The sequence below is a fragment of the Pleurodeles waltl genome, chromosome 2_2 (assembly GCF_031143425.1).
Source record: "Pleurodeles waltl isolate 20211129_DDA chromosome 2_2, aPleWal1.hap1.20221129, whole genome shotgun sequence".
Lineage (NCBI taxonomy): Eukaryota > Metazoa > Chordata > Amphibia > Caudata > Salamandridae > Pleurodeles > Pleurodeles waltl.
In genome coordinates, this window is record NC_090439.1 from 1,050,397,614 (window position 1) to 1,050,541,792 (window position 144,179).

A 144,179-nucleotide genomic window follows, 5' to 3' on the forward strand; every position below is an offset into this window, starting at 1 on the left:
TGAACACGAGATCGCCAATAAAAGCAGAATAATATCTATCGAGCAATGATTGATAAACTGCAGGGTCCCAAAGGATCATACACATAGTGATTTATGTCACAAGTTTAAGTGTGTTTTCCTTTTTATGCGTGCTCTGACCTTGGGAGCTCTTCCTTTGCCCTCTACCACAAGCACTGAGGAGATGACATCATCCTCTCCTGTTACAGGAATACAATGCAATTTCTGAGAACTGACCTACTCCACTGTGCTTTAGAGGTTCTGAATATAGTCCCTTAACAGATAAGGTATTTATATTTTTCAGTGGTCTGGTATATATTTTGAAAGTGCTTGCATTTTTTAACTTCTTGATTATTGACAAATACACACACAAATGGAAACGGATTGTTCTAATTATAAACAGCGGAAAGTGAAAGCAACAACTTGGGGCCTATCAGAAGCATACCCTGTCTCAGAAAAAAAACGGAGTTACTATTGAGACTCAAACGCAAAAAACAAGGCTCGGCACTGCCCTGAACAAGCGCAGCCCTTCATGATACGGACCCCAGCCATGGCCAAATCATGAACATGTGCTCTTGCTGTATCCACAGCCGGTTTTATTGCATTGAAATTTAAAGTACACAGGGCCTCACTTAAAAGGAACTGGCGCAGATGCGCCAGTTTCCTTGTGTCACCCTGTGCCATCTAACAACACCGTGGTAGCTCTGTATTTATATGATACAGTGAACCCTTTTTGACACAGCTGTAGCGCTTACACAGTTGCAGCAATTTGCTGGTCTAGCATAAAAAATGTTCATGCTAGTCTAGCAAAGTTTGGGATGCCCATTGAAAAGGGTATAGCGTCAGTTTAATGCCTGCTCTGGGCAGGAGTTAAAACCTTGTAGAGTTCACTGCCATTCTTTTGGGCCTCCCTGTGGGGGAACGTCTCCCTTGCATACATTATACCTGGCACAGGTATAATGTGGCGCAAGGGTTTACAAACTGGTGCAATGGTGACATTGTACCAGTTTGTAAATATGGCACGGGGTGGAGAGCTGTTTTGCGCTGCCATAGCGTTAAGAAAAATTATGCTTTGGCAGCCCCAGGGGCTTGTAAAGAGCAGCGTAGATCAAACTGAGAGTTTTTCTCAGAGGAATCACTAAAAGCACAGCTGGGAAATAGAGAACAGTACTTGTCTCTTTCTGTTTCTGAACTATCATATATGCATCTACTGTACTAAGGGGTTTATTTATTAAACTCTCACGCAATGCAGCGAAGTAGCAAAAAATGCTGTGCAGCTTTGCCTGAGATAGTGAGCAAGATATTGCTATAGCTACAGAGATATGGAACTCTTCTTCTCTCTCTCTAGCTCTAGAGCATAATTAGGCCTGCGCTGTGCCTAAAAAGGTGTCTGTATGGGTCTAGTATAGGTTTTGTCCTAGAAAAGTATTCTTCCAGTACAAAATACTATGCTTAGACTAACTTTACACCTTACCCAACTTCAGATGTGTGCTGTACAGTGCAAAAAATAAATTCTCCTTGATAGCAGCTGTTTCAAAATGAAGCAATTGTGTGATGCAAAATCGTGCCTATGTTTTTAAGAAGCTAGAGTTTTGCAGCAGAAATCATGGGTTAATGCATGGGAACATGCATGCACCACCCAGGGAATGCCCCTTTGTCAGTAAGTAATGCATAGCTGCTTAGCACTACTTTCAAGTGAATTTCCAGAGCAAACCACATTTTGCACTGGAAGGTAATTTGGAAAGAAATTGTGTCAATTTGCTCCAGTTTTGTGGCTCAGTGTGGTACAACATCTTAGTAAATAATACCCCAGGTATGACAAAACCCAAATTAAATGTATGCACATTATACACCCCAACCAAGGAACAGGCACAAGCTGTGCCCTGATTGATTGCATATGCTCATGATGTTGTATCAATGCTTCATTGATAATTATTGTTGTATTCACAGTTTATTATTGAACTTGTTCCGGTAGGACAAGGGCACAGAATGAAAGACAATGGACAGGACACATGGCCTGAGAAGCAAGAAAAGACTCACACCTTTGTTGTTTATCTATTTTTGCCAAGAGTCCACAAGCCTGACAGAAGATGAGTGGTATTGGACCTGGACCTTTCTGCAGGGTCATCCATGAACATTTTGCCTTCCTGCTTCAATTGTTTTTGCTGAACTCATTTTTGCTGGCCTTAGGACTCTGTGCACTTTACCACTGCTAACTAGTGCTAAAGTACTTGTGGTCTCTCATTAAACATGGTAGAATTGGCTTATACCCAATTGGCATATTTAATTTACTTGTAAGTTCCTATTAAGGTGTCACTACATGTGTCCAGAGCCTGTCAAATAAATGCAACTCGTGGGCCAGCAGCACTGATAGTGCCACCCACTTAAGTAGCCCTTTGAACATGTCTCAGACATGTTATTGCAGAACATGTCTGTGCAGTTTTAAACTGCCATTTCAAACTAGCAAAGTAAACCTATTGCCTGACTCAAACCTTCTTTGTTAATACATATAAGTCACCCTTAGGGTAGGCCGTGGACACCCCAGAGGGAAAGATGCAATGTATATAAAAAGTAGGACATGTAATTTTGAAGTTTTACATGTGGTGTTAGTGAAAAACAGTGAAAATTCTATTTTCACTACTGCCAGGCCTATCTCTCCAATAGCATAGTATTGGAGTTGCCTTATTACATTTTATGGGTCCGATTCACAAAGGTAGACTTTTGTTCTAAACTTAAAACAAAAGTCTAAGGGGGGTCATTCTGACTCCCGCCGGGCGCGGTCACCGCGCGCCCGGCGGGAGCCGCCAAAATACCGTACCGCGGTCGGAAGACCGCAGTGGGTATTTTGAGGTTTTCCCCTGGGCTGGCGGGCGGCCTCCAAAAGGCCGCCCGCCAGCCCAGGGGAAACCGTCCTTCCCACGATGAAGCCGGCTCGTAATCGAGCCGGCGGAGTAGGAAGGTGCGACGGGTGCTACTGCACCCGTCGCATATTTCACTGTCTGCTAAGCAGACAGTGAAATACAAGCGGGGCCCTCTTACAGGGGCCCCTGCAGTGCCCATGCCATTGGCATGGGCACTGCAGGGGCCCCCAGGGGCCCCGCGACACCCCCTACCGCCATCCTGTACCTGGCGGCCGAACCGCCAGGAACAGGATGGCGGTAGGGGGTGTCAGAATCCCCTCGGCGGCGCAGCAAGCTGCGCCGCCTTGGAGGATTCCAACGGGCAGTGGTAAACCGGCGGGAGACCGCCGGTTTACCCTTTCTGACCGCGGCTGAACCGCCGCGGTCAGAATGCCCTCGGGAGCACCACCAGCTTGTTGGCGGTGCTCCCGTGGTCGGTGGCCCTGGCGGCCACCGGCCGCCAGGGTCAGAATGACCCCCTAAGTGTATGACTTTGGGGGTTCGCACTTGGGGCAGAGATTCTATATGAGGCTGCCCATGTCTTTGGCACTGTTTGGCATATCTTCACAACATTTTCCAAAAAAGTGACAAGCTGGGTCCTGCTATGCATGGAAAATTTTGGGATGTTCTGTCAAGCTGGGGCTGAGAAAAAGGGGAGGTGGGCAAGAAAGTGTATTTTCCATGTTAATACCCATAGAGTCTTTTTATACACCTGAAGCCTGAACCAATGAACTGAATTACAGTACATTTGGCAAAAAGGTAGCTTTTGAAATGCAGATCACATCTTTTTTTATTTTAAATCTGGTCAATAGTTTTTGAGATAAGGAAAGGAAATTTGTATACCTCGGGCTGCGAATCCAGAGAGATCACCTTCTCCAATCTGTTTGGCTGCCGACACTTCAAACAAGAAGTGCTGGCAGCCATTTGGGACTTGCTTTCAGCCCCGGCTGAAGTATAGTAATATCCACATTTTATAAGTCACGTGTGTGATGTAGTATCTAATTTAATATTCATTTGTCTCTTTGGTCTCAGGGTAGAAAGTGAAAGGCATTTGGTGAGGAGCAGGGCCATTTCAATTAAAGATAGATAATTCTTAACTATAGCTGCCCCAACTGCAGACAGTAGCAAAGTAATGCCCTACTCATAAATGAGAGGTTTTGTTTTCTACTCAAAGCGTCTGTTTAGTTGCTAGAAAAAATCAAGTCATTGTTTTTTCATCTGGTGTTATTCTGCCTCAATTCTTTTCTACCAGATAGTGAGTGATTTTATGTGAGGCATGCGTGGGTAAACAAACCTGGCCTGTGACTACCCTAATCTTAATCACATGTGCCACCCACTACTTAATTTAAAAAAAAGTGTTTGTACAGAGTATTGTTTACAATTTGCATTTTTCTTTTTGTTTTTCTCAATCTAGCTCCGCCTACTGTTCCACCTGCACCACCCACTAGGCAGGAGATAGCAACCCATCTCTGGCAGCAGAGGCTTGAGACTATCCAGGCAGAATGCTAGAGGCTTGTGGTCCTGGAGGATGAAGAGGTGGAAATAGCTGCCTCTGACCCGAGTCCAGTTCAGTAGCACACCAGCCCCAGCCTCCTGGCCATTACATCGCTGGCACCGCCACAGCTGTCAGGGGCCCTGACTAGAACTACTGCCGCCCCCTTCCATGCTGACAGGGCATTGCTGGAGCACATCCTGCAACAGATGGACACTATAGAGAGGTGGTTCAGTAGGATAAAGCAGAGCCTGGACCAGCTCCAGACCCAAATAGGCAATGCCATCTTCTGAGCCCTTTTTAAAAAATTTTGTTTTGGTCAGGGACTTGTGGGTGGAGAGGGTGAGGAGGGAGTTGGGGCCGGGTTTCACTTTGGACTTTCATTGGACATTTTTGGGGTGGGCCATTTGTTTGTAGAGAGTGGTGGGCCTGTTGTGGGTGGAGGTGTGGGTTTGCTATTTGTAAAAAATAATGATTTATTTTACTTCATTTATGCATCCAATGTTTATTTTGGTGTTTTAGTTTGCTCTCTTTTAGTGTAGCCTTGTTTTTAAATCTGCTATAAACATTTATGTAATTTACGTACAGCCTTGTTCTACTGCCCTTTGTAACTATATTGACCATTAGGGGATGATTGCATTGCCTATTTTGCATACATAAACCTAGATACGCACAAACAGCATCTTCTTCAATAGATGTTAATTACTAACTAAACACGTTCACTTCAATCCATAGTTGTTCTATGATAGATAACGTGAGGGCTGATTCCTCAGTCTTCTTACTGCAAGGTTTTCCCAAAGTGGCATCTTATCTTAAGGGGTGGTAGTAGTAGTAATGGTAGCAGACAAGCACGCTAATAGGGAAGACACAAGGTGCCACTCCCACCTATGTGAACTGCAGCTACAGGATTAATTAAATTATTATCCATCATTGTTAACTAGATTGAAAGAAAACAGAGAGTTAGTGGGTCATATATTATATCATAACTTTATAAAGACTGGGGACAGACAACCACAGAAAAAAAGACCTGATATGATAATAAATAATAGCAATATCAGCTTCTTCTGAGCTATTATGAAAACTAAACTTAAGAAATGAAATTCTCAAGTCAGGAGTAGTGTGCTCAGAGTTAGGAGTGGTTGGACAAGATTCAGCATTTAAGCAAGAAAAGGGCTTAATGATGATGTTGATGGGGTCGGTGTGGACTATTGCTCAGGGAATTGAACGTCGTGCAGTGAGATAGTGTTGCTTTCACCACATCCACCCCAGCAGGGATGTGATCCACTTAAGCTGTAAAATTAGGTCACATCTCAATAAATCACCCAGCCCTGGGGAAGAGGGTTAGGGGCTCAATGAATGAATGGGAAAGGGGTTTGGATAAAGCTGTGACAAAGACAAACACTACAGAAAAGAAATCAGGACAGTATTCAGTGGGGTGCTGAGCAGTACACCATCATCAAGCTGTTGTTGAAGGAAACAATGAGGGTACATGAGTGACACAGTTCAGATAAATGCATTGCAAGCAGTACTTCTGCCCCAGAGAGAACCAAGATAGTATATCTCTAAATGGTATGTCTTCTAGCTAGAAAAATACAAATTGTGGAGTTTTGAAATTAACCCACGCAGTTCTAAAAAATTATGATTGTTAAAATGAAACTGATATGGTATTGTCAAATTGGTCAGTGCATTTCCATTCTTCTTGGAATGTCTCTTACTCTTGAGTGCCTGGCTGAACCTGACTGGTAGGTAAGATGACGTGTGTTGAGCTTTCACCAAGTTTTGTTCGTGCAAGAGACGAGTGGACTAGGAAAAGGCCTGTGTATCAAAAAACAGTAACTGTATTATAAAGTAAAGGAGAAGGACAAAAGGAAGTAAAGTAAGCTTCATGAGGAGTCAGGAGTGTACCAGGAAGACTCAGAGGCAGATCAAGAACATAAAGAGGAGTTTCACGTGTGAACCAGCAATGCAGCAAACACACACTCAGCACCATTTCCAAAATCAACACACCTCTCTCCTTTCCTCAGAGCTGCATGAGTAGTAGGCCTCAGAGACTTTGCCATCATCATGGTTTTTCTTCACAGTTGATGACTTTCTCTTTCTAGCTGTTGAGATAGCCGTGCCTTGAGTCCTTCCTCCATCCTCCTCCTCCTGATTCTGAGTAACTCTGTTCCTGTCCCAAACCGAGTAAGGTAGGCCTCTGTAGTGCACTTCTGTTGAAGAACAAATAGAGAACCAGAATTGGAGTATTTTTTGTAGATTTGTGTTTGGGAACTAAAGTGATTGGTCTGGTCTCTGAGGAACCAAATAAAAGGAGGGGACCCTGCAGATTATTTTCACTAGGTTTGAAAGGCCAATCACTTTCAGGAAATAATGATCAGCCCCCCCTAAATATTACAAATCATAGGAATCAAGTTTACACAGTTGTTGAACTCCCTCCGTCGCTATGAGCTAGCCACCACATAAATCATCAATCATCACTCACAATCACTCAATATATTACCACTCATTGGTGCACTAGTTAGTAGTACCTCTTTCAATCCAATCACAGTGGTTGATGACACAACAAATTATCGCCTGTTTGATGGTAGCACCACATTGGAATTTGGCATTGACACTGGCAGTCTTATAATCAATGATCTTCTGGGGCAGCTCTGCTAGGTGATGTAAAAAAGAATAGGCAATGACATGTTAGGGAGGCAGGCATTGTCTCCAATGTCCTAATGGTGATGTAGGGGCTTTTTCACTGCACATAGGTCCAAATCCAATCCAGCCATGTGAGTGTGACTAAAAGATGGTGGGGCAACATACATCTGGCACAAACATGTTCCACTAGTTATTACTTTTTGTTTTTGCACAGAAAGAAAGAAGTTCAATGATAAATAATTTAAAAGTTCTGTAGTGGCAGTGGCATATTCAGTCCAGGAAGTAAAGTTTGTCCTTAAACTCAGGGGGTTCACCGAGAAGTTGTTCAGCTAACACAATTGATTCTGACTAATCATCTTCTTCCTCCTCTTCTCCTGTTTCAGGAATGGTGTAATCAGGTGATATAAAATGCTGGTTCATTTTGATCATGGTTATTCTCTACAAGTTTTAAGGTGAGACACTGGTCCTTCTAACTCTAACAGCTGCACCAGTTGCATTGAATACACATTCAGCAGACACACTGGCCACATGACAAGCTAGATATTTTATTGCCAGTTGTTAGAAATGGGGTTTCTGGTTGGCTAGGGTATGCACCTCAGCCAGGCAGAACTTACCCACTCGAGTCAGGGCAAGGGAGTTACACGTCCAAGATAACCCCTGCTCACCCCCTTGGTAGCTTGGCACAAGCAGTCAGGCTTAACCTGGAGGCAATGTGTAAAGCGTTTGCACAACACACACAACACATGTGATGCAATATCCCCACCACAAAGGAAACACAACACCAGATTATATGAAAGTATACTGTATTGTACACAACGTAATTATCAGACCAAACATCACATATTAGTACTATCCTGCTACCTTAGCAGTTGTCAGAAAGTTACACATTAGTTACTCTGCAAACTAGCAGTAGTCACACATAACACACAGGTTACTTAGTATTCTGCAACATAAGCAGTAGTCAGGAAACACGTTATCACATTAGAACACTTGTCATAAGAATATCATAAAACGCCCATAGTAGGAACATTAGAAAACATATGGCAAGTTAGGGAAACATATTAGCAAGTCATGCCCATAAAAGGAACATTTGCATATGTATATGAAACACCATCAAAAACAGGTAGGCAACATATAAATCACGAGAAGTCTCTAGTAAGAACTTATGTTCTATATATTGTTCCTTTAACAGTACCTGGCTTGATGAATGCACCTCCAGTGCCTAGAGGATGAACAATGGGGCCCCCGGCGCTCCCATGCGCAAAATGGGGGCCTCTGACATCCTTTTGCGGAGAAGAGGGCGGCACGCGCCTCCTCTATACCATTGACAGGCCCCTCCGGGGACCGGGATTACTGGGGGCCTCCCTAGGCCTCCACCGGCCCTCATGAGGGGGGCCCGAGTCAGGGAAAATCTTGGAGTAAGGAGGGGGGCGCCACGCACCCCCTCTGATTTGTGAACGGGCCCCTCTGGGGACCCACAAACTCCTGGGGTTTCCCTGGGCCTCCGTTGCCCCTTCCACGGAGGGAGACCCCTACAATAATGCCATTGGCCCATGAGGGGGCCAACCAGGGAGCCGGCGGTCCGGGCGAGCCTCCGGTGAGGCTGCCACCTGGCTGGCCGTCAACAGAAAGTCCTCCAGGACTTCTACGGATGAGGGAGAGGCGTCATCCTCTCCCTCCAACGACGTCCTGGCCCAAGGCAGCGCCTACGGTCCCCCGGGGGTGCTCCACAGAGCGGTCCTCGGCCCAGGGGCACCAACAGGAGCACGCTTGCTCCTGAGAGCAGAAAGGAGGTTTTCTTCGTGCTCTGGGGGCACTGAGATGAGCGCGAACCTCGCGCTCTGGGATAATTCAAAAGCCAGGCTGCGGCGGTGAATCTTCGCAGCAGGGGAGTGCAACAGGAAGCGCGAGGGCTTGTTTTTCACCCCGGGTTGCGGCGGTGATTTGGCCAGAAATAAACGCTTTTCCCCAAGCGCTCAGGCAAATCTGCAGCCCAGGCTGCGGTGGTGATCTCTTGCAGCCCTTTTCAGAGAGAGTGCTTTTTCCAAGCACTGCAGGCAAGTTGTAGAGATCTTGGCCGGGGTCAGGGGCCACAGCACCCTGCCCCTGGGAACAACAAAACAAGAAGAAGCACAGGGATGGTGGGCCCAGTTACAGGCCAGCACAAGGGGTGCGGATGGTGGCAGTTCCTCCTAGTGACCAGGCAGGTCACAGGTCAGCACAGCAGCAGCAGTCAATGGTGGTTTCCTGGTGAGTTCATTCATCAGCGTTCTGTGTCCAGTTTCAAGTCCCAAGAATGTTCAAATTGTGGGGAAAATTCCCCTGTACTTATAGTCAGTTCTCACAGTGTTTTACAATGGTAGGGAGAGGAGGTTCCAGCCAGTTACAACTGGTTCTGGGAGTGCCCCCTCTCTCCTTTCGGCACAGGCTCCAAACATCAGTGGGGGGTTAAAGACCCTATTGTGTGAGACCAGGGCACAGCCTTTACAAATGTAGGTGTGCCCCGCCTCTCCCTTCTCTCAGCCCAGGAAGACTATTCAGTATGCAGATGCACCTCTGTGACACCTCCACCCTCCCTGTGTACAGGCTGTCTGAAAAGTATGCACAAAGCCCGAACTGTCACTCTGCCCAGACGTGGATTGGAGTCAAGCTGCAAAACACCAGAGTCATAAGCACAGATAAATGCGCACTTTATAGAAGGGGCATTTCTGTGATAGTAATAAAAAATACACCCAACCAGTAAGCAGTATTTATTATCACCATCACAACCATACCAAACACGCCTACGCCACCCCTCATAAATCAGACAATACCCTTTACACATAAGGCAGGGCATTTCTAATGCAATCCTATGAGACGGCAGCACTCACAGCAGTGAGACACCAAGGGGCATATTTATACTCCGTTTGCACCGAATTTGCGTCGTTTTTTTCGACGCAAATTAGACGCAAAACTAACTCCATATTTATACTTTGGCGTTAGACGCGTCTAGCGCCAAAGTTCATGGAGTTAGCGTCATTTTTTTGCGTGAACACCTTCCTTGCGTTAATGATATGCAAGGTAGGCGTTCCCGTCTTAAAAAATGACTCCGATGCATATGCGTCGTATTTATACTCCCGGGCAAAAATGACGCCCGGGAGTGGGCGGGTCTAAAAAACCTGCATTAGCGCCGGATTTTAGCGCCTGGGTCAGGGCAGGCGTTAAGGGACCTGTGGGCTCAGAATGAGCCCAGAGGTGCCCTCCCCTGCCCCCAGGGACACCCCCTGCCACCCTTGACCACCCCAGGAGGACACCCAAGGATGGAGGGACCCACCCCAGGGACATTAAGGTAAGTTCAGGTAAGTATTTTTTTTTAAAAAATTGTGGCATAGGGGGGCCTGATTTGTGCCCCCCCTACATGCCACTATGCCCAATGACCATGCCCAGGGGACAGAAGTCCCCTGGGCATGGCCATTGGGCAAGGGGGCATGACTCCTGAGTCATTTCAATGGGGGTTGGGAGTCGTAAAAAAATGGCGCAAATCGGGTTGAGGCGATTTTTTTGCCTCAGCCTGACTTGCACCATTTGTGGACGCCCACACTCCATTTTCCCCCTACGCCGGCGCTGCCTGGTGTACGTCGTTTTTTTTAACGCACACCAGACAGCGCCGGCGGCTAACGCCGGCTAACGTCATTCAATAAATACGGCGCCCGCATGGCGCTTCAGAATGGCGTTAGCCGGCGCTAATTTTTTTGGCGCAAAACTGCGTTGGCGCAGTTTTGCGTCAAAAAGTATAAATATGGCCCCAAGTTAGGCTGTTTGTCACTACCAGGACAGGCCATGCAATATGGCACATGTCCTGCCTTTCTACATACATGGCACCCTGCCCATAGGGCTAGATAGGGCGTACCTTAGGGGTGACTTACATGTAGTAAAAGGGTAGTTCTGGGCCTGGCAAGTAAGTTTAGATGTCAGGTCCCTGTGGCAGAAAACGGTGCACACAGGCCCTGCGAAAGCAGGCCTGAGACAGGTTTTGAAAGTCTACTTCAGTGGGTGGCGCAAGCAGCGCTGCAGGCCCACTAGTAGTATTTAATTTACAGGCCCTGGGTATAGAGATACCACTGTACAAGGGACTTATAGGTAAATTAAATATGCCAATTAGGTATAAGCCAATCATACCAACTTTAGATGGGAGAGCACCTGCACTTTAGCACTGGTCAGCAATGGTAAAGTGTTCAGAGTCCTAGAGCCAACAGCGAGAGGTCAGAAAAACCAGGAGGAAGGAGGCAAAAAGACTGGGGATGACCCTGCGTAAGGCAAAAAGTCCAACACCAGTCTATAGAGCTCTGGTCTTTAGTGCATCTTGCCATGCCAATACACCAATGGGTTTTGATCCACATACACCTCTTTTGGATGATCCAAATACTCCTAGAATATCCTCAGAATGGTCATTGGTGCTGCCACTTGCTCAACCACTTCTGCTTTCACCTCTGCACTGTAATTAAGACCTGCCACTTGAACCCAAGCCAATCCAGACGTTGGGTCTGATTCTTCTGTTACTGTTGTTGCCGGTTTTCTTTTTGCTGGGGTTGGGTGTTATGAGGCTACATTGTCCTCTCTGGAATTTGAAGGTGGCACCCCTGAACTGTAGAGTGGGAATCTAAGTTCCCTCCGTACTTGTTCCAGTTCTCCTGCTTGCTCATTGATCTATCTTTACTGCTCAAACAGATATTAGAACATATAATAGGTTGAGTTTCAATTTGTTGGCACCTTCTGTATTTGGGTTTTAACTGCTACTTGAATAGAATGAGCAACATAATCCACACCTGCTTTCAGGCTTTAAAGGAATTTGCAAAATGTGTGCAGATTCGTCCCCAGGTGGTCACAATGTTGCTGACTATGTCTTCTTGATGAGAAATTATTGAACAACCTGGTTGATACAGTGCGCCTAACACAGGACCCTGAAATAGCCTCCATCTGACATGGCCTTGACTATGTTACTACCACTGTCCATGGCAACAAATCCAAATCGGAGACCAGTGGGTTGCAGCCATTTAGACTCCTTGCAATTAAACTTTTCCAAGATGTTTGAGCTGTATGTGATTTTTCAATGGCGAACATGGTTACTGTTGCATGCCACTGAACACTCTTAAAAATGTATTCAGGGCCAAGACCTGTAGATAGCTTTTGCTTTACCCCTACAAAAGAGATCCAGTGTGCAGTGATGCACATATAATTAGTAGCTTGACAGTTGGTCTACTTCTGTCATCAGGTGGAAACTTTGGACAACACTTTGCTGTGGAACTTGTCCAACTAATTGCAACACATCATGATGCAGTGGTCGAACAGCAACTGGCAAAATAGGTCCAACTTGGAATCTTGCATTTTGTGTAAATGGTTGCCACAAATTCTAGGAATTCCACTTCTTCCACAAAAGAAAAAGGGAGGAGGTCCAATGCTAAACATTTTGCCAGCTTTCTATTGTTCAAATGTGCCATTGGGTGGTTGCAGTTGTAGGGCTCCTCCTGCCTAAACATGCCCATAATAGTAGCCTGGATTTTCATCTTTTCTGTGGCAACTGATGCAGGGAACTTTCTAGAAGTGGTTGGTTGTAGATTCAATGTCCATTGTGGTCCAGGCACCGTATGCTGTGCTGTCTCTATCTGACTGTGAGTCTTCATGTGCCACTGTGAGGTTCCTGAGGCAAGTTGTAGCTGATGTTCCCCAGATCTCCTGACCTTCACCACCACAACCATGTTCAGCAATTTTCATATGGGTAGTTTGGCCTCCAGTGCCATAATGTGAGCCAGCCTTACCTCAACAAACAATAGTGTGGCAAATGGAGCATATTACAAGGTTCTCTTCCACATTCCTTGCAGCAGGTTGGATAGTAATGTCATACTCCTATGTGCTAGCTTCGACAATGACTGGTTCGTCATCGGTATCCTCCTCATCATCATCCCCTTCAATGATTCTAAGACTTTCTAGAACTTTTCTGTTAACTTGCCTCTCCCGGCATCTCGCTGGCTGGTAGGTGGTCCACTCCATGTCCCCATCATCATCATAAGAAGTGGTGCTTGGAGAAGATGGTGGTGTAGTTCCCTTCCTTTTTCTTTCAGGAGATCTGGGAGCCATTGATTCTAAAAAAGGAGGTTCTGGTTCAGCAGGAAGTTTGACCTCCTGTTCTGCTCTTATTTCAGGAAGATATACTTTTGCTGGGTGAGGCTGCTGTCCACTTTGCTCTGTTTTCTGAAACAACTGGTTACAACTTTGTGCAAGGGACACATCCAATTCAACGTCACTGCTCATCTGCGTCACCATCATTGCAGTGGCTGCCACACTGACAGACATGGTCTTGGGCTTAGGTTTGGGTTGTGCTGTTGATGTGGGAGTAGTGCTCCAGGTTTCTCTCAGGGGGCCGGTGTGGCAGGGACAGGTCTCCCAAAAAAGGTTGCAGTCAGCACGCCACTAGAGGAAAGCTGCTTTTTCTCATTGGTTACTTTCTAGGGAGCAACTTTCTTTGAGGGCATCTTAAAGTTCTCAATTGGCAGTGGCACTGAGCTGCACAAGCGGAAGACATTGGAGGCTGAAATAACTGATTAGGCATTCTCTTTGTCAGTAATGGAGGTGATGTGACATTTCTTCTCTTGTGCACCTAAAAGCAACCAAGGAAGAAAAACATGAAGTTAGTTAAACGTGGAATTGTTACAGATATTAATGCAGTTGTTTACTGATGTAATAGATACTAATTTAATCAAACATTGTAAAGTCAAGTCAAACCACAACATCATAAAATTTAATTTCAAATCAGGCAACACAAAATGCAGATACTGCTCTATGCTTTATCGCTATCTGTTTTAAAGGAGGCACCTGTGGAAGTCAGAGAGAGGTCCTTGAGTAAATGGGATAATCCTTAAAAAACCTGTGGTGGCAAGGTGGGCTAGGGGAAATGGAACAGTCATAAAAAATAGATGTGTTTGCAGTGCACCGCAGTCAGGGTGTCCCATGGGAAAATATAATTACTGTACACCTAAAAGAAATTAATGCTGTAGCGCGGCAGCGTGCCTGTAGAGGATGGATGGATGGATGATCAAGGCAAAATGCATAATTAAATAAATTGAACAAATACAAAAAAAATTAATTTCAAAAACTAAAATTAAAAACATTCAAATAAAGAACAAGAAAAAACAAGAAATATAAATTTCATACAATTTAACATTTAAAAAACTCAAATACCAAATTACCAAATTAAAATGAAAAAAATACAAAATAAACGAAAAAGAAATAAAAAAGAAAAAGGAAAATAAAACAATAAAAAATAAAAAATAAAAATATAAACTCAAACTAAAAAAATGATCAAGAATTGCAAATGTTTGTATCGGAGGACAATAAGAAAAAACTATTGTGAGGAAAGGACTAATGAAATGCAAAATAAAAAAAAAGCAAAAAAAGAAAGGAAATATTATAAGCAATGTTCATCAGAATCATATTCTTTTACTATGCATATGGCCGCGGGGATCCGGGGACGCTGGCGGTCAGTGGTTTGACCACCAGCATGAACAAGGCGGTTTTGACCGCTGTGTTCATAATGAGGGCCTAAGTCTTTGAGTGTGTGTTCCCATTTATTGCCTGTGTGTGTACAGCAAATGCTTAACACTACCCTCTGATAAGCCTACTGCTCAACCACACTACCACGAATAGAGCATTAGTATTATCTATTATTGCCACTATCAACCTCTAAGGGGAACCCTTGGACTCTGTACACACTATCTCTCACTTTGAGATAGTATATACAGAGCCAACTTCCTACATTGGTGGATCAGCTTACCTAAAACATATGTGGAATAAGTGTGGGGTGACTTACAAATTCACACCATACCATCCAAAAACCAATGGTCTTGTAGAAAGATTTAACATGACATTGAAGGGCATGACCGTAGGGCTCCCTGAAAAACTCAAGATGAGATGGGATGTCCTCCTGTCATGCTTACTTTTCGCCTACAGAGAGGTGCCACAGAAGGGAGTAGAGTTTTCCCCCTTTGAGCTTCTGTTTGGCCATCCTGCAAGGGTACCACTGACACTTGTAAAAGAAGCCTGGGAAAGACCTCTCCATGAGCCTAAACAAGATGTAGTGGACTATGTACTAGGCCTTCGGTCAAAGATGGCAGAGAACATGGAAAAGGCAAGCAAAAACCTTGAGGCCAGCCAACAACTCTAGAAGTTGTGGTATGACCAAAAGGCTGCAATGGTTGCATTTCAGCCAGGTAAGAAACTCCGGGTTCTGGAGCCTGTGGCTCCCAGGGCACTCCAGGACAGGTGGAGTGGCCCTTACCCAGTGCTAGAAAAGAAGAGTCAGGTCACTTACTTAATGGACCTGGGCACTAGCAGGGCACATAAGAGGGCAATCCATGTTAACCGCCTTAAACTCTACAATGACAGGGCAAGCATAACCATGTTGATGGTTACTGATGAGGATCAGGAAGCAGAGAGTGAACCACTACCTGACCTCCTGACCCTAAAGATGGCTCAGTAGATAAAGTTGTCAAAGCAGACACCCTCTCTGGCCAACAGCAAGCTGACTGCAGGCAAGTCTTAGAGCAGTTTGCAGAGCTCTTCTCTGTGACCCGTGGTCAGACACACTTGTGTACCCATGATGTGGACACAGGAGACAGTTTACCTGTCAAGAATAAAATATGCAAACAGTCTGACCAGGTCAAGGAAAGCATCAAAGTGGAAGTCCACAAGATGCTGGAATTGAGAGTGATAGAGCACTCTGGCAGTCCCTGGGCTAGCACAGTGGTCTTGGTCCCCAAACCTCACACCAAGGATGGAAAGAGAGAGATGAGGTTTTGTGTGGACTACTGAGGGCTCAAGTCTTTTACCACACAGATGCTCACCCCATACCAAGGGCAGATGAATTAATTGACAAATTAGGTGCAGCCAAATTCTTAAGTACCTTCGACTTCACAGCAGGGTACTGGCAAATCAAAATGGCACCTGGAGTAAAAGAAAAGACAGCATTCTCCACACCTGATGGGCATCATCAGTTTACTGGTATGCCTTTTGGCTTAAAGAATGCCTCTGCCACCTTCCAAAGGTTGGTGAATCAAGTCCTTGCTGGCTTGGGGTCCTTTTGGGCACCATATCTTGATGATATTGCTGTCTTTATCTCCAACTGGCAGAATCCCCTGGTTCACCTGAAGAAGGTTTTGTAGGCCCTGCAAGCAGCAGGCCTCTCTACTAAGGCATCCAAATGTCAGTTAGTGCAGAGTACAGTGATTTACTTGGGACACTTTGTAGGTGGAGGCCAAGTGCAGCCATTACAAACCAAGATCCAGACTATTCTGGACGGGGAAGCTCCAAAAACCCAGACTCAAGTCAGAGCATTCCTTGGCTTGACTGGCTACTATAGGAGGTTTGTGAAGGGATATGGATCCATAGTGACTCTTCTCACAGAACTTACCTCCAAGAAAATGCCCAGAAAGTTTAACTGGACCTTGGACTGTCAAAAAGCCTTTGACACCCTGAAAGAAGCTATGTGCTCAGCACCAGTTCTGAAAGCTACAGATTATTCTAAGCAATTCATTGGGCAGACTGATGCCTCTGAACATGGGATAGGAGCAGTCCTATCCCAAACCAATGATGATGGCCTTGACCAGCCTGTTGCTTTTATTACCAGGAGGTTACTCCCCAGGGAGCAGTGCAATTGAGAGGGAGGCCTTTGCTGTGGTATGGTCTCACTTAAGAAGTTGAGACCATACCTGTTTGGTACTCATTTCATAGTTCGAACTGACCACAGACCTCTCAGATGGCTTATGCAGATGAAAGGAGAGAACTCTAAACTGTTGAGGTCGTCCATAGCCCTACAGGGAATGGACTTTGTAGTGGAACACAGACCTGAGACGGCCCATGCCAATGCAGATAGCCTTTCCAGGTTCTTCCACTAAGAAAATGAAGACTCTCTTCAGAAAGGTTAGTCTCATCCTCTTTCGTTTGGGGGGGTTGTGTAGGAAAACACCACTGTTGGCATGGTTACTCTCTAACTTTTTGCCTTTTATTGATGCTAATTTTGATTGAAAGTGTGCTGGGACCCTGTTAACCAGGCCCCAGCACCAATGTTCTTTCCTAAAATTGTACCTTTGGCTCCACAATTGGCACAGCCCTGGCACACAGCTAAGTCCATTTTAAATGTTACCCCTGGTACCAATGGCCCTGTGGCCAGGGAAGGTCTCTAAGGGTTGCAGCATGTATTATGCCACCCTGGGGACCCCTCACTCAGCACGTGCACACTGCCTCACAGCTTGTGTGTGCTGGTGGGGAGAAAAAGACTAAGGGGGTCATTCCGTCCCCGGCGGGCGGCAGGCACCGCCCGCCGGGCGGAAACCGCCCAAACACTGCCCCGCGGTCAAATGACCGCGGGGACCATTTTAACTTTCCCGCTGGGCCGGCGGGCGATCTTCAAAAGATCGCCCGCCGGCCCAGCGGGAAAGCCCCAGCAAAGATGAAGCCAGCTCCGAATGGAGCCGGCGGATTTGCTGGGGTGCGACGGGTGCAGTTGCACCCGTCGCGATTTTCAGTGTCTGCTATGCAGACACTGAAAATCTTTGTGGGGCCCTGTTAGGGGGCCCCTGCAGTGCCCATGCCATTGGCATGGGCACTGCAGGGGCCACCAGCGGCCCCAAGACACCCGTTCTACACTGAATACTGGAAAGTTTGGTATCAAACTTCTCAGCACAATACATCCACACTGATGACAGTGTGGGATTTATTGAGAAATGCACAGAGAGGACATCTTAGAGAAGTCTCCTGCATGCCAGCCCAACTGCTAGTGCTAGGTTGACCAGTTTCTGCCAGCCTGCCACATCCAGATGGGCCACATGGGGTGAGTGCCTTTGTGTACTCTGTGACCAGGAACAAAGCCTGTCCTGGGTGGAGGTACCTCACACCTCCCCTGCATGAACTGTAACACCTGGCGGTGAGCCTCAAAGGCTCAAGCCCAGTGTTACAACGCCCCAGGGCACTCCAGCTAGTGGAGAAGCCCACCCCCCTGACACAGCCTCCACTTTTGGCGGCAAGTCTGGAGGAGATAATGAGAAAAGGTGTCCTGAGCTGAAGGGACCCCTTCCTTAGAAAATACTCCATCTTACTTTGGAGAACTTCCCCCAATATGATTAGGGATGTGCTCCCCTCCCCACCCTCAGGGACAGTAGCCATTGGCTACTCCCCTCCAGCCCTAAACACCCCCCTACATTTAGTATTGAGGGGTGACCCTGAACCCAGGAAAACAGATTTCCTGATGAGCCAAAGAAGAAGAAGGACTACTGGCCTGAAAGCCACAGAGATAACGGAGATGACAACTGACTTGGCCCAATCCCTACCCGTCTGTCTCCAGACTCAAAGAACCTGCAGCAACAACGCATCCAGCGGGACCAGTGACCTCTGCTGACTCAGAGGAAAGCCCTGCAACTCAAAGGACCAAGGAACGTCTGTGGACAGTGGCTCTGTCCAAACAACAAAGAAGAAACCATCTTTAAAGGGGCTCCAGTCTCACTCCTGAAGTGTGAGTCCCAAACACTCTGTACCCGGTGCCCCCCGCTCGTGCCCAGATAAACCAACGCTGCAGCAAGGACCCCCAGGCAACTTGCACGACGTGGACACCCTGAGACGACCTCCCTGCACCCCCAGGGGGACGCCTGCAGAGATAATCCTGAGGCTCTCCCTGACAGCGACTGCCTGGTAACAAAGAACCTGACAACTAGAAGAAACGCTGCACCCGCAGCCCACAGGCCTGAGAGTAACCAACTACCGGTGTAGGAGTGACCAGCAGGCAGCCATCATCGTTGCACAGTCGGTAGCTGGTGCGAGAAGCCCCCCTGTGCCCTGTCTGCATCTCCAGAGTGACTCCTGTGTCCCTCCATTGATCTCTATTCAAAACCCGACACATACTTTGCACACTGCACCCGGCCGCCCCTGTGCTGCTGAGGGTGCACTTTGAGTGCCTGTTTGGAACCCCCCCAGTGCTCTACAAAATAAACCTGGTCTGCTCCCCGAGGATGCTGGACACTAGCAGACTGGAACCAGAGCACACCTAGTGTCCATAGGCGCCTATGTTATTTGGGCCCCTATTTGACCTCTGCACCTGACCTACCCTGTGTTGGTGGTGCTGGGTGTTTGGGATTGACTTGAACCCCCAACGGTGGGCTGCCTATGCCCCAGAGATTGAACTTGTAAGTGTTTTACTTACCTGCTGAACTAACTTGTACTTACCTCACCCAGGAACTGTTGAATTTTGCACTGTGTCCACTTTTAAAATAGCTTATGGCCATTTTTGACAAAACTGTGTACATTACTGTTTTCATTCAAAGTCCTTAATTACCTAGGCCAAGTACCTTACAATGTATGTATTTACATTAATTCTCAATCTTGTGGTTCTAAAATAAATTAAGAGAATAATATTTTTCTAAATAAAAACCTATTGGCCTTGAGTTAAGTCTATGAGTGTGTGTTCCCATTTATTGCCTTTGTGTGTACAACAAATGCTTCATACTACCCTCTGATAAGCCTACTGGTTGACCACAAATAGAGCATTAGTGTTATCTATTATTGCCACTATCAACTTCTATGGGGAACCTTTGGACTCTGTGCACGCTATTGCTCACTTTGAGATAGTATATATAGAGCCAACTTCCTACATGTATACTACAATGATACCCAAGCATATCAATATACACTGATATTGCATCACTCCAGGCAAGCCGATGGCAAAGGCACACTGGCTGAATGCACAGAATTGCCGCCAGCCACATGGTTAAACAGCAAAAACAAGGAGCAAGGAGGCATGGGGAACAAAGAACACATGCATGCCTATGGCAAAAAGACACTGGCTGGATGCACGAAATGGCCGCTAGCCACATGGTCAAACATCAACAACAAAGAGAATGGAGAACAAAAAAACTAATTTAAATGCAAAAAAAAAAAAAAAGAAATAAAAATGAAAAATATTATAAAATAAAACAATTAAATAATTGCAAATGCTTGTATGGGAGGACAACAAGAAAAAACTATTGTGAGGAAAACATCACTCCAGGCAAGCCGATGGCAAAGGCACACTGGCTGAATGCACAAAATGGCTGCCAGCCACATGGTTAAACAGCAAGGAGAACAAAAATTATATGAAAGCCTATGGCAAGGGACACTGACTGGATTGGCAAAATGCCCACCAGCTACATGATCAAACAGCAAAAACAAGAAGCAACGAGGCATGGGGAACAATGAACACATGCAAGCCTATGGCTTAAAAAACACTCGTTGGATGCACAAAATGGCCGTTAGCCACATGGTCAAACATCAACAACAAGTAGCAAAGAGGCATGGGAAACAGAGAACATATGGAAGCCCTTGACAAAGGAACACTGGCTGCATGCACAAAGTGGCAGACCGCCACATAGTCAAACAACAAGGAGAAAGGGGAGCTAAGAACACATGCAAACCTATGGCAAAGGCACGCTGGATGGATGCACAAAATGGCCACCTATCACTGGGTCATACCACAACCTTGAACAAGGAGGCATGGAAAACAAAGAACAAATCCAAGCTTATGGACAACGACTACACAAGATGGCCCCTGGCCACACTGCATGGAGAACAAAGGGAAATGGTGGATGATGACAAATAAACACACACACACACACACACACACACATACACACACACACACGCACACACACACACTGGCCATAAGAGGCATGGTGTTAACACTGAAGAAAACACTAACATTAATTCAGCAATAAAAAACACAAAAAGTAACTGAGCTGTAAACATTTCACAACAACACACATTCTCCTATGCCATCATATATTACAAAAAATGAAAAGAAAACAATAGTTAACATTTCAAATGTAATTCAATGCCATCCCTGTCCTAAATGAAGTTTTAAAAACATATACCACTGAAATATTTATTTCATGCACTGATGACTACTAGTGCAGGGCCTACTGGCTAGAAGGCCCTTTAGAGATCTAGGCCACATAGTAAAATAATATTGCAAATTTTACAAACGTAGAAAAAGTACTGAGCTGTGCATCAATTTTCCTTTACAAAAGATGAAAAATCAATGAAATTCGAAATAAATACTAATTAGGCCCATACTTAAACTTTAGACCATCCACCACTATAACATTTTAAAATCAGATTAAAGTACAAAGAAATACTGGTGCATGCCCAAGCAAACAAACAACACCCTTACACAAAGTTTTTGAACTTACTTTTGTGATTTCACAAAAAAAGCAAAGTCCTTAACTCCAAAGGTATATCCAGGAGACAAGGACAGTGAAAACTGCTGAGAAGATGAACAAAGCAGTGGGAGATGCCTGCTAGACAGGAGCAGTAAGTTGAAGTATCTTGGGCACTTCCTGTTTGAACAAAATGATTTTCACACCGAAAAGCAACTTGAAGGGTTTTTAGGAGAAGAAAACATTTTCTGAATTCTCAAATAGTGACTGTGAGAAAGTCATCATTTTGACCCCAATCACCCCCATCCTTTTTGAGTGGTACTGGTGGTTATTGACTCTGACTGTGCCCTGGGCTCTGCTAACCAGGCCCAGGGTTAGTGCTCTATTTAAAAAGTATATGCAAATTAGGCATAATTATTATTTGCTCCGGCAACATACCTGGAAGTTCTGAATATATGGTAGGGCATGTAGGTTTAGGGGCCCCAATGGAGTTAGGTCACCCATGGGTGAACTGATGTGGTGCCTGGTGTCATTTTAAAGGCAGGACTGTCTTGCTGGGCACTTTTTAAAATAAAAGTAACCCCAAATTAGACTTTGGAATTAAAAGTACCTCCAAAGACTTAAACAACCTTATTTTTACATATGTCACCCCTAATGTCTGCCCTAGGTGCCCCAAGGGTTGGGTGTTGTGTAAATATACACAGGGACATTATAAGTGATGTTTTTATTAGCCCTGGTGAGGGGAAAAACTACCAATTTTGTTTTTCTCCATGGTAGTACATTAGCTCCATATGCAACAATTGGAAGGATTTACTTGAAAGTAATAAAGCCTTATTTTTTAATAGGAAAGAGCTAAGTATGTCATGTACGACATCAAATTAATAATTAGAATACATCCAACAGCTTGCCAATGTTAGAGTTATTATAACTATTACAGGGAAAGAGTTGTATAACTCTTTCTAAAAGTTACCTAAATTAGCCCTATAGTGACCTTTCCTGATTGGCAAGCCTCTGGAAGGCTGAGCCAAGCTACCTTAATGAGGTGTGAAGTGGCCTTTGCTGAAACAAAGGAAGCATGTGGTAGCTGGAGAACTGCTGTGGCAGATAACAGAGCGTGAAGGGAGTATGTGGTCAAACTGGTCTTCAAAACCTGATCTCCCCCATTTTGTGCACCCCCTGACAGATGGGAGCCCCAGTAATTAGGTTAGGAGAGGGGCTGAAAGGGGTGTGTTAGTGAAATTGTGCCACGCCAGTGGGTCAGCTCAGCCAGATCTACCCTCCCAGGAGAGATTGTCTCCATTTTGGATTTTTGTAAACTAGTGCTTTCTAGGATCGATTTGTGCTACACTACATAGGAAGTGGTCATCTCAAAGTGTGCCACCCTGCACCCTATTGGTCAGGGGTGCCCCCCTGCTTGCCAACCCAGGAGCATAGATAAATATGGAAGAGATACCCAGCAACTCAGATCCCTGCTGGAAGAAAATCAGAAGAAGGACTGCTGTGCTGAACCCTTGGTATGCACCTAAAGGACTGCACCCACAAGGACTACAGAAACTGCACACTCTGGTCTTCACCACAAGAAGGACTTTGCCTTGCTTCTCAAGATCCAGGAATGGACTCCCAATATGCTCAGACACAAAGGAGTTACTAAGAGCCCCCTGCATCAAGTTCTGCAAGGAAGGCCCAGCCTACCAGCATACAGTAGCCATTTGGGGATTCTGACCAGGTGCATTACGGGAATTGTAGTCCTAACTCCCAAGGAACAACTCAGAGCTTCTGGAACCTTTGCCCAAGGTTGAGGACACTGCAAGACACCAAAAAGGACTTCTGAAAGAAGAACCAGAAGATTAAACAGCTTTGTAAAAAAAATCCATAAGGTGACTGACCTGTTGACAAGAGTCAAGCCAGCGATGTTGAATCATGGCCCAGCCTGAATTTTAGGTTTGTCAACTGAAGCTTCACAGGTTTTCCCCGACAATGAGACTTCCTGGAGTTGACCGGGACCTCGCTCTGATCCAAGCTGCCATTGTCGCGTTCCAAGCTGGCCTGAAGAGGAACCCCGCTTGACGATGAGAGAAAAAGCTCCAGTCAAAAGCATACAGGCCTAATATAGAAACTGGCAAATGGAATACTCCAATACAAACAACGTATACCTCATTCACCGTATTATGTTCCCCATAGGACATAATGGGATCATAGCACGGCAGAAGGGATATCCTTCTAACAAGGTTCAGAAACCACAGGCAAGCGGGTGAGACACCATTACAAAGCTCACCCTCAGAGGTCGACTAGATCTTTGGACTTGGTGATGGATATAATAGTTAGAATCATTCAATCATAAATCAATGACATTATACCACAGTCAATTTTGAACACCATGAACAATTCAACACTAAATTAAAATTCCAAAGTGAATAAAATGTCAAAGTTTTTCAACAATCCAAAAATCTATGTCCTGTAAATGGTGCGCAAAACTACGTTATAAACGTACATGAAGACCATAGATTGACCAAAACGCCTGAAAAGATTCAACCTACTAAACAGCAATACTGTTAAACACTCCAAAGAATTATATAGATCAGCAACAGAGTAATATGAACTTATTACCAACTTTAAAAACATATGATGGTGACATCATTAAATCATCAAATTCCAGTTTTAACAATCAATTTCAGAGCTGGGCCTTCAATATCACTAACCAAAATAGGGACAAGCATGTATGGGAATGGGCCAACACATGTGGGCAAAAGCAAAAATAAAAGAAAGACAAAAACAATTTGGAAAAAACATCTAACTGCGGCAACTAACTCAAAAAATGTGCTGGTGTAAGTAACTAAGCTAGAAAGGAAACAAGAAACCACATTTACTTCTCCTCTCATGGAACATCATATAGCATGATTCCACACGAACGGTCACCTTCTTCCAGCGGCAGTTGATAACAGATTCAGAATGGTGGAGAACACGTGCTGCACATAGGATAAATCAGAAGTTCAAAATAAGTTGGCCATGTTGGTAATGGAACCGCATTGGGCAATAATAACTATGATGAGAAAACTCATCAGGGAATTTAGAGAAGAAAATGGAACAACAACTTAGGCAGCTTAAGGCAAGTATAAACTAAATGTGGCAAGGTTCTAAAAAGAGCTGGTGATGGACTACAGACGAACTGACTCTAAGGAGATCTCATGACAGACTCTCCTCAGTTTTAAAGTTCTTCACTAATTAAACTACGCAAAATTCATTTATTGAATCTTCAGATGGGCACGTTCTGGGCATCAGTTTCAGCATCCAATAGAAAGCAGTGGTACCACCAAGTCTGCAAATTTCAGAATATTCTCAGTCAAAGTCCATTGTGCATATTATGAACTCATGTAATTCCGTGGAAATATTACATTTTCTAATAATCTGTTACTTGCAGTTCCCTTCTTATGACACACAATAAACTAGAATAATATTCTTTCACATGAGCACTGTGAATTGTCCAGTTCAACAGCTAGAACAAATATTGATACATTAACTAAACTTGAAACATTCCCTTCTCCTACAATACAACAGAACATTCAACATTACATGAGCAGCCTGAGAAAGAATTCAGGTCAGAGGGGACAGAATATTCAAGTGATTTCCCATTGCTGCTTGCAAAATAAATTTTCCAGGCCTAGTCAAGTTGAGAAACCTAGTGACACAATAATACAATTAATACATTAATACACCTACTGCACACCTTACAATCAAATCAAATATGCAAAGCAAATTATTTAACTGAAAACATTATTCATGTTATCTTAAAGCTATTTTATATGTGAATTTAATTTTTTGCACTTATGGAAATGAAATCCATTTAATTCAATATAAATGTATTTAATTCATGTTCATTTAGTCCTCATAGTAGATTTTATTTCTATTGTTTCTACTTGAAAATAATAATTTCCTGTTATTATTCATTCATAATTCACACATTTACGAATTCACAAAGGTTCCACTTTACACGTGATGTCAAAATATGAATAATGGGCACAAATGTCCACCACAATTTAAATGTGCACATTTTCATTTCTACATTATTTTCTGTTAGGCCTTTTGAAAGCACAGATTTATGAATTGTCATATGCTACTTCTAAGCCATTAGTTTATTAATAAATGTTGGTCTCTCTCAGGTGCTAAGTCCGAAGGTAAAATTTTGACTGAGGCCTCCCACTCAAACTTGGACTTTGCACCAGTCAAGCACGACCAGATGTCCGTGGTTACAGCTTTTTGCTTTTAGGCACTTGAAATCACATCTTTCCATTTAATATTTAAACATTCATTTATCCAGTTCCCTACATTGGATTTTTGTCTTCCTGTTGTCATTTTAAAATTAGAGTTGTATTTTTAATGTGTGTTGTGTTTTACTTATTAACTGTTTTGTTGATATTAAATGCTTTGATCATTTGTGTCCTAATTTAAGTCTGGGCCAAGATACTAAGGGTTGAGCAAGGATTAATTTATTGAGAGCTTGACTGGACCTTATGTGAGATTGTGGCCTATTACTTTGTGAAGGTACCTACATGCCCTTACTGATAATCCACTTTCCAACAGCGAGAAAGTATTTTTTTATTATTTGCTATTTTTATGTTTTTTAATCTAGTTGATCACTTGATTTTATGTTACAGGGGAGAGGGTGTGGTGTTCTGGCCAGAGCTGCAGACTTTGCAACTGTGGAACCAGATTTGAGGTTCAAAATCAACTTGATATCCTGTGATTCTTGGCAAATCACTTATTGTCCCCATGCCTAAAACCAAAATGAATGTGTGCTTGTGTAATGTAATAGATGCTCATGTAAAGGACCCCAATACCTTAGGGTCAAGTTTGAGCTATATAAAATTGCACAAACAAAAACTAAATTAAGGGGCATATTTAAGAAACGTGCCATTGTACACAGTGCAGTGCCACATTTCTTGTGCCAATTAGCAACCCCCTAATGTCACCAAACTATCCAAAGATCCAAATTATAGAAATTACTTTAGTTTTGTAGCCAATCAGTGCTCGTGGCACTGCTTGGTTTTAGGCATTGATATAGCCTTAGAACATATAGAGAAGTTGGAGAAGAAATTGCGAATTTAACACATGAGCTATTGGATGACACAGCATAGACTAATGCTAAGGAGGATCTAGAAGCCTTTGAGAAAACATCTAGTGAATTCACGTTTATAACACAACAGAAGAAGTTAGATAAATTGGCTAAGGATTTGCTCATGTATGACAAAAACATAACATACCCCTACCTATCTGAAGATTACTATAAATAGGATCAGACTGTAAAATATGTGAATGGGGGAGAAGTAGTCACAGAAAGTATACCACTTTCTCTGACACCTCAGTTTCTGATACTTCGGATAGTGAAATATCAGGTCCTGGTCAAGCAGCAAACTAAGGTGGACAAAGCCATATTGAGCCACAACCTTCTTCCTCTTTTCTATTGAGCGGCAGAGGGGAGGGTGGTTCGCTAAGAGGACCGAGAGGCAGAAACTGATGTCGGGGTTTTAGCTGGGATTCTCAGGGGGAACAGCAGACCAGATGTCAGCAATATTTGTGGTGAATACAACTGATACTGAACCTGCTATTACTACATTTGACACCCAGATTCAGACCTCTATGGGTTTAGTGGACAATTTAATTACTATAGAATCACAACCCGGTATTTCTGATACCCATTTACTGAGAAAATCTTACCCTTTACCTACCTCGCTTTTTGTTCCGTATCAGGCACCCACAGTTAAATCTTCTTTAACATTAACAATAGCAGAGTTTTGTGGCAATTTCAGCTACTGCAGTAATTGTAGAAGAACTCAAGGGTGGGTCTGATCCGTGTAATCAAATTGTGTTGAAAGATACTAATACCTTCCTTAGGATTAGCACCAAGAACATGACTCCCATTTTCTATTTGTTTAAATATATTCTAACAGCAGATGAGGCATTGATTCTTAAGAAGGTCCTTTTTTTGTACTGGCGGCATGTACTAATTTTTTCGAGGTAAAGCTCGAGCTACAAAGATTTTTTTAGAAAGATATGTCTCAATCATTTTTTGGGGGGACCTCCTAGTGTTAGTCCTCAGGACACAAAGGGTTTGAGGCCATCATTGTCTTTTACACCCCCTCACACATGATACCCAGTGAAATATTAACCTTTGAAAAAGTTGTTCTAAAAGAAGTGGATATCCTGAGTGAGAAGAGAAAGTATGTGAAGTATAATCTGACACGAGACAAAGTCAGGCATTAAAAAAGTTAAAAGACAATTCAGACATTGTGATCAAAGCTGCTGATAAGAGGGGTGTCATTGTTTTACAAAATATTACAGATTACAGTCAGGAAATTTTGAACCAATTGAGTGAAACCAGTTGTTACATTAAGACTAAGAGCGATCCAACTAAGAGTTTACAACTCAAAATTGCTGAAGTGACTAAATTGGGAATTGAGCAACTATTCTTAGGCAAAAATGAATTTCAGTTTCTAAATAGAGAACATGCCAGGATTCCCGTAATCTACACCTTGCCAAAGATACACAAAAGGTTGAACAATCCTCCAGGCAGGCCGATAATGTCAGGATGTGGTTCCATTTTGGAACCCCTTTGTCAATATGTGGATTTCTTCCTCAAATCAGTTGTACCATTGACAGAATCATATGTGAGAGACAGCATGCATCATATTAAGATGTGTGAGCATATGTCCTTTAGTAAGACTACAGATTTGTTGGTCACAATGGACATACAGTCCTTATATAATACCATTGCCCAACAAGAAGCGTTACGGGGACAAGTATATTGGAGACACGCACACAGCAAGTACAGGTACCCACTTGGTTTACAATAAAACTCGCCGAATTTGCTTTGACACAAAACTATTTTCAGTTTGACAATTCTTTTTATTTCCAGGTCAAATGTGCAGTGATGAGGGCCAGCTTTGCTCCTGACCTAGCAAATGTGTGCATGGCTGATTTTGAGGCAAGACATATTTTTAATGGTAGCAATCCTTTCCAAAATCAGATCATCAAATGGTCAAGATACATCGACAATGTATTCCTCATTTGGAAGGGATCTACAACAGAATTATATGCCTTCCACACTTGGCTCAATGAGAGGCCAACTGACGTACAATTGACTATGAATTTCAGTAGAGACAGATTTCCATTTATAGATTTGGACATAGGGATGGATGAAGGTAGATTATTCATGTCCCTTTAGAGAAAACCCACAGAGAGAAATACGTTGCTACACTATAGCAGCATCCAACCAAGAAATGTGAGGGATAATTTACCTTTTGGTCAGTTCTTGTGTTTATACAGGAACTGTACCAGAAAAGTTGATTATTTTAAGGAATCAGACACATTGATCAGTAGATTAATTGAGAGAGGATACTCCAAAAGACTGGTTAAGAGGGCAAGAAAAAGGGCCTGGTATAATCAGAGGGAATGGCTCTTAGAACCCAGTCAAAAAGAAACTAGCTTAAATAAACTAACTTGTGTCACCACATTTAGTCCAGCGTGCAATGGTATTAGGAAGATAATCAAAAAACATTGGGCATTGGTCTAAGATTTTTTGACAGAAAAAGATCTTCCCCTCTTTTCTTTCAAACAAGAAAAGAATTTGAAAGATGCATTGGTAAGGGCAGCATTACCACATTTGCCACAACCTTCCATTAATACTTCCAGCTGTACTTGGTCATCAGAAATGTAGACATTGTCTAGCACGTAAACTGAGTTTGAACACAAAGGCATTCCATTTTGAGAATAATGTGGTTAATTTGAATTATTTCACTAACTGCAACACACACGATGTTGTTTACCCAATCTGGTGTCCCTGTCATTTGTTGTATATAGGGAAGACAACTCAAAAGGTGAAGTGTAGAATTCTGCAACATAAAAGTAGGATCAGAAGTAAAATTGCAGGAGCACAACTGGTGGAACATTACCTGGATCAACAACACAACAGTGAAGAAATAAGATGGCAAGTCATGGAACAAATGAAACTAGGACCCTGTGGAGGTGAGAAGGATAAGCTACTTTCCAAGCATGAACTATATTGGATGGAAAGATGTAGGACAATAACAAAAGGTCAAAACACTTTGAAGGACTGGCGTCAGTCGGCATCCTTTTAAACAACACGAACTACATGAACTAAAGTTGATAATCTAATTATGAACATCAAGAATACTAATAGATACATTGTGAGCCCAACTCAGGTATTCCCATAACTGTTGGTTATGACAATAATGCATGTACACATATTTGAGATTTAACTATATATGACGATAGTTCACACTCTGGTCTCTCTCACTTTGCAGTTTCAAGAATACAGTGATTGGTTATGGATGCCTCAAAATGTATAAATAGGTTTTAATTTCTTTATATGTTCTCCTTCGATTCATCTTGACCGTTTTGATCTTCAGTTGCCATAATACTAGGGCTCTCACTACAATGCAATTCATTTTCCACCCTTAGTTTGTGTCACATGAGCATCTTTGTGTCGGAAAGAAACTTTGATAATTTAGGGGTGAATGATTCCCAAATTATATGGATGAGAGAGATTTCTGATGCTAGTGTAGGATCTTGGCCTTTCGCAATCCGCGGGTATTTGAGGCATTTCTAATCCTATCACTGGATCCTGGCCTTGAGTTTATATTGTACCGGGTAGCATAGTACCATGCATAAATATTTCCCCCACGATTTCATGAGACATGGTCCCTTTCATGTTGAAAAGAGACTTGCATAACCACATCATGATTTCCATATTCTCTGCATGCAGAGCGTTTTGGATCGTAATACTGAATTTCAGACCCCAGAGGGTGTGTCTATCTCACCACGAGGATGACACGTGCATCAAAACCTACTTAATCGAGTTGGTTTTGCGAGGCGGGGAAACTGACGCGTTGGCGTTTATACATTGAATAGAAGTAATTCTCCACTGCCGCTCCGCTTGCATTTGTTTGATACTACCGTAAAGATTTTATCATTGTGGTCCAAATATTAACGCAAAGCATAGACTGCATGACAAATTTGGGGCCATATTTATACTCCGGTTGCGCCGAATGTGCGTCATAAATTTTGACGCACATTCAGCGCAAACGATGCCCCATATTTATACCCTGACGCCCGATGCGGCGCACAAGGGGAATGGCGCTATGTGCGTGAGTTTTTGGAAGCGGCACCCCGCCCTGCGTTAATGACATGCAGGGTAGGCGTTCCCGTCCAAAAACCCACGCATACAGCGGTGCGTCGTATTTATGCTTCCGGGCAAAAATGTCTCCCGGGCCGTAGGCGGCGCAAAAAAATTACGCAAAGCACGAATAGCGTTAAATTTTAACGCCTGGGTCAGGGCAGGCGTTAAAATGGGGCAAACACACCTGTACTTAAGCAGAACACACAGAACAAACAACAGAGCAGCAGAGCAGCAACAGGGAGCTATGGAGGTGCTTTTTCTTCAACGTGCACGTAGACGCAGAGCCCTGCAGCAACAACAGCAGCTACAACAACAACAGCAGGGACCCCAAAGACAGCGCAGAAGGCAGGACAGGATATTCCGCCCAAGAACAACCCTGCATGGCCTCAGGGAACGGGACATCATCCAGAGGTACCGGTTGAACTGGCAGGCCATTCAGCAGCTGCTGGCAAATATCGAACAACAGTTGGCCCCCACTTTAGTGACACCCCGCACTATCCCAACTGAAACAAAGCTGCTTGCCGTACTACACCTGCTGGCAAGTGGCTCCTTTCAGACAACTGGTGCCCTGGTTGGTGGAATATCCCAACCATCATTCTCTGCATTCCTGCCTAAAGTCCTGGATGCCATCATTCGCCTGACACCCCGCCACATCTGCTTCCCTAACACACTGCAGAAGCAGCAGGAAATTAAACAGGGGTTCTACGCCATCAGTGGCTTCCCGCACGTCCTTGGTGCAATCGACTGCACACACGTACGCCTTGTGCCACCTGCTGATTCAGAACACCTCTACCGCAACAGGAAGCACACACATTCAATCAACGTGCAGGCCATAGTCGATCACCAAGGACTGATCACCAACATCGTGGCCAAATATCCTGGGAGTGTACATGACGCATTCATCTTCCGTCACTCCACCATCAACCAACACTTCCAGGATGGACGCTATGGCAATGGACTACTTGTTGGTAAGGACAAAAAACAAACCCATACACACACCGCACACAAACCCTCTAGGACAAACAACACATACACCACAATAGCAACACCTAGCCAGGAACACACTGAGGTACTCACATCACTAGCCATGTGTCAGAAGTCAACATTTAACCTGTCACACATTGGAATTTAATCCACAGCCTAATGTGAAGACATCAATGAGTGTGGTTGGCCAAATGTCACTTTACAGATTGGAAGTCTCAAAATAACCTGTACACTAATACAATGCATAAGTCAAAAGGTATGGGATGGCCTGGGCTCATACACATGAAGGTGTCAAATACACTTTCACGTTTTAACTCGGCATGGAACTAACATCACACCCCCAGTGAGGACACACAGACAACTGTATCACTAGTCACAATGCTAGGGAGGGAACACTCTACTGCAACAACAAAAACAGTCCTTCTGACAAACGGTTAGCCAACAAACACTTGCTCAGCCAAGGGAAAATATATCAAAGCAAAGTTTTCAATAACAACCATAGGTTGGAACATTAGTACACAAAAGAGTCACAGACAACACAAGACAACTACAGCCATCAAAGATCCGTACAACACTGCCTCCTACATCTAATTCAATCCATTCTCTTTCTCTTTCAGCTGATCAGGGGTATGGCATCCAGCCTTGGGTGATGACACCATTCGGGAACCCAATCACTGCTGCAGAGCGGGCATACAATGACGCCCACAAGAGGACCCGCAGCATTGTGGAGAGGACCTTTGGGATCCTAAAGTCTAGGTTCCGCTGCCTTGACATCACTGGCGGGAGCCTACTCTATTCCCCAGAGATGGTGTGCAAAATCATCCTCACTTGTGCCATATTGCACAATATATGTGTCCAGAGGAACATTCCCCTCCTTGAACTGGACCCAGGCATGCCTGAGGATGACGAAGAGGAGGATGCTGGGCCGCAACAGGAGGGGGGACAACCCAACACGGCAGCAGGACAGCGTAGGCGCCAGCAGCTTGTAAATAATTTTTTTGCTTAATGTATAATAATCACCTGTATTACACTATTGTAAATAAACACAGATATCAAACACCACATCATGCTTTGGTCCATGCATTACTGAGCACCTTTACTTATAAAATGCTGACGAAGAATGTGGTCTCCTTGACCAACAATGCCATAACAATCATCACAACAAAAAAGAACATTTCAATTGTATGCACAGAGGGTAGGATGTGACATGATACATTGCCATACACAGAGGCCCACATGAGTACAAATGTGGCAAATCCACATGCTACATCAAAACACCTGAGACAGTCTTGCACCCAGACAAAAAAAGTAGATCATGTGAAAGTCACATCACATGTGGTCAGAGACAGGGTGGGACCATCCATGTGTACGTCACCATGTCATCAATGGCTTCTCCCCAGTGGGTGATATGAGCAAAACACAATTGGGACAACATTAGCTGCCACTAACTCAGGAGGAGACCTGGATGTCACAGTGACAACATACACCCAGACAGGTGATAGTGGATCCACATACCAACACACATGTACACATATGTCATACAATCAACCAAATTATTGAAAGTAGACCATCACAGTCGGGTCCCAGTTTGAACCTAGCAGGAAGAATGTGACATGCCACTTAACCAGTTAATGCAGAAAGGGACACAGACACCCACTAAAGAATATTCCCCAGAACATCAGGAACGCTCAGAGTCTTCCAAACATAGTCATTGGGAAATGGTAGGCATGTCAGCTCAAAATCATCATTACTGCAAACTTCTAATGGGCTAATGAGATGAATGAATGCTCAACAGTCATACATACCATATGGCCTTACATTAGCCTGCTGCTGCAGGTTTCCCATAAAATATTAAGCCAAGCCATGGATACTGTAACTAATCAGGATGGTCAAATCCTAGGGTGCTGGGGGCCTAAGTCCACTTCTACGGTCCCACAAACATACACAAATCCTGTACTTGTGAGCCAAACACATGCATAAGGTACATGTGTGGCCTACATGTCAAGAGTAGAACACAAAGCACAAACACAAAATGAGGCTAGGACATGGTTAGCCCCATAATAACTGTAAGTGACCATTGCACTCCCTGTTATGACTCCAGATAAAAGCATCACCATCATAAGTGTGGACCAAATTTGGAGAAGGAATACATCATGGTATCCCATCCATCATTTCCAAACAGCCATCAGCAATTGCCACAAATATGTTGACAAATATGGAAAAGACATTATGTAACGTATCCACACCATTACTGTGTGAATGCCTGCCATACATACAACAATGGACATGTGGCATATCCAAACACAAATGTGTATCACATTGCCCCGTTTGACCCTGACAAATCACCTTCCCCAAGTTAAAAACATGAAGACGTAACAAAAAGATTTGATCATAATTCTACGCATACAGCATGGGTGTCATATTTTGGTCACGTACATGAGTGCACAGAATGCAGAGTCAAATCTGAATGTATACAAAAATTTCACAGATTTAGACAGCAAAATATAAGTTACATCATATTTCAGATTTGACTCAGCAGCATGTGCATTCCTGTACGTTTCAAAAATATGACGCCCATCATGTATGCGTCGGAAAAAATGACGCAACATGCACATATTTTCGTACATCTCGTACAGTAAATGAAGATTAATATTAATATCATATTTTTTCACTCAGCAGCATTAGCACTCCTGTAGGTGGATAAAATATGACGCCCATCATGTATGCGTCGGAAAAAATGACGCAACATGCACATATTTTCGGACATCTCGTACAGTAAATGAATATTAATATTCATATCATATTTTTTCACTCAGCAGCATTAGCACTCCTGTAGGTGGATAAAATATGACGCCCATCATGTATGCGTCGGAAAAAATGACGCAACATGCACATATTTTTGGACATCTCGTACAGTAAATAAATATTAATCTTCATATCATATTTTTACACTCAGCAGCATGTGCAATATTATGCGTCATAAAAAATGACGCGAAATTATGTATGCGTGAAAATACGACGCAAACCGCGATTAAAAAACGGCGGCCATTTTATGCAGGAAGTGATGTAATAGGATATCCTGTTTGCCAAATCTGTATTGGAAGTTGACTTTCACTTTCACTTTTCAGTCTCAGATTTTTCTAGACTGTGTGGTTCAGTGAAGAGTGTTGTCCTGTGAATTACTGCTTTGTTGTCCTGTGTAGCTTGTCTTTTGTACTTTGTTCAGTCTAATATTGTTGTGTATCATTGTCTCAGTCTGTTAAGTCTAGTTTTGTCCATTCCTGTATTTGTTTGTATTGTCTGTGGGAGTCTGTTGTGGCTAGGGTAGTTATTGGGGTTAGTTGGGCTATTTTCTCCTTTTCTTAACTTCACACCTCTACCTTTCCCCATTTCCTACTTTATTTTTTCTGTTAGTCATCAGTCAGAATGTCAGGGAGGCCTCGCCTGTCCAGGATGGGCGAAGATGAATTGGGGGGATTTATCTGGCTAGTGTGCCATTTCCTCCCGCTGATGCTGGAGGCTGGGGGCCGTGTGATACAGGGGTATCACACGGAGGCCCGGAAAATTCGCTGGGAGAAGGTGTGCCATCACATGGTCCGGGTCCATGGGACCATGCGGAATGTCCATCAGTTGAAACACCGCTGGGCCGATCTGATCACGAGGGAACAGGACCTGCTGGACCACCTGGGAGTCAGGATTGGTGGCCCTGTTGGTGAGTAGCAATCAATTACATGGACATGATAGTAATCTGTGTGTGAACATGTGATGAATGTTACCCAATCTGCTAGATAAGGAGCTGCCTATGTGTAATGCTAGGGAAACCTAGGCCCTTGTCAATATATATTGATATCCCCAAATTGGCTACACTTTTTCTCCCTCAAACAGCAGAAACTTAATACATATATCTGTATTTGGCAGGTGTGGCCCATCTCTGCGTGATGCAATGATGCAAATGCTGCCTTACTAATGTTTACATATGTGCCCTAATGTGTACGTGTTGCAGAATGTGTATGAAGACCTATGCTAGCAGTCAGATGGCTCAGTTGTTCTACACATACCAGATGGCTGTAGCTGTATGTAATGTAGTGTAGCATTTGTGTCAGACAAGCAACACGTTAATGGCTCTATTTGTACTCTACATGTCATAATGGGCAATGAGTAAGTCATGTCGAAACAACATACCTACATATGTAGACCCCATCGCTCGAAATCTGATTTGAAGCCCATGATGATGATATACATGTGTGTTTTATACACGTCACATGAAGTCAGATATGTTTTCCACAGATATGTCACATGTGTGTGTGGTTGCTGTGTGTTGAACATGTCCACATAGGCTGTTTGACTGTGAGTGGTCATGCAGTCCTCATGGAACAAGTGTCTGGATGTCTCTCTGGAATGCACATGCTGAGATGTTTGGATAACAATATTGTCGGGGCATAATTATTGTGAGTAAACTTGGACGACACCTGACTGTCCTGGCCACTGCATGTGTGTAGTAGGGTGTGTAACTGTAGCAGGAGAATCATCCAATGTTAATGTTGAATACAAACTCATCCATGCAGTATGAGCATGTGTGAAAGTGTATCATTACCATGTCATATTCTCACAGTGTCATTGTAACAGAATTATTTTGTCAGTCCACCCAGTCTGAGTACATTCTTCCTGTCATGCTTTACAGGTGGACCAGAGCCTTACACCGTGGGAGAGGTGGCACACTTCGACGACCCCGATACCTACAGTGAGTGTTGCCTGAGTGCTATTTGATATATTTATTTGCCAATGACGCAAAATGGACTACTGTGTGTTCAAGAGAAATCATGATGTGATGCGCTGGCCGTTCATTGCCATTGTCGTGTTAGTGTGATATCAAATTGGACTTATCTTTCTGTTAAGCAACACCTAGCCATCTCTGAGATTGAGGGGCTGTAGGACATTACAGTTGGGCCGCAATGGGGAATGGGATGAGTTACTTAGAATACACTGGTCAAAGTAAGACTTGGTCGGGGACTTGACATGAACTGAGTCTGCATATCAGACTGACATTCTCCCATATAGCTTAGGCACATGGCTGTGATGAAAAGTGCATCTTCCTAGTTGAGGATGGACTGTGCACACTGTAGGTTGGATCTTACACAAGCTGAACTAGGAGTGTGTGTGACTTGAGTGCAATGGCCTATGTGTTCTGTTGAATCATGAGAATGGGTGTTCCACCTCCTCTGTGTGTGTAGTAAAACATGCCTCACTGATAGTATGTCATGTTTGCAAAAGTCATATCATTGTGACATGTGTGGTCCATGGATGTCACAATGTTTGCCTAAGTCCAACGTGTTGCTAGCCATTCATAGGTCTTGTGTGTTAAGGCACATACTTGGTGAACGTTCAATACACTCCTGGGTGTGCATTTCACATGGGATTGGTGGTTGTTCTTCCCACACCACCCTCAACGACTGGGATGTTAATGTGAAACAGGCTACCTTGGACTGTAGCAACCAGTATCTCACACTTACTTGACACCTTTTGTGTCGTGAGTCAGAACCTAGGGCCAGATGTGCAAAACTGTGTACAAGTTGATAAACTCATAATTATTGTGTGTGAGTTGCAAACATCAGTTTCCTAATCCGAAATGTATTAGGTGATCATGAAAATATATGGGAGATTTTATTCCTAATCCTAAATATGAAGGCTTTTTCCAGTCCTATTTGCAACTGACAGTGGTATGCAAGTCCATTTGCAATGGAGTTTGTGGTTGCTAAGTGAGTCGCAGTTATCATCCACTTTAAGTGGATGGTAACCCACTTGCTAGCTGTAAGGGGTCCCCATTGTAACCCATCACCTTTCCGAGTGTACCAAAATAATCCTGTACAAAACAGGCAGTGGTCCTTGGGACCACTGCGGCCCGTATTTATAATTTTTTTGCACCACATTTGCGCAGCTTTTTGACGCCAAAACGGCGCAAACTTACAAATTACAATTGGAATTTGCAAGTTTGCGCGGCTTTTGCGTCAACAAGTGACGCAAATGCGGCGCAACAACAAATATAAATACGGGCCTAAGTGCCTTAAATTATTCAATATTGAAATTGTCGTAATTTATTTCTAAGTGCTGCTCATTTCCCGTTGAGGTAAACGGCCTACACTTGGGGAACATGTTCTGCGTTATTTCCAAGCGGTCACGGACATGGAGGTCTGCTGTTCCCAGCAGGCCTCCATCCCCGTGAGTGCCCATAGTTGCAAAGGTGGAGCAACTTGCAACCCACATCATTGATGTAAATGAGGTGGCTCTTAGCAACCCCATAGCAACTCACAGACGGTGTCAGATACCCCATTCTGCATTGCAGATTGTTCGTCCCATTTCCCATCTTCCTACATCTGGTCCCTAGTGTAGACATTGGGTTATAGCCCATTGGTTCAATCTTAGCACACAACCAATTCCAGATGGCTTAGAGTGAGGAGTGTGATAGTTATCACATATAGTGACATATGTAGTGAAGTAAGTATGCGGAAGAGGTGCAGCCATGATGTACAAAACCGTAGGGATGATTAGGATGAGTAGTGTAGGGTGATGTCATCCATCATGTAGAGACCTGGATATTCTAGGTGTGATATGCCCTTATGTATGCATGCTTCACATGTACTTCCTCTGAGCCCTTCTGTGAACTATGTTGTGACAATTGCTGCAACCTATACATTTCTAGTAATGTACAAATAACCCATTGTGCTATCCCACCCAATGCAAAGCCAAAGGTAAATATCTGCCTTTTCTCTTCACAGCTGCTAACATGAGGGCAGCCGATCGCATCCATTTTGAGCGGCGTGCCATCCGTTACAGGCACATCCTGCAGGTGCAGTCTGGGTATCGGCGGATGGGCCGCAGGTATCACTCCGAAAGGGCCTCCGGGGCGTGGTGGGCCACACCACAGCCTCCAACAAGTGTGCCACCTACAGCCACCAACGACACAGCCACCAGGTCTGGCCCAGTGGTCCCATCTACTTCGGCTGCCATGGACCCGCCGCATGCAGCACGACCTGGACCCAGCCGTGTGCTGGCAGCAGGACAGTCACATGTCCCACCAACAGCTGCCACTAGCTCGACCTCTGCTGGCACACAAACCCTCCCCACAGACCCTCCCGTGGACCCTGCAGCCTTCCAGGCATTGTCCCAGAAAGTGGACAAACTTTTGAGGAAGGTGGACAACCTGACTGATGACATGAACTATGTAAAGACCCGGGTCCGCGACATCAGGCGCACACTAAGGAGTGCAAACGTCTAGTTCGTTTGCCCTCTTAAACTTTTATCCCTCCCCTCTCACCTCTTTCCTTTTTTTCTCCTGTTAGTTGGGCTTTGGGGATTAGTATTAGGATTAGGATAGGTATGTAGCTTAGTTAGTGTTAGGGAAGAGGGTGGGGGGTCCTTGTTATTTTTCTCAAATATTTGTGTGTGGGTGGGTGGGTGGGGGGCAATGTTGGGATTCATGTTTAATAAAACAAAAACAAAAAAAAAAAAAATTAAAAAAAAAAAAAATATATATATATCTGCTTGTTTAGGATAGTGTAGTATGTGTGTAGGTTAGTATGTTTTGTCCTGCATGTGTCCTGTCTCATAATGGTGGGTGGGGGGTTGATGTTTAGATCGTTTCGTTACATGTGTAGAGTAAGTTTAGCTTAGGTTAGATAGAGACAGTTGTGGGTTATTAGTAGTCAGGTTAGATTAGTGTAGGTGTACCTTTCCCTTAGTTGCCTCTTGTAGTACTAGATATAAATAAATATTTTGTTAACCCTTTACTTGATGCGTTAGGTGCTACTTTATCATGGCCTTGACATCCATGTTGCAGAATGATTTAGTGTGACATTTGTGTCCTATGCTCAGCATCCCCTGGGAATGGATGTTTAACATCCCATCTACCCGTGTGCTCACTTGTTAAGTATCCTCAAATTGGGAGACTCCCCATTGGTAGTGTGCATTGTACACCAAGCTTTTGTTATGATATGTGTCCAACTTCACAAAGAGTGCTTCATTACATGTCAATGTGGGTTAATTGTTAGGTCGGACAGCAGTGTGAAGCTCAGGGAGATCTTTGTAGATGAGGAGTTGTTCACACTCATGTATTGCTGCTTTCATTGCTGAGCTACATCATGTGTGTACTGAAGCAGCATGAATTTCCTTCATGGAAGCCTACTCTGTAAGGGAAGTTAATGCAGTGTGATTTGTACACGATTCATTACATTAAGCGGCATCCATTCTTATTTAAGTCTTTCATGGAGCCTACATTTCCCAGCCACCATTTGCTCTCTGGAATAGCGATAGATGGTGCATCATTCTGACCAACACAGCATGATTGTGTGTGCTTAGTTCCTTCCTCAGTTATTTCCCTCAGTATGGTAGGGCTATGATGCAATCCTGGCCAATGCACAGATGGATCTGAATATATGACATCAGGACAGTAGTATAGAGATTCAACAGGGTTGCCACACAGCCACTTTGGAGTTAGGTACTGCACAGTTGAAGTGTGAAATGACACAGAGACACAATAGGTGAGCAAGTGCGATTTATTTACAGGTGTTGTAGTGCAAATTGTCCATTCAACATTTTGGCTGAGTCCGTTCTGGGGCATCATTTCTTGGTGAGCCTATAGAAGGTGTCAGTGCAGAGGGACAGGATTACCAAATTGTAGGAGAGAGACATTCACTGGCAATGTGGACAAGTCAAACAGTGGATTGCCAAACAGTCATTGAGTGTAGGTGTTCAGAAACTGGGCTTTGACTAAACGCAGGACCTTGGTCAGAGTAGGCCATGGTGCAGGGACTAGGGCTTCCGGGTACTCCTCCGTGTGAAGGTTATCTGTTCCACGTCTTCTTCTTCTGATGTGTGTGTTGCCTCCTCTGTCCTTGTTGTTGTTGGTTGTGAAGGGGCAACACACACCTCAGTGTTAGAAGACATGGAGGCAGACATCCCGGGGGCTAGTCCCTGTGGACTTAGGAAGGGCAATACTGCAGCAAGGAGGGCCTGCTGGTTTCTCAGAATGGCAGCCACATCCCGATGGTAGGCAGCCAGGTCAGCCCTGAGGGGTTCGATGTTGCATTCGTGCACCCGTTGACTGGCTTGCATTCTTAGTTGTTCCGTCAACTGGATGACAGCTGTGGCGATTTGCTTTTGTGTTTCTACAAGTTCCTGCATGTGCGATGTTAGTGCTTGCATCACAGCTGTCTGATCAGCAGGAGGGATCATGCACGAACGCACCCCCTCAAGGCTGGCTGCCATAGTTTGCATCCCCACCCGCACCTCCTTGGCCAGCTCCCGCTGGACCCCAACGACGGTTCTTTCAAAGCTGGTTCCAGTGTCGTCGGAGTCCTCAGCTGTGTTGGAGCTGGCAGGTATTACATTTGGGGTGGCAGGTGGGTCTACTGGGGTGGCTGCTTCTTCTGGGCTCCTCCTTGGAACTGAAGGTGGGGTTTGGAGGCTTCCTAAGACCATGTTGAGGGTTTGTGGGGAGAGGTTGATGGGGTCGTCATCGATGTCATCAGGGAAATCAGGGTCAGGCATATCGGCAGGAGATCCATGTTCCTCTGCAATGAAACAGGGTACAATTAGTGTGTCTGTGTTGTAACAAGTTTGCAAACAGTTACAGGCGTTTGGATGCCTTATCTTTGGTGTCTGTTTTTTTCTGGGTATCTGCTGTCCTTCATATGGGCATTGTTGTAGGCCTATGGCCCACCTGTGTGTCACATGTGTGATGTGGAGCTACCAGACTTGTCTGCCTAATTGCCGCTAGGTGTTGCTTTGTAACATTTTGTGAATAGGCATCTTTGTGTCCTACTAGTCCCTCCGTGATTAACTATTCTTATGTAGAGACATTTTCGAGGGTGTGTTCTCATTATCCGACCTGAGCTGACTTGCTTACGAGGCAGCAGGATAGCTAATGGTGTGATGGACTGAGTCTGACCCACTTTTAATTGACTCTGTCACCCTGATTCTTTCATTTTGCTCTAGCTAACTAGCATTGGCTCATGTCTCCCACAGCAAAGGAATTATTATACATCCGAGCGCATGACATCTTTGGAACTTTTCAGGGAAGTTGTGGTCACTCAGATCCCAACATCTTCACTCTTTTCCAGTATGAACTCATACACAAAAGTCAAAGACAGTATTTGTTTCATATGATGATCTCTTTGAACAACTGACTTGTCTATATTTAGGTGTGAGCCACAATAACCCAAATACTTCAACATGGTAGACTTGAAATAGTCAGCAGGAGAGTAAGACATTGGTCGAAAGCTATCATGGTGCCTAACAGTTTGTACTCTCCCTCTGCTTGTTCTATTTATAGCACAGCATGTTAAGCTTCTAGCCTGCCTGTCTGAATCACTGGGGAGACTTCATCCGTCATATCTGAGCAATGGCCTGTGATCTGGTTTTGCATCTGCAGCAAGGCAGGCAGCGTCTGGTGTTTCTCTGTTTGGAGACTCCCTCTTGTGTGTCTTGGGACAAGGAAGTGATTTTATAAGTCATAAGTCATGGTGATGAGATAGTTTCCCTACGCAGGAATGGGAAATCAGAACCCCTACCCCATCTATCCGCAAAGTACCAGACTGTATCCTTGACTGGGGCACAGAGTGTATCTGTTCTGGCACACTCCAGTGCAGATGTAGGCAAAACAGTGTGATTGGACTTATTAACAACACCCTAGGACTGGCTATTTGGTATATTTCCTGATAGGAAGGCCAATGAGAAGCATGTAGTGCAAAGTGCTCAGAGGCTCTTAGATGTGAGCATATGCGTAAGAGTACATTCAGGGTAAGGTGCAGAAAGGCCTACAGCCTGAGGCTAATGCGCAAAGTATACATTACACTTGCCAGAATACACATTGACTGACTGTGGGTGTTGTGAGTGCCCTGCCAACACACTTGCCTCTCAGGACCTGCCCCATTCACTTTTGATTCACATTGCATGCAGTGTACATGTTCCGTGCCATTTCCTATGCATGTTCATGTTTGGATGTGGTGTGGATGTAAACATTGTTGATGTTTGAAGATGAAGGTGGGTCATGTGTGTTTGATTGTATAAGCCTGTTTATCGTATGAAGGTCCGATTTGTTTGTCAGACTTTGCAGGTGTGTTTGAGTGACCAGTTGCCTATGTCTCCTCCTCAGGTGTTGTCTGAGCAGTATGACATTAGTGATGTAGCCTTGTTATCCAGGCATGTGAGGGACCCTGACGTATGCAGCATGTGTGTGTGGTTGGTGCTGTGTGGGTCCTATTGCTGTTTACTTTGGCTTATGTATGTGTCAGGTATGGACATTGGGCATTTGAGTGTACTGGTGCGTTTGTATTTTTACACTGACTTGTTGCGGATGTCAATGTCACCCCCTAATTTGTGTATGTATATTCCATGGGGAGGTTGCTGCCATTTGGTACTGTAGCTGCACAGAGATGAGAGGCGTTATTGTAAGGTGTTGTGGCAGTTACATTGCAGTTGTTGCTTTGCCTACTGGGTTACTGATAGGGACCTAGTTGCTGTAGGATAGATTTTACAAAACAAGTGCCTGGATGTGAGTTTGCTGTAGTGGCCTTCCTACCTGTCGCTGCTTTCCCTTGGCTCTATTGTTGTACTTACAGGATGTCCCCATGGGGCTGTACTTGTTGCTGTGTTTGGTGGTGCCCCAGCTTCAGTGTGTGCTAGGCATGCCCCCCTACTGTGCTCCTTTACCCATGCCACTCTATGTATATGCTGACTTACATGCATTGTGTAGTAGGTATTCCCCCCCTGGTTGCAGTTAACATTAGTGCATTATAATTCCCCATGCGACTTACCCTGCATGTGCATTGTGTCTTGGTAGTCTGCACTGTCCTGCCCTTGAATCCCTGTGACGATCTCCTCGGGGATGGCGGCTGCAACCATCTCCTCCATGTGGTCCAGGGCCTCCTGTTGTGCTGGACTCCCACCTCCAGTCTGCATTGCTGCCTTCCTGTTCCTGGCCATTTTCTCTTTGGTCCTGCGTTTACAGTCATGCCAGCGTTTCTTACACTCAGTGACTGTGCGGCGTTCTTCAGCCACACTGTTGATCTTGTCCACTATTTGCTTCCATATGGCCTCTCTCCTACTGAGTGGCAATTTGGATGTAATGAAAAGTTGGTGCTGGTGTTCCGTCACCTCTCTCACCAGGATTTCCTGCTCCTCTTCACTGAAGCGACACTTTCTTTTCTTTTTTTGGTTATCCTGGTTTGTTTGTGGGACCTCTTGGCTGGTTCCTGGTCTGCTGTCATCATCCTGGGCTCTGTTGTGTCCACTGGGATCCATGTTGGCTCTCTGGTAACACTGCAGTTTTCGCGCTAGAATTTGACGCAATTGCGTGAGAAAAACCAGCGCTTTCACGATTGCGCTGTCGTAAATCGGGCCACGGTGATGTGCGTCGCCTTTACGTGGTTTTTCCTTACGACTTGACGCCGCTGTGTGCGTCACAATATCCTGACGCCCACCTGTTGGTTGCGCCGCCGTACGTCAAAGTATAAATTTGACGCCCGCACGGCGCATCCAAATGGCGTTAGACGGCGCAAAATTTTTTGACGCAAAACTGCGTTAGCGCAGTTTTGCGTCAAAAAGTATAAATATGGGCCTTGGTTCTTGTTAATTGATTCTTCAACAGTGGACTACAGATGGTAATGATTAATAAATTGTTCACCAGGTTGTCTAATGCCTTGAACAGAGACTTTATGAGATAATTAGCCATTTCGATAAAATTACACATAAAATTCTAATTTTTTTAGCCAGATGGATAAAGTGTGGCTTTATCACAACACAGTAACAGGTTGCCTTATGAAGTCTGTGAGTGAATTTGCTAAGTTACAAATGTAGATTGGGTTGGCTATTTTGTATTTTACGCTTAGATACAGCCTACCTTACAAGGTCATTAATGACTATTTCAGTGGACAAAAAGATCAATAAAATTGAGCATAAAATTCCAGTTTCTTCAAATGACATTTGTTTGTTTTTTAGCAGGATGGATGCAATTTGGGACAATCCACATAGATAGGTATATGTGTGTGTGTTGTACTCTTACATAATGATGTTGGTGCCTCAGGATCTCATGGTGGGTCAAGTGGCTATATGAGTTAGTGCATTATTTTAGGCAGAACAGGTTGGAAACCGAAAGAGGCAAACCTTGCTCACTGGTTTTACGTTATTTTGTTGTGAATGCCAAGCTCTACTTTGGAGAAATATTGGATTTAGTGAATTTACTTTACTTATTGCAGACTCCTAATACAGATATAAAAACAGGCACTATCACAACCAGCACCCCTGCTTATTCTGCAGGCAAGCACACATCTCTAGTGGATCTTGGCACATCCACAACTTGAACACCATCAGATTGCAGACTAAAAAGTGTACAATCAGCAGACCTTTTCTACCTATGCATCCAGGATCTGGCACAACATCCCTGTATCCATCAGGACCTTCCCGAAACACCTCTTTAAAGAACACTATATCAAAATGCAATAGCCATCATCAACCCAGCTCCATATTCTATTAGTTATAGACGTTATACTTGTCATTGACCATGTACAGTGCTTCTTTGCCTTTTGACTAAATTTGTGCTATCGAAACAGTATACACATATATACAATAGGCTCTATCTTAAGGCCATGCTGTCCATCATAATATGGCTCATTGGTTTCATTTTACATTGTCTTTCCTAAGTGATTCCTTTCAAAGTTGTTTGAGTCATCTATTGTTCACCTTCAATTTCCTATTCTTTGAAAGACACCCAATAGCGTCAGGTTTTCAGCATTCATAGCTTTGCCCTTCAAAGGTGTACCCTTCTATTCTGGACCTTTGTGAATCATGCAAAGGTATATAGTGCACACATTCTACAGGGAGGCATTGCATAAGTCTTAGCATAACCCCCTCTGCCTTTTATGTAAAGGGATCATGCTTATTTTCCAAACTTCGGCCCAGATTTGCAAATATTTGCACTGCCTTAGCATCTATGGAAAACGTCATTTTTAATTGCTTTCCAATGCAACTTTGTTTTTGCTGGAAAGTTGCCTCAAAGGAAGGCAAAACTGCTTTGCATTAATCATTGCCAAGGGGATGTTTCGTGGGTGGTCCATGGGAGTTCCCTCTAAAGTATGGAGAAGTTGCAACTTAGTCTAAGCATATGTGAACTAAAAGGGTGCCCTCCCAGTGAAACAAAAAATATTCTAGACAGGAGACAGACGCAAAGGTGTGTGCGGGGTTCTAGCCAACCTGTTTGTGCACACAGCTAGGGACAGAATAGGTTAAGGCCATACCTTAGTAGATAGGGCGCTTTCCTGCTGCCTCCCTACCACGTGACACAGCTGCAGAAACTTTGCTTGCTGGTTGTATGGCACCTTTGTTATTGGCCCCTCATCTAAAACAACTTTAAAAAAGTAAATCACGAACTCCGAGATCGAAAGATTCATGCAGAGCTCCACTTGAAATCTAAACATAGCGATGTGCTCTGGCAAACAATGAGAGATGATAATCTATTTAAGAATGTATTAGGGAATGCCACGACGAACAATGAAGCATTATTGTGTATAATTAAGCATGTCTGAACATGAACCTTGTTAGCACCTTCATTTCGCGCTCAACCTGCACTGTGCCATCTTCTCAAAGCACATTGGTTTAATGCGAGGCTATAAATAACATCCCTCCCCCGCAATGCAATTTATTATGTCTATGGCCGTCATCCGCATTTGTATAATTGACACCATTATCTGCCAGGCTGCGTGGTATGTGCTGGCACTCATTATGAGATCATTACTGAAAGGGCTGTAACAAGTTCAAAAGGCCAATTGGCAGCATTTTAATCACTTCTGAAGTGATTGTAGAAAGGTGCCTTGGGGAGAATGCACTGCAGCAGTAAAAGGACTTATAATGACCAAATCAAGGTAAGAAAATCGGCCCCGGTTTCTTGGCAATAGTGGCTAATTTCACCTGGTGTGAGGGCGAGTTTGAAAGCATAGCTTTTGTCTCTTTCTCTTTTGTCTTCTTTGTGTAACCCGCAATTCAGAAAATATCCTTAATTTCAGAAAATAGCCTTTTATTCACAGAAGAACATTCCAAGCCGAAGAGAAGAAAACTAGAGGACATTTAAATAATGTTAATGCAAGTTTAATTGATTTCGTTGGTGCATTAATATTGTTAACAGCTCCTTTTCTCGACAGGGTGGTTGGTCTAAAGCACATCTGCGCCATGGAATCAATTAAGCACTTTCAGGATAAAGTTTTTGAAGCGCTTAGCTCATGTACTGACGGTGTGTTACACAGAGTTCAGGGATGATGTCAATAAGTGAGTAGTAGGTAAGGTAGAGGTCACTGAGAATTGTGAATATCAACATTAAAAATGAAAGGCATGAAAATCAAACCATATACCCACAGAAGTGTAAGGCCGGCTGAATTTACCAAAGTTACACCCAAAAGCACTCATGTTCTACTACAGGTCAGCTATGCTTGGACTCAAAGTAATACACAACAAGCCTTTAACCCCTTCGCTGCCAGGCCTTTTCCCCCTCCTGTGCCGGGCCTTTTTTTGCCTATTTGGGGCAGTTCGCGCTTAGGCCCTCATAACTTTTTGTCCACATAAGCTAACCAAGCCAAATTTGCGTCCTTTTTTTCCAACATCCTAGGGATTCTAGAGGTACCCAGACTTTGTGGGTTCCCCTGAAGGAGGCCAAGAAATTGGCTAAAATACAGTGAAAATTTCGTTTTTTTCAAAAAAATTGGAAAAAGTGGCTGCAGAAGAAGGCTTGTGGTTTTTCCCCTGAAAATGGCATCAACAAAGGGTTTGCGGTGCTAAACTCAGCAGCTTCCCAGCTTTCAGGAACAGGCAGACTTGAATCAGAAAACCCAATTTTTCAACACAATTTTGGCATTTTACTGGGGCATACCCCATTTGTGCAATTTTTTGTGCTTTCAGCCTCCTTCCAGTCAGTGACCGGAATGGTCATGAAACCAATGCTGGATCCCAGAAACCTAAACATTTCTGAAAAGTAGACAAAATTCTGAATTCAGCAAGGGGTCATTTGTGTAGATCCTACAAGGGTTTCCTACAGAAAATAACAGCTGAAAAAGAAAAATATTGAAATTGAGGTGAAAAAAACATCAATTTTTCTCTACTTTTTACTCTGTAACTTTTCCCTGCAATGTCAGATTATCGAAAGCGATATACCGTTACGTCTGCTGGACTCCTCTGGTTGCGGGGATATATAGGGTTTGTAGGTTCATCAAGAACCCGAGGAACCTAGAGCCAATAAATGAGCTGCACCCTGCAGTGCGTTTTCATTCTATACCGGGTATACAGTAATTCATTTGCTGAAATATAAGGAGTAAAAAATAGCTATCAAGAAAACCTTTGCATTTCCAAAAAGGGCACAAGATAAGGTGTTGAGGAGCAGTGGTTATTTGCACATCTCTGAATTCCGGGGTGACCATAGTAGCATGTGAATTACATGGAATTTCTCAAATAGATGTCTTTTTTACACACACCCCTATATTTGGAAGGAATAAATGTAGAGAAAGACAAGGGGCAATAACACTTGTTTTGCTATTCTATGTTCCCCCAAGTCTCCCGATAAAAATGATACCTCACTTGTGTGGGTAGGCCTAGCGCCCGCGACAGGATATGCCCCAAAACACAACGTGGACATATCACAGAAAACAGAGCTGTTTTTAGCAAAGTGACTACCTGTAGATTTTGGCCTCCAGCTCAGCCGCCACCTAGGGAAACCTACCAAACCTGTGCATTTCTGAAAACTAGAGACCTAGGGGGATCCAAGGAGGGGTGACTTGCGGGGCTCGGACCAGGTTCTGTTACCCAGAATCCTTTGCAAACCTCAAAATTTGGCTAAAAAAACACATGTTCCTCACATTTCTCTGGCAGAAAGTTCTGGAATCTGAGAGGAGCCACAAATTTCCTTCCACCCAGCGTTCCCCCACGTCTCCCGATAAAAATGATACCTCACTTGTGTGGGTAGGCCTAGCGCCCGCGACAGGATATGCCCCAAAACACAACGTGGACATATCACAGAAAACAGAGCTGTTTTTAGCAAAGTGACTACCTGTAGATTTTGGCCTCTAGCTCAGCCGCCACCTAGTGAAACCTACCAAACCTATGCATTTCTGAAAACTAGAGACCTAGGGGAATCCAAGGAGGGGTGACTTGTGTGGCTCGGACCAGGTTCTGTTACCCAGAATCCTTTGCAAACCTCAAAATTTGGCTAAAAAAACACATGTTCCTCACATTTCTGTGGCAGAAAGTTCTGGAATCTGAGAGGAGCCACAAATTTCCTTCCACCCAGCGTTCCCCCACGTCTCCCGATAAAAATGATACCTCACTTGTGTGGGTAGGCCTAGCGCCCGCGACAGGATATGCCCCAAAACACAACGTGGACATATCACAGAAAACAGAGCTGTTTTTAGCAAAGTGACTACCTGTAGATTTTGGCCTCTAGCTCAGCCGCCACCTAGGGAAACCTACCAAACCTGTGCATTTCTGAAAACTAGAGACCTAGGGGGATCCAAGGAGGGGTGACATGCGGGGCTCGGACCAGGTTCTGTTACCCAGAATCCTTTGCAAACCTCAAAATTTGGCTAAAAAAACACATGTTCCTCACATTTCTGTGGCAGAAAGTTCTGGAATCTGAGAGGAGCCACAAATTTCCTTCCACCCAGCGTTCCCCCACGTCTCCCGATAAAAATGATACCTCACTTGTGTGGGTAGGCCTAGCGCCCGCGACAGGATATGCCCCAAAACACAACGTGGACATATCACAGAAAACAGAGCTGTTTTTAGCAAAGTGACTACCTGTAGATTTTGGCCTCTAGCTCAGCCGCCACCTAGGGAAACCTACCAAACCTATGCATTTCTGAAAACTAGAGACCTAGGGGAATCCAAGGAGGGGTGACTTGTGTGGCTCGGACCAGGTTCTGTTACCCAGAATCCTTTGCAAACCTCAAAATTTGGCTAAAAAAACACATGTTCCTCACATTTCTGTGGCAGAAAGTTCTGGAATCTGAGAGGAGCCACAAATTTCCTTCCACCCAGCGTTCCCCCACGTCTCCCGATAAAAATGATACCCCACTTGTGTGGGTAGGCCTAGCGCCCGCGACAGGATATGCCCCAAAACACAACGTGGACATATCACAGAAAACAGAGCTGTTTTTAGCAAAGTGACTACCTGTAGATTTTGGCCTCTAGCTCAGCCGCCACCTAGGGAAACCTACCAAACCTGTGCATTTCTGAAAACTAGAGACCTAGGGGAATCCAAGGAGGGGTGAATTGCGGGGCTCGGACCAGGTTCTGTTACCCAGAATCCTTTGCAAACCTCAAAATTTGGCTAAAAAAACACATGTCCCTCACATTTCTGTGGCAGAAAGTTCTGGAATCTGAGAGGAGCTACAAATTTCCTTCCACCCAGCGTTCCCCCAAGTCTCCCGATAAAAATGATACCTCACTTGCGTGGGTAGGCCTAGCGCCGGCGACAGGAAACACCCCAAAGCGCAACGTGGACACATCCTAAATTTTGGAAAAAAACAGAGGTGTTTTTTGCGAAGTGCCTACCTGTAGATTTTGGCCTCTAGCTCAGCCGGCACCTAGGGAAACCTACCAAACCTGTGCATTTCTGAAAACTAGAGACCTAGGGGAATCCAAGGAGGGGTGACTTGCGGGGCTCGGACCAGGTTCTGTTACCCAGAATCCTTTGCAAACCTCAAAATTTGGCTAAAAAAACACATGTCCCTCACATTTCTGTGGCAGAAAGTTCTGGAATCTGAGAGGAGCTACAAATTTCTTTCCACCCAGCGTTCCCCCACATATCCCGATAAAAATGATACCTCACTTGTGTGGGTAGGCCTAGCGCCCGTGACAGGATATGCCCCAAAACACAACCTGGACATATCACAGAAAAGAGAGCTGTTTTTAGCAAAGTGACTACCTGTAGATTTTGGCCTCTAGCTCAGCCGCCACCTAGGGAAACCTACCAAACCTATGCATTTCTGAAAACTAGAGACCTAGGGGAATCCAAGGAGGGGTGACTTGTGTGGCTCGGACCAGGTTCTGTTACCCAGAATCCTTTGCAAACCTCAAAATTTGGCTAAAAAAACACATGTTCCTCACATTTCTGTGGCAGAAAGTTCTGGAATCTGAGAGGAGCCACAAATTTCCTTCCACCCAGCGTTCCCCCACGTCTCCCGATAAAAATGATACCTCACTTGTGTGGGTAGGCCTAGCGCTCGCGACAGGAAACGGACCAAAACACAACATGGACACATCAAATTTTTTCATGGAAAACAGTGCTTACCTGTGGATTTTGGCCTCTAGCTCAGCCGGCACCTGGAGAAACCTAGCAAACCAGCGCATTTTTGAAAACTAGAGACCTAGGGGAATCCAAGATGGGGTGATTTGCGGGGCTCTGACCAGGTTCTGTTACCCAGAATCCTTTGCAAACATCAAAATTTGGCCCAAAAACACTTTTTCCTCTCATTTCGGTGACAGAAAGTTCTGGAATCTGAGAGGAGCCACAAATTTCCTTCCACCCAGCGTTCCCCTAAGTCTCTCCATAAAAATGGTACCTCACTTGTGTGGGTAGGCCTAGCGCCCACAAAAGGAAATGGCCCAAATCACAGCGTGGACACAACATATTTTTTCACAAAAAACAGAGGTGTTTTTTGCAAAGTGCCTACCTGTGGATTTTGACCTCTAGCTCAGCCAGCCCCGGGGGGACTTAAATCCAGCAGACTAATCTCAGCATCAGCTCCCTGGTCTAGCATAGTTTTGAGCTCCTCTGTTACTGCTAAGAGGGCTGTTTCTGTGCTAGGTTGGGCATGAAAACCCATCTGAGTAGTACTCAGGCACTGATTGTCTTTCAGAAACTTTGAGAGATTTTGATTAACATGTTTTTCAAGAATCGTATCACTAGCGGGTGGCAGGGAGATTTGTCAATAGTTCCCTGGGGGGGGAATTTAAATGGGGTTTTGTTAGCAGGGGCCTGACTACTGCATATTTCCACTTCTTTGGTAGAGTTCGAGTGGAGAGAGAGAGAGATTGAGTGATTTCATTAAGGCAGAAAGGATAACTTTCATTCCTTGAAACAATATGTGCGGCAGAGCAGAATCTAACGGGGACCCAGATTTAACCTTGCTGACTAATGTTAGTACACCATCCTCAGAGATGGGGAGAGAGAAGGACAATCACATTGTAGAGGACATGGGTGTGGCCATATCTGCTTGAGTTGTGTCATTTTATTCTGGAAAAATGCAGCTAGCTCATTACACCGGACTAAATTGCTTAGTGCTTGCCTTTGGTGTACCAGGGATGTGCTCTCACCCCAGCCGATGTATAATACTGGGGCAGCTGACCACTAGAGTGCTGACCTTCCTTGCGACTCTATGGGTAGTTGATGCAAAAAGCCAAGCTCTATGGTCTTTCACAGCTCCCCTTTCTTTGTTAAAAAGCCATCTCCCTTCAAAAGTAAAAAATACCCACGCTCCACCCATGGCATGCCTCCTCCACCTTCCTGCTGCACAGTAAAGCAGCACACCGATTTGCTCTGCCTTGCATTACCCTAGATTTATCAATCCACGCAGGGCCACAGAAGGTGGCCTTGAGTAGCATCGTAAATCTCATCTAGGTTGTGCGTCACCCTTGCATGGCTCAAGGGCGATGCAAAACCTTCATAAATCTGGGCCCATATGATAAATATGTGACCTGAGTACTGCCTGAACACTATCTCCCTGCCTACCTACATATGTTTTCTACATGTATGCTATTATGCAAATGTTTTTCTTTCAAACAACATAACCCTTGCTGAACATCGCATCTTTAATCAACTGTAATAATGGTGGTGTGCTCTACTCTCGCATCGCTTCTTTCGATCTGCGATTTAACTGCTCAACCCAGCTACCCATGCCATCAAGGGGGCTTCAGAGACCTATTTTCTTGTCACGTACTGTTCTAACCAGTGTCCTGGTAAGTGGAGGACATTCTGCAGTAATTCCAATAAAAATTCATTAACAGCCAACATAACCTTTTTGCAAGTATTACATTTGTGGGAGTTTTAGTGATTTGGCGTGGTTGTGAAGAACACTATCCTTACACTGTAGCAGGTGCACATTTTCAATAATCATTGTAAATTCTCCTTGAAGCATCCAATGCAACTTTGAAGCATCCACTGTTTCTAAGAACTGTAATGTTTACCTATTTATGATCATCAGTGTCAGCACATAAATACCGACTAAAATCATGGTTGAATTAATTAAACATGAAGCAAAGTCACGTCAAGTTCTGACTTGTCACAATATTTGTGGAAATGTCTTCACTGTCAACATATTAATGAATGTAAACTGTTACATTAGTTTGGAGAGAGCTGCTGTGTTACCAACAGCTGCAAATAAAATAACACAGATTTTTTTTAATGTTTTTAAATTTAGTTTGCTCAGAATAGACGTATTTATTTAAAAATCACATCGTGTTTTTTTTTACATGTATGTATATATATATATATATATATATATATATATATCAAGATTCAAGCACAACAGTGTAAACTTTGACAGCAATCAACATTACATATGAGGTGGTATTGGCATACCAATTGTCAATCTTTACTAATCCTAGCCCTAGCTTTCTCATCCCATTCATCAGTAGTGAGGTTAATCCAACACGCAAGACAGAAAAAAGAACAAAAGAATGCTCGTAATATTTGACTGCTCCCTAAATAGGCCATACTTACCTAGCATTTCAACTGAACTACCAAGCCTCTCCAATATGAAGGCCAGAAAGCCGGGATGGAGGGCCAGAATGAATTGGACAAGGACAACAGGACCAGGAGTAATGATGAGCTGGCACCAATATCAGCCAACTCAAGAGGATGAGAGACGAAAGCTTTCAAAACTTAAGGTTAATCCTGTAAATGGTATAGGGGTGTCAAAAACAGTTTGGAAATTGAAACGTTTTTTAACAATAGTGCCAGTGAATTTGCTGTATTTAATAAAAATTGCCAAGAGGCTCAAAAGGCGCGGATCGCCCCCATTGAGTATGCATTGAGACACAGATAGACAATTCTCAAAACCTTCCCAAAGAACCTGCAGGATGTTATTCAAATTATACTCTAACAGGGAAATACTTTGAGGAGTACACAATCTGTGAAAAGTACCCCAATGCCTTCCATACAATTCTAATGTTGAAATTTTTTGTGAAAGCTTTACTGTGACAGCTAGATGTCTGGGAAGACCTTTGATTTTAAGCCCCCTCCTCTCAACTTCCACAATGAGAGTTGAAGTCTCTGGGTAGAAAGGATGTGGGAATATCTCCAAGGGGAGGGATTGATCGGGTTCATCAATGGACCTAATAGGGACTTCAGAATTGGAAACCAGAACCTTCTCAGCAAAAAGAGCACTGCTGCCACCATCTCACTGCATTCCAACAAAATTCTGGCAAACAGATGGGGATCAGAGGAAAGGGTGAGAAGACATACAGTAGATAATCTGGCCATTGAAATGTCGACGCAGCTACCCTTCAAGCTCCCTCCCTGGATCCCAGGTAGAAAACTGTGGAAGCTGAACATTGTGTCTCAAACCCAACACCACTGATATACACTGCTACCAGGGACATTAGATGAATCTCTGCCCAATTGAACAGTTGAACATATACCAAATTGAAAGGTTTGGTGTCCCATGGTTGTTCAGATAAGCCATACCTACTATATTGTCTGTCCTGACAACTTGCTGGAAAGGTATCACTGTTCTGTGCTCTACACGTGAGTTCCCTCCAATTCACTTGGCCTGAATCAACCTTGAGTCCAGCATGCCCCCAAACCAAAGGAGATTGCATCCATTGTTTGGACGTTCGGATGATCTTGTTGAAGATCAGTCCCCTTGGATAGAGATTCTGGATGTATCCAGTTCTTACTTTATCTCCATGGTCACAGGAACAATGACCTTGAAGTTTCCCAATGTCAGGTTTCAAAACAAATCAAGAAGACTCCACATTGGATGAAGGCGGAATCTGGCCTGAGGAACTGAGAAGAGTGCTGCAGCCATCTGAACCTGAAGATTCGGCCTCTGCCTTACTGGCAGAGAATAGATGTGTATTACTTTTAGAGCCAAAATGCTCAATGATGCTGCTCAAGAATAAAGAAGGAATACTTTGTTGAAGCCTGTATAAAACATGGAATCTATAATAGTAGGCACAATTTTGAATTTCTTAAGGTTGATCAGAAATCCTTGGAAACAAATGCAATTGCACACTACGTCCATGTGCTGAAGTAACTGGTTCTGAGATTGAACATGTAGGTGTGAGAAAAGGCCTCTTTTTTTCAATGGTTAGCCCCCACTTTTTGCCTGGTATTTGATGTGGTCTTAAAGGTATTAGTGCCCAGGCCCTTGCTAACCAGGGTCCCTGGGCAAGATCTCTTTTCCAAAGCTGTTGTAATGCATTGGCACAATTGGCAACACCTTTAGCTGTTACTATCCCTAGTAAATGTTACTTAGGTACCCAGTGCATAGGTAGGCCCCTGGGAGCAGCAGCACAGATTGTGCCACCCTAATGGGCTATGCATCCAGATGTACACAGCATTGCCATTGCAGGATGAGTGCCCTGGTGCAATCCTAAAATGCAAACTCGACATGGCACACAGCCTTGGACTACTAGATTTGAGCGGCAGAATCGCCTGCGGTGTGGGGGACGGAGTCTGACCCAATCCGGGTTTTGCTCCGAATAACTATCAGTGCCTCATCTCTACCCAAGAGCAGGGATGATTGGGCTGCTGAGTGCATGACATAATTGACTCCTCAGGGAAATCGTGGTCACTCAGATCACATCTGTTTCCCTCAGTTACTTTAGACTCACATATACAAGCACAATCAGAGTCAGTATATGTTTCAATAAGATTTTAATGAAGCAAATGCATCATAGATAATAAAGCATGTACTGCAATAACCAGGACGATGAAACATGACAGGATTAAAATTGTGGCAAGGAGAGTAAAGATTAAAAATAACGCTACCATATTGTCACTAGAGTCACTAATATAATTCCTACCTAGGCTATGTTAGAGCACAGCATGTTAAGCACTAGTTCTGCCTTTCAGGTTTCCCTTTGAAGACATCATCCCTCATACTTCAGCAAGAGGCCTGAAGTCTGTATAAGCAGCTATAGAAAAGCAGTCAGCAATCAGCATACAGTCGTGGTCATCTGGCAGGAATCTCCCTATAACATGTATGGGACAGAGAAGTGTATTTATAATAAAACAGCTGATGTTCTGAGAAAATGCCCCTACATAATGATGTGTATGTTTCTATGAATACCAGAGGCAAAGTGTTACCACTGGCAACCTATCTTACTGCAGCCTTGAGAAAAGCACAGAGTGAAATAAATGTTTTGTTTAAGAATGCAATGCTGGCCTATGCAAAGAACAGCTAGATAGAGAGAAATAAAACAAGACCGCAAATGTGGCTATTGTTAAAATAATAAATGAAGCTGAATAAAATATATCTAGGTTAAAGTGCACAGCTGAAGGCTTGGTTCGCTAAAATAATGTGCATGGAGCTATAACTAAGATGGCTACACAACACCGTGCCCACTACACACTTCATGCAATATAGGTAAGTCCCCCTCTGGCAGGCCTTCCAGCCCTAAGACAGGGGGTGCACTATACTGTATGTGTGGGCATTGGTGTATGAGCAAAATGCCCCTACTGTGCCCCTGCCAAACCTGGGACATAGTAAGTGAACAGAGCAGCCATTTGAAGTGCATGTACTGGACACTGCCCAGTACGAGTTTCACAGCTACATGATGGCTACTCTGAACTCTGGGTTGTTTGGTATCAAACAACCAGGAATTATAAATTCAATCTAGTATCAGTATTGTATGTATTGCAAAATGTACCCAGGGTTCCCTTTAGAGGTGACCCCTGCAAAGTTAGCTAAAACTGGTATGGTTGCTGGCTGGGCACAACAAGCATGCCACCACCAGAAAAGATTCTGTAATCCTGGGGCGAGAGCTCCTGCTCTCTGGGTCCCAGAACAAAGCCCTTCCTGGGTGGAAGTGTTACACGTCCATCCTCAGGAATGTGCACTGCCCTGCTAGAGAACTTTAAAGGGCTTACTGCCTTTGAATCATTATCCAAGAGCAGGGATGATTGGGCAGCTGAGCTCATGACACAATTGACTCCTCAGGGAAATCGTGGTCACTCATATCACAACCGTTTCTCTCAGTTACAATAGTCTTACATATACAAGGACAACCGGAGGCACTATATGTTTCAATAAGATTTTAATGAAGCAACTGCATCTTAGATAATAAATAATCAACTGAAATAACCAGGAGGATGAAGCGTGACAGGATTAAAATTGCGACAAGGAGAGTAAAGCATAAAAATAACGCTACCATATTGTCACTAGAGTCACTAATATAATTCCTACCTAGGCTGTGTTAGAGCACAGCATGTTAAGCTCTAGTTCTGCCCTTCAGGTTTCCCTGGGAAGACATCATCCCTCAAAACCTGAGCAAGAGGCCTGAAATCTGCATAATCAGCTGCAGCGAAGCGTTCAGCAATCAGCATACAGTCATGGTCATTTGGCTGGAATCTCCCTCTAACGTGTATAGGACAGAGATTAGTTTTTATAATAAGACAGCTGATGTTCTGAGAAAATGTCCCTACGTAAGCATGTGCATGTTTCTATGAATACTAGAGACAAAGAATTACCACGTTCACCGGCAACCTATCTTACTGCAGCCTTGAGAAAAGCACAGAGTGAAACAAATGTCTTTTTTAAGAACACAGCGCTGGCCTAGGCAAAGAACAGCTAGATAGACAGAAATAAAAGAAGACTGCAAGTGTGACTATTGTTAAAATAATAAACAAAGCTGAATAAAATATATTTAGGTTAAAGTGAACAACTGCAGGCCTGGTTTGCTAAAATAACGTGCATGGAGCTATAACTAAGCTAGTTACACAACACCCTGTCCACTACACACTGCATGCAATATAGGTAATTCACCCTCTGGCAGGCCTTCCAGCCCTAAGTCAGGGTGCACTATACTGTATGTGTGGCCATAGGTGTATGAGCAATATCCCCTACTGTGCTCCTACCAAACCTTGGATATAGTAAGTGAACAGAGCAGCCATTTGAAGTGCATGTGCTGGACTCTGGCCAGTACGAGTTTCACAGCTACATGATGGCTACCCTGAACTATGGGTTGTTTGGTATCAAACAATCAGGAATGATAAATTCAATCTGGTATCAGTATTGAATGTATTGCAAAATATACTCAGGGGCCCCCTTAGAGGTGACCCCTGCAAAGCTAGCTAACACTGGCATGGTTGCTGGCCAGGCACAACCAGCGTGCCCCCACCAGAAAAGATTCTGCAAACCTGGGGTGAGATCTCCTGCTCTCTGGGCCCCAGAACAAAGCCCTTCCTGGGTGGAAGTGTTACACTCCCATCCTCAGGAATGTTCACTGTCCTGCTAGCAAGCTTCAAAGGGCTTCCTGCCTTTAGAACTCAACCCCCAGGCCTGCTGCTAGCAGCAGATGGCCATCCAATTGGAAACCCCCACTCTTGGCAGCAGCAAAAGCGGGAAAAGACACAAAGAATAGGAGGAGTTGTCAGCCCCAGCTTGCACCACCCTAAAGTGTTACTTGCAAGGTGACCCCTCCATTTCATTATCCTCCATTTTGCATGGAAGGGAAATAGCCAACCATGTGTAGGGAAGTGACCTCTGCCCACATGAAGTGATCACTTAGTGGGTGTAGGTACCCTAAGGTAGATGACCCATTGGTTACTACTAGGTACTCCCCTAAACACCCACTAAATACAGTATTTAGTGGGCACCCCATGACCAGAGATTCAGATTCCAAAGACAAAAGAAGACCTGCAATAAAGAAGGCCCAAGGCTTGAAAATGGAAGTCCTACTGCACCAAGAAGAAGGTGCCAAACCATGCCTGCTGCACCCATGACTTGATAATTGCCTCTGAGGGGTTGCTCAGACTTTGGACAAACTCTACAAACCCGCAAAGGACCTCTACTCCTTTAAAAAACTGCTGAAGATCTCCCTTCAGAGTGAAGCCATCACTCTCCTGCAACCAAGACCAAAAGGCAAGTGAAATCAAATTTACTGGCTGGCTGCTGATCAAGAAAACAGATGCTGTAGCCAACTAAATTTCACTCAAAAGATTCTGGGGATGAAACCTGCCAGTGTGCAAAGATTAGTGGTACTGTGTCCTCCCGTAGCTGAACTGTGCAATAGCTCCAGGTACTGGTCACTCCACCTTGGACTCCCAGAAGTACAGTCCACTCTGGACTGAAAAAGGACCAAGAGGAAGTCCCAGTTGAGTGACTTCAGAAATCACCAGACCCTCCCACCAGAGTGCCCCTGCTGACCTGCAAGCGACCCTCAAAGTGATCTACTTTTTGCTTCCAAGGGCACCTTTCCCCACAGCTCGTGGCTCACCGATTCGCTCTGCATTAAGATCCAGCTGTGTTCTAAGGGTCCTCCACCGTTTTCAACCTCGACACTCCAAGGGGACCCACTGGACTCATCTCGAAGTCCACCTGTGCAGGGCTTTTCCAAGTGGTCCCCTGCAGTGGCCTTACACCAACTCCAGCGACTTTCTGCTGCTGCTCCTGCCAAACCCGGGTGCTACCTGAACTTCTCCTTCTGGTCCACAGGGCCCACCCACGACCTTGACCTATCAGCAAAAGGAGACATTGGTAAACACATTGCTTGAATTTATATGCATTTTTAAAGTATTTCTCTATTGATTCGTATGCTGTGTAATTAAGCACAGAACTGCAAAAATTCAGAACTTAAAAAGACTTTACCTGATTTTGATGATCTTGGTCTTAAAAAATGTATACAAATCTGAATTATTTTTGCATAATGGTCTTGAGTTATTCTTTTGAGTGTGTGCTCCCATTTATTGATTCTGCGAGTACAACAAATGCTTTGCAATTCTCCAAGATTGACCAGGCTACCACAAACACTAGAGCATTGGGTGGTCTAGTTTTTACCCCTGTAAACCAATGTGAGGTTGCTCTGACCCTCTGCACAGTGTACAACTTTTTGGACACTACATGAAGGGCTAGTCTCCTACAGTAGGAGATAGTCCTCTAGATAAGTATAAATCCGTGTCCCTTGTAGATGAAGTGATGCAGTCAACAAAGACACAAATCTCATAAAGACTCAGTGTGCTGTTTTGAGAGCAAGAGTTTGTACATAAAATGCCTCTCCTTAATACACTATGGTTCTGATGAATAGGAACATAATAGTACACACCCTGTTGGTCCAGTGTGCTAAACAATGCTCTCTGGCAACTAACAGATGCACCCTCTGTAATACTTACATTTTGAATGACAGAGTCTTCACAAACTTGTTGAGGGATTTCAGATGCAGCACCTATAGAAATCCTTCTGTTGATTTCTCCATTAGAAATGCTGTTAAATAAAACTCTTGCCCCTCTCTTCTTTAGGAAATGGCTTCGTTCTGAAAAAGGGATTCTATATCCTGAGTGCCAACCAGTCTTGTCTGTTCCTTTGAGGCCCAAGGATCCACACCTGAGTCCAGAAGGAGTGTCACAAAGCCTTTGTGATAACCTTCCTTGATGATAAGAAATACCCATCCATCTGAAGTAGATGCCCCCATGCCAGAAGAAAGTATTGAATCCTATCTCCAACTGCAAACCTTTGACCAAGTGCTATACAGTCAGGACCTCAGCTTACTGGGGAACTTAAATTGTTTGTCATCATCCCTTTTCAAATGGAATTGACATTAAATAATATTACTAATAAACGTAACAATGTCTGAGAAGTACATGTTCAGGGGAGATAACCAGATGACACACAAATCAGAGATAAGTACATTGTCAAGTTATGGTCTGAATTTCATGAGCTATTCCTCCATGTCACAGATGAGGATGTGAGAAGTGAGGAGAAATAGAGACAAGGAGATTTCATGCCACAGAGCCACTCGCACATCAAGACAGGTACAATTGTTGTTTGTGCTGGTATTTGCAGGTTTTGAGTGCATAGTGTTAAATGCAGTGCTCTCAGCGATGACAAGGTGTCATGTAGCCAAATGGTTACTCTCCTATCTCCCAACTCTACCCTTGAAAAGTCCAATCCCTACCAAGGCATTTCTTTTACACAACATGGAGAATTTCTGCATAACCTGACCCTACAGGCTCTAAAAGGAACCTAGAAGCTAATAAGACAAGATGATGGGGTGGTTAATATTTTACTGCTAAGGAAGTATCTTACCACAAATTTCTTAGGAATTTTAGTCACAAACCTTTGATCTGGTGATAAAGGAAATTGACGACCTGGGCAATTTCCTTTACTTATTAGGTGTTTCTTTGTCAAAAAATGTATTATGTCAATAGGGTACCATATTTTAGAAATGAATAATATAACTCACGCCCCCACCATGAACAGCCTTGCCATCAATTATGTAATTTCAGTTGTTTCAGTGATGTCATTAATGGTGTTGTAGAACATGTCCTGAGTGATGTAATATCTGAGGTAATTAGCAGTGCATGGCTACCGCACAAGTTATAGTTACTTTATGGCATCAGTTAAAGTTGCTAGAGCCATCTGCTGTAGCCAGGCCCTGTGTCCAACCCCCCACTGGCAGCCCACACCAGCCACACATGGCCATGAGCTGTGCGCAGTTTGAAGCTAGGCACAGAGCCTCACCTGCAGACAAGTCCTATGTCCAAATCCTTTTGAGCAGCCAAGCCCATGCCACACATGGCCTTCTGGCATACACAGAGTGTGGTTGGCCTCACAGGTCCTGGCCTATATCACAGCATGCAAGTTATAGTTACCTTATACCATGAGTTATAGTTACTTGAAATAACTATCACTGCTGAATTTCTCTGGTTTTGTGTGGGTAAATTCAGAACCTAACTATAACGTCCTTGTAACCTTTGGTTTTTTAAGTGAATTTCTATTCACTTGTGTGTTTTTTTAAATTCTGTTTCCTAACTATGACATCCCTGAAACCTTTTGTTTTTTACAGAAAAAAAGCAAAGGTTACATGGATGTTATAATTAGGAAATAGAATTAAAGAAACATAGAAGTTAACGTAAAAAAGAAAGATTACAGGGACGTTATAGTTACGCTCACATTATAAACATACAAAACCATGACTGACTGCATGAGTGTAAGTATGGGTACGTGAGCCCAAGAGTGGTGATTGTGTTATTGATTGAGTAGATGAGTGGTGTACGGGTGATTGAGTGCATGAGTGTGTGTATGGGTGAGTAAGTGAGTGCATCAGTGGTCTATGGGTGATTGACTGTGTATCAGTGCATATATTTTTTAGTGAGTGAGTGTTTGACTAATGTATAGGTAGTTGAGTGAGTCATGAGTAAATATATGGGTGATTAAGTGAGTGCATCAGTGCATGCACAGGTGAGCGAGTGAGTGATTGAATGGTGTATGGGGGATTGAGTGTATGAGTATATGTATGGGTGACTGAGTGGATGTCTGAGTGGTCTATGGGTGAGTGCCTGAGTGCATGTATAGGTGAGTGAGTGAATGTGTTTATGGGTGACTGAGTGATGAGTGTCTGTATGGATGAGTGAGTCAGTACATGAGTGTCATGTGGGTGATTTACTTAGTGCACGAATGTGTGTAAGGGTTATTGACTAAGTGCATGAGTACATGTATGGGCGAGTGAGTCTATGAGTACAGCTATAAATGAGTGAGTGCATGAGTGGATGTACGGCTGACTGACTGAGTGATGAGTGCATGTATGGGTAAGTGAGTGAGTGCATGAGTGATGTGTAAGGGTGATTGAGTGCGTTATTTGATACATGGCTGAGTGACTCAGTGAGTGCATGGGTGGTGAATAGATGGTTGATCGAGTACATGAGTTGTATATGCAGATTTGACTGAGTGCATTCATGGGTGAGTGAGTGCATGAGATGTGTATGAGTGATTGAGTGTATGAGTACATATATGGATGACTGAGTGAGTGCCTGAGTGGTTTATAGGTGAGTGGGTGCATGAGTGCATGTGTGGGTGAATGAGTGCATGAGAGATGTATGGGTGATTGAGTGAGTGTATGAGTGCATGTCTGAGTGATTGACTGAATGCTTGAGTGCATGTATGGGTGTGAGAGTCCATGAGTGGTGAATGGATGATTGAATGAGTATATGAGTGGTGTATGGGTGATTTACTGAGTGCATGAGGGCATGTATGGGTGAGAGAGTGAGTGTGTGAATGGTGGATGGTTGTTTGAGTGAGTGCATGAAGGAATATATGGGTGATTGACTGAGTGCATAAATACGTGTATGGGTGAGCGAGTGTGTCAGTAATGTGAGGATGATTGACTGGGTGCATTAGTGGATGTATGGGTGAGTGACTGAGTGAGTGCATGAGTGGAGAATAGTTGCTTGATTGAGTGCATGAGTGGTGTATGTGCCATTGACTGCGTACATGAGTGCATGTATGGGTTAGTGAATGAGTGCATGAGTGTGGGTAAGGATGATTGACTAAGTGCAAAAGTGCACATATGGGCGAGAGAGTGAGTGTGTGAGTAGTGATTTGGTGAGTGAGTGCCTAAGTGCATCTATGTGTGAGTGACTGAGTAAACGAGTGGTATATGCTTGGTTGAGTGAGTCCATGAGTAAATACATGGGTGATTGACACAGAGCCATAGGTAGATTTTGTCTATGATTAAAAGCAGTCTGCAGCATATTTGTCAGGAATATGTATATGCTTCAAAACCTCTTTTAAGACACCTAACATTGATGATCTGCACAACCTATTGGGAAAAAACAATGTGATTGAAGCATCAAGCTTCTTTTTTCAGCTTTTATATTCTTTCACTGCATAATTATGTTTTGTATAGAGCTTCATCTTTGAACAGTGGGGAAAAAAACAATCAATGGATTGAAATAAAAAAAAAAAAAGCTGCACTGTAGATCACAACAATTAAGTGACACTATGCATTGCACTCGCCCCTTTTTATTTAATTAGTAACTTTCTCTCTAGTTACTGCAGTAGTCTAAACAACTATATTTTAAAAAAGTTCTTCAATAATTATCTCTGGAACAATATTAGCAGAAAATGTAAAGTACTACTCTCTTTAAGTAATCGTTCTGGGAAACATCATCCTTGGTAGGCCAAATGTTGTACAAGATGTTGATAATGAAAATACACACAATCTCACTAATAGTTTTTCTCTTCAATTAGGATGTAGATGTGTTGACGGAGTAACAAAGGGGCACTTTTTTACATTTTGAAGAAATGTTTTTGTTTCAACCTAGAGCTGCTGTAACTTCAGTATGTTCTTCCACTTTCACATTTTATTTAGACAGTGTTCTATAGATTTGAGATATTAACTCCTTTGTAGGATATTAAAAGGACTCTTGATACATGATGATGTTTTTTCAAGACATACTGTTAATAGGTGCGATAATGTCTAAAGAACAGAGATGACTGCATGTACAGGGAACATGGTACACCATTTTTTTCAATCATAACATTTCCTTAAAACTTTGGTTGAAGAAAGACAAGATATGAGTTTGGTAGTTTGAAGGGAATTTTGGTTTGTATTTCAGGTTGCTGTCATTACATTCTGTCCATCCATTCTTGCTTTTTAAATACACTGTGCAATGTCCAGAGGTTGTATAAACTCCCTCATGAAAGATTATAGCTAAAGTAGTAAATGTTCTTCCTGAAAGTGACAGTTGCCTAGCTTTAAAGTTTGTAATTTGAGTTTCCAATTGGTACCATTTGCTCTGCAATGTTGTAACATATTTTCCTGTTCTTTGTAGAAATAATGTAGAGATAAGGTCAGGTCTGCAGTTCAGACAGGTCATATTTTGATTATGTCAAAAGGCATAGTTTTGGAATCTGAATATATATATATTTTTTAAAGATATCTGTATTTAAATTTTTACAAGTATAATCTCAATCTCTTTTCTTATTGACTATATTTCATGCATCACAGGTAACGTAAGGTAAATTATTAGCAACATTCCCAAATAGGTTTCTCTGTGGTCTTGTCTCAATTAAGAAGCCCCTCTCCCACCAAAAAAGTGTGTCTCCTCTCACATTTCAGCAATGTGGATTTGTAGTGGTGTAATTTCGTGTTGTTTCATTTTTATGTGCTGAAACAAGCTAGTGAATATGTGGGGGTTCATTTTGTTTGTCGCGCTATTTGTCTATGTTAGTTGGATATGTCCAGTCCATTGATCTCCCTTTATGAGCAATAAGTATGGAGAGAGACCTGCTACTGCTAATGTTTTTTATTTATTTGAAACACAAACTAAATCTTTAAACGATACTAAGCATTTCTGGGTAAACTGCACCTACTAGATCGGTATAATAATAAGAAAGGGCATGCTATTAGTGATTATGTCTCATACAGTTAGTACTGGCATCTTATGGATCTTAGGTGATCTGTCAGTACATTCATGTTCTATCCTCTCTCTTCTTGAAGTAATGTATGTATGGAGGCGGGGGGCATTACTTGCACATGTCGAAGTCCAAACAGAGACTTCCTTTTCCCATGTCTCTACTATAATCCCAGAATTTGACTTCCAGACCATTGTTATTTTAAGTTTAGCCAAAGCAAGGGTTAGTTCTATGAACCCCATACCCATCCTAAGCTTTACGGGCCATGGGAAGTCGCCCAGCAGGCACGCTGCCATGGTCTGTAGAGGGGCCTTCCCAATCCTGTCCTCAAGCCGCGGCAGGGCTACAGCCCAGAAACAAGGGGCAATCCCATACCATGTGTTTGAATCCTGCGTCCGGCGTGTGACACTTCGGGAAAAGCCTGGCTTCCCCTCTATAGACCACTTGCAGTCTATGTGGGATGAGGTACGTCATGTGGAGATAGTTAAACTGTATGTACTTTAACCTAATGTTGCAAGATATTTGTTTAGGGTACGCTAGTATTGTGTGCCAGTGCGCATCCAGTATGTCATGACTCAATGTACTCTCCCATCAGGCTTGAGTGCAGGTATGGGAAATCATGTCATGGCAGTCAACACTTTGCATATCCAAGTCACCTATCGTGTGGTGGAGCCCAATGATAGCAGTGAATGCAGTATGAGGGGTTGTGGGGGTTTCTCTCTCCCCGTTCCCCATGCTGCACTAGTGCCTCATATAGCAGGAATTAGCCAGGGGGAAGTTGAAATTTGTCAGTCAGGTTTGCAAAAGGCACAAGGGTCCCCATCTCAAAGCAATCTCCAGTCGTTGTCACCCCTGCAGCTGTCCATGCCCATAATTGGGTTTTGGTAAAATAGCTCAAAGTCCTCCCATGTGGCAGTCACACCAATGGCAGCGCTTGTGCATACACTGGGGCTCCACATGCTTGTCCCATTCCCCTATGCCATCCATGCATAGCCGCCTGCATTAGTATTCCCCGTTGGTGGATCGGGGTCTCAGGATGCATCAGTTTAGCAAGAATTATGTTCTAATGAGGTACCATCCCCAGAAGGCTTGGAACCCAGTCCTCGGCCTCACCCAGCCACCTGGCCACCTAATGTAGTTGGGCAGCCAGGTAAGTCGACTCAAAGTCAGGCACTCCAAGACCACTTTGCACCACCGGCCATTGGAAGATATGAAGTGCTACTCAGTGTCAGTCCCCATTCCAAATGAGTTATCTGAGCAGGCTATTAAGTTGCTTGAACCATGTCTCCAGTAGTTTCACTGGAGTATTAGAAAAATAATATAACAACCTTGGCAATGTCACCATCTTGGAGAGTTCCACCGTGGCCATAAGCGGTAGGTTCAAGGTTCTCCAGAATGCAACACTAGCATGTAAATAGCACATACCCTATCTAGATTCCCCTCCTTAATTTCTTTGATTTGGTGGTATATTTGTATTCCTAAATATTTAAATATCATTGGTACCCTCTGCAGCCCCGCAGGGGAAATCACGTGGTACTGGTGCATCTCCCTGGCATGGGAACAGATAGGTCTTGGATCTATTAACCCTGAGGCCCGAAATCGTGCCGAAGTCCTCAAGACGTTGAATCGCTCGCAGTGCCCCCATCCTGCCATTGGATAAGTGAATCTGGTAATGTTAAGTAAAGAAACTGTTCCGAATTCAACTCAGTGGTAGATATGAATGAGCTGCCTTCACACTGATGGTTCCATTTGTAACTCAGTCCAAATAGATCATCAATGATTACTTCTTGTTCTTCTAAAACTCCAATGATGTCCATAATAAATTCGTGTGCATCTCGTTGACCGTTGAGAGTAAATGTTCTTGTTTTTGTACGTGACTGAAATGTGTCGGATCCCTGAATCAGAATGTATTACAGTTCTGCCTCTTCTTAAACGTTGCAGCAAATAATATGGTGAACAACACATTCTCTTATCCACTTTTCTTCAATTTGGTTTAGTACCTAGGATAAATAGAATAGTACAACATTTGTGTAGAAGTTGACACCTGAACTGTTTTCCAATTGGTAACCAACTATTTCACCATCATTTTCCACGTTTCTCTTCTTAGCACTGTCTGTCTTGTCTTTCTATCCTTCCTTTTCTTAAATGTACGTAGTTTGGTTTGTAATCTTCCGCTTTGGGCAGAATATGCATTTCTCTACCCTGCTGATTACAACCTTATTCTCTGCCAGCCTTTTCATGGCGGTCCAACCTCCATGAAAAGGATGGCAGAGAACAAGTGCAGGGGGCCACAGGGGGCCCCTGCACTACCCATGTCCATGGCATAAGCAGTGCAAGAATGCCGATGCCCAACACCCTCGAAATGCGCACAGTCTGCAGTGCTGACAGTGTGCATTTCGAGGGTGCTGGTACCCCCTGTGTGCGGCAGCATTGCCAGCATCTCTATTATGAGCCCGCAACAATTTACCACTAGGCTGACCAGTGGAATCTTTGGTTTTGTGATGCCGCGAAGACCGGCTGTGCCTCACTTACGGGCCATGGTCAGATCGGCGGTCCGTGTCTTGGACGGCCGTTTCTGCAGCAGTTCGTTTTTTAGCTAAACTTTCCCTTTGGGCACTGTTTACGCTGCCCTCGCTCCTTGCCCTCTTAAGTTGCTTTCCTGTTCTTGATGTTTTCCTCTTTTCTTCTTTTTTCTTCCTTTTTTCTTTTCCTTGCCTTACCCATGTTTCTTTTTCTCAATTTGCTAGAAAGAATTTATGATGGTGGGTGAGACCAGTGATTAAAGTGGGACTAAATAAGTGCCCGGTTTGACTTCAATTTGGCATAGGCGATACTCTGTGACAAACGTGCCAAATACAATCTATATAGCCCATTTCTTTCCCTGAAGTGCAGTGCATTGTTCCCCCCTCGCATATGTATAGCAGATAGGATAAATATATCTGCATTTTATACGTGACATATGTGACATATCTTACTTATTCATCTACCTCTTTGGAGTCATGGTAGAAACTAAAGTAAGTGAAAAGAATGTGGGGAAGAGCAGGGCCGCTGGGCTAAAAGATAGACAATTTTAGCTACAGGTGCCTGAGCTGCAGACAATAGCAATGTACTTGAGGCACTGGCTAGCATGCTTCGAATTTTGTGGCACAACAACTTCCACTCCATTGTGCATTATGCCTTATTCATCATAATGAGGGGTCATTCATTTTTATTTTTCCACTAAATGTGTCTGTTTAGTTACTAGAAAAGCCTTTAAAAAAAAAAAAGATGAAATCCCACTTTTTTTAATTTGGTCTGCCTTAATTATTTTCTACCAGACAGTTAGTGCATCTTATGTGAGGCATGTGTAGGTAAACAAATGCAATATTGGCCCTGTAACTCTCCTAATCATAAATAATTATGTCAAATTCCATTGCTTCTAGGGGACCAGCATGCGCTACTGTGCCACCCTCTATCTATTTGAAGAAGTGTTTGTTGAGAGCATTGTTTACAATCATTTGTTATCCTTTATTTTCTCAAAGAAGCTACTTCTGCTAAACATTCACCATCAACCAGGCAGGAGATAGCGGCCCGTCTGTGGCAGAAGAGGCTGGGGAACATTTAGGCAGAATATCAGCTCTTGGTGATCCTAGAAGAGGAAAAGGCCGAAAGAGCTGCCTCGGACCCAGGACCCAGTAGAGCAGCACTCCAGCCCCCAGCCTCCCAGGCCAGTACAATGCTGAAGCCACCGCTAGCAGTCAGGTTCCCTGACTGCACCTCCCACTCCATCAGGGCATTGCTGCGATGCATCCTGCAGCAGATGGGCCTGATGGAGAGCCGGCTCGCAGCATTGAGCAGAGCCTCCAGTAGCTCTGCACCCATATTGACAGTGCCCTTTTTTACACCCTTTTTAATTTTTTTTGTTTTGGTGGGAGGGACTAGTCCACATGCCTGTCATCAGGTAGATAGTGTGGACACTTTGCTGCAAAGCTTGTAATGCAACACTCGAGGAGCAACTCTGGCAAAATAGGTCCAGCTTGGAATCTTCCATTTCAGGCAGATTGCTGCCACAAACTGTAAGGGCCATATTTATACTTTTTGACGCAAAGCTGCGCCGGCGCAGTTTTGCGTCAAAACCTTTACAGCCGGCTAACGCCATTTCGATGCGCCGTGCGGGCTTCAAATTTATACTTTGACGCACGGCGGCGCACCCAACAGGTGGGAGTCATTTTTTTGGGGCGCACACAGCAGCGTCAAGTCGTAAAGGAAAACAACGTTAACGCGACGTAAATGACTGTGGGTCGATTTACGACAGCGCAACCCAGAAAGCGCCGTTTTGTTTTATGCAATAGCGTCAAAATTAGCCGCGAACACTGCCCTTTCAGCAGAGGAGAGCCAAAATGGATCCCAGATGCCACTACAGACCCCAGGAAGATGACAGCAGACCAGGAACCAGCCAGGATGATCCATACAGGAACCAGGACATATATAGAAAAAAAAGAAAGTGTCGCTTCAGTGCAGAGGAGCAGGAAATCCTGGTTAAAGAGGTGACGGAACACCAGCACCAACTGTTCATCACCTCTAAGTTGCCAATCAGCAGGAGAGAGGCCATATGGCAACAAATTGTTGACAAGATCAACAGTGTGGCTGAAGTACGCAGGACAGTCACCGAGTGTAAGAAACGCTGGCATGACTGCAAACGTAGGACAAAGGAAAAAATGGCCAGGAACAGGAAGGCAGCACTGCAGACTGGAGGGGGGAGTCCAGCACACCAGGAGGCCCTGGACCACATGGAGGAGATGGTCGCAGCCGTCATCCCTGAGGAGATCGTCACAGGTATTCAAGGACAGGACAGCGCAGACTACCACGAGACAACGCACATGCAGGGTAAGTCGCATGGGGAATTATAATGCTATAATGTTAACTGCAACCGGGGTGGGGAATACCTACTACACAATGCATGTAAGTCAGCATAGATACGGAGTGGCATGGGTAAAGGGGCACAGCAGGGGGGCATGCCCAGCACAGACAAAAGCTGGGGCACGACATAACACAGCACCAACAACAGTCCCATGGGGGCATCCTGTCATGACAACAATGGAGCTAAGGGAAAGCCTCGACAGGTGGGAAGGCCACTACGTCAAACTTACATCCTGGCACTCGTCAGTCAAAATATATCCTACATCAACTAGGTCCCTATCAGTAATCCAGTAGCCAAAACAACAACTGCAATGTAACTGCAACAACAGTTGACACTAACACCTCTGATCTCTGTGCAGCTATAGTAACCAATGGCAGTAACCTCCCCATGGAACATACATACCTAAATTAGGGGGTGAGGATGACATCTGCAACAATCTTCAGAAATAAGACAAAGGCACCAGTACACGCAAATGTCAATGCCCATAGTTGACACATACATCAGCCAAAGTAAACAGCAATAGGAGCCACACAGCACTAATGACACACACATGCTGCATACGTCAGGGTCCCTCACGTGCCTGGCTAACAAGGCAACATCACTAATGTCATACTGCTCAGACAACAACATTGAGGAGGGGACACATGCAACTGGTCACTGAAATACACCTGCACAGTCAGAGGACCAAATAGGACATTGATACTATAAACAGGGCAATCCAATTAAACACACATTCCCCAACATCAGCTGGAAACATCAACAATGTCTACATCCATATCACATTGTAACATTGCCCTGCATAGGATAAGCCACATAACAATTACAATTAGGTCAATGTGAACAAACAGATTTTGGGGCAGGTCCTGAGAGGCAAGTGTGCTGCCAGGGCAATCACAACACCCACAGCCAGTGAAAGGTCTCACCATACGAATAGATATACACGGAGGGTCGAGTAGGACAAAAAGATGGCTATTCCCTAATTGGTACAAAGCAACACCTAGAGGCGATTAGGCAGACAAGTCTGATAACTCTATATCATACATGTGACACACAGGTGGGGCATAGGCCTATAACAATGCCCATATGAAGGACAGCAGATACCAATACCAAACAAGATCACAAAGTAAAGTCATCAAAAGGCTTGCATGTTACGTCAAAATTGTCACAACACAGACACACTAATTGTACCCCGTTTCATTGCAGAGGAACATGGATCTCCTGCCGATATGCCTGTCCCTGATTTCCCTGATGACATGGATGACGAGCCCATAAACATTCCCCAGGAGACCATTCAAAAGGTCCTTGAAACCCTCCAGACCCCACCTTCAGTCACAAGGAGGAGCACAGAACAAGCAGCCATCACAGAAGAACTACCCACCACCCCAATTGTAAGACCTGCCAGCTCCAATACAGCTGAGGACTCTGACAACACTGGCACCAGCTTTGAAAGAACTGTAGTTGGTGTACAGCGGGAGCTGGCCAAGGAGGTGCGGGTGGGGATGCAAAATATGGCAGCCAGCCTTGAGGGGGTGCGCTTGTGCATGTTGTCATCTGCAGATCAGGCAGCAGCTATGCAAGCCCTAACATCCATACTGCAAGGACTACAAGAAACTATAAAGGAATTCACCACTGCAGTAAGGGAGTTGCCACAACACCTCGCACCCCAAACTTTCCACTGCATGCATGAATGCAATCATGACTCCCTCAGGGCTGACCTGGCTGCCTACCATCGTGATGTGGCTGCTATTCTCAAAAACCAGCAGGCCCTCCTTGCACCAGTACTGCCCTTAAGAACTTCACAGGGAGCAGCCCCCGGGTTGTCTGACTCCACGTCTTCTAACACTGAGGTGTGTGTTGCCCCTTCACAACCAACAACAACAAGGACAAACCAGGCAACACACACATCAGAAGAAGAAGACATGGAACAAATTCTCACAGAAGAATACCCGGAAGCACTAGTCCCTGCACCATGGCCTACTTTGACCAAGGTCCTACGTTTTGTCAAATGCCAGTCTCACTACAACTATACTCAATGACTGTCTGCTAACCACTGTATGACTTGTCAGCATTGCCAGTGAATGTCTCTCTCCTACTATTCGGCAAATCCTGTCCCTCTGCACTGTCTGTAACATCACCCCAGCATGTCAGGAGCATCATCCACACCCCTTCTGTAGGATCACCATGTAAGAATGCACCAGAACGGACTCTGCAAACATGGACAATGTACATTTTGCACTACAGCACCTATCAATAAATAGCACTTGCACACCTATTATGTCTCTGTGTAATTTGACACATCAACTGTGCAGTAGATAACTCTAAAGTGCCTGTGTGAGAACCATGTAGCTTGTCAATACAACTGTCCTGACATCATGTAGTCTGATACATCTGTGAAGTGGCCAGGATTGCATCATAGCCTGACCATCCTGAGGAGAATAACTGATGAAGGGACAAACCACACACAATTATGCTGTGTTGGACAGAATAATGCTCCATCTATAGCATCCAAGTCAACTAATGGTGGCTGAGAAATGTAGGCACCATGCAATACTAAAAAATTAAATTATGCAGCATAATCTAAGCAAACACAACTAAACACTGCATCAATCACCCTTTCTGAGTATACTTCCATGAAGGGAAGTCATGCTGAATTTTTACACACATGATCTATGTCAGCAATGAAGACAACAAGACAAGAGTGTTAACAACACCTCATCTACAAAGATGTCCCTGAACATCACACTGCAGTCCGACCTAATAAATTTACCACAATACCCAGTCTGGAAGCACACTTTGTGATGTAGAATACCTACTCATCAACACAAATCCTTGGTGATCCATGTAAACTACTAATGGTGGGTCTACCAAATGGTGGATACTTACCAAGTTAGCACAGGGGTAGCTGCCATGTTAAACCTCCATTTTCTGTGGTGTGTAGCATAGGACCCAAATGTCATAGAAAAATAATCACCTACACTGATGTCAAGCCCATGATCAAGTAGCAGTTAACGCATAATGCAAAGGGTTAACTATATGTTTATTCCTATGTATTCACACCAGAGGCAACTAAGGGGAAAGTCATACCTACACTAATCTAACCTGACTACTCCTAACCCACAACTGTCCCTAACTAACCTAAGCTAAACTTACTCTACACATATAACAAATCGATCTAAACATCAACCCCCCACCCACCATTATGAGACAGGACACATGCAGGACAACACATACTAACCTACACACATACTATACTATCATAAAGAATCATATATATATATATATATTTTTTTTTTTTAATTTTTTTTTTTTGTAAGTTTAAAAAATTTTTTTTTATAAACAGACAGGAATCCCAACATTGACCCCCACCCACCCACAGAAAAATGAAAAATAGAAAGAATAAGTACCCCCACCCTCCTCCCTAACACTAACTAAGCTAACAACCTACACTAACCTAACACTAATCCCCAAAACCCAACTATCATTACAAAAAGGAAAGAGGAGAGAGGGGAGGGATATATTTAAAACAAGCAATAAAGTCCTAGAGGTTGGCCCTCCGTAGGGTCCGCCTGATGGACCGAACCCTTTTCTTAATGTAGGCCACATCCTGGCTTAGCTTGTCCACCTCGGTAATAAACTTGTCCATTGTCCTTTTTAAAGCCAGGAATGCCGCAGGGTCAATAGGAGGGGCTGCTGCAGTCTGTGTGCTGGCAGAGGTGCACAGTGTGGGAGTTGTTGTTTGGCCACTGGACTGTCCTGCAGCTCGGAAATTGCTGGGTCCACGTCGTGCTGCAGAGGCAGGGTCAACTGTCTCCGCCGTTGCTGGGGCCACTTGGGGAGAACTGGTGGATGTGGTGGTGGTGGCTGTTGTGGACAATGTTGGGCCACCCTGTGGTGAGGCCCACCATGCTCCGGAGGCCCGATCCGCTTGGTATTTTCGGGCCATTCTTCTGAACCCTGACTGCACCTGCAGGATGTGCCGGTATCTCATTGCACGCCTTTCAAACTGATGTCTCTGTGCGGCACTCATGTTTGCAGCTATGAAGAGAAAGGGCAACTATTTACCATAGGAAATGCATTGGGTGGAATAGCACAATGGGTCAATTGCACATTACTTTTACTGTATTTGTAACAGCTATTTTCACAACATAGATCATTGAAAGTCTCAGAGGAAGTACATGGGAAGCCTGCATACAAAAGGGCATCTCACACCTAGCATAGCCATGTCTCTACATGATGGGTGACATCAGCCTACAGTTCTCATCCAAATAATGGGTAATGCAGCTGACATTATGGCTGTACCTCTTCCGCCTACTGACTTCACTACATATGTCACTCTATGTGATAACAATCACAACCCTCAATATCTGCCATTTGTAATTGTTTTTTGCTAATATAGAACTCATGTGCCACAATCGAATGTGTACTCTAGGTCCAAAACAAAGTTGCAAAAGGTCACAAGTATGTGTAACATACTGGTTGCTACAGTCCTAGGTACCCTATTCCCAAACACATGGCAGTCTTTGAGGGTGGGGTGGGAAGAACAACCAACAATCCCATATTCAATGCACACCCAGGAGTGTATAGAAAGGTCAACAAGGATTTGCCTCCACACACAACACCAATGAAGGGCTAGCAACAAATTGGAGTCAGCCAAACCTTGTCCTATGCAAGGTCCACACATGTCAAAATGTACTGACTTAGGCCAACATCACATACTACCAGTGAGTCATATTTTACCACACACACAGAGGAGCAAGAACACCCATGATCATGAGTAGAATGAACACCTAGGCCATTGCACTCTAGTCCCACACACTTCTAGTTCAACTTGTGGAAGTACATGCCCCCGGAAGATCCAACCTACAGTGTACTCAGTCCATCCTCAAGTAGGGAAGCTGCATTTTTAAGACAAGCCTTTTTCAGAAGCTATCTGGGAGAATGTCAGTCTGAAATGCAGACTCAGTCCAAGCCAAGTCCCAGAGCAACTCTTACATTAACCAGTGTATTCCACATGACTCATCCCATTCCCCATAGCGGGCCCGACTGGAATGGCCTACAGACCCTAAATCTGAGAGATGGATAAGCATAGGTCTACTGAAACTGAAGTGATATTTGAAATCCCACTAATGGAACAATACTAATGAATGGGCAGCGCATCAAACCTTGAATTCTGTTGAACACACAGTAGTCCATCATGCATCACTAGCAAACAATAAAAATAGCACACATGCAACACTCACTGTAGGTGTCGGGGTCCGCAAAATGAGCCACCTCTCCCACAGTGTACGGTGCAGGTCCACCTGTAAAGCATGGAAGGAAGAATATACTCAGACTCCGTGCACTGACAAACAATTGCAATTACAAAGACAATGTGAGAAAATGACATGCGTAATGAAACACTTTCACACATGCTCATACTGCATGGAATAATTCTTGAGCAACATTTACATTGGATGAGTCTCCTGCTACAGTTACACACCCTACTACACACATGCAGTGGCCAGGACAGTCATGTGGTGTCAAAGATGCACCTCCATTAGTATGCCCCAACAATATAGGGGTGCATTCATCTCATCATGTGCATCCCAGAGAGACATCCAAAAGCTGGTTACTTGAGGACTGCATGACCCCTCAAACTCAAACAGCCTATGTGGTCATTTTCAACACACACCAACCAGACACACATGTGACATATGTGTGGACAACATAGCTAACTTCAATTGACGTGAAGGCAGCACTCATTTATAACATCATATTGGGTGTACAAATGTCAGTCTTGCTATGGCGCCTACATATGTAGGTATGATGTTTCAACATCCATTTTTCACTGGCTATTGTGACCTGTAGAGTTCAAATAGAGGCATTAACGTGTCGCTTGTCTGACACAAAGGCAACACTACATTACATACAGCTACAGGCAACTGGTATGTGTAGAAAACATGAGCTACCTGACTGCTAGCATTTGTCTTCCTTCACATTGTGCAACAATTACCGAGTAGGTTTCCCGAGCATTACACACAGTCAGCTACTTATCTAGCAGATTGGGTAACAATCATCACATGTCCCCACACAGCTTTAAATTGTTCACATGTAATTGATGTGTACTCACCAACATGGCCACCAATCCTGATTCCCAGGTGGTCCAGCAGATCCTGCTCCCTGGATATCAGATCAGCCCAGCGGTGCTTAAGTTGATGGTCATTCCTCAGGCTACCAAAGACACGGACCAAGTGATGGCGCACCTTCCCCCACCGGACTTTACGGGCCTCCGTGTGATACCCCTGTATCACACGACCCCCAGCCTCCAGCATGAGTGGGAGGAAATGGCAAACAAGCCATATAAATCCCCCCAATTCCTCCTCACCCATCCTAGTTAGCCGTGGCCTACCGGACATCTCGGCACTAACAAAGTGGAAAAAGTTGGACAAAAAGGAAAAGGGGGAAATGGGTAAAGGTAGAGTAGTGAAAAAAAAAGAAAACTTAAGAATAAGAGCCCAACTAACCCCAAAATTACACTACCCAGAACAGACTCCCACAGACAATAAAAGAAACACTGGACTTGACAAAATTATACAATACAGACTCAGACAGTATTCACCAACAAGACAATGATGACAAAAGCACAATAGAGAAGTACACTGGACACAAAAGCACTAAAACACTGGACAACACTTTCCACACAGCCACACAGTCTAGAATAATCTGAGACTGCAAAGTGAAAGTGAAAGTACACCCACAGTACAGAATTAGTAAACAGGATATCCTATTACATCACATCCTGCATAAAATGGCCGCCGTTTTTATTTTTCCGTTATGCGTCATTTTTTCACACATACAGATTGTGCGTCATATTTTTTGACGCATAAGAGTGCACATAATGCAGAGTCAAACATTTTTTCGTCATTGTTCCCTTATATTTGTGTGAGACTTATTTTACAGTTCTAGAGTTGAAATTTAAGCCGCTGGCAAATATGATGACCAAATATGAAAATTAATTTTGACTCTGCATTATATGCACTCCTGTGCGTCAAAAATTTATGACGCCCAAGCTGTATGCGTGGAAATATGACGCATTTTAGAAAATATGGTGGCCATGTAATGCTGGTTATTAATATATTTATTTTAAAATGATATTTTTTGACTCAGCATTATGTGCACTCCTGTACGTCAAAAATCTATGACGCCCAAGCTGTATGCGTGGAAATATGACGCATTATAGAAAATATGGTGGCCATGTAATGCTGGTTATTAATATATTTATTTTAAAATGATATTTTTTGACTCAGCATTATGTGCACTCCTGTACGTCAAAAATTTATGACGCCCAAGCTGTATGCGTGGAAATATGACACATTATAGAAAATATGGTGGCCATGTAATGCTGGTTATTAATATATTTATTTTAAAATGATATTTTTTGACTCAGCATTATGTGCACTCCTGTACGTCAAAAATTTATGACGCCCAAGCTGTATGCGTGGAAATATGACGCATTATAGAAAATATGGTGGCCATGTAATGCTGGTTATTAATATATTTATTTTAAAATGATATTTTTTGACTCATTATTATGCTCACTCCTATACGTCAAAATTTATGACGCACAAGCTGTATGCGTGGAAATATGACGCATTTTGACAAATATGTCTTTAATTTGTCAAATTGTGAAAAGAATTTTGTCATGACCAAACGGTGCTAAGTGATACACATTTGGGGTTAGCTATGGCACATGTCCCTTATAGGATGTATAGAAGGAATTCACAGTGTAATAGTAATGATTGCTCCAAATGGTTATTACCCATAATTGTACACATATTTTGGGTAATTGCTGATAGCTAATTTCAAATGATGAATGGGATACCAGGATGTATTCCTTAGCAAAAATGTGTCCACATTTATCACGGTAATCCAAATTATCTATAGGCCAAATAGGTAGTGCAATTGTCACCTACACTTTTTATGGGGTTAACCATTTCCTAATTATGAATTTGTGTATCTTATATGTGTTTTACTTTTGACATGTAGGCCACACATGCGCCTTATGCATGTGTGTACTTCACATGTGCATATTTCATGTATATTTGGGGGGCGGTAGAGGTGGACTTAGGCCCCCAGCACCCTAGGGTTTGCCCTTCCAGATTTGCTAATTTATCCAAGGGTTTCATTTATTCAGTAATGCTAAACCTGCAGCAGCAGGCTCATGGAAGCCCATAGGGTATGATTCACTGTTTGCCATTCAATAATCCCATTTGCCCATTTGACGTTTGCCCTATTGATTCTTTGGAGCAATCTGACATACCATTTTGCATTGATATGTTTTGCTAAATCTCGACGTTCCTCATGTGCTGATGACAAATAGGTTGTTGATGTATGTGGCCCTTTATGCATTACCTGGTTTAGTGGCATGTTTCATTCTTCCTGCTAGGTTCCAACTGGGACACTACTGTGATCGGCTGCTTGCAAATATTTTGTTGATTGGATGGCACATGTTTATATGTGTGGTCCAATGTAGATCCACTATCAACTGTCAGGGTGTATGTTGTCACTGTAACTTCCAGGTCTCCTCATGAGTTAGTGGCAGCTAATCTTGTTCCAATTGGGCATTGTTTGTAGCAAAAATGGAGAGAAGCCATTGAGGACATGGTCACCTACACATGGATGGTCCCACCCTGTCACTGAACACGTGTAATGAGACTTTCGAATGGGCAACCTTTTTGTGCTGAGTGAGAGAATGTCTCAGGTGTCTGGATCTGGCATGTGTCATTGACACATTTGTACTCCAGTTGGCCTGTGTGGATGGTAATGTATCATGGAACATCATAGCTTCTGTGCAGAAGTAAATGGCTGGTATTCAACACAACACTCATCTTTATCATTTGAAAAAGTGTTACTCAGCGTTTTGAACAGTCAGGGTCCTCATATGTGTTGACTTTTCATGGACATTATCTGAGGTTGCTGGCTTTGATGGAGGCCATTTACACCATCATACACTATGGTCCTGGTCCACTGTCACACTTTTAAGTTTAGGCATTAATGAAGGTCAGACAATAGAAGGGGCAAGATTTGGCTATTCATGGGCACTGTCACAAATCTGATGCAAATGACAGTCAGATGATGCACTACTATGTATTTGAGTATATATTGATGAGACTAATGACAAATTATTGTCTGAGGTACAAAAGGTATTGGACAGCATGTGTGGTCCATAGGTGGACCCCACATATCTGTAGAGTGACCCACGGACAGGTGCCAGTCAGGCTGACAGGATGCTGGGTCAATCAGGTGCAAGCTCTTTCAGTAATCACATGATCACGTGTTCTGACTAGGACTGGTCAGAGGGAGCATTAGACAGTTGAGATGTCACACTGTGTATGTCCTGTGTTGCTTTGAAGGTGACACATGAACCCTAGTAAAGTGTTACACGGCAACATTAGTGTCAAAGCTTAATGATGTAATGGATCACATTCAAACATGTATGCAGTAGGAGGCATCTGCAGGGACAGGGCATGTACCTTTGGGTGGTGTGCATGGAGGGGATCACTGGTGTGGCCTCCATCTGTGTCTCACTAGTCCTGTCAGATGGGATTAGCTGATAATTAGCCTATAGTACCTTTCACAGAAGAATCAATCTACGGGTGATACCGGGCCTTATAAACTCCAAGGCAGTGTATTATATGAGCTGTGTTCCATGCAGTGAGATGGTAGTATGACAATGGTCGGCATAGTAAAGGGTGTGGCACACTGAATGACTCTTGTGAGTGTGTGTGTGTAGATGAGGGAATCTGAGTGTACACAAATCGGCATTCCAGGGACCTCTTCAGACAGGTGGGGTGTGAGCAGCTGCAAGTGTGTGTATTGTTTTTAGAAAAGGGCCGACATGTAGATGGGATGTGATGTGCTGGATGCTTGTCATAGGTGTAGCACTTGTGCTGTGTATGTTCTGCTTATGTGTAACTCTAGTGACAGATAGTCATTGCAATGATAGTAAGTAGTTGGAATTACTGTTGGCAAGAGTTTAGTACTACATTCCTGTTCCTGAAGCATTAGCATGTGAACTGGCTGATGAATGAGGCCTGTTTTCCCCTAGTTGAGTGATGGTGTTTTAGTTGTGTGCCATCTGCTGCGATGATCCATGTTTCCTACATGTATGTGAGTCATATGTGTGGTCCTCAGTTATTGCCCTTCAAAGGTGAACTGTACAGGATGTCTGTCATTTACATGGTGTGTGTATTTGACCATTGTATGGTGGCCATTACATTTGTGGTGTATATGTTTTGTGTGATGATTGTTATGTCATTATTGCCCAATGAGACGACATTCTTCTTCAGCAATTTCAAACTAAATGTGGGCAGAAATGATTAGGCCAAACCATGATGTGGTGTTTGTTATCTGTGTTTATTTACAATTGTGCATTAAGTGGTGATAGTAAAAATTAAGAAAAGAAATTATTTACAATGTGTTGGCGCCTACGCACTCCAGCAGCCGTGTTTGGTTGTTCCCCCTCCTGTTGCAGGCCAGCATCCTCCTCTTTGTCGTCTTCAGGCATGTATGGGTCTGGTTCGAGGAGGGGAATGTTCCTTTTTACACAAATGTTGTGCAATATGGCACAAGTGAGTATGATCCTACAGACCATCTCTGGGGAATATAGTAGGCTACCGCCAGTGATGTCAAGGCAGCGGAACCTTGACTTTAGGATCCCAAAGGTGCGCTCGACAATGCTGCGTGTCCTCTTATGGGCGTCGTTGTATGCCCGCTCTGCAGCAGTAGTCGGGTTCCCAAATGGTGTCATTAGCCATGGCTGGATGCCATACCCCTGATCAGCTGAAAGAAAAACACGGAATGGGATCATGTAGATGTAGCTGGCACTATTGAAAAGACCTTTAATGGCAGTAGTTGTCTTGTGTTGTCTGTGACTCTTTTGTGTACTAATGTGACAACCTATACTTGTAGGCTATACCTTCTGCATTGTGTTTTTTCCTTGGCTGAGCAAGTGTTTGTCTGCTAACCCTTTGTCAGCAGTTTTATTTGGGAATTGCAATAGAGTGTGTCCTCCCTAGCATTTTGACTTGTGATACAGGTGTCCGTGTGTCTTCACTGGGGGTGAGATGTTAGTTCCATGCAGAGTTAAAATTGAAAGTGTTGTTAACACGTTCATATCAAAGTACCCTGGACATCCCATCCCTTGAAACTTATGCAATGTATTAATGTAAAGGTTATTGTGACACTTACAATTTGCAAGGTGACATTTAGGCAACCACACTCATTAATGTCTTCACATTAAGCTGTAGAGTAAATTCCAATGTGTGACAGGTTCAATGGTGAGTTAAGAAACATGGCTAGTGATGTGAGGACCTCAGTGTGTTCCTGTCTAGGTGTTGCTGTTGTGGTGTATGTGTTGTGTGTCCTAGAGGGTTGCTGTGCAGTGTGTATATAAGTAGGTTTCTGTACTTAAAACAAGTAGTCCATTGCCATACCGTCCATCCTGGAAGTGTTGGTTGATGGTGCTGTGACGGAAGATGAATGAGTCATGTACACTCCCAGGATATATAGCCACGATGTTGCTGATCAATCCCTGGTGATCGACTATGGTCTGCACGTTGATGGAATGTGTGTGCTTCCTGTTGCGGGAGAGGTGTTCTGTTGCAGCAGGTGGCACAAGGCGTACGTGTGTGCAGTCGATTGCACCAAGGATGTGTGGGAAGCCACTGATGGCATAGAACCCCTGTTTAGTTTCCTGCTGCTTCTGCAGTGTGTTAGGGAAGCAGATGTGGAGGGGTATCAGGCGAATGATGGCATCCAGTACTTTTGGCAGAAATGCAGAGAATGATGGTTGTGATATTCCGCCAACCAGGGCACCAGTTGTTTGAAAGGAGCCACTTGCCAGCAGGTGAAGTACTGCAAGCAGCTTTGTTTCTGTTGGGATAGTGCGGGGTGCCACCAAAGTGGGGGCCAACTGCTGTTCAATGTTTTGCAGCAGCTGCTGAATGGCCTGCCAGTTCAACCGGTACCTCTGGATGATGTCGTGTTCCCTGAGGCCATGCAGGGTTGTTCTTGGGCGGAATATCCTCTCCTGCCTTCTGCGCTGCCTTTGGGGTCCCTGCTGTTGTTGCTGTAGCTGCTGTTGTTGCTGCAGGGCTCTGCGTCTACGTGCACGCTGGATAAAAATCACCTCCATGTCTCCCTGTTGCTGCTCTGCTGCTCTGTTGTTTGTTCTGTGTGTTCTGATTAAATACAGGTGTGTTTGCCCCATTTTAACGCCTGCCCTGACCCAGGTGTTAAATTTTGACGCACATCGGGCTTCGCGTCATTTTTTTTGCTCCGTCTTCCGGCCGAGAGTCATTTTTGCCCGGAAGCATAAATACGACGCACGGCCGTGTGCGTTGGTTTTTGGACGGGAACTCCTACCCTGCATATCATTAACGCAGGGCGGGTTGCCGCATCCAGAAAATGACGAACACGGCCGATTTTTGTCGTCCGCGGGCTCGGGCGTCAGGGTTTCAATATGGGGAAACGGTTGCGCTGATTGTGCGTCAAATTGTTTGACTCACAATCGGCGCAAACAGAGTATAAATATGCCCCTAAGAATCCCACTCCTTCCTCAAAAGAAAAAAGGAGGAGGTTGAGTGATACATTTTTTGCCAGCTTTCCATTGTACAAACTTGCCATTGGGTGGTTGCAGTTGTAGGGCCCCTCCTGCCTAAATGTGCCTGTATGTGTAGCCTGGATTTTCTTCTTTTATGGGGACGCTGCCATAGGCGACTTTTGAGATGTAGGTGGTGGTAGACTCAATGTATGTCATGGTTGTGCAGTCACCGTATGCTGTGGTATCTCCATCTGACTCTGAGTCTTCCTGTGCCAATCTGAGTTAGCTGAGGTGGGTGATTCTGGCAGACTGCTGGGGACAGGGCTGCTTTGCATGAGGATGTCACAATCTTCTCCCGCACCTTCCACTGTGATTTAACCAGCTGTAGCTGATGTTTCCTGGCTCTCCTCACCTTCACCAATGTGACCACATTTAGCAGTTTTTGTTTTTTAAGGTGCTCCTTCCACCAGATCGTGTGACGTTTTTTCATATGGGTCGCCTGCCCTCTAATACCATGACCGGGCTTACTTCGATGAACACTCATGTGGCAATGTTCTCCTCCTGAAGTACTTTCTTATTGGGCCACTGCCAAAGCTTGAAGAAGAACTGGATGCAGATGGGTGTGTCGATTGCCTCTATGCAGTGCATATTTCTACTGAGGTACAGGTTGATGCAGGTCTCTTCTGGGGCCTTACAAATATGGGAGCTGGTGGTGCTGCCTGTGCCACATCCCTCGGAGCAGGTTGGATAGTAATGTCAGACTCCTCTGTGCCAGCTTCCACAATGACTGGCTCGTCGTCATCATCCTCCTCATCATTATCCCCTTCCATGATTCTAAGACTTTCTGGAACTGTGCCTCTTCTGGCATCTCTCAGACTCTGCTGGAGTCCACTCCTTGTCCCTATCAGCGTCATCAGAATTGGTGCTTGGCGAAAATGATGGTGTAGTATCCTTCCTTTTACTTGCTGGAGATCTGGGAGTCATTGATCCTAAAAGAAGAAGTTCTTGCTCAGCTGGAAGCTTGACTTCCTGTTCTTCTCCAACTTTTGGAAGATCTGGCTGTGACTACTGTCCACTTTGCTTTATTTCCGGAAACATTTGGGTACTACTTCGTGAAAGGGACAAATCCAATACAACATCACTGCTCATCAGCGTCACCATGATTGCAGTGGCTGCCTCACTTACAGACATTGTCTTGGGTTTGGGTTGGGGTGCTGTTGTTGATGCAGGAGTGCTGCTTCCAGGTTCCTTCCCAGAGGCTGGGGTGGCAGGCACATGTCTCCTGAAAAGGGTTGCAGTTGGCACGCAACTGGCAGAAAGCTACTTCTTCTCACTGGCCACTTTCTTGGGAGAAACTTTCTTTGGGGCCATCTTAAGCTCTAGGTTGGCAGTGGCACTAAGATGCACAAGCAAAAGAATGTGGTGCCTGTGGACTGAAGTAAGTCCTTGGCAGTAGTGGGGGTGATGTGGGGTCTCCTCTCTTGTGCACCTAAAAACAACCAAGCAAAAAAAGCATTTTGGGGCATATTTAAGTTCCCGAACACCACATTAGCGTCACCATTGTGTCATTTTTTTTAATGCTAATGCAGTGCTTATGTGACTTTTTCCACACACCATATTTACAAAGTGGCGCAATGCATGCATTCTGCCACTTTTTAACCCCTTGCGCCTCATTATTCCTGCACCAGGCAGAATGTATGCACGGGGGGGTGCTCCCATGCTAGGAGACACGTAAAAGTGGTGCGGTAAAATTTAACAGATTTCAATGCACCATTTTTGCCATCATTTTTAATGCCTGCTCAGAGCAGGTGCTAAAATTATGCTCCCATAGAAGCTTATGGGCCTCCTTGCACTTTGCTACACTAGCGTCAACATTTATGAAGCTAGTGAAGCAAAGTGACACAATAGCATCTAAAATGTTAACATTATTTTGCTGACAACTGCCATTGTGCACTGTATCACAGATATGGCATAACCATGGTGTTGTTAGATGCGGGTAAGGGGGTGCAGAAAAAAGTGGTACATCAGCTTTGATGCTCCACTTTTTCCTAAATATTGGCCGTAGTTAGTGAAACGTGGCATTGTTACAGGTTGAAAATAGTACAGAGAAATTCAATCTTAGTGTGGTTGGTTACATATGTACTACACCTATTTAATAAAACATTTTAGAGGCAAACCACACCACCATGCCATAAAAAAATACATTTCAAATCTGACAGCCGTACAAGAAGATTTAGCTCTTTGTTTTATCTCCAGCTATTTTAAAGAGACTCCTAAGGTGGTTAGAGAGAGGTTCATGGGTAAATGGAATAATCCTTTAACTAGCCTATGGCGTCAAGGTGGCCCAGGGGAAATGGAATAATCATTAAAAAAATGAATTATGCTGTTGATTTGTCTGCCGTACTCTACAGCCCGGGTGTCCTGCAGGAAATGGAATTACACTTAAGAAACTGAATGCTGTAGTGCAGCTGTGCGCCTTTGGTGGATGGATGGATGGAGGAATGGAGTGGATTGGATGGATGTGGATGGATGGAGCAAGGCAAAATGCTAAATTAAATACAAAATTAAATAAAATAACAAAGATCACATGCAATCCTATTGCAAAGGTACACTGGCTGCATGCACAAAATGGCTGCCAGCCACATGGTCAACCAACAACAACAAGGAGCAAGGGGGCATTGCAAACAAAGAACACATACAAGCCTATGGCAACGGGAGGGACACTGGTGCATGCATAAAAGAGCTGCCAATCACATGATCAAACAACAACAAGGAACACATACAAGCCTATGGCAAATGGACACTGGTTGTAAGCATTGAATGGCTGCCAGCCACATTGCCAAAAATCATCCCCCATGCTATCAAATATTAGTAATATTATTACCACACAATATATAGACTCTTTGCAATAAAAATGAAATGCAAACTATAGCCTACATTTTTAATTTAATCTAATGCCATCACTGCCCTAAATGAAGTTTTAAAAACATATACCACTAAAACGTGTATTATATGCAATGATGGCTACTAGCACTGGGCCAACTGGCTAAATGACCCTTTGGAAATGTAGGCCACATACTACAATATTGTTACAAACGTGTAGAAAATGTACTGAGCTGTGCATCAATTTACCTTTACAAAAGGTGCAAAATCAATGAAATGCAAAATAAATAATAACTAGACCCATACCAAAACTCCAGCCCTATACAACACTATACATTTTTAAAATCAAATATCAAATTAAAGTAAAAAGAAATACTGGTGCATGCCAAAGCCAACAATCACAACACCCCTATACAATGGTTTTTGATCTTACTACTGTGATTCAACAGAAACGAAGTCCTTATCCAAAGGTATATCCGGCAGACAAAGAGATGGATCCTTCCACCTTGGAATCCATGTGAAAAGTGACCAGAGGATGGACAAAGAAATGGCAGGAGCCTGCTGGACAGGAACATGAAGTTGGAGTATCTGACACACTTAGTTCCTTTTTGAATAAAAAAGGGTCCTCAATCTGAAAACAAATAGCAAAGTCAAAGTCAAAGAGATGAAAATCTAGTCAAAATCTCTTTTTGACTAGATTCAGTGGCCGTGGAGTAGAAAATCTACTTCAGGAGTGAGCTAGTACTCAAAAGCAGCCTTGTTTTGGCTGCCAGCCGGGCTGGAAGCAACACAAGTGAATGTGAAGTCTCATGCAGAGTCGCCAGCAGCTTGGGAGTATCAGCGCACTTGTGAGAGCGCTCCAAACCCCAATCTCTCAAGCATGAACAAACTGCACTCAGAGCCAGAGTACAGAATTCTGTGCTACTCTGTGAAGTGTCTAAATTCTGCAAACTTCGCCAGCGGAGTGGAGTTCTACGCCCAGGCCTAGCTTAAATGAGGAGTGTATAGACTTCCTAACCTGTTGTATTCTCTTACACAGCTAGCATCAGCCCTAACTTTACTTGCATCTAAGTCAATCAAAAACAATCCTGACAAAGTTCTAATTCACAATAATGCTGCATATGACATTCTTTAAACACAGAACTTACAACATTAACAAAAGATGCATCTACACTTAATGATTTATGGATGGTTAATGCATATGCTACAGAGAGAGAAAGCTGTTACTGTTAGATATATGAGTCTTTTACAAGTAAAAACTGTACAACACATTGGCCAATCTTCTTCACCTCACTTATCCGATCAAATTTTCCAGCCAGGTATTCCACCTCATCTCTATTTGGAAAATTGATGAAATTGACAATTTTATCCTTTGCATTGTTTACTCAGCCCCCCTCAACATTTAAATTGCATCGCAAAATAACTTGACAGATTTTGCAGACACGGAAACACTTCTCTAATCCTGCAGTTTTGGATACGGATTTCTCCAAAGAATCCAATTTTGCTTGTAGTGTATCTAACAGTAGTATTGTGACTCTTTCATGCCCCATCTTGTCAATAGCTATAATTTTTAAAATATCTTCTTTCTTCAGATGTAGTAATTTCTCATTAACCTTTGAACATTCTTGAAGTGTTGGCATTAAACAAACTATTGATTTGTATTGTTTGATGAAATTGCACCTCAGTTCTGCATTACTAATGTCAGATGGGAATAGATTTCTGAGTAAGTGACTTTTCAAAGTATGTTTCCCCTGTTTTGTGAGAGCTCCTATTCTAATGTCTTTCAGTATCTCCACATATTCCATATCAGATGCCTGTTGCATGTTTTACTAATCTTTGTACTCTAAGTTTAATCAAATGTTTACGTTATCAATATTTCCTAGTGAATTTCTTTTTTCATTATGCAGAAGAGTTGTGAAAATTGGTTGTAGTAGGTCACCAAAGACAAGTACATGTTTCCTCCAAACAGTACATCATAGTTTGTCCTTAAACTTTGCTGCATCCCTAAGTGTATGAAAGCAAGCATTATGTTTGATACCATGCTTACTTCATCAATGATGAAAAGAGTCATCTTTTTTAATATTCTAGATACCTCATGGCAAGCTTCACCAGATAGTTTCTGAGATTCAAGTTTATTGTCATGTTCAACAGATAGCATTAGTAGTTGATGCAGAGTAATTCTTTCAATGTTATGAGCAGCTAATCCTGTTGGTGCTGTTACTACACATGACAAATTTGAATCAGTAGTCTTCTGTAAATAACTGGTGAGAACTTTAATTAGGAAGCCTTTGTAAGTACCAGCTTATCTACAGATGTACAATAATATTGCCTTATCTGTAGAACATTCACATAGTTTTTTCTCATATAGAAATCCATGCTCTATTTTACTTTTAACCTTGTTGTAAATTTCTCTCTGTTCATTGTTCAGTTTATCCTCCCTTGCCTGCTGTATGGCAGCCTCTACCTCATGCATAACTATTGCTACTTCATGTTGAATTATTGGTTCTCCAAGAGGATCTTAACTTCCTTGTGCAGACCCATGGCTGCTTTGTGAACTCTCCTAGGCTATTTCAGTTTCTTCCTGTACCACCTCACCTTTCAACATCTGCAAGTATATTGGAAACATGGAACACTGGATAGTATTTTTTATAGCATTGAATGAGCCTTCATAACAGGCATAGTGTCCAAGCAGTTCTTATTAAATAGTACATGGTTTAAACAGTTGTAAGAAGGGCAAGTAACAAAATCCAGTCTGGAGTTTGGCAACTAAGTTTCCTGTGATTAATTAGATTTCCTTTGTTGTGTCTTACCAAACAACCATCATATCCACTAACTGCAAATCTTCCTTCTTAAATTTTTTCAGTGACATTTGTTCTATATGGGTAATGCTGAAGTACTTAATGCGAACACGTTTTCAAGAGCAACACTTCTTTTTGGGTAAAATGTATCCAACATGTTAATCTTTAAAATGTCAGTACTGTGAGGATCAACTTCTGCAAAATACTCTTTTTCTGGAAAAGTCTTTAATACTCTGTTATGACTATTGGTAAGGGCTAAGCTTACCCCCACAATTTATTTTAGATGTGGAGAACAAACTGGCAGAGCTCAACCTATCTGTGCATTCATAAGATTCAATTTCCCTGTGTAAAAGCATTTTCAAACTAAAACTGCAAAATTTTTGGTGGGACTTGTTTCTGCTGAAATCTCTTTCCACATCGCTTTCATCTCTGACTTTTCTGCCTTTATTGTGTAAAAAGTGATGTAAGAAGCTACAGCAATAGATCTGGTTTTAATCCATCAGTTCTTTTTTTGCCATGCCATTCCAGCTCAGACCCAGCCACATGCAAATCAGTCATGGCCCTGTTCCCCATGGGAACAGTCCAGCCCAAACAGCCTACCTGGCTTGGCAGTTCGGACTGGACTGTTCCTATGAGGAACAGGGTCAAGCCTGATTTGCATATGGCTGGGTCCAAACTGGGGTGGCGTGGTGAGCAAAAAAAACAATGGATTAAACCCAGATCTTTGTGACTGGGGGTGAATGTTTGATTTGCTCTGCATTCTGTTCATCATCTGTTCTTTTTTGCAACCTGGCTTGGCAGTTCAGGCTGGACTGTTCCTATGAGGAACAGGGTCAAGACTGATTTGCAAATGGCTGGGTCCAAACTGGGGTGGCGTGGTGAGCAAAAAAACGATGGATTAAACCCAGATCTTTGTGACTGGGGATAAATGTTTGATTTGATCTGCATTCTGTCCATCATCTGTTCTTTTTTGCATTTGTACCTGTATGTGAGCATCTGTTTTACTACCTGGATGGCTCTGTAAATGTGTACATATGTAGCTCAACAAATACCCCAGTGCCTGTGTGACGGAATACAGGGGTATATTTCATATACCTCTACAGTGCATAATTTTGCCTTTCAATACTGACTCTTATAGACCTCATCTAACATGGAATAAATAAGAATCTAAGTTTCAGAATTCCAAGAAATACAATATTTGTGAGCAGTACATCATCTGTAGACGTGTACAAATTTCACATCTTCTAATGCATTGTTAAGTGTAAGTTTAACCCTCAGCATAATTATTTTTCTAGCAATTGGACCTGCAGTAAAGCAGCACATGTAATATGTAGTTCCATGGAACAGGATGTGAACAAAACTCTCACACAATTACTCTACACATCAAAGAAATTGTATTTTACTCACTCATTACTAAATACATAAACATGATCGCAGTACCACACATACATTATCTCAGGTGTTTTAAATACGTTTCTCTATGTTTCATACTCTCTTTTGACAATCTTACATACACATATGCTTTCTTTAATCAATTTTCTTTTCTAAAAATTAAAACTAGTAGACATACCTGAAAATTGAGTACATTGCTGAAATAATTTTTTTTGCCCTTGTCAGATATTTTCAATACTCTTAGGTATTCTGAAAACTAAGCAAAGGAATGGGTTAGCACTCTTACACTTAGCAACCAGAAATAGAAAACATTTTAACTTTTCACTCTGTGATAGAGGAGATGTAAGCAAATAAAAATATACCTTTTATTTTTCATTTACTAATGCAAAATCTGAATAGTTAGTCTGTATTAACCCTTTCATGAACTTTTCTGAAGAAAGGCAGTGTGGTAATATTTTAATCCATGATTGCAGTGTAATCAAGATCATCAAGACTAATTTGTGAACGAAAATGTGTGTTCTAAATGTATATTTAGCTTGATAGTTCTATGAGCTTCTCAGAGTACACTACACTTCATTGAGAATGCCTCTTTAGGAAAGTAAACCCATCACACAATAATGAGTTACAAAGATAGAACTGTCTCCTTAAGACCCTTCCCCCAATAAACTCTTAGCACAGTGTCTGTAGCAACCCCCTAGAACCAGGAGGTCACAATTTCACTGCACATTCTTGAAGGACCATACTAGTTACAAAATGAGCTGCAGCGGGTGTGGTTTAGTGTACAGAATGAACACCATATCTAGCCCTTCAGTACAAATTTTATTTTCACTATAGCCAGTGAAAAAACTACTTACATATGCTTTCCACATACCACCTAATTTCAGACACCTGCATTTTTACAGTAGCCAATCACAAGTATTTTTCCTTTTAAACAAGGACCACGCCTCCATGTTATCTGCCATCCATTTCAAAAACTATCTCATTCATTCCAGCCTTCTCCTGACTACTACTCCTGCTTCACTTCAGAATAGTTTGGATTGTTGGGCATAACTATGTGCTTTAGACTAGGCGGCTGCTAGAAAGAGTGGCATTGACAGGAACGTGGGTCTGGCTAATATGGACATTTATTGGATTGGCCAGAGAGGGTTAAAGTGGAGACAATTGCTGTCTTTGGTAAAAAGAATTAGAGATTGCCAATCCCCTGGACTCATGATTGTGCACGTTCTGTTAATGACCTGGGCACACTCACTGAAGTAGAGCTGGAAATCCTAATGAAAGATACCTTTGCACAGTTGATGAAACCTTTCGCTCACAATGTCTTGGTGTACTCTAACATATGCCGGAGGCAGAAATGGAACTTGTAGGAAAGTCCTCCTTTTTGCGCTATTCACCCCCAAACTTTTTGGACAGGTACTGGTGGTCACTGACTCTTGGCTGTGCCCTGGGTACTGCTTACCAGTTCCAGGGCTAGTGCTCTGTGTAAAGTGGATATGCAAATTAGGCTAATTATAATTGGCAAAGTTAACCTACCCATAAGTCCCTAGTATATGGTAGGGCATGGAGGTTTAGGAACCCCAGCATAGGTAGTGCCCCATAGGTGCACTGCTGAGGTGCCCAGTGTCATTCTAAAGGCAGGCCTGCCTTGCTGGCTGCTTTTAAATTAAAGTTACATGCAAATTCGACTTTGGAATTAAAAGTATTCCCAAAGTTTTAAACTACCTTATTTGTACATTTAAGTCACCCCTAAGGTGTGCCCTATGTGCCCCTAGGGCTGGGTGCCATGTAACTATAAGCAGGGACCTTATAAAAATAGTTGTATAAGCCCTGGTGAGGTAAAACAGCCAAATTTGTTTTTTCCCTCATAGTAGTGAATGGCCTCCATAGGCTAAAATGTGGAGACTTTATTTTAATTTTAAAAGTCCCCTTAAGTAACAGATACCAGACGTTTGGTATCAAATTGTTTGTTAATTGTATAACTTCCAGTTGTGGGATTTAATATAACTTGTTCAGGTAAATAGTTTTAAACTTTACCTGAAAAGTTGCCAATTTCATCCCTGCAGTGTTTTTGCTGCTGTGCTCTGATTGGCCAGCCTCTGGCAGCCTGGCCAGGCTGCCTTGATGAGGTGTGAAGTGGCCTGGTTACACACAAAGAGATGTGCCTGTGGGAGGGGATCTCCCCTCAGCAGATGGTGAAGCAGGAAGGGGGAGGGCTGGTCCTCAAAGGCGGAAAAGGACATTTGGAGCAACTCAGCAACACCCTCACATTCTGCAAAACCAGACAATTAGGTGCCCCCTTGATTAGATTAGGAGAGGGCAGGAGAGGGGTGTGTTTAGGATTTTTAGCCACACCAGTGGGTGGGCGGAGCCAGATGTAACCTCCAAAAATCACTTTCAGCCATGATGGATTTTTGAGGAATGTTTCTCCCTGGGATTGATTTTTGCCACACTTCCCAGGAAGTGTTCATCACAGAGGGAAGGACACTGCACCTGATTGGAGAACCAGGACCCCCTGTTTTTCACCCTGGAGCAGGGATACAACTGGCAGACCTGCACCCACACCTCAGATCCCCATCGGATTCCAACAAGTAAGAACTAGAGGAGAACAAGGACTGCCCTGCTGGACCCCTGGCCTGCACCTGGACCCTGCACTCTGAAGGACTGCACCAGCTGCACACTTGGGCTTCACCACAAAAAGGACTTTGCCTGTCTTTAACTGGTTCAAGGAGGGACTCCCTGTTTGTTACAGGTGAAAACTTGCTTACCAGAGTCCCAAGCACCAACTCCTGAAGAAACCAAACAGCTGACCACTGTCCAGTGGCCAAAAAGGAGTTTGCGCCAAGTGCATTCTGGGAGTTGTAGTCCACATCCCCAAGGAGCATCTCTGAGCTTCTGGAACCTTGGGGTGTGGTGTGGACCCCAAAAGAACCTTAAAAGAACATCTGGAAGAAGATCCAGAAGTTTTGGAGAACTTTGGAGAACTTTTGAAAAAAATGCTCCATAGAGGGACTGACCCACAACTCTTGCCGGCTTCCCTCAACCGCGCCCTAACCTGACTTGCAGGTTCGTCCCGGTGAAGAAAATCTCCAAAAAAGAGACTAACGGGGTCATTACGACCCTGGCGGCCGGCGGTAAGGTGGCAGTAACACTGCCAACAGGCTGGCGGTGTACCGCCAGCAATTATGACCGTGGCGGAATTGCCACGGCCATACCGCCGGCCCCTCCAATATGCCACCAGGATTCCGCCTGGCGGTCATAATCCACCAGGGCAGCGGTGCAAGCACCGCTGCCCTGGTGGATTATGAGTCCCCGACCGCCAGCCTGTCTGTGGCGGTACACACCACCATTGAAAGGCTGGCGGTAAGGGGACTTGGGGTGCCCCTGGGGGCCCCTGCACTGCCCATGCACTTGGCACTTGGCATGGGCACTTGGCATGGGCAGTGCAGGGGCCACCAGGCATAGCCCCGTAGCGCATTTCACTGCCCGAATTTCGGGCAGTGAAATGCACGGCGGGTGCTACTGCACCCGCTGCACATCAGCATTGCCGCCGGCTCTATTACGAGCCGGCAGCACTGTTGATGTGACATTTCCGCTGGGCCAGCGGACGGTAACACTGTTACCGTCCGCTGGCCCAGCGGAAATGTCATAATAGGGAGCCAGGAATACCGCCGGCAATGGCGGTATTCTGTCTCCCGTGGCCTCAGCGGTCTTTTTACAAGACCGCCGAGGTCTTAATGACCCCCTAAGTCTGAACGTTGGAAGTTTACCGGGACCTCCCAGCCAGCGTATCTGAGGAGGGCTCCAAGGACGTCGGATCAAGATCCAGGTTTGCCCCGGTCGAAGGATTTTCACCTCGAAAAAACTACTAAGTCTGAAGGTAAAAATCTCCACTGAGGGCTCCCGCAACGTGTATCTGAGGAAGAGTTCCAGGAGGTCGGATTGGACTGACAGGTTCGTCCCGCTGAAGGATATCTTCTTAAACTTCTTAAATCGGCCTTAAACTTTGACTTTGCCCTGGTCGAGGTGCGACCAGATGACCAGATTGGCGCTTTTTGTTTCTAGGCGCTAGAAAGTAATCATTCTTCAAAAATTAATATCTCCAGTTCCCCTTATATGATTTTATTAGTTTTTGTGTAATTTTAAAGATAAACATATAATCTATTTTTATAAATTGATTTTGGATTTTTAAACTGTTTCCTATGTTTCATTTAATTACTGTTTTGTGATATTTGAATGCTTTACACTCTGTCTCCTAAGTTAAGCCTTGTCGCTCGTTGCCAAGCTACCAAGTGTTGAGCTGGGTTTAATTTACTAAGACCTAACTGGACCTAAGTGGAGGTTAGTGGCCTATTGCTAAGTGTAGGTACTTATCTGCCCTTACCAATAACCCATTTCCCAACAGAACTGGTCTACTCAATTCTGCCCACAGATTGACAAAGCCAGGAAACATGATAATAAAACTGTTTCTGCATTCCTCAGAGACCATAACAGGGGCTACATATACACAACAACCTGCACTTTCACATAATTGGTATATACAGAAGTGAAGGTGTGCACTTCACAGACAAAGAGTTTTTCTTTCAAACCTGAAAAACTGAATCTGCTCTGACATGTAGCTATGACATGCTTACAATGAACTCAAAGGACCTTCTTAGGGTCACCTCATTGCATATTAATCTTGAAGATTTTGTACATAAATGTATATATTTTAAATGTTCATAATAATCATGATGATATCGTGATCTTTGTGATTATGCAACTAAAACCCAAAACAAAAGCAGCCTTTCAATACACACCAGCCCATTCAACATTGATAACCATATATGGAAACAATTGCTAACATCTCACACCAAAGATTAGTTTCTAAACAGGTGTACAATGATATTGTTAGACCTAACAGCCTTAGGGTGGTCACCCCTAACTTTTTGCGTGCCTCTCTCTGCTTTTTGGATACCGTTTTTGCTGGTTTTAGGAATCAGCACACTTTACCACTGCTAACCAGTGCTAAAGAGCATATGCTCTCTCCCTTAAAACATGGTGACATTGGATCATGCCCAATTGGCTTATTTAATTTACTTATAAATCCCTAGTAAAGTGCACTTTATGTGCCCAGGGCCTGTAGATTAAATGCTACTAGTGGGCCTGCATCACTGATTGAGCCACCCACTTAAGTAGCCCTTTAACCATATGTCAGGCCTGAAATTGCAAGGCCTGTGTAAGCAGTTTCACTGCCAATTCACCGTGGCATTTAAAAGTACTTGCCAAGCCTAAAACACCCCTTTTTCTACATATAAGTCACCCCTAAGGTAGGTCCTAAGTAACCCATAGGTCAGGGTGCTGTGTAGACAAAATGTAGGACATATACCTGTGTAGTTTACATGTCCTGGTAGTGTAAAACTCCTAAATTCTTTTTACACTGCTGAGAGGCCTGCTCCTTTCATAGACTAACATTAGGGCTACCCTCATATACTGTTTGCGTGGTAGCTTCTGATCTGAAAGAAGTAACAAGGTCATATTTAGTATGGCCAGAATGGTAATACAAAATCCTGCTGACTAGTGAAGTTGGATTTAATATTAATATTTTAGAAATGCCACTTTTAGAAAGTGAGCATTTCTCTGCACTTGAATCCTTTTGTGCCTTACAATCCACGTCTGGCTGGGTTTAGTTGACTGCACCCTTGTGCATTTACTCAGACAAACCCCAAACACAGGATGCTCAGTCACACTTGCATACATCTGCATATTGAATGGGTCTTCCTGGGCTGAGAGTGTGGAGGGCCTGACACATACATGTCAAAGGACAGTAGCCTGCCCTCACACAAACGACTGCCACACCCCCTACTGGTATCCTGGCAGACAGGATGGAACTGAAAGGGGACCTTGTGCACTTCGAAACCACTCTTTGAAGTCTCCCCCACTTCACAGGCAGATTTTGGGTATTTAAGCAGAGTCTTTGACTCAACGTCTTGACAAATACCACTGGAGACGAAACCCTGAACCAGAATCTGCAACCTGCCAAGACAAACTGCCTGGCTACCCAAAGAACTCACCTGGACTAATTTTCTAAGATTTTAAGAAGGACTGCTGCCTTGCTGTTGCCCTGCTGCATTGCTGCTCTCTGGCTGTGCTGAGAAGTGCTCTCCAAGGGCTTGGATAGAGCTTGCCTCCTGTTCCCTGAAGTCTTAGGACCAAAAAAGACTTCATTCTTGCAAAAGAACTACTTGTGCAGCGAAAAGCGACCCACAGCCTGCAAGAAATGACACACAGCCTGCTTCGCAGTGAGAAAATCACCACACGCTGATCCGGAATGACGCAGCCCGACATCGCAAGTAGAAGATCAACGCAGTGCCAGCGTTGTGACTGGAAATTCAACGCACAGTGCAGTGAATCAACGCAAAGCTGAACCGGAACAACGCAGCCTGAATTCCTGAGAGGAATCGACGCATCGTCCACCAGATCGATGCAGCCCTGTGACTTCATCCTGCAAGCATTGGATTTCAATGCATCGCCCCCGTGGCATCTGAAATCCCCGCAACCTGAAGAGGATCCAAGTCCATGTGCCGGAAATCAATGCAAAGCCTTCCCTGCGTGAAAAATAATAATGCATCGTCTGTGTGCGCCCAGAGAAATCGACGCACACCTCCCTGTTTTCCATGCATCTCCTCCTCTGCGGTCCCTTGTGGAGATTTTGAATGCAATCCAGGTACTTTGTGCTTATAAGAGACACTTGTTGCTTTTTAAAGACTAAAGACACTTTATATAATTTTTACAGTTTTATTTCATTGTATACTTATTGCATCTTGATCATTTTTGACCTGCATCTTACCAGATAAATATTATTATATTTTTCTAAACACTGTGTGTTGTATCTGCGTGGTGTTCTACTGTGTTATTGCATGATTAATTGTACAAATACGTTACGCATTTCCTTCTAAGTTGAGCCTGACTGCTAAATGCCAAGCTACCAGAGGGTGGGCACAGGATAATTTGGGTTGTGTGTCACTTACCCTGACCAGAGTGAGAGTCCTTGTTTGGATTGCGGGTAACCTGACTGTCAACCAAAGACCCTATTTCTAGCAGATATGTATTAGTTTCTCGGTCACTTTATATATCGCAACTTTAAATACTCTTTTTGAGGGTGTCACTGGGTCTCCAAATGCCTGTCTCATAGCATGAGTACATCTGCAGATGGGTGCACCAGTCTCTGAGTGAATCTTTGCATGGTGCATGAGTGTGGGATTGCATCTGCAAATGGGTGCACCAGCATGTCACTGGATCAGTAAATGGGTATTTCAGGGTATTAGTAGGTATGTAAGTGGGTGCATCAGGGTGTGAGTGGATCTGCGAATAGGTGTCTGAGGTTGTGCATGGGTATGCAAATGGGTGTGTCATGGTGTGTTTGATCTACGGATGGGTGTATGAGGTTGTAACTGGGTATGCTAATGGGTCCATGAGGGTGTGTTTGGGTATACAAACCAGTGCATCAGGCTGTGAGTGGACCTACAAAAAGGTGCATCAGGGTGTAAGTGAATCTGCGAATGGGTGCATCACAGTCTGAGTGGATCTGCAAATGAGTGCGTGATGTTGTCACTGGGTATGCAAATGGGTGTGTCAGGGTGTAATTTGGGTTTGTGAACTGCTGCATCAGTGTGTGAGTGGATCGGCAATTCGGTGCATCAGGGGATGACTGATCAGCGAATGGGTACATCAGGAAGTGAATGGATCTGCGAATCGGTACATCACAGTCTGAGAGAGACTCTGAAGGGTGCATCAGGGTGTGGCTGGATCTGCAAAAGGGTGTGTCACAGTGTAAGTGGATGGTTGTATGAGGTTATCACTGGGTATGCAAATGGGTGCATCAGAGTGTGTTTGGGTATGCAAATGGGTGCATCAGACTGTGAGTGGATTTAGAAAAAGGTACATAGGGTGTGAGTGGATGCATCAGGGAGTGAGTGAGTCTCTGAATAGGTGCATCAGAGTGTGATTGAATCTACAAATGGGTCCATCATGGTCTGAGTGGATTGTTGTAACTGGGTAAGCAAATGGGTGCACCAGGGTGTGATTGGGTATTCAAATGGGTGCATCAGTGTGTGAGTGGATCTCTAAATGGGTGCCTCAGGGGGTGACTGGATCTGTGAGTTGATCTGCAAATGGGTGCTTCACAGTCTAAGTGGGTCTCTGAATGGGTGCGTCAGGGTGTGACAGTGTCTGCCAATAGGTGTCACGATCTGAGTGGATCTGCAGATGGGTGCATGAGGTTGTCACTGGGTAAACAAAAGAGTGCATCATGGTGTATTTGGGTATGCTAACGGGTGCATCAGGGTATGATTAGATATGAAAGTGGCAGCATTAGGGTGTGACTGTGTCTGTGAATGGCTGTGTCAGCATGTCAGTGTGTGAGTGGGTTTGTCAATAAGGGCATGAGAGTGTGTCTGTGTCTGCTACTGACTGCATGAGTTTCTGTCTGCTACTATGAGTCAACATATCAGTGTTTCAGAGACTTTCTGAACATTTTTTATGTTGCCAATATCCGCAATTCCTCATGACGTTTCACAGGGGGTCCGAGCACAGCATTGCCATGAATTCCTGTATATGCATATCATCAAAACGATCAAAAAGTCATGATTCGGACAGCATAGTCTCATATATAACAGCCTTGGAGTCAGGGTACTTTCACCCTGACCCCTTATGCCACAATTTTGAATTTCAGCCCCGGGGACGGTAACCCGTTCCCTAACATAGCAGCTGCAACTTTATGGTCAGGTTCGAGCCAGCCAATCACAGCAATCCTGTGGTCATGTGCATTCGCGAATGTCGCGATTGTCACAAAAATGTTGCGACGTACCTGCGGCCAGAGCTATACAGATTTGTTTGCCCATTATGATCTTGAAAACTGCTGAATCGATTTTCACTGAACAAGCAACAGTACAACCTGAGTACCGAAAGCTAGCTTTCGGCCAAATTTGGTGTAATTCCTTCCATTGGTTCTGGCTGTAGCTATGTCTAAAGGTCCTAAGAAAATGAACATGGGAAATGCAACTTTTTTTACCGCCCCCATTTATCTTGGCCCCTATTGGATAGATCACTCTGAAACTTTCCATCTGCAACAAAAATTACTGGCACACTTTATTTTGGAAAGTTTTGTGAAGATTCATCCAACAGTGGCAAAAATATATGCAAGTCAAAAAACGCCATTTCAATGGAAATATATATGGTTAGAAATGGGGTCTTCAAGTTACCCCCTGTTCAAGTAAGGACGCTTACTCTAGTCAGGGCAAAAGAGAAACACAACCAGTTAACCCCCACTCACCCCCTTGATAGCTTGGCATTAGCAGGAAGGCTTAACCCAGAGACAATGTGATAATATTTGTAACAACATACACAGTAATATACAGTAATACAGTGACACACTACAGAATTAACACCAAACGGGTTTAGAAAAATAGTAAATATTTATCTAAGTAGAACAAGACCAAATATGATAAAAATCCACAATACACAATTCAAAATATGACTTTAGCAATTAAAAACACAAACATAGGCCCTCATTATGAACTTGGTGGCAATCACCGCCGACCACCATAGCGACGGTGAACATAAGACTGCCAGTGGTGGGAGACTGGACACCGCCGAATTATATTGCAAAAAAGACAAACCTTCAAAAGTCCTGCAACCTCCACCCACCACCAGGGCCTATGACGGTGGAAAAGGCAGTCCACCCCACTCCGCCACCACCATGCAGCGTGGCAGATAGTGGATGCCGAACGACCATTGGCGGTACGGACCGCCACAGCCAGCAATTGGACTCACCAACAACAAAAGCACACATTGGCAACTTTGAAACCCACACACCTGACACATATCCACAACACTATAAAACACACACATACACACCCTACAAACCTTTGCATCGCCAATAGCACAACTGAGACTGACAACACAACACACATACATTGAACCCACAACACACCACACACAACACACACCATGGCACCCCCTAAGCACCCCCATTTCACAGATAGGGAGCTAAAGACCATGGTGGACGAAATACTCAGGGTCCAGCTACAACTATTCGGGACACAGGGCCAGCAGACACCCGTTGCCAGGAAGATTTAGCTATGGCAGACGATTGACAACAAGGTCAACGCAGTGGGAAACCATCCACGCACAAGGGAGGACATCTGCGAGAGATTGAAGGAACTGTGCTGGAAGGTTAGGTCTATGGCATCCAGGCACAACATCCGCATACAAAAGACTGGTGGAGGTCCCCCACCTACACCCCCTGACTACACCGACTGGGAAGAGAAGGTCCTGGCTATCCTGCACCTGGAGGGCCTCACTAGAGGACTGGACTCGGGTAAGTCAACTACAATACCTTAACAGTCACCACACCTATAATGCATGAAACACCCCACCCATCTCACTACCACCTGGACCCCATCCCCACCCAGTCCACAACATCCACATCCAATTACCCTGTATGCCCACAATCCCACAAACAGGCCCCCATCCTGCCCCCTGTGCACAGTCACCTACCCCTGCATGCATTCCCAGTGGTACTACAGCACCACAATGCACTTCCACCCACCACATAAAATGCAAAGATAAGTACACAAAGGGACCCTGCATGCCACAGCAGGGGAATAATTTCCGAATAAGTACATGACACACACATGTCCATTCCCCCCCCACAGGCACCACCATCCATGCCACCCCGACAGAAAGGCCAAGGCCAGTGCCCCACATGGAGACATAGGCCCCACTCAGGAGACTGGAGGGGGTTGTATGGAAAGTGAGGAATACCCTGGCTGATCACACACCCTCCAGCAGCCCCACCCAGGATACTATTAAGAGCCCTACCACCCAGCCCTGGCCAAATGACCGCTTACTAGTGTCTCCCGGCCACAGACTGGTGGACCACATTCACAGAGGGCACAGTCTCCACCCACCAACACGCAGGATGATAAAGGGCCCAGTGCAAGTGGGACTGCCAGACCTGTGCAGGGGACACAAGCACAGGGGGTGCGGGCCAGTGGGAGGCCATCAGTGGCCCAGGGGCGTAGCCAAAGGATGGATGCTGCAGCCCAGGAGGTGATATCTGAGGTCCTGGGAGTATACCACCCTACCCAGGACAAGATGGGTAAGATCCTGGCCTCCTTGGCGCACAATCAGACACTGCAGATAGCACACCACCAAGAGGCCATGCCGCAGTACCAGTACCTTAGCTAGCCTGAGATCTCCACCCACCGGCAAGCCCCTACTACTAACCAGGATACTGCTCTGCCATCTACACCTGCAGCAGCTAGTGGATTGGTGGCACTGTCAGAGGATACACAGGAAACCAGCACCCCTAGTCCTGCAGCCCAGCTCCAATCACTCAAACGTGCCCTTAGACCCAGACATGGCACTGGAACACCAGCCAAGACAAAGGCCACCGCTAGGATGTGAGCATGCCCTGAACTGTCTCCCTTGTGTGCCACTGTGCTCCCTTGTTGACTTGCCACTGCGATCACACCATCTACCAATGGCCATAAAGAACAAAACCCTGTGCCACCAACAGCTGAGCATATGCACCTGAGTATGGACATGCACCATGTGCCCACTCCCTATCACTGTCCAACAAAATATGTATATTGTGTCACTTAATAAAAACACCTATGCACTCAAATTGTATGTCCCTCGTCATTATGAGATATCAATTGTGAGTGCGTATGCATTAGCTAGTCAATTTCATATTCATACCTTTATTGCAGGAGTGGATCCTTAGCACTGTAATGTCTAAAGTATGTCACACTGTACACAATATTGGGTTTCCTGGCACATGCCAATTCAGTCATCAGTTAACAGTGTTAATGACTATACAGTAGACACCACATTACCAATCACATGAGTCAGACTGAAACTATGCAGTGAAGACATCAGCATCAATGAACAGTACCTCACAGTCACTGGAAGTATAGGTGGATCAACTGGTTCCTGGAGTTGAGATCCTCCCCCTCTTCTTCCTCACCATCACTCTCATCCCATCTCCGAGGTTGCAGGGTTGGTTGGACAGCACCCTCCTCTTCCAGAAGGGGGATAGCTTTCCTCACAGCCAAGTTGTGCAGCAGGCCACCACTATCTTAAACACCTTGTCAGGGACAAAGCACAGGGATCCCCCAGAGAGATGGAGGCAACAAAATCTAGCCTTCAGGAGACCTATAATGCACTCAATTACCCTCATAGTACGTCCATGGGCCTCAATACAATTCCTAGGAGCCATTGCAAGTTGGGGTAGCCAGAATCACCTGCAAAAGTGGGCAAAACAGGACCATAATAAACTGACTTCACATGCATATTGGCTGGCTGTCAACTATGTACAGATCCAGTGTCATGCACACTCACCTGTGAGCCATCCTCTGCCCCTTGTAGTTGTCTTATCAAGTGTGGTATACTGCTGTTTCTCAGGACAAAGGAATCATGGACTCAGCATGGGGATCTAGCATTGACATGTGATATGTACTGGTCAGCAGGACACACCAATTGAATATTCATGGAGTGGAAGTTTTTTCGATTCCTGTACACCTGTTCAATACCTCTTGGGGCTATGTGGGTTTCATCAATGGCACCAATCACATGTGGGATGTTGGCAAAGGCATAAAATCCAGATTTGATGGCAGGAAGTTCAGCCGTTTGGGGGAAATGGACATATGTCCGCAGGTGTTGGACGAATGCATCCAGGAATTTTGACAGGATGAGGCTCAACATTGGCTGTGAGACCCATGCACCCATGACCACTGTCACCTGAAATGAGCCCGTAGCCAAAAAATGGAGTACAGAGAGCACTTGCACAGTTGTTGGGATGGCATGCTGATTCCGATTAGCCAGTTTCAGTACAGGATCCAGTAAAGCACAGAGGTCATGGATTGTAGCACTATTGAGTCTGTAGGTCAATCAATCAATCAATCCATCAATCAAAGAAACTTATGGAACGCGCTACTCACCCGTGAGGGTCTCAAGGCGCTGGGGGGGAGGGGAGGATAGAACACTGTTCGAAAAGCCAGGTTTTAAGGCCCTTCCTGAAGAGTAGGAGGTCCTGGGTCTTGCGGAGGTGGGTGGGGAGGGAGTTTCAGGCTTTGGGGGCCAGATAGGAGAAAGATCTGCCTCCAGTGGTGGTGTGTTTGATGCGAGGAACTGTGGCGAGAGAGAGGTCGGCGGAGCGGAGGTGGCGTGTGGGAGTGTGGAAGGTCACTCTTTCGTTGAGGTAGGTTGGGCCGGTGTTGTGGAGGGATTTTTGTGCGTGAATGAGGATCTTAAAGGTGATCCTTTTGTCTATGGGGAGCCAGTGGAGGGATTTGAGATGTGGTGAGATGTGTTCATGGCGGGGGAGGTCGAGGATGAGGCCTGCTGCTGAGTTCTGGATTCGCTCTAGTTTGCACTTGAGTTTGAGTGTGGTGCCGGCGTAGAGGGCGTTGCCGTAGTCTAGCCGGCTGCTGATGAGTGCGTGGGTGACGGACTTTCTGGTCTCTGTGGGGATCCATTTGAAAGTTTTTTTCAGTGTGCGGAGTGTGTTAAAACATGAGTGACGGTGTTGATTTGTTTGGCCATTGAGAGGGATGGATCCAGGATGATGCTGAGGTTGCGTGCGTGGTTTGCAGGGGTGGGTGCGGGGCCTAGAGTGGTGGGCCACCAGGAGGAGTCCCAAGTGTTTTTGTGTAGGCCAAAAATGATTATCTCGGTTTTGTTGGAGTTGAGTTTGAGGTGGTTGGCTGTCATCCAGGCAGCGGTGTCAAGGAGTGCAGCGTGTAGGTTGGTTTTGGCGGTGGTGGGGTTGCGGGTGAGAGAGAAGATGAGTTGTCTGTCATCAGCGTATGAGAGGATGGTGATACCGTGAGGTTTGAGGGTGTTGGCTAGTGGGGTCATGTAAATGTTGAAGAGTGTGGGGCTGAGGGAGGAGGCCTGTGGAACTCCGCAGGTGATTTTGGTGGCGGAGGATTGGAAGGGTGGGAGACGGACTTTTTGGGCTCTGTTGGTGAGGAAGGAGGTGAGCCAGTCTAGGGCTTTGTGGCGGATCCCAGCATTGTGAAGGCGTGTGTGGTGGCAGACAGTGTCAAAGGCTGCGGAGAGGTCAAGGAGTATGAGTGCAACGGTCTCGCCCATGTCGACCCTGGATCTGATTTCGTCGGTACATGCGATGAGAGCGGTTTCCGTCTAGTGGTTCTTGCGGAACCCAGATTGGGAGGGGTCAAGTGTGTGGTTTGCCTCGAGGAAGTGGGATAGGCGGGAGTTGACTAGTTTCTCCACGACCTCTCTGGCTGGGAAAGGGAGGAGGGAGATGGGGCGGTAGTTGGAGAGGTCCTCTGGGTCGGCTTTGGGCTTTTTTAGGAGAGCGGTGACTTCCGCGTGTTTCCAGGGGCCTGGGAAGGTGGCAGTTTCAAATGAGCTGTTGATTATGGCTCGGAGTTTGGGGACAATGGTGGGGCTGGCCATGTTATATATTCGATGGGGGCAGGGGTGGGAGGGGGAGCCAGAGTGAATGGAGTTCATTGTCTTTTCAGTTTCTTCGTCAGTGGTGGGGGCCCAGGTGGTGAGTAGGTTGGGGGTGTGTGTGGTGGGTTTGTGTTGGGCGGGTGGAGGTTGCGTGTGGAGGGTGTGTGTGGTATGAAGCTGTTGTGTATGTCCTGGATTTTGCGGTGAAAATGATTTGAGAGGGAGTTGCAGAGGGTTTGTGTGTGCGTGGGGTCTAGGTTGCTGGCTTTGGGTTTGGAGAGCTCTTTGATGATGGTAAAGAGTTCTTTGCTGTTTTGGGAGTTGTTGTCAATACGTTCCTTGTAGTGTGCTCTTTTGGTGGTGCGTATGAGTTGGTGGTGGTTGCGTGTGGTGGTTTTGAGGGCGTAGAAGTTTGTGGTGGAGGGTTCTTGTCTCCAAATTTTCTCTGCTTTGCGGCATTTGCCTTTGGACTCTTGGAGTTCAACGGTGAACCATGGGGCATTCTTGATGTTGCGGGTAGTGATGTTTTTTCTGAGGGGCACGAGAGAGTCTGCGCAGGTGGTGATCCATTTGTTGAGGTTGTGTGCGGCGGTGTTGTGGTCAGTGGTGTTGGGGGGGTTTGTGTCAGTTGGGAGTTCAGGCGCTCTGTAGGGATCTTGTCCCCCATGCAGTAGTGGGTGGTGGGTTGGTGGTGGTGTGTGGGTGGTTTGTTGTAGGAGAAGTGGATGCAATGGTGGTCCGTCCATTGGAGTTTGGTGGTGTGGGTGTAGGTGACATGTTGGCTTGAGGTGAAGATTGCGTTGAGTGTGTGTCTAGCCGAGTGGGTGGGGGCTGTGACCAGTTGTTTGAGTCCAAGGTTGGTGAGGTTGTCTAGGAAGGAGGAGGAGTTGTGGTCGTGAGGGTTTTCCAGGTGAAAGTTGAAGTCGCCAAGGAGTATGTAGTCTGTGGAGATGAGAGCGTGCGTGCTGATGGTGGTCCTGGGGGTCTGTATATGAGTGTGCCTCTGAGGGTGGTGGTGTTGTTGATGTGGATAAGGAAGTGCATGTGTTCTGCGTTGTTGAGGGTGTCGAGGGTGTCGGTGGTGACCTTGATGGAGTCTCTGTGAAGTATAGCGATGCCGCCTCCTGGTTTGTTAAGGTGGTCTTTGCGTTGGAGTTTGTAGCCCTCTGGGGTGGCTGTGGCTATATCTGGCTCAGATGAGAGGTTTGTCCAGGTTTCTGTGAGTAAGACGATGTCAGGTGAGTGTGATGTGATGAGGTCCCAGAGTTCTATGGTATGTTTGTGTAGGGAACAGGTGTTTAGTAGCAGGCAACTGAGATGGTTGCGAGTGGTGTGGTTGTTTTGATGTGTGATTGTGTTGGCGGGGGTGCTTGTGGTGTTGCTGTGGGTATTGGCGTGGGGCGTGTGCAGGTTGTGGTTTTTTTTGGTGGGTGCGGATGTTGTTGTGTGGAGCCTGTTGCGTTTGGTGTTGGTGTGGGGTGCGTGGGAGGCGGGCAATGATGTGACGTTCCTCCATAGTTTCCAAATCAACCAGAGGTCTGTATACAGATGGGGCCCTCCCTCACCACATCATCTGTACCTTAGATGGAGGAAAGAACACACATTGAGGGTAAACATACACCTCCATCACATGACGTCACTGTATCAATTTAAGTGCGACACAAAGGTAACACACACAGACGCAAAGTATTAAGTACACGGTCAGGCATATGTGTGCAGAGTCAACTCTGTTATAGTGGCATCCCAGTGTGGACACAATTCCAAAGATGGGTGCATGTGAGGATCCTAAACTTAAGTCAGCAAGCGACTAAGGTCGGAGATTAGAAGGCCTTGGATGAGGCCCCTGGCCAGGCTATGATGACGTGGTAATAGCAAGATGGCAGCCTCCTGCCATCCATGTATGAGGGAGTGGAAGTGACTTTATTCCGCTGGCGTTCGTCGTCATGGCGGAAGGGGGTGTTCACCACCCTGCACCCGATCATTGGATTACATGGTTGTCAATGGGGAACCTTGGCCAATCATGATCACCGCAGGCGGTGACATAGCACACCGCTGCAGAACCTACTCCATGTCATCGAACCCTTGACACTTGACTCCTGATTCCAATGCAGGGCAGTACTCCACTGCGTGTCCTGACTCTGTTCCCTGAGATGGCGCGGGTCACAGGGGAACGGATCCCGGCCTTTGCCGCTGAGTAGCTAGAGAAGCTGGTGGACGGGGTCCTACCCCTGTGTGCCAAGTTGTATGGGCGAACAGTGGAGCAGGTGAGTTAGCGTCTGTCGTCCTTAGATGTGTGTGATTGTGGCGGATGCCTGTATGCATGTGGGTTTTATTTGTGACTGGCCAGCCATAAACTGTCTAGCATGTACTGTATGTGAGTTGATAACATGGCTTTTCACAATGGCCGTAGGGAACGACATGTCCTCTGTATTAGGGGCACACATAGTGACGTCTGTTTTTCTGCTCTGTGAGTCCCATGCAGGTCAGCACACATCAAAAGAAAGGCCTGTGTCAAGCCATCGCCAAGGAAGTGTGGACCCTGAGGGTCTGTAACTGGTGGAGCACCCACTGCAGGAAGCGGTGGGAGGACCTGAGGCGCTGGGCCAGGAAGTCAGGAGAGGCCCAACTTGGGAAGGCCTCCCAACGAGGAAGGGGTGCCCGTCGGACCCTGACCCCCCTAGTGGCCTGCATTCTTGCAGTGGCCTATCCGGATTTGGATGGGTGCTTGAAGGCAGCACAGCAGCCACAAGGGGGTGAGTACTCATACTGCTTTGATGGATGGATGTTAGTCCTGTGGTAGCTAGAGAAGCTACCGCAGGTCCTGCAGTCCTGCCCCCTCAAAGTCCCAGGGATGGTGTGAGAGCAGGTTTGGGCAGTCCCAATAGGCAAATGGGGGGGGTTCCCTTTCTGTCATCTGGTATGCTTTGTGGCCTCATTGACTAGTAAGTGCATTGGCTGGGCATGGTCTCCCATGGGTGTACTCCAAACAGTTTATCAGGTCTGTGTTTCCTGTGGGTAATGTTGTGTATTCTGGGGTAATGGCCACTAGTCAGGGGCACAGTCATGACTAATGTTGCATGCGCTGCGTGTAGGTGTGTGACCTGGATGGGAATGTGTGTGAGCCAGATATGTACATATGTTCAGGTATTTACAAAGTTCTCTCATATTTTGTCTCTCCACCCCTGTTCTCTTGGGTCCTTTGTGTACATCAGCATCATCTGGCAATGGAGCAGTGGCACCAGCAAGTGGGGATGCAGCATCCCACAGTTTTAAGGAGGCAGAGTCAGCAGATGCCAAGGGGACCAGTGGGTTGGAGGGCGGGGGGAGGCAACTACCACTGACAGTAGTGACTCTGATACCTCCTCGGATGGCAGCTCCCTGGTGGTGGCAGACCCTACTGGCCTCACCCATTCTATGTCAACTTCCGCCACCCCCCATGCCATCACTGCCCTGCCAGTTGCTCCCTACCCAGTTACCCGTGCCAGCTCACCCAGGAGGGTTGGCGTCTCCTTCACCACAGGCACCTCATCCCCTGCACCAGTCAGTCCTGCTGCCCTCACAAAGGCGGCTATTGACCTCTTGAGAACCATCTCTGTAGGGCAGATAACCATTGTGAAAGCCATCCAGGGACTAGCATCCCAGAAGCAGCAGTGCAATGCATACCTGGAAGGCATTCATGGTGCCATGTCTGGCCTACAGAGATCTTTTCAGGCTCTGGTCTCCTCTTTGATGGCAGCCAGTGTCCCTGGTCTTTCCATTTCCCCTTCCACCACCTCTACCCCTTCCACCACCCCACTCCCTTCACCCATCCCAAACACACGTACAGACAGCCATGCACACACGTCAACACAAAAAAAGTACACAGACAAACACAAGCACCACACTTCCCACTACAGGCATGCACAAACCCAACATGCCATTCGACAGACAACATCCACTTCCCTCAGTATGTCATCCTCTCCCGCCATCTTGTCTGTTACCTCACCATGCACACCCACACACACTGCACCCTCAGTCACTACTGCTGTCCCCATTCATGCAGTCACCTCAACATCTGACATCCAGACATGCACCCCAGACACCACACCTGCACTCACCACATCTACATTGACAGGCACTTGCAGCACAGTCACCAGATCTGCAGACACCCAGACAACATCCATGCACATTGGCAGTCTGTCTCGTCCCACTGTGTCCAACCCCCTCCCAAAACACTGAAACATTCAAAGACATCCATACAACACACACTGACCACACATCAGCATTCTTTACAGGCACCAGCATCCACATCCGGCACATCTACACCTGGTACAAGCACTCTGTCCACCTCCACTCCCAGACCTTCCTACAATTCCCCCCCAACTACCCCTAACAAGCTTTTCCTCTCTCGTATTGACCTGTTCAAACCCATTGGCCCACCCCGTCTCGTCCCTAAATGTGCCCATCTCCTTACCCAGTCCACTCCTTCCACATCCAAGTCCGCCCCAGTCCGCCCTTCCCATTCCCGTGCACCTTCCCCAGGGAGGAAGAAGCCCCTTGTAGCCCCAGGTCCCTCTGCCACCCCCGGTCCAAACCCACTCCCCCACCTTCTAAGGGCAAGCCCAACTCCCTCTACCTCCCTAACCTAAGCCCAAGACCCCCTTCCGGACTTAAGTCCCCAACCCCACCACTCCCTGTTCCCTGAGGTACCTGTGTAGGAGGCCGGCCTGGTTTGTAGTAGGTACCTTGGGTACTTACACCTTACATCAGGTCCAGTTATCCCTTGTTAGTGAAATGTAGTAGTATTCTAGCAGCTTAGGCTGATAGAGGTAGCTATAGCAGAGCAGCTTAGGCTGAACTAGGAGACATGCAAAGCTCCTGCAATACCACTTATAATTACACAGTACTTATACACAAGTAAAGACAATACTCAGTGTTACCAAAAATAAAGGTAGTTTATTTGGGTGACACAAGGCCAAAAATATCTTAGAGGCAATATTCCTTCTGGAGGTAAGTATTATACATAATATATACACTAGACACCAAAATAAGGTAAGTAATTAGACATAGGATAGTGCAAACAATAGGAAATGCAATAGAATGGAAAGGGAGAAAATAGGTCTAGGGGCAACACAAACCATATACTAAGAAAGTGGAAGGCGGATCACGAATTCCCCCCATAGACAAGTGTAGTGTGTAGATAATCGCTGGGAGAGTAATAATACAGAAAAGGTAAGTAAAATACCCCACCCCATAGCCCAAGAAAGTAGGAATAAAGTAATGTAAGGTTCCTTAGGACACACTACAAGTCGTGATTAGAGTCATTGCAAGAACCAAACAAGACTGCAAACAACAAATGGTGGATTTCTGGACCTCAAGACCTGCAAAGGAAGGAGTCCAAGTCCAGAAGTCAGAAAAAGTTCCAGGAAGGACCGGGGCCCCTCCCAACCCAGAAGAGGGTGCAAAAGAAGAGTCCCCAGTTGGACGAGGACTGCAGAAAGGCACCCAAGGAAGATGTCAGCTTGTTCCTCCATGATGCAATGGATGTCCCACAAAGAGATGTTGGACGCAGGTGAGTTTTGGTGCTGGAGTCGTCCAAAAAGCCTTGGTTCTGGCAAAGTTGTGTTTTATGTCAAAGTGGTGCTGCCTGGACCCAGGAGGGACCTGGGGGCCTCAACTCTGCATGAGGAGGAAGAGTTGGCCCTCAGCACTTTAGAGAGCCCTCAGTTGACCAGACCGCACCCACGGGAGTCCCAGGACATGGGGACAAAGGAGGTGTAAAATGTGGTTGTTACAGCACTACAAAGGAAGGTCCCACACCGCCGGAGGTCAACTCAGCGAGTTGAGCGTTGCAGGATAGAGTGCAGGGGACCTGGTCCAGGCTGTGCACAACGGAATTTTGCAAATAGTGCACAGAGGCCTTAAGAGGTGAAGAAGACACCGGGCACAGGGCTACTGTCATACTCGGGGAAGGCAAGCTCTTACCTTCTCCACATTGGGACAGCAGGCCCTTAGGACAGTCTGTGTCAAAGGGGTTCACCTCCTGTGTTCCAAGGACCATGCTCGTCACCAGGAGAGGAGTCCATGAGAACCAGTTGTCGACTTAGACGGTGCCTGCAAGAGCAGAGAAGTGACTCCGTCACTCCAAGGGAGATTTGTTCGGTCCTTCTCGTGCAGGGTGAAGACAGGGAGTCCCCAGAGCAAGCACACCATGGAAACTGTTGCAGTTGCTGGCTGGAGCTGAAGTTGAAGAGGAAAAGTAGCCCTTCTGGATACTTTGGTGCTGTTACAGCGGTTCCTGGAGCAGTCTTCGGTGGACTCGAGGTCAGAGGATGAAGTAGTAGTTGCAGAGGATTCCTGCTGGAAACTTGCAAGTAGAATCTGAAGAGAAACCCACAGGAGAGACCCTAAATAGCACTGAGAGGGGGATTGGCTATCTTATCTGGTATGGACGTATCAGGAGGGGTCTCTGACATCACTTGCTGGCACTGGCCACTCAGAGGCCTCCAGAGTGTCCCCACACCTTGGAAAACAAGATGGCTGAGGTCTGGGACACACTGGAGGAGCTCTGGGCACAACCCCTGGGGTGGTGATGGACAGGAGAGGGGTCACTCCCCTTTCTTTTGTCCAGTTTCCCGCCAGAGCAGGGGACGAGGGGTCCCTGAACGGGTGTAGACTGGCATATGCAAGGAGGGCACCATCTGTGCCCTTCAAAGCATTTCCTGAGGCTGGGGAAGGCTAGCCCTCCCAGCCTGTTACACCTATTTCCAAAGGGAGACGGTGTAACACCCTCCTCCCAAAGGAAATGCCTTGTTCTGCCTTCCTGGGACTGAGCTGCTCAGAACCCAGGAGGGAAGAATCCTGTCTGTGAGGTGGCAGCAGCTGTAGCTGCACTGCAAGCCTCAGAGAGCTGGTTTGGCAGTACTGGGGGCCCATGGTGGAGCCTCCAGGATGCATAGAATTGGCTCCCCAATACCAGATATGGAATGGGGGGACAATTCCATGATCTTATACACCTTACATGGCCATATTTGGAGTTACCATTGTGAAGCTACATATAGGAATTTACCTATATGTAGTGCACATGTGTAATGACGTCCCTGTACTCACAGAGTCCTTGGAATTGGCCCTGAACTATGTGGGGGGACCTTTATTAGTACAAGGGTGCCCTCACACTTGGTAGCTTTGCAGCTAACCTTCAGTAAATGAATGTTAGACATATAGGTGACTTATAAATTACTTAAGTGCAGCGAAAATGGCTGTGAAATAGTGTGTGCACTATTTCACTCAGGCTGCAATGGCAGTCCTGTAAAAGGGTTTGTCTGAGCTCCTTATGGGGGGCCGAAGAAATGCTGCAGTCCATAAGGATCTCCTGGAACCCCAATGCCCGTGGTACCTAGGTACCGTATACTAGGGACTTATAAGGGGGGTCCATTGTGCCAATTGAAATTGGTAAATAAAGTCACTAGCCTATAGTGACTAATTTGGAAGCAGGGAGAGCAGAAGCAGTGAGGCTCCAGTTATCAGAGCCTCAGTGACAAAGTTAAGCATTACTGACAACACACACATTAGGCCACAAACTATGAGCACTAGGGTTCTGGCTAGCAGGATCCCAGTGAGACAGGCAAAACACACTAACATTTAGGTTTTTATCTATAAACACTGGGGTCCTGGCTAGCAGGATCCCAGTAACACCGTAAAAACACACTGACACACACTCACAAACAGGCCAGAAGTGGAGGTAACCATGCTAGAAAGAGGCTACTTTCTCACATAACCCACCCCCCGAAATGAAGGACAATACGGCTAACCTTTGCCAGTTGAGACTTTATTGTCTAGGTGGTGATAAGCGGAGAGTAGATCTGCTATAGGGTGGTTACTCCCTTTATCATCCACTGTATGGTTACTTCCCTGTGGGGATGTAAACCACCATGTTTGGAGATGTTTACCTAACTAACAGTGTGAGTATAAATTCTCAGAGTTCCTATTAGTATGTTTTAAAGTTGGGCAGTGGGATTGGTCTACTGGGTCTCATGCTGGACATTCATGGGCCCATATTTATACTTTTTGACGCTAAACTGCGCTAACGCAGTTTAGCGTCAAAAAATGTAGCGCCGTCTAACGCCATTCTGAAGCGCCATGCGGGCGCCGTATTTATGGAATGGCGTTAGCCGGCGCTAGCAGACCGGCGCTGCCTGGTGTGCGTGGAAAAAAACCACGTAGACCAGGCAGCGCCGGCGTAGGGGGAAAATGGCGTTAGGGCGTCTTAAAATGGGGCAAGTCAGGTTGAGGCCAAAAAATCGCCTCAACCCGATTTGCGCCATTATTTTCGACGCCCAGACGCCATTTAAATGACTCCTGTCTTAGTAAAGACAGGAGTCATGCCCCCTTGCCCAATGGCCATGCCCAGGGGACTTATGTCCCCTGGGCATGGTCATTGGGCATAGTGGCATGTAGGGGGGCACAAATAAGGCCCCCCTATGCCACCCAAAAAAAATTAAAAAATATAAAAAATTATACTTACCTGAACTTACCTGAATGTCCCTGGGGCGGGTCCCTCCATCCTTGGGTGTCCTCCTGGGGTGGGCAGGGGTGGCAGGGGGGGCCCTGGGGGCAGGGGAGGGCACCTGTGGGCTCATTTTGAGCCCACAGGCCCCTTAACGCCTACCCTGACCCAGGCGTTAAATAGTGGCGCAAATGCGGGGTTTTTTGACCCGCCACCTCACGGGCGTGACTTTTGCCCGGGAGTATAAATACGACGCATTTGCGTCGCCGTCATTTTTTTAGACGGGAACGCCTTCCTTGCATCTCATTAACGCAAGGAAGGCGTTCACGCAAAAAAATGACGCTATTTGCCCATACTTTGGCGCTAGACGCGTCTAACGCCAAAGTATAAATATGGCGTTAGTTTTGCGCCGAATTTGCGTCGAAAAAAACGACGCTAATTCGGCGCAAACGGAGTATAAATACGGGCCCTGGTGTCTTAATAAAGCCAAAGCTGGGCATACACTTTGTCCATATGGCTGTAAGAGAGAACAGGGTGGATGTTTCTCTTAAGTTGGAGCAGGGCAGGGCTGCTGTCCTATAAGCTCCACACTAGGACAGGGCTGCTGTCCTGAGTGTTTACAGGCAGTGCAGGGCTGCTGCACTAAGGTTTCTCTGCAAGGGCTGGAGGGATGCTCCATATTTACTAAAATGGTACAAACTTGAACATCTGGATTAGTAGTTCCACAGAGAGGTATGTTTACCTCTGGGAATCCAGCTGTGGTAGCTGAGGGCTCCTATGGTACAGGTTCCACCCCAGGAGAGGTTTCTACCACTACAGAAATGATATCTTCAGTGGTAGGGTGGGGAAGGGATACTTTGATACCCGTTTTACCTGCTGTTGGAGAGGGATCCTCAGATTTCAGGCCCTTTTCTCTCCTTTGCTTTTTCATTTCACCAGAAATGAGAGGAAGCAATTCCTCTGGAATGCCCAACATGGATGCATGGGTCCAAAACTCTACCTTAGCCCAACCCGAGGCCTCTAAGTCATTCCCTTAGAGACAGTCTCCAGGCAAGCTAGGTGATACTACCACCTGCTTTTGGGCCAGTAACTCCACCCCAACTAAGTTGAACTACAGCTAAGGGGAGAGAATGAGTCGAGTTATTGACATCAGTAATTTGGTACTTCTGTCCAAGGAAGTGTTGTGCAGGTGACACCAGGTTTTCAGTCACCAAAGTGATACTGACACCTGTGTCCCTGTAGACCTGGGCCTCAACACCATTTATTAAGATTGACGGCCTGTACTTATCCATGTTAAGGGGACAAGCAGCCGAGGTGGCAAGGCCAATGCGACCAGGTGTGCCAGAAACTGTCTTGGGACTGTCTACCCCAGTTTCTATTATGGTCCCAAAAGTGAACCCAACTACACCTTTAGTTTGACTATTGGCAGTAGTCCCACCACTATTACCCTTACTGCTAGGGGCACTAGAGTTTGATGTATTAGTGGTGGTAGGCTCAGGGGCTTTACCTGGGCAGGACTTATCCCCTGGCCAATGGCCTTTACCTCTACACACATAGCACCAAGGCTTTATCTGATTGTGTGAAGTGTGAGAAGAATATGAAGAAGTTTTATCCCCAGCCCCAGAGGAGTGTTTTTGACCTGCATTTTGTAAGTTTGCGCCACTTTTGCATCAAAAAATGACGCAAACGCGGCTCTAAAAAAGTATAAATATGGGCCTTTGTGCTTACTTTTATCCCCATGCTTGTCCTGAGATTTTTCACCATCTTTCTTTTTGCTGTCTTTGTCACCCCCTGTATGAGCTTTTCTGCTCACACTTGTTCTGACCCATTTGTCTGCCTTCTTTCCCAATTCAGGAGGGGTCTCCGACATCACTTGCTGGCACTGGCCACTCAGAGACCTCTAGATGGTCTCCACACCTTGGAAAACAAGATGGCTGAGGTCTGGGACACACTGGAGGAGCTCTGGACACCACCCCTGGGGTGGTGATGGACAGGGGAGTGGTCACTCCCCTTTCTTTTGTCTAGTTTCACGCCAGAGGAGGGACTGAAGGTCCTTGAAGCAGTATAGACTGGCATATGCAAGGAGGGCACCATCTGTGCCCTTCTAAGCATTTCCAGAGGCTGGGGGAGGCTACACCTCCCCCACCTGTTACACCTATTTCCAAAGGGAGAGGATGTAACACCCTCCTCATCCCAAAGGAAATGCTTTGTTCTGCCTTCCTGGAACCGAGCTGCTCAGAACCCAGGAGGGAAGAACCCTGTCTGTGAAGTGGCGGCAGCTGTAGCTGCATTGCAAGCCTCAGAGAGCTATTTTGACAGTACTGAGGGGCCATGGTGGAGCCCCCAGGATGCATAGAATTGGCTCCCCAATACCAGATTTGGAATGGGGGACAATTCCATGATCTTATACACCTTACATGGCCATATTCGGAGTTACCATTGTGAAGCTACATATAGATATTGACCTATATGTAGTGAACGTGTGTAATGGCAGTCCCGCACTCACAATGTCCCTGGAATTGGCCCTAAACTATGAGGGGGCACCTTTGCTAGTGCAAGGGTGCTCTCACACTTAGTAACTTTGCACCTAACCTTCAGTAATTGACATATAGGTGACTTATAAATTTTTAAGTGCAGTGAAAATGTCTGTGAAATAGTGTGTGCACTATTTCATGAAGGCTGCAATGGCAGTCCTGTGAAAGGGTTTGTCTGACCTCCTTATGGGTGGCAAAAGAAATGATGCAGCCCATAAGGATCTCTTGGAACCCCAATGCCCTGGGTACCTTGGTACCATATACTAGGGACTTATAAGGGGGGGTTACAGTATGCCAATTGAAATTGGTAAATGAAGTCACTAGCCTATAGTGACTAATTTGGAAGCAGAATGAGCATACGCACTAAGGTTCTGGTTAGCAGAGCCTCATTGACACAGTTAAGCACTACTGACAACACACACATTAGGCCACAAACTATGAGCTCTGAGGTCCTGGTTAGCAGGATCCCAGTGAGACAGGCAAAAAACACTGACATATAGGTTTTTATCTGTGAGCACTGGGGTGCTGGCTAGCAGGATCCCAGTGACACAGTAAAAACACACTGACACACACTCACAAACAGGCCAAAAGAGGGGGTAACCATGCTAGAAAGAGGCTACTTTCTCACAGCCTGGCGGCCCCCATCGATACCCCATTACATTGGAGTACCCTTTGCACATGTGGGAGTCACCAAGGTCTGGTGATCCGACCACCAACCTTGTATTGAGGCCCTTAATGCTGATGACAAAATCTACCTCAAGATCCTAGTCAATAGACTGAAACACCAATAGACGGACTTGCCCTCCTGAACGAGTCTGAGTATGCACCACAGAGACAGCCATGACAACAACAAGAGGGTGGTCAACTAGTTCAAGAGGGCAAGGGTAAAGAATATACCAATGCCATTTGATGCTGAGTGAACTAGTCTTTTCTGAGACATGATAATGGCCAACTATCTCAATACCACAATGAGAATAACACGTATTGGTGGCACCTGAGCAGTGAGTTTGGAGCGGGGAAAAAGACAGGGCTACTGACGGTCAATTATATATTTTTTTAGCATTTACCTCCTTGCATCCTAATGTACCAGTCCAGGGAATTGTTGGCATACAATTAGAAGAAGAGGTGTATGAGTTATCTCTGCTCATGATTCCTCTTTGACCCTAGGAGACCCAGGTGGCTTTTTGTCTTCACTCAATGAGCAACTGAAAGCTATTCAGGACGTAAAGCGTAGTATTATTATGTGGAATCCTGAAATCTTAAACCTAATATTCCCGGAGGAAGATGCAGCTCATAGTTTCTGTTCTAGTAGGCTGCACATAGCAATAAATACATAAAAGTGACGATCACCCTTTCATCTCCTGGATAGGATGGAGAAAGCCATAAAGGTGGCTATGCTGCTGCGAGTGCTACAGCTCCTTTAAGAAACACACCTACGAGGTAAGGTTGTTTCTAGAACAATAGACACAGAGATTATTCAGAGGTGTATTTTACCTCTTAAATGGAATTTCTGCAATCTATTTCCAGACCCGAATGCTTTACCCAAACAGGCAGTTTCCATGGTTGCCACAGGAGTTAATTTCTCATTCTATGAAAGTGCATAGTTGAAAACCTCAAGTCATATGTGCTTTTAAGACTTTTAATAGGTTTGTTACTTTGCTATGTCCAGCCTCTGCAAAGATCTGTCATTTCAGAAAGTTAGCCAAGCTCTTCGATCCTTTAGAGGAAACCTGATTGGGTAAAACACTCTTGATGTTTTCTACTACATTGGTTAATATTTCATTAATCATTAATTAGAACTATACTTTCTGTAATACTGATAAAATTAAATAAAATGAGACCACTGCCAAAAGCAGCACCTTTTAAACAACATGAAAGGTTAGATTTTCCGAGTAAAATGCCTTAACATTTACTTAATTATATTTATTTTATTTGTTCATAAAACTACTCTTTAGAGTGTTCAGATATATTTCTAGTTGCAAAGAAAATGTTTAAAAAAAACAATACCCATATTTGATGATGTTGTTTAGCATCCTGCAATGGTTGCAACTATCCAGGAGCTATTTACACCTTGAAAATACAACTGCCCCTGCTGTATTATATTAACATTTTAAATAAAAAATGAAATTATCACTACTTGCAGTCCATCCAGGGGTTGATTACCTTTTGTGGCTTCCATGATGTACAGACAGTGGGAGGATGGAATGTAACATCATGTCTGCTGCCTCTGACAACAACAAGAGGGTGGTCTTGAGAATCTCACCAAAAGCAAAACACCAGGATTAAGTATATTCAAGGGCAACTTGAATTATGGAGGGACCCTTAACACTTTTTTGTGAATCAAAATATTCACTGGACGCAATACAAATCCACATAAACTTTTTTTTGTATCCCAAATGAATATAATGGAAGGTATGACATGCTTTCTAGCTGGGTTGAGGAAATTCGATTTTTAATACGATCGTATCGACCCGCCATTTTGTGGCCCGCCGCCATTTTATGTTGCCTTCACTCAGGCAGCACAGCGAACGAAGTCCATTCTGCCTTTTCTGCTTATTCTGCAACATGGTGTTCAAAACAGCCTTCTGCCTCTATCTTTACAAGGCTGGTATTAAGGTCTGACCGAGTACACTAATCCCTGTCTGGTTTTCTAATCCTTGTTTCAACTATCTGTAGGCTCACACTATTCTCCGCCGATCTTATCTTATCGTCTGGCCTTCGCTGTCCTTTGCTAGTATTCTCTCATTTCACAACTGTCCTCCAAACGCACACAAACTTATCGCACCACATGCAACTTCGTTGTGGATCGGTTAATGAATTAGTTCAAGGGAGGGGTGACAAACACAGCTGGAGGGGAGGCAACCTTAAGTCACTTGATACTTTGTTTTCCAATTCCTTCTATTGGTGCTGTCTTGTTTTCCGACATTTCTATTGGCTCTGTTCTATCTTTACATTATTCTTACTGGCTCCTTTCTATGTGTTCTGGGAGTGTATGTAGTTAATAAATGGTTTTTATACGGTATATAAGATTGTGCGCCACAAAGTAAAGTGGCAGTCTCCTGAGAACATACCTTGTGTACTTCTTGGACAACTGTACTAGCTGCAGCTAATAAAATCTGATCTTTTACGCCTGACAGAGTGTCCCGTGTCTCTGTTAGTTGAGGCAGGTGAATCCAAGGAGATTTCAGGCGTACCCTGCGCCGCCAGGCCCATAAGGTTCTGGTTCTTCAACTGGCGCCCAACGTGGGGCGGCTTCAGCGGTACCGGTTCTGCCTGAAGGTCGTGAGGAACCCCGCAAGAAAATTCTGGAGGAATCGCGAGCCACGTCAAGCGACCCCTGTATGTCGAAGTGGTCCGAAGGTCTTTTTCAGCGCGGTTACTCCTTCCTGACGGCTACTGACGACTGCTGCCCTGACTGCCGCCCTGCCTTGGCCCTTTCTTTGATGATGTATGGTAAAGCGAGACGATAGACGGGCCTCTGTTGGTTTAAGAAGACATCCTTAGTTAAGTATTTGGTGGGTCGCGCCCACAAATTTTGGTCTTTGTTTTGTCCTTAGGTCCTTAGATTTGGCCATTGCAGTGGCCAAAGCCGAGGGGTAAGTGCATTTGTGCTGTGTAAACTGAAAGTTTTACCCCTTGATGTTTGTGAACAGCCAGTAAAAATCGTGAGATGTCTGGTCTGACTAAGTTTGGAAAACTTTGTTGCTTTGGTTGTAATAGGGACTCCCAGCTTGAGGACTCCTGTCCGATTCCTTCGGTTGGAACTCCCACATATGAGCTCTATTCTAAACATGGTGTTGGTCCTATTGCCTTTAATAAGACATGGACCCGATATACAAAGAAAGATGGTGTTTTAAAATGGCCAGAAAATGGTAGTTTCGAAACTGATGTGCTAGATAATTTAGAAGCAACGTTATTTAAAAGAAAAGCCCGGCCGGCAATGTTTGACTCTTTTCGCCTTTGGCGTAAGGAAGCCAAACAGAGAGAAATTAGACAAGCGAAACGAGATAGGAAAACACAGGGAATGACGATTATACAGGCTGCTCAGCAATTCAAAGATGATGAAATAGATAATGCAATGGAAATTTCAGACAGACAGCATCGAATGGCAATAGATAAATGCTATCCGACGTTGCCTATCTCTTCCCTTGATAAGAGAAAAGATTTTGAGGAAGATCCCTTAATGTCCCACTTATTGAAATTGCCTCCGCCCTATGTACAAGGTGCTAATGCACCCCCGATGTTACAGCCTGTTCAGCCGCCAGTTGTGCTTCCGCCTGCTCCAGCTTTTCCACATTTGCCTCCTCAAGTATTGCCTATGCCAGCTTTGCCTTTAACTCCTTTGCCTTCTGCTCCTTTGGCAATTCCTAATGCTCCTTTAGTTAATTCACCTAATACCTTGTCCCCTATCCTTATGTCAAATTCTCCATCTATGCGTAAGCGATTTGCAGATACTGTCTCTGGTCTCTTATCACCTTTCTTTGAAGCTTTAAATGTGTCTCCAGCTTTTTCTCGAAGACAGTCTCGTAGTCAATTCCCAGACTCCGAAGAGCGAGAAAAATTGGACTCACTTGCTTGTAGATGGATCAAGAAGGGTCCCCAATATAGTACGTCTGATATTATGTCCACCTTTCTGCAATGGAATGCACCTACGCAGAGATATGTTTTTAAAGTTATGTGCGATACTCTCGCTAAAGAATGGGAGGATATGAATTTGGGTTCGGTCCCACAGGATCTGTTAGATGTTCAGGCTGACTTTGACAAAGGACTTATTGTGGGTCCTAAGGTTGAAAACGCTGTCAGAACACTTATTTCTTTCAGATCCCTATTGTTCTCACAGACTTTTCCTGATTCTGATCCTTCAGTTAGGACAGCACTGAAAAACTATCCCATGAGAGAGGTTTCTCCAATATGGAAGGAAGAAGTTGCAGCAGCAGGTGCTAATCCAGCTATTCCTGCGCATTTTCAGCGCATATGGGTACATGTCCCCTGGAAAAGGTCTGAAGTTTTAGCACTTAAACAGTCACTACCAGATCCACGCAAAAATCCTGCTGGTTACTATAAAGAGTTGTCGCAAACAGTTGATGCATGTACTATGAATCTAGCAGATATTGACATGTTGATGGGAAATGTAGTTCCACAGACAATATGGGCTAAAATTCGTAGAGAGGATCACGCTCAAGAATTAGGCGGCGATTGGAACGCTATTATTGCCGCAGACAGAGGTCAAGTAGGTGGTGCAAAGCCCGACGCTTTGATCTCAGAACTCCCTGGTAGGATTATTACATTAATGAAAACAATGATGCCTGCTTTGAGAGTTAATTGGGATAAGCTAGCAGCATGTAAACAAAAGAAAGATGAAAGTGTTTCCGATTTCTTTACCCGATTCGAGGAGACATTCATTGATCACAGTGGTCAAGATATGACTACAGAAGGGGGACAGCGATTATTTGTGGATAAGTTCGTATATAACTTGCTTCCTGAACTATCACACAAGCTAAAAGACTCCGAGAGTTCATGGGCAGTTTCTTCTTCCGCCCAGATATTGGCTACTGCACAATATTATGAAAATAGAGACAAAGAAGAAAGGGAAAAACAAGAGAAAAAGACGAAAGAATTAAAAACTAAAGTTCTCTTGCAACAGGCTTATCCTCCTCGTTATGTTCAGCCTCAGTTTCAACAGCCTCCGCAGTTTCAGAGGTTGTATCAAAAGCCTGAACCATTCATTCCAAGACCTTTGCTAGGTCCCAATCAATGTGCTTATTGTAGGGAGGAAGGTCATTTTAAGAACAGTTGTCCGGCATTGTTGCAGCGTAATGGAGCAACATCTGCTTCACGAGGTCGTGGTGGTCCTCAGTCAGCAAATAGAGGTAGAGGTCGAGGTGTGTTAACCCAAGAGCAGCGTTCTTTTGTTCCTCCAAATTCCGGAAATTACTTTGACCAGCAAAATGTTAGGTCTACACAGTATTACAGTGAGGATCAGTATATTGAAGGAGGGAATGAAAGTCTTCATTTTGAATAGGACAGCCATGGACAAAGTAAGGGGGTTACGTCAATTCCAGTGGATCAGAATGGACCTTATGTTAATGTCACTACAATGGGTGTTTCAGAGCCATTTCTTTTAGATAATGGTGCCATGAGAAGCTCTATCATTCATTCTAAACTCCCTGGCGCACCTTTGTCTGGCTTAACGAATGTATCTGTAGGATTTTCTGGCGCCCCTGTTCGCAATCCAGTTTCTTGCCCTTTGCCTGTTTCAATAGGCCCTTATGATTTAGAAGCTCCGCTTCTTCTGACGAATGGTTGTGGTGAAAATCTGTTGGGTTTAGATCTATTAAAAAGAATGCATGCTACGATATATTGTTCACCTTCTGGTGTATACCTCACTCTAGGACAGAAAATGACTAGTCCAATGTACTTATCAAAAGATCAATTCCCACCTGAATTGCTTTCTCTTCCCGAAACGCTTTGGGCTACGGGTCCGAATGACGTTGGTTGTCTTGAGATCCCACCTTATGTTGTTACTCTCAAGCCCAATGCTGAAATGCCACGTATTCCGCAATACAGAATCTCTACTGAAGGTGAGAAAGCACTTCTGGAAATTGTCCATGATTTGATTCAGAAGGGTGTGGTTGAGGAAACGAGAGGAAATACATGTAACAGTCCTGTTCTTCCGGTTCTGAAACGCACTGATCCTTCTCAGCCTCCTGTTTATCGTTTTGTAATTGATCTTCGGGAGGTAAACAAGATTGTCGTACCGCAGTTTCCTGTAGTCCCAGATATCACTGCTCTGTTGACGATGATACCTTCTACAGCGACTTGGTTTTCAGTTATTGATCTAAAGAATGCTTTCTTTAGTATTCCCATCGCCGAAGAGAGTAGAGATATTTTTGGTTTTTCCCTCGGAGGCCGAAGCTTCCGGTTTAAACGCGCACCTCAAGGTTATTGTGAAAGTCCCTCTATTTACAGTCAAGCTCTAAAATGTCATCTTGATGCCTTTTCCTTACCGTCCGGTGCCGCTCTCATTCAGTACATGGATGACTTATTAGTTGCCGCTGATTCAGAGGAGATTTGCAAAAACGTGACCGTTGCACTGTTGCGTCATTTGTTTGATCTGAATCACAAGGTTTCTCCTTCTAAATTACAATATGTCTGTCGCGAGGTGACTTATTTGGGTCATCTCTTGTCAAAGGAGGGACGACGATTGACCCCCGAACGAATTCAGGCAATTGCACAAATGTCAGTGCCATCCACACAAAGAGAGGTACGTGCCTTTTTGGGCATTACTTCTTATTGTAGACAGTGGATTCCGAGTTTCTCTTTATTGGCTAAACCGCTGTTGGCGCTAACTTTAAAAGATACGCCTCAGCCTCTTCCGTGGACTGACGAATGTCAGAAGAGTTTTACTGATTTGCGTATTGCTTTGTGTTCTGCTCCTGTATTGGGTACTCCTGATTACAGTAAGCCCTTTACGCTCTATGTCCACGAAAGAGAGGGTTGTGCATTGTCAGTCTTAACGCAGCGTTTTGGAGATCAACAGCGACCATGCGCATATTTCTCAGCTACGTTAGATCCAGTAGCTAAAGCATTGCCTAGTTGTCTTAAGGCGACAGCGGCAGCAGCAATTTCTATTCGACAGTCTGCTGGAGTAGTGCTAGATAATACTCTCATTGTTATGGTGCCACATGCAGTGGATACTTTACTAAATAGGACAAAAACGCAGCATCTTACGAGTGCTCGGTTGTCCGGATATGAGCTGACGCTTTTGGCTAGTCACATACACATCAAACGATGTAATACCCTGAATCCAGCTACTTTGTTGCCTCTTCCAGAAGAGAGAGATGTCTCTGAACAGCATGATTGTTTTCTCCGTACTGAAGAAGAGACTAAGGGTAGAATTGACCTAAAAGACACGCCATTAGTGAATCCAGATGGAACACTATGGGTAGATGGTTCTTGTTTCAAGCTCCCGAATGGAGATACAGTTTCAGCCTACGCTATTACTACTTTGCATACGATTGTGGAGACAGCACGCATTAGACATAATTCAGCTCAGGCAGCTGAATTGATAGCCTTAACTAGAGCGTGTGTGTTATCCAAAGGAAAAAGAGTAAACGTGTACACTGATAGCCAATACGCTTTTGGTGTAGCGTTTAACTTTGGGCGCTTATGGAAGGAAAGAGGATTCTTTACTTCCCATGGTACTAAGATACAACATGGTCAATTAGTGACTGAACTTCTTGAGTCACTTACAATGCCTACTCAGATAGCGATCGTGAAGTGTAGTGCACACAAAAAGATTGTGGACGATGTTGGTCGAGGAAATGCATTTGCAGATGAGGTAGCGAAAAAGACAGCCAGAGACGACACAAGTCGAATGTATGTTGCAGGTCCCGCAAACTGCGTAAGAGAAAAGGGAATGTGTGAAGATACAGTAGAGAGTGTGAAATCAATTCAAGGAGAGGCTACGGAGAATGAGTTGAGAAAGTGGAAGGAAAGTACAGGAATGTTAGATGAGATGGGATGTTGGGTTGAATTATCAGAACATCAACGTTGGCTGTTACCAGATGCTTATGTACTACCTGTAGTTACTATGGCACATGGTCCAGCTCACCTAAGTGCAAAAGGAATATGTAAACTTCTGGCTCCAGTGTGGCAAAATGAGGGGATCCCAAAGTGTGCAAATAATGTAGTAAAACATTGTATTGTTTGCTTGATGTACAATCCGGGAAAGGGAACCCCAACTCCAGCAGGTCATTTTGCTCCTCCAACATATCCATTTGAGGTGTTGCAGATCGATTATATTCACATGGAACGATGCAACAACCTCAAATATGTTCTGGTGGTAGTATGTGCTTTTTCTAGATGGGTAGAAGCCTACCCTCTGAAGGACAATACTGCTTTATCAACTGCCAAAATACTTTTGAAAGAATTCTTCCCTAGGTTTGGTTTGCCGCGCATTGTCTGGAGTGACAATGGGAGCGAATTTGTGGGTCAAGTCATGCAAAAAGTTTGTGCAGGTCTTGGCATAAAACAGAAGTTCCACGCGGCGAATCACCCACAGTCGGCTGGTTTAGTAGAATGCTACAATGGAACCTTGAAGCTTAAAATTGCTAAGGTGCAAGCTAGCACAGGACTTAATTGGCCTGATGCTTTACCATTGGCTCTTCTGTCCACCAGAACAGCAGTACACTCTCGTTTGGGGCTTAGCCCTTACGAAGTGATATTTGGTCGCCCAGCTAATGTATGGGGAGTTCCTCGCCCTAAGAAATACTCAGACTTGCCATACCCGATGTTGATTGACTACTTGCATGACCTTACAACTAAATTGCGTGTTCTTCATCAACAGGTTCAGAGTGCTCTACCAGAGGCTTCCACAAACCCAGGTCATTCCATCCGACCAGGTGACTGGGTCTGCACGAAAAATTTCCAACGACAGAGAAATTTGGAGCCCAGATGGAGAGAGCCACGCCTGGTTCTTTTGACCACAAGAACAGCAGTTAAAGTCGAAGGAAAGAAAAACTGGGTGCATGCCGTGCACTGCAAGAAAGTGCCTTTGCCCTTGCCTTTCGATCAGTGGGTCCGTAGAGGCATCAGTGACTCTGAAAGTGAGAAAGTTCCGCAATTTGTACCATTCAGTGATGCGCGTCTAATTGGAACACTTTCTGAGAAAGAGGACGACGACATCCTTCAAGAAGCAATACCATCACATCGTCGCTTGAACATGACAAATCCAGGAACATTGTTTCAAAACCAGACTGCCTCTGGACAGGAACGCTATAATTTGAGACCAAGACCAAAGAACTTGTAAATTTCTCTCCTATGTAGTACTCTATCCCGGTTGCAGGGTCACGGTAGGAGTCTTAGTTACGACCTGAGTAAGTGGCAATAGGCCTGCAGGACCTCACAGTGTCATAGGACGGTAGATAATCGTGACTACAGTGATTGAGGAAGATTGCCGTGAGCATCCACTTAGAAAGATGGAGGCTACATTAGATAAAAGAGAAAGTAAAAATGTAAAGAATAATTGTAAAGAAATATGTAGTCGTTGTAGTATTGCTCTATGCGTCATTATATTGTCGTGTATTCTTTTGGCATCTGTAAACTGGATCATTATTACTCTGCAGCAAAAAGTTGTCTCTTCTCCTACCTCTACATCTTCTTCTACTATCTCTCCGCACCTATTTCACACTCTTCCCCAGCATGAACTCATCAGAAGAACTGAATACTTTAACAATTCCTTCGTCCAGTTGTTACATCAACATCAGTTAGTGATCAATACAACTGACTGTTGGGTGTGTGGACTCATACCACATACGGTAGAAAAAGGAATGCCATATTTAGTTCTTCCATTCTCCTATGAAGGTTCCGCTTGGGCTTATTTTGTCATTTTCAATAATGCATATCAAAGTAAAATTAAACAACCTGTCAGTTCACATAGTGTTGGTTCAGATTTCAGTCATAGTTTATTGATAAAGGGAATGGTAGCTATGGCTAAAATCATGGAAAAAAGTGAAGCTTCCATAGATGAAAGAAAAGCATATACCAATTGGAACATAACTAATTACATTTCCAGCCTCAATGATAAGGTTAAGCAAGGAAAATCTCCTCCGATACGGGTCATACCCCAACAAGGAAATTTCTGTCTGCAAATAAATGGTAGAACTCCAAACACCGGACAAAGAGAAAGTTTATGTTCCCATACATATGTTTATTCAGCCCTGAATTCACTGCCGTTAGTACCATCTCAAGGTACATACTTCGTTTGCCACGATAGGGCTTATACATGGTTGCCAGCTGATTTCTCTGGTACTTGTTATATAGCCTTTCTTCTTCCCCCTACATACACCGCTCCTGCGAACCATCATAAAAATAGATATGGCAGAGGGATTGTGGATTCGAAAGACACAGCAGGACAAGAGGGAGGAGATTTCCTCAAAGGATTTCTTCCCTTCTGGGGTCCAATGGCCAACAGCAGAAATATAAGGCAATTGGTTCGTGTCGTAGAAACCACCATAGACATCACTGTAGGAGCTTTAAGTAACATTACAGCTGAACTACAGGCTGATCGTCTTATGACCTTGCAGAACCGTGTTGCCTTAGACTTTGTTCTTGCGGACCGTGGTGGAGTATGCAAATTGATCGGATCAAGTTGCTGTATTTTCATACCTAATGACGCTCCGACAGTATACCAAGCTATCTCTAAGTTACACATAATCTCCGAGTCGATTCATCAGGACGAAGGAGATTGGTCCTTTTCAGAGTGGTTTTGGGGATTACTGTCCAAATGGGGTTGGAAGGTATTGACATTCTTTGGAGTAATTTTAGCTTTTATATTCTCTTGTTGTCTTTGTATGCACTGCGGTCCTGCCATCTGCAACCTATGTGCTACTGCATGTATTCCCAAACCCAAGTCACAAAGAGCAGAGAATATCAAAATGATGGTACAGCAACAGCTTGATGACCTCATGGCCATAGACATCGACTCAGATTAACATGAGTTTGTGTATCTTGCCTGAGTTCTGGCAAAAGGAGGGTCTGAGGAAATTCGATTTTTAATACGATCGTATCGACCCGCCATTTTGTGGCCCGCCGCCATTTTATGTTGCCTTCACTCAGGCAGCACAGCGAACGAAGTCCATTCTGCCTTTTCTGCTTATTCTGCAACATGGTGTTCAAAACAGCCTTCTGCCTCTATCTTTACAAGGCTGGTATTAAGGTCTGACCGAGTACACTAATCCCTGTCTGGTTTTCTAATCCTTGTTTCAACTATCTGTAGGCTCACACTATTCTCCGCCGATCTTATCTTATCGTCTGGCCTTCGCTGTCCTTTGCTAGTATTCTCTCATTTCACAACTGTCCTCCAAACGCACACAAACTTATCGCACCACATGCAACTTCGTTGTGGATCGGTTAATGAATTAGTTCAAGGGAGGGGTGACAAACACAGCTGGAGGGGAGGCAACCTTAAGTCACTTGATACTTTGTTTTCCAATTCCTTCTATTGGTGCTGTCTTGTTTTCCGACATTTCTATTGGCTCTGTTCTATCTTTACATTATTCTTACTGGCTCCTTTCTATGTGTTCTGGGAGTGTATGTAGTTAATAAATGGTTTTTATACGGTATATAAGATTGTGCGCCACAAAGTAAAGTGGCAGTCTCCTGAGAACATACCTTGTGTACTTCTTGGACAACTGTACTAGCTGCAGCTAATAAAATCTGATCTTTTACGCCTGACAGAGTGTCCCGTGTCTCTGTTAGTTGAGGCAGGTGAATCCAAGGAGATTTCAGGCGTACCCTGCGCCGCCAGGCCCATAAGGTTCTGGTTCTTCAGGGTACAGATTGCAAGGTATTTATTTAAACTACTGCAACCAGACAAGTCAAAGATTCATAACATGTTGAATTGGAATGATCTCAAAGGATCCTTGTTTCTATATGAATAGTGTGATGAAGAGATCTTTCTTTGATATTGTGCATACTTACAACCATATTATTATTATTTTGATTATTGTTATTATTATTATTATTATTATTGGTAGTAGCAGTGGTATCAATAGTATTCATATTAGTAGTAGATTTGTTCGTATTATTCATATAATTATTTTCATCATCATTTTTATTAGTTGTAGTAGAAGTATCATTATTTATTAGTGTTATTACTATTATTATTATTATTAATATTGTTGTTGTTAGCATTAGCAATAGCAGCAATATCAGTAGGATAGAATAGTAGCAGCAATAGTTGTACTGCTATTTACATATTTACTTATTTACTTTGAATATAGCATAGCATTGTTAGTGGTTTCCATTACTCCAGAATGCTAAAAGAAAATGACTTATGATGTCAGAGCTTAGGAGGTGAACAGTTATAAGATTCTAAGGGCGACAGTCAGAGAGAGGAGAAGAGAGGAAGGAGTCTGTTATATATTGCGATGGATGCTGTATCAATAAAGGTCTTCTGAGAAAGCTTAACCAGAGTGGACTGACCTTAACAGTGGTGATGAGGGACTGCAGCATCCACCGATTTGACCACCCTTGGCGTGTGGTAGACCGTCGGCCAGCCTCAGCGTGTGGTGGAGCGCTACTGACGTGATTTTCGAGGGACTCTTGCTGTCGGTCCCGTGAGGTGCAGTTCGGCCAGAGAAGTGCCATGCTGTGTGCATCGCGTTCCACACAGTTGTGTGGATTTGCACTGGAGATACTGTTTTGGGTGTTTTGGCTTCTGGATGGGCGTGCGCATGTTGCTGAGCGCGTTGTTTTTCTTTTCCTCACACATTTGAACAAGCATACTGGCTCGAGCATAGCACGCGCAGAGACAATTCAGAGGCTGGCATGAGCGTCATTATTCATGCGCATCTGCTCGGACGTATTAGTTTGTGTATTCACGTCTAAGTCTAGAGGCTGGCACGAACGCCAGATCTTGCGTGTTTTATTCGGCACATTGACTAGAGTGGCAACTTCCTCATTCAAAAACTAGAATGAGAGCTGGAATTCTTATCCTGATCTACTTCCTGATATTTTTTAACTTACTTCTTTCTGCAAAGAAGTTTGAGCGCTAACTATATTAATGGAAGAATGGTAATTTCTTGTTTAAAGGAAAGCAAATGGTTATATATTATTAGAAGTTGTTTTTATTTTTACTTTACAGACAAGAAGTAATTTGGAACTCAAGCCATTCCATGATATTTTTAGTAGCTGCAGTGTCTTAATTTTAACATAGTTGCTTATTTGTTTTATTTATTTATTTTTTGCTTGTTTTGATTTAAACTAATTGCTGCAATATGGCTCAAGTGGCTCCTCTCAATTTATCTCAACCACCGCAATTTTTATCTGAACGAAGTGGACCTGTTTTACCTTGGAAAAAATTGATTAATCTTTTTGAGTCTTATTTGATTGGCATTGGTGGAGAGAAATTCTCGCCTGCAAGGAAACAAGGAATTCTCTTACATAATTTGGGTATTGAAGGAATTAATATTTATGACAGCATTGACCTAATTACTGTTGGCACTGCTGACGGTGACCCTAGAGATGTGTATGAGATGTCAGTTATGATGCTTAAAAAACACTTCGGTACTCGAATATATATATTTATGGAAAGACATACATTTTTCATGAGAACACAAGCCAAGGATGAAAGAGTGGGAAATTACATTGCATCTCTTAAAACATTATCACAGACCTGCAAATTTGCTGACCTACTGATTCTGTTATTAGGGATCAACTTGTACGGTGTACCAACAATCTAAGGGTACAAGAAACATAGCTGGCAAAAAAACCTTCTTTAAGTGAAGCCATTACTATTGTGGAAAGTATGGAGCATGCTACCTGTTGGATTAAGGAAATTAAAGACACTGTTCCAAATGGTCTTGCCTATTCTGCACCAGTAGTTGAATCCTCATCTAATTCTGCGGTGGCTAGAGCTTTAGCTCAAGAAAGTTTACAAGAAAGAGATGTGGTACAAAAAATAGCAGCAAGCGTCTTATAGTGGGTAATGATTTGCCCAAAGAGTCCAAAATTAGATGTTACAAATGTGGTAGTCCTGGACATTTAGCAAATAACCCAAGATGTTTTGCCAAGAATATCAATTGCAGGAACTGTGGGAAGAAAGGACACTTAGCAAAGGTTTGCAAGAGTCAGAGAGTTAACGTGGTGGATGAGGCATCGATGAGTCAACAGATGACATTGAATGTGAATTGCCATGATAATCAAAGTTCCTCTGCAACTGATGCTACCAAACTGGTTATGCCGAAATGCGAAATTGAGGTTGATGGGAAAATTGTTCCTGTCCTTGCGGAATTAGATCTCCTTTCACTTTGATAGCTGATCAGAACTGGGAAACAATTTTTGGAGATGACAATATTGAATTATCTCCACCTGACATTGACCCCATAGGTTATGGTGGACAGAAGATCGATTTATTCAGATATTCCTTGATGACGATCAAATTTAAAGGTCAAGAAACAGGAAAGATTTATGTGGCTTAACGAGAAGACAATTTGTTGGTTTGGAAACACCAAAGGGTCTTGGGTATCATCCTCAATCTGAACTCACCCGAGCAATTCCTTTCTGTATCACATGTAGGGAATGATGCCAATATTGTGAATGAATTTCCTGAAGTATTCAGTGATAAATTGGGGTTATTGGTGGATTTTAAACATAGGATTATTATGAAATCTACTGCTAAACCAGTAGTGCATAAAGTGAGAAATGTACCTCATTTGATATTGAATCCATTGCAGGATGAGCTTCATAGGTTATTGAGTTTGGGAGTTATAGAAGAAATTGAAGTTTCAGAATGGTTAGCTCCTGTTGTTTTAGTTCCCAAGGATGATGAATCTAAAATAAGAATGTGTGTGGACTTGAGGGGTATATGGATAGATCGCCAACCTCTACCCAATATTAATGAAACCCTGACTATGATTTCACAAGCCAAAGTAGTGTGATGGATTTGTCAGCAGCATATCATCAAATTTTACTCCATGAAGATTCGAGACACCTTACTTCTTTTGTCACACCTTAGGGAGCATTCAGTTTTATTAGGATGCCTTTTAGACTAGCATTAGCTCCTGTGTGCTTACAAAGGGTGATGAAGGAGGTACTTAAGGGTCTGGATTCAGTTCTGTTCTTTCAAGATGATATGTTCTATGGTGAAGATGTGGAGAAACATGACACTGCTCTAAGAGCAGTCTTGAAGCGGTTGAAAGAAAAAGAGTTAACATTGAAGAAAGAAAAATACACATTTAGAGTTGGTACAATTTCTCACTTAGGTCACACTATCTCAGGTGATGTTATTAAACCTAAATTAGCTTTAGCCAAATCAATTATATCTATGCCTACTCCTCCTGACAAAGATCAAGTACAATCATTCCTTGGTCTTGCTGAATATTATTCAAAATGTATTAAACATTTTGTGAGTGTGGTGCAACCTTTAAGGGTTATGTTAAAGAAGGGTATGAGTTTTGTATGGTCTTCGGAGTGGGAAGAAGCCTTCAATCAGAATTGGAGAAATGACTACCCTGGGGCACTTTGATACAAAGATGGAAAAACATGTTGTCCACTGTTGCAAGTCTTAAGGGTCTTGGTGCAGTTCTCTCACAGATAGTGGATGGTGAAGAAAGAGTGGTAGCTTTTGCCTCTTTTTCACTTAAAGAATCAGAAGTACGTTATTCAGCAATAGAGCGTGAGGTCTTAGCATGCAATTGGGCTATAAATCATTTTAGATACTATCTGTACCATTTGTACTCAGGAGTGAGCACAGGCCATTGGTTCAGATGTTTTCTTGCCGTAATCTTGAAAACACAACCCCGCGTATCAAACGCTGGGTAGAAGATTTGATGGAATATAATTTTGATGTTGAATATTTGCCTGGGAAGGAAAATATTCCGGCTGATTTTCTTTCTAGATTAACTTTGGTGGATCACATTTCAGATGATCAGGTTCCGATATTGTGGGTCAAAGAATCAGCTATTGATAAAGAAGAATGGTATTCAGAGTGTGAGAAGGGCACTGTTTGCAAGTTGGTTTCTGAGTATGTAGTGGAAGGTTGGCCTAGTTTAAGCAGTTGTTTGGAAAGTGTTAAGGCATTCTGGAATGTCAAAGTTGAACTAAGTATTGTTGAAGGTAATTTGTACAGGTGTGATAGATTAGTTCCACCAGCTGGATTGTATGAAAAGTTGGTCAATTTGGCTCATGAGGGACATTTGGGTAGCAATTTGACTAAAGCTAGTGTCAGAGAATGTTACTGGTGGCCTTGTCTAGATAGTCAAGTTGAGGTGATTGCAAAAAATTTAGTGCAATGTGCAAGTAATGATAAATCCAAAAGTGTGAGGAATGCCCCCCTATCTCCTGTTTCAATTCCAGATGAACCTTGGTACAAACTAGGGTTGGATCTGATTGGACTGTTTGAAACCTTACCTCATAATGAAAGGTTTGTCATTGTGTTGGTTGATCATACTTCCAAGTGGGTCACTGTCAATTGTGTGAGTTCAATCACCACCAAGGTTGTTAGAGTTTGTAACTGATGTTTTTGCGTGTGAAGGGATTCCTAAGGTGATAACAGTGTTCAGTTCACTTCATTAGAGATGAAGAATTTCCTTAACAGTTTAGCCATTTCTCATTTTTGCACTGCATTATATTCTCCCCAGACTAATGGTTTGGTTGAAAAGATGAACCAGTTAGTGAGAGCTAGTGTGCAGACTGCTATTCACAATAAACTTCCTATGAAAACTGTTCTCAGGGAGAAATTGTAGCCCCACAGGAATGCCCCAAATGCTGTTACTGGTATCTCTTCATTTAGAATCTTAAGAGGTAGGTTGGCAGGATCTAAATTAAATACATTGTGGCTGTTGCCTGGTAGGGAATGTGGGGAGTCGTCAGTTTATGGTGGTTCCATCCACCGTAATATAATTGCGAACCAAGCCAAATATAAGGAAGTATTAATGACATACATAGTGCACATCAAAGAGTTTGGCATGTAGGTGATATGGGCCCTCATTCTGACCCTGGCGGTCGGTGATAAAGCGGCGGCCAAGCCGCCAACAGGCCGGCGGTCTAAAATATGCAATTCTGACCCTGGCGGGAACCGCCAACACAGCCCGCCAACTTAACACTCCGACCGCCACAGCGGTACAAACAAACAGCGCGGCGGTTCCCGCCAACAGCCCGGCGGCAGACAATGTACCGCCCACCCTATTACGACCCACCAATCTGCCACCTTTTCCGGGGCGGGAGCACCGCCGATAAGAACACGGCGGAAACAGACTACGAACGGGAAAACGCTCACCTCTACGCACTCCACGCGAGATTCCGGCAGTATGGAGCCAGAGTTGCAGGTCATCCCCGCACTCCTATTCCTGCTCATATACCAGGAGCACGCCCGGCGGCGCGGAAGACATCGGTGAGTACTGCACCTACGACACAGGGGAGGGAAAAGATTACCGGCACACACCCACCCACCCACACCCACTACAACACACACATCAATGCATTCCCACAGATCACTGTCACAACCCACAAACCACCCCCCTCCGAAATAATGCAAAGACCAAAAGAAGAGATCATAAACGGGCAGATATATTGAAATATGTACACCAGTAATCCCAATTAATAAATAAACTATGTACAAAATATATACAGCTACTAAATGTAGTCCAACCACTGTCCGTGGATCACAGGGGTCCTGTGCAAAGGGGCAAGGCCCAGTCCCACGACAAGAACTCCACGGAGAGAACACTGCAGGGGCATCAGAAAGAAAATAGGACAGGCACCTCAGGGGGAATGGAAGGGGGGGCCCCTCAGCCACTTGAGTACACAACGCCAGATCCACGAGGGGACTCCATGACCACTGGGCCATCCTGGGGAGAGCAAAGCCACAGTCCATACAGTCCATACAGTGGGTGGCCTGCCCACTGGGCCATCCTGGGGAGAGCAAAGCCACAGTCCATACAGTCCATACAGTGGGTGGCCTGCCCACTGGCCCATCCTGGGGAGAGCAAAGCCATAGTCCATACAGTCCATACAGTGGGTGGCCTGCCCACTGGGCCATCCTGGGGAGAGCAAAGCCACAGTCCATACAGTCCATACAGTGGGTGGCCTGCCCACTGGGCCATCCTGGGGAGAGCAAAGCCACAGTCCATACAGTCCATAACAGACCCCACTGCCACTGGAGGAGGCAAGTTGGCCAGAGGACATCCTGCAGCCCTGCCCGAGATAGATCCTGCCCTGCCACGTCTGCCAAAGGGCCAGCGGTTCTTGCCCTGAAGGGCCCAGTTCAGCGGTTCTTGAGACGGCGGGGCCCAGTTCAGCGCTCCTTGCCTTGAAGGGCCCAGTTCAACGCTCCTTGCCTTGTAGGGCCCAGTTCAGCGGTCCTTGCCCTGAAGGGCCCAGTTCAGCGGTTCTTGAGACGGCGGGGCCCAGTTCAGCGGTTCTTGCCCTGAAGGGCCCAGTTCAGCGGTTCTTGAGACGGCGGGGCCCAGTTCAGCGGTTCTTGAGACGGCGGGGCCCAGTTCAGCGGTTCTTGCCCTGAAGGGCCCAGTTCAGCGGTTCTTGAGACGGCGGGGCCCAGTTCAGCGGTTCTTGCCCTGAAGGGCCCAGTTCAGCGGTTCTTGAGACGGCGGGGCCCAGTTCAGCGGTTCTTGAGACGGCGGGGCCCAGTTCAGCGGTACTTGAGACGGCGGGGCCCAGTTCAGCGGTTCTTGCCCTGAAGGGCCCAGTTCAGCGGTTCTTGAGACGGCGGGGCCCAGTTCAGCGGTTCTTGAGACGGCGGGGCCCAGTTCAGCGGCCCAGTTCAGCGGTTCTTGGCCTGAAGGGCCCAGTTCAGCGGTTCTTGAGACGGCGGGGCCCAGTTCAGCGGTTCTTGCCCTGAAGGGCCCAGTTCAGCGGTTCTTGAGACGGCGGGGCCCAGTTCAGCGGTTCTTGCCCTGAAGGGCCCAGTTCAGCGGTTCTTGAGACGGCGGACGGTCTATGGCCAACTGCTAATTGCCTGGTGGTGCCCTCCTGGGCAGCGGGGATGGTGCTCCTTCACTGCCCACCTGGGCTGTGGGTGGTGGGGCCCTCCTGGCCAGCTGGGCTGGGTCCTCCCTGGGCAGCGGCTATGGGGGTGGTGGGCTCTCCCGGGGCAGCTGTGCCGGTTCCTCCCGGGGCAGCGGCTATGGGGGTTGTGGGCTCCTCCTGGGCAGCAGGCCTGCTGCCTGACCTCTCTGACTTGCTGCCCTTGCCCTCCTTAGTCGTGGGCCTGTGGCCCTTTCCTCCCTTTGGAGCTGTGGCTGGTGACTGTCTCTGGGTGGTGTCCGGGGGGGATGTAGAAGGCGGGCTCCTGCGGCGACCCTTCCGCCTTCTGCTCCTCTTCCCAGGGGGTGGGCTGGCTGTCCCCTTGCTGCTGGGCGAAGATCCAGACATGCGGGCTGGCTGGCTCCAATACCCCTGCACCCTTGTCAAGGGGGCTGCAGGGCTGGTGGTGGCTGAGGTGCTCTTCTTACCCCGACGAGAAGGAGGGGGGGGCTCAGGGTCAGGAAAGAAGTTAGTAGTGGCGAGGAAGAGCTTCTTGGGACAATGGAGAGTGGTAGGTACAGTGGGAATGGGAGTGGAGGGAGAGGATGTGGTTGTAGGTGAGTCACGTTTGCTGTCTTTGGGTGCAGGTGCAGGAGTGATAGGCTGTCGTGAGGTGGATGGCTGTTGGGTGGGTGGGTGGCTGCGTTTGTGTGGTGTGGAAGAGGGGGTGACAGACACAGTGGGAGAGGACACAGGGGACGTGTAAATGGCAGTGGGGGTGGTGACTGCACGTGTGCGGACTGGAGTGGAGGGTGTGCTGGTGATGGAAACACTGGCTGATGGTGAGGTGAATGGAGGTGTGAGTGTAGACGTCACAGGGAGGGAGGAGGGAGACGAGGAGGTGGGGGTCACAGAGGTGGTAGTGACTGTTGGCATGTCTGCATCGGAATGTTGCGTGTGTGAATGTCTGCGTGATCTGTGGTGCTTATGTTTGGATGAGCTTCTCTTGGGTGTTGAGGTGTGTGCAGGCTGGTCTGATGGTGTGGGTGGGACAGGCAGAGGAACAGGAGACTGGGAGGAGGGAGTTAGTAGAGGCAGGCAGGAGACAGGGACAATGGCTGCCGTCAGTGCTGAGGCCAGAGCCTGGAACGATCGCTGATGGGCAGCCTGACCCGAATGAATGCCCTCCAGGTACGCATTGCTGCGATGAACCTCCCTCTCCACCCCCTGGATGGCATTCAAAAGGGTAGTCTGCCCAACAATGAGCGTTCGGAGGAGGTCAATGACCTCCTCACTGAGGGCAGCGGGGGTAACAGGGGCAGGGCCTGAGGTGCCTGGGGCGAAGGAGATGCCCGGCTTCCTGGCAGAGCGGGCACGGGGAGAACGCTGAGGGGCTGCTGGGAGGGCGGAGATGGTGCGCTGGGTGGCGGCTGTACCTGTAATGGCGGGGGGCACGGATGGTGCCACCCCTGCAAGGGAGCCCCCTTCCGAGGACGTGTCCGTGTCGCTGCAGGGTCCAGTCATCCCCGTCGTGGAGCTCCCCTCGCCCTCCGTCTCACTGGTCCAGTCTGACTCTGTGGCATGGCCCTCCTGGGCCATGTGAGATGCAGCTCCCTCCTGCCCCGATGCCACTTCTCCTCCGCCTGATGATGCTGATGCACACAAGCACAGAAAGACAAACAAAAAGGGGGGGGGAGAGAGAAATAAAGGGATATTGAGTACATGGATCTCCGGTACAGTTAGCGGACATGACAGACACAGATGCCCCCTGCACTAAGTTGCGCACTTGGGGTACGCTACGCATTCCGTGGAACATGCCCTACACGCCTAGAGTTGACAACTGCACCCATGGATGACACGGCCCAGGGATGGCTGTACTGACAAACTACTGAGGGTGGTGGCTGGGGACACAGGGGCTTACGGGGGTGCCCAGCCTACAGATATCGCCCTGGCCTAGGGGGACCCCCAGCCCTCCTCCCCCACCCAGACACCTCCACTGCGCGACAACAGAGTAGATAATGCTTGTACTCACCCCCTTGTGTCTGCTGTGCTGCCCTCACGCGCCCATCCAATTCAGGGTAGGCCACCGCCAGGATCCGGAACATCAGGGGGCTCAGTTGACGGCAGGCACCCCGCCTACGTTGGGAGGCCATCCCCAGCAGAGACTCGGCGGTCTTCTTGGTCCCGCGGCGGATGTCCTCCCACCTCTTGCGGCAGTGGGTGCCCCGTCGATGGTGGACCCCCAGGGCCCGGACTTCCTTGGCGATGGCACGCCAAATCCCGATCTTCTCATGGGCGCGGACCTATGTGACACGTACAGGGAGGGAGAAATACCACGTTCAAGTTTCTCAGCATTTTCCTTTCCAGTGGCCCAACGCCCCCCATCCCCGCCAGGCCCCCCGCCATGCCCAACATGCCCCCCATCCCCGCCAGGCCCCCCGCCATGCCCCCGCCATGCCCAACATGCCCCCCATCCCCGCCAGGCCCCCCACCATGCCCCCTGCCATGCCCAACATGCCCCCCATCCCCGCCATGCCCCCCGCCATGCCCAACATGCCCCCCATCCCCGCCAGGCCCCACGCCATGCCCCCCGCCATGCCCAACATGCCCCCCATCCCCGCCAGGCCCCCCGCCATGCCCCCCGCCATGCCCAACATGCCCCCCATCCCCGCCAGGCCCCCCGCCATGCCCCCGCCATGCCCAACATGCCCCCCATCCCCGCCAGGCCCCCCACCATGCCCCCTGCCATGCCCAACATGCCCCCCATCCCCGCCATGCCCCCCGCCATGCCCAACATGCCCCCCATCCCCGCCAGGCCCCCCGCCATGCCCCCCGCCATGCCCAACATGCCCCCCATCCCCGCCAGGCCCCCCGCCATGCCCAACATGCCCCCCATCCCCGCCAGGCCCCCCGCCATGCCCCCCGCCATGCCCAACATGCCCCCCATCCCCGCCAGGCCCCCGCCATGCCCCCAAGCCAGCCAGTGGCCCCAAATCCATATTGAATTAAACTCACTTGTTGGTCTGGAGGACCGTAGAGTAGCGCATACTGGGGGAGGACCCCATCCACAAGTTTCTCCAACTCCTCTCCAGTGAAGGCAGGGGCCCTTTCCCCAGGCGCAGCAGCCATTGACCCTTCCAGACCGAGGTCACAGCAACACTTGCAGTATAGGTCCTCTCCTGTGAAAGTTCAAGTCGCAAGTGGATAAGTAGATAGAAAATGGCGGTCACGTCCACGGCGGTGCGTACCGCGGCGGTGCGTCCCGCCACCGCCGGCGCCCTTCGCCATTGGCTCCTGAAACCCATAGGCTTCAATGTTAACCAATGCGGCTTTGCGCCGCGGTCTTCGCCCGCCGCCCGAACGCGGTGTGCCACGCCAGCGCATTGACCTCACATCCCATTGTCACACTTCACAGGTCAGGCAGCCGCCATTTCCAGGGCCCACATGGCTCAATTTCAACTGCGTCACACAGGCCTAGGCCTTGCATAGCCACTCAGACACGCCATTCACTGCATAGAGAATCGTATACTGTGCTAGCTGTGAGTACGTACCTGTGGGTTGCTTGACTGTGTGCTCCATGTTGTCCTTCCTAGGCACCGTCCGCTGGGTTGGGCGAGGAGACGGATGAATCCTCCCGTGTACCGACTGCTGGTGGACCTGTCGACAATGGAAGAACGCCACATTATCCTGACCTACCGTCTTAACCGTGCCACTATCCATGAACTGTGTGCCCAGCTGGAGCCCGACCTGATGTCCCCCATCCGCCAACCCACAGGGATTCCCCCTCTGGTGCAGGTCATGTCAGTACTACATTTCTTGGCAAGTGGGTCATTTCAGACAACCGTGGGAATTGCTTCCGGGATGTCTCAGCCCATGTTTTCGAAGGTGTTATCCAGAGTGTTGTCTGCCCTGATGAAATCCGTGAGGAACTACATCATTTTCCCTGAGGTGGGCGAATTGGCTACAGTGAAGGGTGATTTCTACGCCCTTGGACATATTCCCAACGTAATTGGTGCCATTGATGGGACCCATGTGGCTTTGGTTCCCCCAAGAGACAGGGAGCAGGTGTACAGGAACAGAAAAAATTACCATTCAATGAACATCCAGGTGGTGTGTTTGGCTGACCAGTACATCTCGCATGTAAATGCCAAATTCCCAGGGTCAGTGCATGACGCCTACATCCTCAGGAATAGCAGCATCCCTTACGTGATGGAACAGCTACAGAGACACCGTGTATGGCTAGTGGGGGACTCTGGGTACCCCAACCTGTCGTGGCTACTGACCCCAGTAAGGAATCCCCGGACCAGGGCAGAGGAACGGTACAATGAGGCCCATGGGCGTACTAGGAGGGTGATCGAACGCACCTTTGGCCTCCTAAAGGCCAGGTTTAGGTGCCTGCATATGACAGGTGGATCCCTAATGTACTCACCTAAGAAGGTGTGTCACATCATCGTGGCCTGCTGCATGCTTCACAACCTGGCTTTGCGCCGCCAGGTGCCTTTCCTGCAGGAGGATGGTCGAGACGGTGGTGTTGTGGCAGCGGTGGAACCTGAGGAGAGTGACGAGGAGGAAGACGACGGGGCTGAAACAGACAACAGGGACAGAATCATTGAACAATACTTCCAATAGGACACAGGTAACATTTCAAAGATAATTTAGTAAAAGTTAACTACTCTCCAGCATCTCTGCTGCCTGTCTATTTGCCCCAGTGTATGATGACTGAGTTTTGGCTTTTCCCTCCCTATTTCAGATCTGGGGTCCCCACTACGAGTCCTGTGCTTCGTTTCCCCATGGACTACAGCTTTGTGGCAGCTGTTTGTTGACTTCACCATGTACAAGGACATATTTGCACTGTCATGTCAATTACAATCTATTGAAATCACAGCCAGACTCCAGATATTTTGGTGCAAAATAGGTGTTTATTTAAGTGCTCAAAATGGGATGGGTGGTTTCAAGTGGGTGGGGGCTATGGTGAAGGAATGTCCATGGCAGAGTCCAGAGTAACAGTCACACAGGTGCATTGTCCAGAGGCCTGTGGAGAGATGGAGCATGGGCAGTTCAAGGATGGACAGGGTGACTATGTGGGACAGTGGGATGACATCAGGTGGTATCCATTGCTGGCGGGGGTCTTGACATCCTACTCTGTCTTCTTGCGAGATCTCAGGGCCCTCTTGCGGGGTGGTTCTTCTCCTGCAGGAGGTGGGGGTCTGGTGTGCTGCTGCTGTGCGGGGGCCTCCTGTCCACTAGCGCCGGCGGAGGTGGTTGGCTGTTCTTGGTCCAGGCTAGTGGCAGGGGCCCTTGGGTGTTGTTCAGTGTCCGCCCTGTTGTTGACGAGGTCCTGCAGCAGCCCTACCATGGTAACCAGGGTGGTGTTGATGGCTCTGATGTCCTCCCTGTACCCCCGATAGTGTTCCTCCTGCAGCACCTGGATCTCCTGGAACCGGGCCAGTACCGTCGCCATCGTCTCCTGGGAGCGGTTGTATGCTCCCATGATGGTGGTGAGGACCTCGTGGAGAGTGGGTTCCCTGGGCCTCTCCTCCCCCCCCTGTCGCACAGCTGCCCTCCGAGTTCCCCTGTTTCCCTGGGCCTCTGCCCCCTGGCCGGTGTGCCCACTACCACTGCCCCCAGGTCCCTGTTGTTGTTGGGGTGGTGGGTTATCCTGGGTGCCCTGTAGTGGTAGACACACCGCAGATTGACGCGCCCTGGAGACAGAGGCATGGGCCCGCTGGGTGGGAGCTGTGCTGGTGTTCCCAGAGGGGTTTGGGTCTGTAGTGGCCTGGGCCTGTGTGAGGGGAACCGACTGTCCAGAGGTCCCCGATGGTCCGGGCTGGTCATCGGTGTCCAGGTCGACAGAGCTGCTGTCATCGCTGACGGCCTCTTGGGTGGGGGGTGTGGAGAATTCTGGCCCCTCCGCCGCGGTGTGTTGACGGTCGGGTCCTGCAGGGGTATAGAGGTATGGTTATAGTTTCAATGTGTGGCATATGGGTGTATCTGTGGGTTCTTGTGTCCCCAAGTGCTGGCATTCGTGTGTGGGGGCTTTGGTGAGGGTGGCTTGTGGGGGGGATGTGTATATGCATTGGGCATGCTTTGGTGATGGGTGTCCATGCTTAGTGGATGCATGCAGGCCTAGGTTTTGGGATGTGTGGGTTGTGATGGTGAGACATTGGCGGGGAATAGGTGTGCTGGGGGTGGGGGTGAGGATGGTGGTGGGGGTGAGGTTGGTGGTGGGGTGAGGGTGGGGGTGAGGATGGGGGTGGGGGTGAGGGTGGGGTTCGAGGATGGGGGTGAGGGTTGGGGTCTGATTTGGCATGCAGGTGGGGGGGAAGCAGTATTGAAGCTTCAACTTACCAGTATCCATTCCTCCGCCGACTCCTGCGAGGCCGTCAGGATGCAGGATGTTCAAGACTTCCTCCTCCCATGATGTGAATTGTGGGGGTTGAGGTGGGGGTCCTCCGCCAGTCTTCTGCACGGCGATGTTGTGCCTGGATACCATGGAACGCACCTTCCCCCGTAGGTCGTTCCATCGCTTCCTGATGTCTTCCCGATTTCTGGGGTGCTGTCCCACTGCGTTCACCCTGTCGACAATCCTCTGCCATAGCTCCGTCCTCCGGGCAATGCTGGTGTATTGTATCTGTGTGCCGAACAGCTGGGGCTCTACCCGAACGATTTCCTCCACCATGACCCTGAGTTCTTCGTCTGTGAAGCGGGGTTGTCTTTGGGGTGCCATGGGGTGGTGTGTATGATGTGTGGGGTGGAGTATGTGTATTTAAGTGAGTTGAGTGTGGTGGTGTGTGTTGTTTTGTGTGTGGATAGTGTGTGGGTGATGGTGTTGAGTGGCTGTGGCTGTTATTTTTTGGATGCTGGTGTCTCGCTCTTGCCTTCTTGACGAATTTTTTAGCGTAGGGGTTTGTGGGTGATGTGGGTGTGTGTTTTATATTGTATTGTGTGTGTGGGAGTGGTGTGTGTATGTGTATCAGGTGTGTGGGATTCAAATCGTCCAATGTGGCTGAGTTTTGTTCGTTTGTGTGTATTCTGACCGCGGCGGTGTGTCCCGCCAATGGAATACTGCGTTTGAATGACCGCCGCGTGGATTCGTGGGTCGTAATGGGATGGGCGTATTTCTGTTGGCGTGGCGGTGGAGGTTTGGTCACCTCCACCTTTCCGCCGACCGCTGGTCTGGCGGTCTGTTGTGGCGGTCGGATTTTCGGAGGTTTGCCTTCTGCGGGTCAGAATGACCGTGGCGGGTTTCCGCGACCGCGGCGGGATTATGGAGGATTTCTGACCGGCGGTAGGCGCCTTTTACCGCCGAGGTCAGAATGACCACCATGGTGTATTTAAAGAAACCTCTATGGACACAAAAGGGTGCATCCAAATTTATGGGACCGAAGAGGATTGTGCAGGTCAAAAAGAATGTTGTTGTTCTGGAAGGAGGTGATGTGTGGAGTATGTCACGTTTGGCTATGTATGTGGATAAGGGATCGTTTTGTGAAAGAATATGCAAAGAGCAAAATGCTTGTGAGTCTGATCTTGGTGGAAAGATTAGGAGGAGTGTAAGGAACAAGATGTTTCCCAAATATTTGGAGAATTATGTGTGTTAAAGAATCTGTGATAGTAGTATAATGTAAAATTGTGTATAAACTATTAATCGTTTTTACATTTAGAATCTTTAGGATTGCATTAATTCTATTTTTATATAGTCAATGTTGTTTTACTATTATCCAGTTTATACATCGTTGTTTCTTTTGTTTTCTTGTGTTTTTTTCTTGTACCTTCATGTTATTGTGTTCTAAGATGTCATTGCAACAGAAGTTAAGCTAAAGTTATATTTGTTGTTATTGTGAGGGGAGGAGATGTGTTGTGGCTTGGATTAGTCCTCTGACTAATGATGTCAGAGATTAGAAGCTGAACAGTAATGAGAAGTAATGAGATTCTAAAGGTGACAGATAGAGAGAGGAGAAGAGAGGAAGGAGTCTGTTATATATTGCTGTGGATGCTATATCAATAAAGGTCTTCTGAGTAAGATTAACCAGAGTTGACTGACCTTAACACATTGCAATCCTTATTCTGTCAGAAGGGTGTGATAAAATTGCTTATTCTTTCATGATTTGACCTCCATGTTTATTTTTTTTCATTGATTGTTAATGGAGAAGGTTGATGGATGGATATCACAAACATTCTGGACTTGGGAATGTTGCACAATGCCTTGGAATGAATGCTTGCTTCTTTTGGAAGGTAGTTAGGAGTTTTCATTGTGGGCCTGATATAGTTACATTAGTCCAACTGCTCGGATCTCTAGTTATTTTGCTCATGTGATAAGACATTCCAGAAGGCAAGTATTAATGATGTTCATCTTCATTCAAACAGAAAATGTTCCCCTGCATCTAATGGGGAACATGGTCCAAGCACAAGGCGAATTTGATAGCTTTGATTGATGGTCTTGTAGTAATCAGAAGTGCATGTCATTCACATATATTTAGAAGTTGAGTGTATATCTGAAAGGACATGTGTAGAGAGGGAAGATACTTGGGTAACACCACATGACTCAGCTGACCCAATTCTGTTTTTTTATTGGCTGTTGTTGGACAGAATTGACTAAGGGGGTCATTCCAACCCTGGCGGTCATCGACCGCCAGGGTGGAGGACCACGGAAGCACCGCCAACAGGCTGGCGGTGCTTCCCTGCCCATTCTGACCGCGGCGGTAAAGCCGTGGTCAGAAAAGGGGATCCGGCGGTTTCCCGCCGGATTTCCCCTGTCTGGGCTGAATCTCCATGGCGGCGCTGCAAGCAGCGCCGCCATGGAGATTCCGACCCCCTTCCCGCCACCCTGTTTCTGGCGGTTTTTACCGCCAGGAACAGGATGGTGGGAACGGGTGTCGTGGGGCCCCTGAGGGCCCCTGCACTGCCCATGCCACTGGCCCATGCCACTGGCATGCCACTGGCATGGGCAGTGCAGGGGCCCCCTAACAGGGCCCCAGCATGATTTTCACTGTCTGCTTAGCACCCCTGCAACACCGCCGGCTCCATTCGGAGCCGGCTTCTATGTTGCAGGGCCTTTCCCGCTGGGCCGGCGGGTGCTCCTTTGGCGGGCCCCCGCCGGCCCAGCGGTAAAGCCAGAATGGCCTCCGCGGTCTTTTGACCGCCTAAATCTAGAAAAAGATCCTGATATGCCCACCTAATGCTCCAACCTTTCCCTCAATGTTGTACAGTCAAAAGTGTCATATCCCATAGGTCAAGTAGTCAGATGACTGCTTTTTTGTTTACCTTCATGGCAAGGAAGAGTTCTTTAATCATGCCAACCTGGGCTAATTCAATACCAGTAGAGGGAGTAAATCCAGAGTAGATTTACTTAAAAGTATTCTTAAAGTGATGCTGCCAACTTATGGATGTTATTTACAAAACCTTTTAGTTTCTCTGTGTGAAGGGAGGCATTTATCACGTTGCATCAGTTACAAGACATGGGAGGGACTGCTTGGACAAAGAGAGGCAGAGCAAGGATCCAATGGTGAGTTTGATGCTCTAGGCTTATCAACTAGAAGGTCTCCTTAAGTTGGAATGATTAGAAAGCAGACTTTAGCATGGAGATGCTGCTCATAGGAGCTAGGTTTCTCCCAGGTCATTGGGTATTGAGTTGTGGATTTTAGAATTGATAAATATGACGAGTACAAGCATGTGTTCACAGTATTGTTTGGATGCACGTGGGTTGTGTTTAAGGTATCAGGATTTAATTATTTAATGCAAATGATGATCATTTCTTTTGATTGGGTGCATGGTTGATTCATGCTGTGAAGTACAATAAGTTTGCTATATAGCACAATTCAACAGTGACAATAAATTATTATATA